Source organism: Pteronotus mesoamericanus, unplaced genomic scaffold (genome assembly GCF_021234165.1).
Source record: "Pteronotus mesoamericanus isolate MK-2021 breed Mesoamerican mustached bat unplaced genomic scaffold, CSHL_Meso_final contig_68, whole genome shotgun sequence".
NCBI classification, from domain to species: domain Eukaryota; kingdom Metazoa; phylum Chordata; class Mammalia; order Chiroptera; family Mormoopidae; genus Pteronotus; species Pteronotus mesoamericanus.
The window spans coordinates 25,537-161,567 of record NW_026555234.1 but is presented as its reverse complement, the minus strand read 5'-3'; the positions used below and the strand labels follow the sequence as shown (position 1 = coordinate 161,567).

The 136,031-nt window shown below is 61.0% G+C and overlaps 7 protein-coding genes across 8 annotated transcripts in view; 3 read left to right on the top strand and 4 right to left on the bottom strand.

Annotated features, from left to right (window-relative positions):
* Positions 1-6,471, bottom strand: part of PCGF3 (polycomb group ring finger 3) — an 18,448-nt gene extending 11,977 nt beyond the window's left edge. The window contains exons 1-5 of the mRNA XM_054581849.1: positions 6,319-6,471; positions 3,304-3,421; positions 1,539-1,635; positions 1,151-1,206; positions 180-290 (exon numbers count right to left, since the gene is read on the bottom strand). Coding sequence (XP_054437824.1) covers positions 180-290; positions 1,151-1,206; positions 1,539-1,635; positions 3,304-3,412 — 373 coding nt within the window. The 5' untranslated portion in view covers positions 3,413-3,421; positions 6,319-6,471. The remainder of the gene's footprint in view (positions 1-179; positions 291-1,150; positions 1,207-1,538; positions 1,636-3,303; positions 3,422-6,318) is intronic.
* Positions 6,472-20,629: 14,158 nt separating this feature from the next.
* Positions 20,630-27,510, top strand: SLC49A3 (solute carrier family 49 member 3). The gene is made up of 10 exons (XM_054582201.1): positions 20,630-20,779; positions 23,554-23,712; positions 23,879-24,092; positions 24,203-24,279; positions 25,047-25,184; positions 25,315-25,431; positions 26,007-26,159; positions 26,375-26,532; positions 26,728-26,837; positions 27,257-27,510. Exons 1-10 carry the CDS (start codon positions 20,645-20,647, stop codon positions 27,472-27,474), a joined length of 1,479 nt encoding a protein of 492 aa, XP_054438176.1. The 5' UTR covers positions 20,630-20,644; the 3' UTR covers positions 27,475-27,510.
* A 5,521-nt stretch (positions 27,511-33,031) lies between these two features.
* On the top strand, positions 33,032-34,433 carry ATP5ME (ATP synthase membrane subunit e). Its single transcript, XM_054582200.1, has 4 exons — positions 33,032-33,137; positions 33,467-33,521; positions 33,842-33,940; positions 34,360-34,433. Exons 1-4 carry the CDS (start codon positions 33,102-33,104, stop codon positions 34,383-34,385), a joined length of 216 nt encoding a protein of 71 aa, XP_054438175.1. The 5' UTR covers positions 33,032-33,101; the 3' UTR covers positions 34,386-34,433.
* A 1,491-nt stretch (positions 34,434-35,924) lies between these two features.
* Positions 35,925-60,891, bottom strand: PDE6B (phosphodiesterase 6B). The gene is made up of 22 exons (XM_054582199.1): positions 60,388-60,891; positions 57,905-58,057; positions 57,624-57,713; positions 44,960-45,100; positions 44,804-44,878; positions 44,554-44,618; positions 43,834-43,900; positions 43,629-43,676; positions 42,992-43,141; positions 42,632-42,775; positions 42,270-42,335; positions 41,694-41,840; positions 40,869-40,976; positions 40,579-40,688; positions 40,360-40,447; positions 39,965-40,065; positions 39,741-39,848; positions 39,287-39,350; positions 38,928-39,002; positions 38,021-38,104; positions 36,805-36,961; positions 35,925-35,986 (listed from the first exon to the last, which is right to left on the bottom strand). Exons 1-22 carry the CDS (start codon positions 60,856-60,858, stop codon positions 35,925-35,927), a joined length of 2,574 nt encoding a protein of 857 aa, XP_054438174.1. The 5' UTR covers positions 60,859-60,891.
* A 7,956-nt stretch (positions 60,892-68,847) lies between these two features.
* On the top strand, positions 68,848-69,966 carry TMEM271 (transmembrane protein 271). Its single transcript, XM_054581837.1, has one exon. The coding sequence runs from the start codon at positions 68,848-68,850 to the stop codon at positions 69,964-69,966; it is 1,119 nt and encodes a 372-aa protein (XP_054437812.1).
* A 9,396-nt stretch (positions 69,967-79,362) lies between these two features.
* Positions 79,363-99,107, bottom strand: PIGG (phosphatidylinositol glycan anchor biosynthesis class G (EMM blood group)). Of its 2 annotated transcripts, XM_054581835.1 has the most exons (13): positions 98,832-99,107; positions 97,827-98,032; positions 93,744-93,953; positions 92,311-92,499; positions 91,400-91,541; positions 88,685-88,897; positions 88,335-88,552; positions 87,836-88,117; positions 86,317-86,774; positions 84,806-84,997; positions 82,125-82,434; positions 80,992-81,155; positions 79,363-79,666 (listed from the first exon to the last, which is right to left on the bottom strand). In XM_054581835.1, the coding sequence occupies exons 1-13, from the start codon at positions 98,983-98,985 to the stop codon at positions 79,453-79,455; spliced, it is 2,952 nt and encodes a 983-aa protein (XP_054437810.1). In that variant the 5' UTR covers positions 98,986-99,107; the 3' UTR covers positions 79,363-79,452. The 2 variants fall into 2 exon arrangements, with proteins under 2 accessions (XP_054437810.1, XP_054437811.1); XM_054581836.1 differs by lacking the exon at positions 87,836-88,117.
* A 3,008-nt stretch (positions 99,108-102,115) lies between these two features.
* LOC129077655 (rab-like protein 2A) lies at positions 102,116-109,738 on the bottom strand. The gene is made up of 9 exons (XM_054582197.1): positions 109,713-109,738; positions 108,448-108,589; positions 106,134-106,163; positions 105,102-105,181; positions 104,458-104,537; positions 103,132-103,243; positions 102,776-102,903; positions 102,414-102,497; positions 102,116-102,249 (listed from the first exon to the last, which is right to left on the bottom strand). The coding sequence occupies exons 2-9, from the start codon at positions 108,552-108,554 to the stop codon at positions 102,163-102,165; spliced, it is 708 nt and encodes a 235-aa protein (XP_054438172.1). The 5' UTR covers positions 108,555-108,589; positions 109,713-109,738; the 3' UTR covers positions 102,116-102,162.
* Between the last annotated feature and the right edge of the window lie 26,293 nt (positions 109,739-136,031).

Sequence of the window (136,031 nt, the reverse complement as noted above, 5' to 3'; positions counted from 1 at the left end):
AACTGAGTGACGTCTCCAGAGCCCAGCATCTGTGCCCCCCGTGGCCCCTCTGTCCGCAACCCAGTGAGGACACCCGCGTCCCACAGACATTTGCAAAGGCTACTACTCTGCGACCCGTGGCGCCGCGGGGAGCGGCGGGGCCGGGGAACGCTCTGGGAAAACCCCCGGCCGTGCCTCACCGTTCCGATGGGGGTCAGGGTGCTGTTTGGCAGAGCCGGTCTCCCCCTTGATGTCTCCAGGCACCTCCATGCCCAGCTTGTGGTAGAATTCCCTCTGTTTTCTCATCTCCGCTATTAAAAAGTAACATACAACCTTCAATCTCGAGTAGGCAATGAATGACGTTAATGTTCTGTTCACAGATACCCCGTGAAGAACACAGATGATTAAAAGTTTGGAAGCCGTTGCAGAAAAGTAGTAAATGCGACCGATTCTGCCTTAGCGTGTTTGGAACAGTGTACGGGGGCTTTTTGAAGGGTTAGTGTTTCATCCTGGTTCCTCTGCCTTTTCCCAGGACTAGACACTTACCAAAAGGGGCTTGTTCATAGCTACGTTTCCTCAGGAAATGCCAAGTGCTGTGCGCGTGAGTTGTGCCGCCTGCGAGAGGCTTCAGCGGCACTATCCCGAGCTATGCATTGGAGGCCAGCTGAATCTCTGCGGATCTAACGCAGCAGCTGAGTTTTAAGTTACAACGTCCCTGAAATCTAACAATGAGAACACAGGATTCCTAACACACCGCATCTTGGAGAGAGCACTCGAGTGTCCCCTGCAGCGCCCCCCACCCCGCCCCCAGGGAACAGCCTCTGGCCGCTGCCCCGCACCAACAGTCACAGCCTCAGCTCCGGAGCTGCGCGCAGCTCTGAAAAGAGCGGCCGTTCTCACCTCCAGGATGTGCGCAGCGCACACTATTTCTTCTTAATTCTCGGTGAGATTTGACTTTACCTGAGTCACACGCGCTGGCCCCCCTGCACCCGCTGCGCCCACGTGACCCAGACAAGTGCAGCCCGCCCGGCGCCCACAACGGGGCTTCCCGCGGAAGATGCAGACGAGGGCGCGAGCCCGGCCGCAGACGCCCGCGAGCTCCGAGCAGGGACGAGATGGCACTTGTGCCAAACCGAGGAGCCCGCCGCCCGCCCCGCGCCGCGCCACTCACCCTCCTGCAGGCCTGGAACCAGCTTGTAAACAATGTCCTGCATGGTCCTGTCATGACTGCAAAGGGCAAAGGACGGCGCGGTCAGCCAGGAAGGCCCTCCCGCGGCTCGGCCGCGTTCCCAGGTAGCGCTGCGTCACGTGGCCGCGCCAGTGCGCAGACCGGTCTGGTCCCAACGTGCGCGCTGGAGGCAGCGGCGCCCCCCCCCACCGCCGCCCCCTCCCCCCGCGGGAGGGCGCTCCGCCCGCTGGCGGCTCTGCTGAAGCGCCGCTCAAGGCGCCACGCAGCCTGGGCGCCGCCTGCGCGGCCCTGACCCGCCCGAGACCCGCCCAGGGGCCCAGCCGAGGCCGGGGGCGCGAGACAGCCGAGGGGGCGGGGGCCGCCCGCTCACCCGATGTACTGCAGCGGGTGGCTCTGGTGGATGACGATCCGGCAGGTGGGGCAGGTGTTGTTCTCCTCCAGGTACTTGACCAGGCAGCTCCGGCAGACTGCGGGCAGACCACGCACACGCGTCAGAGCGCGCCCCGGCCCCCGAGGGGGCCCACGGTCAGCGGCCTGGCCCGCTGCTTCCCGCTCGGGCTCCGGGCTCGGGAGGCAGGAGCGGGAGGCGGGGACGAGTGAGGAGCGAGGCAGGCCCAGCGCCAGGGAAGCCGTGGGGCGCGTGCCCACCTCGGGGCACAAGGTCTAGGCATTCGTTCCAGGAGCCTGCAGATCACGAGGTTTTCTTTGTACACCAACATTTCGGAGACAACAATATAAACAACGGCCTTCACTATCTAAAAATACAATTAACTTTAAAATAAAAATTCTATTAAAATTGGAAAGTACTTTCTTTCTGAAGTCAAAAACCACAGGATCAAAAAGTTGCAGGTATTTCAGCCCTGGCTGGTGCAGCTCAGTGGACTGAGCGCCAGCCTGCGAACCAAAGGGTTGCGGGTTCGAGTCCCAGTTGGGGCACAGGCCTTCGTTGCCGGCCGGGTCCCCAGCAGGGTGTGTGCGAGAGGCAACCACACACCTTTCTCTCCCCTTCCCCTGTCTAAAAATAAATATGTTTTAAATGTATTTGAAAAAATAAATTAAAAAAAATTAAAAAACGAAAGAAACAAAGGCTAATACTATGATGTAGGCACCCACATCATAGCTTTCGTAAATAAATAAATATGTATTTAAAAAGTTACAGGTCTTCCAGGTGTGCATTTGAGTGTAAACATCCTCTCTAAAGAAAATGCTTCTCTCAGCATCCTTGGCAACTGCATTTTGAGGTAAACCCTGACGTCCACTTCTCAATTGATGCTGTGCTTAAAATTAAACAAAAAGCAAGTTCAGAGCAAGCTGAGTCGTGGGCAAACTGCGAGGCAGGAACCGACCACCGGGCGTGGAGAGTTTAGGGGCTCAGCCTTCCTGCTCACTGGGACAAACGGGGTCGCACCAGCTACTGGTTTATCTGTTATAAGCAAATAACTAAGTTTTCCAGTATTTAGCTTTCCTAAATGATACCACTATTGAAATTACCCACAGTATTTTTAATTTGAAGTAATTTTTCTGATTTATCTTCAAGAACATTTTTATTCCTGCTTCTATGTCCTGCCTTGTGCTTGAGCTAAAAGCTGTTGGTTAAAAAAAGTAATAATAAAAGACAAAGGAAAGCCAAAATATCAAAGAAAAAGCGGCTGGAAACTGTCAAAGGCCACGTTCTGGAACATTCTCGCACCAACAGACGCAGACGCTAGGTCAGACAGCGCACCCACGCGGCTGCCAAAGGCCACACTCCACGGCCCGCGGCTGCAGTGCGCTCACGCCGTGGACCACTGGCCGGCCCCAAAAAAGAAAAGGACCCCCTTTGTGACCACACAGTTGGGCCTGGAGAGCACCCTGCTCGGCGGACGGAGCCGGTGGGTCAGAGAAAGGCAGGACCGGAGGGTCTCCCTCACCTGTGGGGTCTCACGGACAAACGGCACTAGTGAGCGACGCAAAGACAGGCTTCTGGCGGGGGGGCTGGGGGAGGGCGGGACTGAGCAGCGGGGGATGGGGGAGGCCTCGGGGACGCAGGCGGCGTGGGGTGTGCCAGGAGGAGGGGCGCACGGAGGGGAGGCGGGGGCGCGGGGGTGAGGGGCGACGGACACGGGGCAAGGCCGCGCGGGCGCACCGCCACGTACAGGTGTGCAGGCACTCGGTCACTGTGGTCGCGTCGATGAGGTACCCGCTGCACAGGCGGCAGGTGATGTGGGCGTTAATGTCCCAGAGTTTAATCTTTCTGGTCAACATCTTTGGCTTCTGCAAGAGAAAGATGCATTTTAATTACCCCTTCAGATGCCCGGGTGCATTTATTGCATCGAAGGTTCAGGTTCAAGGTGAAGGCAGCCGCTGGACGCCCCTCCAGGGGACCAGCCCGTGCGGAGGCTGGAGCCTGAGACTCAGCCGGGCCAGGCCCAGGCCGGCGGCCCGTCCGGAAGCCTGGTGACAATCCAGCCCGTCCCACGGGGGCCATGATAGCCCCGCTCAGCCCCCGGGGCAGCAGGGGGGCTGGGGCCCGGGCCGGGGCCGCGGGGTGCGGCCGAGCTGGGCCGGAGGAGGAAGCCGTAGGGGCCGCGGGAGCTGCCCTGCAGCCGAGAGGAGTGACGCAGGGCAGCTGAGGCGCCCCCCCGCCCCCCCGCTCAGGGCCCAGACCCCGGGGCCTGAGGGATACCGGCGACGGCGGCAGAGCCCCCCGATCTGGAGCAGCAGAGTGGCCAACGTGAGGTCACAGCAGGAGCGGCTCTGACACTGGGAAAGACCGGGAAGTGGTCGGAGGGCCGCCGGCCCCGACGCGCCGTCTGCACATCTATCGTAATAACTGGACAAGTTCAAACATGCTCATCTCCTCCGTTCAAAATGGCAAAGCCCTGGCCCACACGCCAAGGGCGGCTGAAACGCTACTTCCTTCAACCAGCAGCGGCTCCAGGCCCTCCCCCAGCTGCCAGGACCCACGCAGCCCCAGGACCCCGGTCCCTGTCACTTATCCTATGGGACACCGGTGTGGCACACAGCACGGAGCTGGGAGCCCCGACGTCCGCGCGCCCTCCTGCCTGTCCCTGAGCTGTCGCCGCCATGACGGTGTCTCTGCTGCGTCGTCACGCGGCAGGTGGACAGTGCGAGGTGTCCACGTCCTACCCAACACCTGCACCTCACTCGCGTGGCAAGAGGCCCGCGACACAGGCGAGGCCGGCTCGTGTGGGTCATGGCATCACGGGGTCCTTGTCGGGGAGGCAGGAGGGTCACCGAGAGACAGGGACGGCGGTGCTGTGGCGTGACGGGGCCACCAGCCAGGGACGGGCTCTCCCTGGAGCCTCCGTGGGCACCGGCGCAGCCTGGACCGCAGTCGGGAGGCCCTTTGGGAGGCTGAGCTCCAGAGAGCGCAAGGTCTGGGGCGTCTGCCGCAGCGGCGGGAGGAGCCGGTGTCAACACCTCACACCGAGCAGGGCGCCGAGGGACGGCCGGTGACGGGCGCTCTGAACACGAGTACCGCTGGCAGAGCCCTGCACAGACCAGAGACAGGCGCCACGGGCCGTCATCGCACAGGGGAAGGGAAAGCAAGCGGCCCGGGGGTGCGGGCGCCTCTGTCCGGAAGCGGTACGGGGGAGCTCTGGCCACGGGGGGCAGGGCCCGCGGGGGTGCTGCCTGGAGACAGCTGTCACCGTCACCTACACTCGCACCGGGAGCCTCGATGAGCCACGAGTTAGGCCGTCGGCGGGGCCGCCGGCCTCAGCTCACTCGCAGAACCAGGGGCCTGTGCGCCAGCCGGGAGGCGCCGAGCTTCCCACAGAACGCGGAACACGCAGAGACCCCGTGGCCGGCACCCACGTCACCTGTGCTTTCCCTGGAGCAGGGCCCTTGCCATGCCAACGCCCCAGGACACGGGCCAGCAGCCACGGCGACGCTGGGCCCCCAGGTTTGCACACCATCTTCCCGAGTGCTTGCGAGAGCCCCGGCCAGGTAGCTCTGACCTTCCGGGAAGGGGCTCGGCGAAGAAGGGCCGAGCACCACCGTGGAGCCAGAGAAAAAGGAGAGACTACCTCAGAGAAGAAAACCCTACGAACATCCCCCGGCAAAGCACGGCAGGAACAGGAAAGCCGCCGACCCCTGAGGCGCTGCCCATGCCCAGCGGGTGGGCCTCCCGCCGGCTCACCCCGTGGCCCTGTCTTCACCTCCCGTCGAGAAGTGTTTTCACGCCTGCCACCGGGGACGGGAGGACGTGCTCAGCAAAGAGCAAACGTCCTGACTGCACAGCAGTGCACTCGGCAGCAGGAGTCTCCCCGGCACCAACGAACCAAACCGACCCAGGAAACAGAGGCCGGAAACAGACTCCACAATCACGCCGGCCTCAGCTGGGAGTGGGGTCACGTCTCCTTCACGGGCCAGAGACCACGGCTTCTTTGCAGACAGCAGCACCCGTGTCTCTTCTGGAGACCACGCTCAGTGTGACTCAGGGCGTGGGTGGGCGATACACGGAATCCGACGTGTGCGTGTGTGCCCTGGCCCCGTTCCCCGCGGCCTCAGGGGGCCGCTCCTCTGCAGCCCGGCCCCGTGTGCACAGACCGCTGTCTGCTGTGGGGCACGGGGGTGCTGGCCACGCAGCTGACAGTGGGGAGCAGGGAGGCGGTAGAACGGAACCTACAGAGCCCACTGCCCTCAGCAACGCAAGGGGACCTGAGCGTGGAGTCTGCAGTGATTGTCACCCGGGATCACGGTGGCGTCAGGACGAACTGGATTACAATCCAGAGAACAACATGGCAGCCAGGGGACCACTGTCTGAGAGGGGCACCAACAGGGGACACGCGTCCTCCCGGGAGAAGGCGACCCGCCTCGCGGGGGCGGAGGCAGAGGTCCCTGCCACGGCAGAGCGGGCGCAGCGGGGGGCCCGGGGACACCAGGCAGGGACCCGGAAGACGGCACAGCCGCGCCTCGCCGTCAGGGGGCGCAGAGAGGCCCTGAGCGAGGGAGGTCACTGTCCTCGGCGCCAGGGTCACAACAGCCAAGGGCGACAGAGGCAGGGACGGGCCCACAGGCAGCGCCGGCGGCCGGGAAAGGGGCCTGTGCCCACCGACCCCCCGGGAGACGAGACCGCCGTCCCTGACCAGAACTGGGACCCGCAGCGGCCGGGACGGGGCGGGAGCGGCGCAGGGCAGCCTCACCTCCTCCTCTAGACGCCGTCGGCCCCCCCCTCCGCCTCCGCATCGGCGCTCAGGCTTCGGCTGTGGTGCTGTCGCTCGCTGGCAGCCGCGCGGCTCCGCACGCCAAGTCCTCGCCTCTGCGCCTGCCTTCCGTCCTCTGCTCTTTTTCCATTTTCTAGCACAGAAACACCTGTCACTTCACTCCGGTCACTCGTGCGGGAGGCCCCCAGTCCTGCAACTTGGTTCTGACTGGAGCTTTCAGACGCCGCCCATAATGCCCCAGCAGGCGGCCAGTCAGAGCTCGGACCGACGGGAGCCACCCAGCCCGCCCGCCCTGGGCCCCCGCAGAGCCCCTCCCGCGGCCCTGGGGCTGCCACGGGCGCAGAGGGCGCCTCGCAGCGGGGTCAGTCCATTCGCATGCACTGGAGGAAGAGAAAGTCCCAGCGGAGGCCGCATGTACCTGGACGTGGAGCCGGGATCCTCGGCTACATTCTGAGGCCTGTGGAGACACAAGGCAAGGGGCAGCGTCAGGCAGGGTGCTGTCCGGGCCGCGTCCCCACCACACCAGCGGCCTTGGCCTTGCCCACTGGACACGTCTGTTCCTCTATTTGCTTAAAACCAAAAGAAAAACAGGATTAGTGACAGTGAAGAGCCAGAACTGACCAGAGAGACACGGGCAGGTCTCTGTGGCCACTGGTGACACTGAGGCCGGGGCTGCGGGGCGGGGGGCGGGGGGCAGGTGGGCGCCGTCCTGCGCTTGGGGCCCTGGGAGGCGGGACGAAGGTCTGTGAAAGCTCGGGGTGGGGGATGGCTTTCAGGGGTGAGCGGGTGGGAGGCTGGGGCCCCGGGGAGGGACAGGGCCACAGCAGGGACGGGGATGGGCAGCAGGCACACCGCTGGGCACGCGGTCTGCGTCAGAGCCAGGGAGGGCAGGCCCGCCCTGGGGACACTGGGCCGGACAAGCCCTCGCCGGTGTTTGCGGGGGTCCAATCTGTATCATTTCTACTCCACGCTTTTCTGTAACTGCATTTTTTATTAACTAGTCTTTGAGACTCAATGAGCTTTTACAAAAAGAGGCAGAAGGGCGGGAGGTGGCTGCGAGGTGAGGGGCCGCCGTGCAGCCTCCCCGGCGGGCTGAGACTGCGGCTGTCAGGCCAGCTCCGCCGCGGGCGTCACTGCCGGGGAGCAAGGGGCCGGCGCCCGGGGCCCGCAGCCCGGCGGGAGGGGTGTCCGCGGCGGGCAGGGAAGGGTCGGGGTGGCAGGCGCCACGGGGAGAGCGACGTGTGAGCAGGAGCGGAACGTCACGAACGGCTTCACGTTAATAAAGTTGCGATTCATGGGAAACCGATACATTCCTAAAAAATACCATTAGAATCAAGGCTGCAAATGTAGACAACCCAGAAAGTTCCAGAACTAGTGAGGGAGCCGACTCCTCGGCAGAGAACTCGGGCCGAGTCTCAGGGCGGCTCTGCCGGACGCCCCGGGACTGGCCCGCCCGCCCACGGGGCAGAGACCAGCCGCACACCAGCCCCGGCACAGCGGGGCCGAGCGGGGCCGAGCCGGGGCCTGGGAACAGCCGCGCTCGTCAAACCAGCTTGACCCCTAGAGTTCACGGGGGCTAAAACAAGACATACATGTAATTTGTGACCAAAAAAGGCAGGAAAATGGTAAGATCTTCCCCCAAGTGCATAAAAATCATTTGATAAAATTATCGTTCCTGATTTTTAAAAAACTTAGCAAATAAGCACAGCGTGAAGCGCTCTGACCTGACAGAGCTCGGCATCTGAGAGAAGCGGCCCTCACAGGCGCCAGGCAGACCCAGGGCGCCCTGCGGCGGGGACAGGCGCAGCCGGCCCTTGCTCAGCGCCGCAGGGGACGGGGCGCTGGGGGCTCTGAGGGGACCGCGGGCTCTGGGTCAGGCCTGGGGCGTGGTCACAGGACCAGACATTTGCCAAAAGACACCAACCGCACCATGAAACTGAACTTCAGGGTGAAAACCATTCCAGGTGGTGAAGCTGGGGAACAGAGCCCACCCCTACCTCACACCATCTTCACGCCCCAGGGCCCCCACCCCACCGGCAAGGCCCCAGCGCGGACACACACGCCTCCGTGAGAAAGGCCAACTCAGGGTGGACCCGGGGCCCGCAGGGTCCGGCCGAGAGCCAGCGGGCCACCCGAGCGGGAACCGTGCCGGGCCCGGGACTCCCTGTTACCCCCAGGTGCCCCTTTGACGCTGAAGGGCGACGCCTGCCCCCTGTGCTGGGGCCCAGAAGGCGCCGGCCTCTCCAGCTCTGCAGGGATCCGGGAGCCGCACCTCACGGACCAGGTGCCCAGGGGCTCCTCGGAAGGGGGGCAGGCACGTTGGGGGTGAAGACAGGCCAGGGCTAGCAGCTGGAGGGGGTCCCGAGACCGCGGGCCCTGCTGTACACAAGCCTCCACCCTCACCACCGTGGCAAAAGAGCCCCAAATCAGCTGACCTAGAACAGGGCCGGAAAGGGGCACGCGGCTCGGCCTTGCGACACGGAGGCGGTGCGAGGGCTGAGCCCTGCGGCCTGGCTGAGAGCAGCAGCCGTGCCCACAGCCCTGCGCCAGGGCACACCGCGCACGCTGGGCCGACCCTGGGACTGGGGCCGCCGAGGGGTGTCCTCTGAGGCCGCCAGGTGGGGGCGGCGTGTTGTGCAGCTGCAGAAAACAAACACAGTAGCATCTAGGAAAACAGCAGCTCGGAGCAGGACAGCCAGTCGCCCCAGCACCGAAAATACAGGGTGGCCAGCGGCTCCAGAAAACTCTCACGGGCCCCAAACCGTCCCATCCCAGAGACAAGAGATGGGTCACTAAGCGAGTGGCAGGGGTTGGAGCCCTTTGGCAGGGACTGAACTGTGCCCCCAATACAGGGCCTTGGGGGGCGATTAGGCTTAGTTTCACGGGGGGAATGATGGGCTTAGTGCCCTGTGAGCAGCAGGTGAGAGGCAGGCCCTCGCCGGGAACCGGACCAACCAGCCGCTCGACCCTGGGCGTCCGTGACGCTGGTCACGGCAGGCGAGTGGACCCGGACGCCCCTCTGCTGGTCTCTGATGTCCACCTCCCTCACCAGGCCGGGGGAATGGACCTGCCTCTAGGTGGGCCCATTTCTGTGGAAGGGAAGGCAGTTACTTTATTTGATGGCAAAAGCCATATTTCCAAGAACAACTCCAAACACTTTGTACCCACTAAGCCATTTGCGAAGTCCGCTACAGGCATCAGCGTCGCCGGGGGGGCCTCGCCAGGTGCGGAGGAGAAACAGGGAGTGGCCGGCGGACACCACGGGCTCGCCCTCTTGCGACACAGTGCGACCTGCCAGGACCGAGGCTCCCAGGCTTCCGGGCAGACTCAGCCAGCTCACAGGGCCCCCAGCCGGAGGCCCGGCGGGCGTGGCGGCAGCACCCACCCAAGCGACACCCAACTGCAATGGTGTGTCCCCAGACAGTGCAGCGCCAGGCGTCAGCCTCCCCTGCGCTCGGCTCAGCCCACAGAGCACCCAGGGACTACGCCGCCGGGAAGCGTCGGAGCAGCCCAGACCCCCGTCTGCACGGCAGCGCCGCGGGGCAGAGGGAGCCTGACTCGGAAGGAGGGGTGGGGCAGGAGCCAGTGCCGCCCGGGGCCTGCCTGCGTCAAGGGAGGCAACGTCGCCACGGGAAACCCTGGAGCGCAGGGGAGGCCTGGGGGTGGACAGGCCCGCGGCCGCCACCAGCAAGGCGCCCACTTCCCAGGTGTGAGGGCGGCCGGCGGCCGTCCCTGGACCCGGTGCCGCGTGACCTGGGAAGGTGCAGCTCAGCTGCAGCCGCCTGCGCGACTCAGCAACAGCGAATGTGTGTTGGGAAAGACGCGAAGCAGACAGGGCACAACACGGCTGCTGGGTCTGGGGGCAGGCGGGGGGCGCTCGCTGTGTGACTGTCAGTCTTCCTCCGGGGTCTCCTCCCCCGAAAAGTACGGGTAGACAAGTAAAACGACATCGCTTGAAATACAAGAAAGGGAAAGGCTGCCTGCCCTGGTCCCCAGTCCCATCTGCGACCAGGCCGGCGGCCTCGCCCAGCGGCCCCGCAGGCTGAGCCCAGCCGCAGCGGGGCAGGCCCGGCAGGCAGCGTCCAGTCCCTCTGGGTTAAGCGCCCAAGCGCAGGGTGTCACAGGGGCCACCAGGGGTCTCCTGACAGCTTCCTGCGGTTTGCACACTTCGTGCTAAGCATCTGGAGTCCGCTGTTCACGTGCAAAGTCCTACAAATACTGACGTATTTGCAAGAAAAATCCACTTAACCTCCACTCTCTAAGTTCACTTATGTGTTAGACGTTCTCTTCAGAACCCCAGTTGACCTAACTGTTCGCTTTTAAGATCTCCATTTTCTAGCGAGTTTTAGTTCTTGTCCATGACAGGTTTGCCTGACTCAATGACAACCCTGAAAATGCACCCGAGGCCACGTGCGCCCCGTCACCCTCTCGCCACCTGCTTAGTGACCATCGGGGCTCTTTGTCACCGGGCCCCCCGCACGACTCAGTTCTGGAGGGACGAACACGGCCCACCAGGACAGGCAGCCTTGGCGTCTGCCAGGCCTTACCTTTCAAAAGTTCACGATATGCTCTCGCCCCGCAGAGCTGAGGGGCTGCAGCTCCACGCGGTCTGAGGCAGAAGGATCGTGCGGCGTTTTTGCGACAGGAATGGCAAACATCAGAACGGGAAAAGGAACTGCTCCCAAACCTCAACCTACTCAACAGCAAAGGAAAACTGCATTTTCAACCTCAGATTCAATGCTGACTGTGAGGGCAAACAAAGCTCCAAAAGAAATAACAAATCCTGCCATTTAATAAAGAGAAAAAGTATAGACCAAAACAAACCTTGCCTAACCATCTAAATCAAACCACCCAAACACGTCCTCTCACCCGCGGGTCCGGAGAGCGAGGGCAGCAGGGGGGTCTCCGCGCGTGGCGCCCACACGCGCCCCCCGGACTGGGAGCATCGCTTCCTTACAAGGGTCGAACTCCCAAACCACCTGAGGGTCTCGCAGCTTAGAAACCTTCTCGCCAAGCTCAGCTCACAATTTCTGGAGCAAGATCACCGGCAGGAACATTGCGACGCTCTGAAAACACTCAGACGATCGCACCTGAGGCCATGAAGGAACCTGACGCCCCGACACACACCCCTCCGTCGCAGCGGCGGGGGCCTGGGCTTTGCTGCAGGTAGGTCCTGAAAATCTCTCCTGTCTGCGCCTTCCCTTCCCTCCCGCCTGAGCTCCGAGCTGCAGCCGTCCTGGCGGCATCAGAGGGACCCACGCGACTCCAGTGACGCTCTCCTCGGCGCGCGATGCCGCCGGCCAAGCTCGGGGTCTTCCTCAGGCACAAGCCCTCTGCCAGCTGAAGCTGGGTAAGTGCCCAGCTTTACAGTGACCCCGGTGGCCCCCCCACCAGCACGTGCGCACAGCCTGGCGGGGTTCCTCCCCGCAACGTGGGCTCAGCCCAGTGACCCTCACACAGAAAGTGGACGCGCGTCAGCGCCGAGGCTAGGCCAGGAGAACCGGCCCCCACACTCGCTTGCTCGTTTTGGGCTGCTGGTGGGGCGCCCCACGTGGGAAGGAGCTGCCCCTCGTGAGAGCCTGGAGGCTGACCCCCTGGGAGCCCCTGCGGCCACCCGGGCAGAGGCCCAGCTGCGTGGCGCCCGGACCCCTGACACACAGAAACGGAGACAAGAGCTGATTTTTTTTTTAAGGCACTAAGTTTTGGGACAATTCGTTGACAGCGACGCATAAATAATACAGCCACCAGTATGATCACACCTTTAAAAATCCAAAAGTGAGAAAACAGAGCCTCACCAAACCACACGCCCAGTTTTGCAGTCTTTTCCAAAACTTCACAGAGCAAAGTAGATTTAAAAAAAAAAGTAAAAGGTACATTCGGAAAAAATCAAAGCAAGCACTGAGTAAGCTGGGTGGTTAATTTGACAAAGAAAAGCTTCTGCCCTGGACTGTCGGGGACTCCACTGGTGAGGACCTGCCCCTAGGACGCAGGAAGCTGAAAACCTGAAGTGCTTTCTCCCAAGTAGCCACCTGACGCTGAGGCACAAAATGAAACACAGAACTGACTAGTTCAAGTGTCTCTCCCGGGAGCCCAAGCAGCCCGGAGCGAGATTTCTATCTCATCCTGCTGCCCACCTGCTGGAGAGGTTTGCGCGCCCGAGGCCACTGATCCTCCCGAAGGTGCTCCTGCTCCCACGTGCTCCTTCGCACACACTGGCTGGGAGCTGTCTGCTGACCTGTGCCTGCGGCCGGGGCTGGGCCCACCCCTCTCTCGGGCCCCCCAGGAGCCCCTCACTGGACTCGCTCTGGAGCCCTTCCCTGGGCGCAGGGCAGCGCTCCGCCCACCCTGCGCTCTCATCCCGACTTCAGAGGAACACGCAGGCAGGTTCTAGATGCGAGTCTGAGTCAGAGACGCAAAGGCCCCAGCTCAAGGTCCTGGCTGTGTCCCGTTCCTGGAGCGGGGAGGTGCCCAAGTCAGCCAGCTTTCCTGCCCGGGGCCCACTGCCCCCAAAACATGCCCCCAAAGCCCACGCTCCAGGCCTGGACCCACTCCTCCTGGCAGCCACTGGCACCAAAAACACCTCCGGACTCAGGAGGGAGGGTGCGCCGAAGGCCTTGGGGCACGGGGCTAGCCTGGTGACACCAGCAGAGGGAGAAGAGGGCAGGAGTCGCGAAGGCGCCAGACACTGACCACGGGGCCAGGGGGCCGGGGGACCACGGGCAGTTTCCGGGGTCTGGGGAGTGGACACAGGGCTTGCTGGCCCGGGAGCCAGTGTGGACTAGGAGCCTCCCCTGAACCACCAGAGGGAGGGGGATGGGCCCCAATGCGGCCTCACATCTGCCTGAGTCCCAGCCAGGCAGCATCTGCCGAAGGTCAGGCCTGTGGAGTTGGCCCTGGTGCTCAGGGGCCTCACGGTAGGGGGGTCTGCACCCATGGGGCCCAGGCGACCAGGGTCCCCAATGCCCCAGAGCCGTCACGGCATGGGGGTCCAGTTGTGGGGGGGAATTCGGGACACTCCTGGACCCTGTCCCAGGGCCCCAATGCCTGGGGGCCTAGCTTGGGTCCCAGCACACCTTAGGGTCTACTTGTGAGGCCTGGCTGCTTTTCGGGGGTCCTTCCTCCCTAGAGACCTGCCTCCAAGTCCAGCTCTTACCAGGGTCCCAGCCTCCCTGCGAGCCTGGCCTGCAGGGTCCTGCCCCAGCGTCCCCACCCTCTTAAGGGACCTGTCTGGGCCCCTGTTCACGGCTGGAGCCTGTCACATGGCACAAGCCCTGACCCCTCAGGCCGTCAGGGGGTCCCAGCCTCCCCAGGAGTCCCAGCCTCCCCGGGAGGGGCTGCCCCGGGGTCAGGAAGGGCTCACAAGACTGTTCCACGATCCCTGCCCTCTTTGGTCTAGGGTCCCAGTTCTCCCTAGCGGGTGTATCCCCGAGTCCTAGCTTTTCCAGGGCCTGTCCCATGGGCCAGACCTCGCCGTGACCCCTCCCAGAGCTCCGGTCCTCCCCGGGTCCTGCCCTGGATCTTGCCCGGTCCTGGGGTCCGACCCTCCGCGGCAACGGGTCTCAGGGTCTGACCAGTCTTAGGGTCCCAGCCCTCCAGGGTGACCCGTACTGGTCTCGGACCGTCCTCGATGCCGCATCCTACAGCTGGACGCTCCTCAGTGACCCGTCTCAGAGTCCGCCGCTTGCTGGTCCCCGCGAGCTGGGTCCCGGGGTCGGCCCTCCCCGGCGGCCGGTCCCGGGCTCCGGTCCTCCCGGTCCCTTCCCGGTGACCCGTCGTGAGGTCCGGCCCCCGGAGGCCTGCGCATCGGTGTCGCGCTCCTCGGGCCGGGCCGACGAGGGCGCAGGGCACGGGCCAGGGTTCGGAGCCTCTCGGGCCAGGACACGGGCCGAGGCCGCGGCCTGAGCAGCTGGCGCCGCGGGCCAGGCCGGGCGGGGCGCGGACTCACTGACCTGCCGTCTCGGCTGCGGACGAGCGGGGCGCACGCGGGGGCAGCGACGGGATGGGAGGGGGCGCCGCTCCCTCCGGGTCCCCCCCAAGAGCCGGAGAAAAAAACCCGTCCGGAGTTTAAAACAAAGAGGCGGAAATGCCCGAATGGAGCCGAGCGCCGAGTCGGGGGCGCCGCGCTTGGAGCATGCGCACTACGCGTCCCGGCTCCCACCCTGCAGTCGGGCGGGGGCGGGGCCTGGCGGGGGCGGGGCGGGGCGTGGTCAAAGGGCGCAGGCGCGCTCGGCCAGGGCTCGGAGGCTCCGGGAGACTGGATTGTGCTGGAGGCGGGGTCTGGGGCGGGGACGCGGTCAGGGGGAGGAGCTCTACGGAGGGACCCGGCTGGGCGCGTGTGACCCGCGGAGGGTCGAGCAGGTGAGGCCGGAGGCGGGGCTTACAGGGGCGGGGCCAAGAGGAGGCGGAGTCTGATGGAGGCGGGGCCTGGTAGAGGCCTGAGGGGCGGGGATTCGTGGAGGCGGGGCCGGGCGGAGGCGGGGCCGGGCGGAGGCGGGGCCAGGAGGGCACCCCATCACCCCTCGCTGGGCCTGCGGGTTCCGGCACCCTGCACGCAGCTGGCGCTGATCCCTGTTGCTCCTGGACCAGGGCTTCCTCCGGCGGAGGCAGTGTCTTTCTTGCATTCCTGTCCTTCCTGAGAACTAGCACCGAGCGCCCTTCGTGCACTAGTCAGGGGTCCTGTGGACACTGGGCAGCAGGGTTGACCCTCCAACTCGTCCTTGTCTCCACCTTCGCGCAGGCCTTGCCCTGGAGCCGAAATCCGTGATCGTGACATCTATGCCCTGTGGTGAGGGTCACACTGAAGAGGGGATTATAACAGAGGGAAACAACTGGGAGGCAGTGGGGTGCAGCAGGGCGGATGGAAACCGAAGGGGCGCAGAGGCAGCCAGCCCTGCAACGTGTGTAACAACAGACTGCAGCGCTCAGGTTTTGAAAGCTACGAAACATTGCCGAACGGAAATGAGGAAGGCTTAAATAAATGGAAAGATATCTGTCTCCGTGGGTTGCACATGATATTGTTAAGCTATTGATATTCCCCAATTTGATCTACAAATTCGACACAAGCCATATTAAAATCCAGCTGGTTTCTTTGAAGAAATTGCTTGTCCTAAAATTCGTATGGAAATTCAAGGGACCCAAAATAGCCAAGAAAATCTTAAGGAAGAAGAGCAAAGTTGCAGGACTTCTATTTCCTGGCTTTATTATTATTTTTCTTTACTTTTAGAGAGGGGATGGGAGGAAGAAAGGGAGAGAAACATTCATGTGTAGTTGCCTATCATACATACCTTACTGGGGACCTGGCCCACAACCCAGGCCTGTGCCCTGCCTGGGAATTGAACCGGCGACCCTTTGGTTCGCAGGCCGGCGCTCAATCCACTGAGCCACACCAGCCAGAGACAGCTCCTCACTTTAGAAATTACTACAAAGTCACAGTAATCAAGACAGTGTGGTGCGGGCATAAGGAGAGACATGCGTCCACCCAAAGTCAGGACTCAGTTTGCGTGGTAGCAAAATCCACGACAGCCCTAAGATGGAAGCAACTCACAGGTCAGCTGACAAATGGATAAGTAAAATGTGGATCCGTAAAATGAAGTATTATTTGGCAAAAAAAAAAAAAAATTCTTTCTGATTTAACACGCTCATTTCACGCCAGACACATGCACAGTACAACATGGATGACCTTGAAAACATTAAGCTCAGGAAAGAAAGCAGTCACAAACAGTGCTATGATTCAATTTACATGACATGTCCAGAATCACAAATCCCAGGAGGCAGAGCGCAGACTCGCGCTGGCCAGGAGCTGGAAGGGAGGGTGGGCAGCCCCGCCACTGGGCGCAAGGCCGCGCTGGGCGATGGAACAGTTTGGAATTGATCGTAGTCATGGTTGCACACATCTGTAAGTACACTGAAATCTAATGACGTGTACACACGTCATGGGTGAGTTGTATGATGTGAGAATTATACTTCATAAAGCCTTTGTTACAAAGAAACTACAAAATGCTTAGAACAGATGAAAATGGAAGTGCTGCATGGTTTTCCCCATGGGAAAAATATAAAATTAGATAACTAACTCACACCATAAATACGCATGTGTATACGCAAGTAACGATCTCACACCACACAGAAAACAGATATTTATCTCAAAAACACAAAAATGAAAGGTTATATACCCTCTCCCACCTTACACGTCAAAAATGAGGTATCTATTTGATACCATATACAAAGTATTAGATCTTCGACTTACAGCACACGTACGCAAATGGTTACATATCACTCCACGCCCAGGAAATGTAGACACGCATTTCCAGTACCTACCAGGAAAACCTGGTAACTATCTCATACCGTATGTAAAATTTCATGCCATCCCACAGACAGAAAAATGAGATACTAATTTCAACCATATAGAGAACATAGATCCTCTCACTTTACAAAAGGAGACACTCATGTCAGGCACACGATGCCAACTTCCCTCCTCAGAGGACTACGCTAGAGGATTCATCATGACAAATTCACAGGCAAAAATAAAGGATACCCACCTTGAAATATTCTTAAAAAACAGATCCTACTGGGAAGCAGCTGCCCATGGATGTCTCATGCTTCCGTGTCTGCATGTCCCGGTCCAAAGTCACGCACAGCCACCTTTAGAATGTTTGTCTGAGAGATGGTCCAGGGGAGACAGGAAAATGCCCCCTGCTTTTCCTCCCTGGGGAAGATTTGCTTCTGATCCAGAGTAAAGAGAGGTTTCCTCTCTGCAGAAGGTGGGCGGGTGAGTTTCTCGGTATCGAGGCTCTCCTTCTGAACTGCACTGCGCGGCAGGGGCCGGTGCAGCCCACACCCGGGGCCGGGCTGGAGGACCCAGGTGCAGGCGTGGCTGCGTCGGGCCCTGCGTCGCGTGTCCCGGGAACGAACATGCAGGGACATGGGGACGTGGTGGGTTACCTCCCTGGCTTACGATAGTGTGAAGTCTCACGCCCTTCAGATTCTGATTTAACACGCTCATTTCACATCCGACACACACACAGCAAACACGGTTCGCGCACTACACACCGAGGAATTAGGCACACGCTCTTTCCCACTCAGAGAGAGGAATCAGGTGACCATTTCACCCACACGTACGCAAAGGGCAGAGACCTGTCTCATGCCATAATGCCAATACCCCACACAACCTTGCATAACACGTCAGTCACCCACTCACGGCAGACACACATGCACAAACAGGTGGCCACCAGGACCTGCACGCACAAGGTCAGACGCCGCTCCCGCCGCCCCCGCGCGCTCTGTCTCAGAGACACACCCCAGATAGTCCGGGCCCCACGCCCATCTCTCACTGCACACCACACACCCACGCACAAAGGTGAGCAAACCAGCTCCTTCCCCGTTCACAGGCTGAACGCGGAACGGGACTGTGGGGTCCTTGGTGGGAGGGGCCAGGCCAGCGATCTGGGCGCCAGGTGCTCAACGCGGCTTTGGGGTGTGTGGGAGCCCCTGTGCTGGTCTTTCCCCAGCGATGCTGCGGGAGGCAGAGGAGGCGCGCCCCCGAGGGCCTCTCCCTGGCGGGGAGAGCAGACCGCCGTGAGCAGAGCAGTCTTCGTGGCTGCCTGCCGGCCACATGCCTGCTTTCCGTGCGCCAGCCCCTGACTGACCTTCCGTAGGGACGAGGCGGGCGTCCCGGTCCTCTCGGAGGAGCCTGAGGGTCCAGGGTCTGACCGGCCTGCTCAGCTTCCCGCCGTGGGCAGTGTGGGGCAGTGCGGGCTGCCGGCAGCCGTGCCTGGGAGGCCAGCAGCACGGTGGGCACAGGAGACAGCCTGGAGGCCGGCGCGTGGGGGGCCTCCTGGGGCCGGGCCCAGGATGTGCATGGGGGGAAGGGGTCACCTGTGGAGAACCTGCTAGGCAGCCCGTGGGGGACACAGGGCGAAAGGCAGAGGGTCACCTGCAGCCCCCGGCGCTTCTATTCTCAGCCACAGGCACGTGCAGGCTCCTGGCACGGGGCGGGGGGCGGGGCGCAGACGCACCTGGCTCCTGCCCCCACGTCACCGATGGTCTCTCGACCAGAGCAGAGGAAACTCGTGCGAAAGCCAACAAACAGGGTGGCGCCACTGCCTCCCCTCTGAGGTGAGGTTCCCCCCTGACGTTGTCCTCAGCAAAGAAGGCGTCGCCTGTGCGCCAGCCTTGGCAAAGCGACGGCTCTCAGCTGCTTCGTTCTGAGCAAATCCTGTTCAGGGAAGACACAGCAGCCGGACAGAACCTCCGTGGGCGCTAGTTTGGGGTGCCGATTGGAGTCTATGTTTGGTTGAGTAAAAAGGAGGTAAAGAAATGGAAACAGATTTAGTCACGATTGTGTGCACTGAATGTTACTGTAAAAAGCCTTTAGAGACAGCTGGGTAAACGCCACGTGGGTGTTTTCGTGGGGAGGTCCCCAACCCACCTCAGCACGCGGCCCTGGGCTCGGCGCGGCCTCGTGGGTGGTGCTGGGCGGGCGCTCCGCACCCGAGCCGCTTAGGCGCTTGCGTTGAAGATACTCGTTCAGAATTTAAATAGAACAGTGTCACCGAAAGTAGAAAAAGTCATTGTTCCCAAATGAATGTACTTTCCATGTTATGTGAATTTTAAGAATTGTTTTTCCACGGTGTCTGTAAGAGTTTACAATCTTAACAGCAACCGGCATCCGCGACCGAGTTACCCACGGCCTCGCCAGCATTTGATGTCGGTGTCTGTATTGTAGCCATTCTCAAAGGTGTGGGGTCCTGTCTGATCGTGGTTTGAATTTGCGTTTTCCTCAAGGCTGGTGATGTTAGCCATTTGTCACTATGTGCCCTCTGTATATCCTCTTCAGTGCTGTGTCTCTTTATGTCTTTCGCCCATTTTCTCTTTTCTAAGGCTCACCCAAGGATATTTTTTCATTGCTTTTTTAGAGAGAGAGGTGTGAGGGGCAGCGAGAGAGGAAACGGACCAGCCGGTTGCCTTCTCACGGGAGCCCCGATGTGGGGATGGAATCGCAGCCTGCGTGTGTCCTGGCCAGGAATCAAACCTGCGACTCTTCCTCCCGGCTCCGGGACCTCGCTCCGTCCAGCGGAGCCACCCCAACCTGGGCGTGGCCAGTTTCCAATTCGACTTGTTTGTTGTTGTTTTTTACTGCTGAGGTTCGAGGCCTTTTTATATCTTCAAGGTACCACCAATCCTTTGCTGGGTATGCGGTTTGCAAATGTTTTCTCCAGTCTGTGCCTACAAAAATCCTCTTGTTAGGAATTGTATTAAACCCTTTGTCCAGTGTGACCAGGTTGGACATTCCAATCCATGAGCACGGTGTGCCTCCATTTTTAAGATTTTTGTTGCGGAATTTTTAGCATCCAGTCCTGTGTACATTTCGCTAACTTCATATACAAGGACGTAATTTTCTCTGAATGGACTGTGAATGGAGTGTGTCTTTAGCTTTGGTTCCCGTGTGCCGCGGCTGGTGTCTGGAAACGCCACGGATTGTCTGCCGCCCTGCGAGTTCGCGCTCCACGGAGGAGCCCTAGGCTGCGGGGAGGCCCCGCGGCGGAGCAGGACAGTCCCAGGCGGCGACCTGCGGCCAGGCCGCGTCCGCTTCCGCTAGCCCCACACAGAGGACCTCGGGAAGCAGACAGGTCCTAGGTGGGCGGCGGGTGGGGACGAAGCTGGCGGAGAGACGCCGCCCTCAGCTACGAGCTGACAGTCCCACCTCTCTGCCTTCCAGCCCTGAGGTCTCTGGCACAGACGGAAACCCGCTCCTCTGCCTCGGCGGTGTCCTCGGCTGTGACTTGCGGATAAGAAACCGCAGTCCTCCTTCCCCGCCGACCCAGGTCCGGCGCCGGCCCGCCTGGCCCCCGCACCAGCGCCTCCTCTGCCTCCGCCCCTCGTTCCCGTGCCTGCTGAAAACGGACTCAGCCGCCTCTTCCAGGCTGGCCTCCGGGACTCGTTTGGAATAGGGGGTGAGGGCGCGGAAGTGCACTTTCCATACCCGCGTCGGGACGTGCGTCCCCGTCTCGGGCCCAGCGGCGCGCCCTCCGCGGGCACCCCTGTGGGCTTGTCCGCAGCGGGAACCACCCAGCGGCCGGGACCGGTTTGGCCCCTGCGGGAGGACTGTCCCTTCTTTGTGGCAGACACTCCCACCGTGGCCCTGGGGGCCGGGGCGGCTTCGCCACGGGCCCCTTTCCTTCTCGGCAGGGCTGTGACCTCTGCCCCTTGGGCTGGGACTGATCTGGAGGTCCCGCCCCGCGCGCCCGGCCCCACCTCCCAGGGCGGTCCCGCCCCCGGACCGCCCCTCGAGCCGGAGGCCCGGTAGGAGATGGCAGGGCCGGCGGGGGACGCGCAGTGGGCCGCCGCGTCCCCGTCCCTGGGCGCGCTGCTGGCCTACCGCTCCTACGCGCGCCGCTGGGTCTTCCTGCTGGTGGTCAGTCTGCTCAGCTGCTCCAATGCCATGGTACAGGCGGCGGCTCCTGGGCGGGGCGGGGGGGGCTCTTGCGACGGGGCGGGGGCCGAGGCCGGGACGCACGCGGAGCCCCTATTCGCCCCCTCCGATGCCTCAGTGCCCCCTGGGCGCGCTTCGGCTCCGGGGCTCGATTCTGCGAAGGGACAGTAGGCCCGCAGGGGCGGGGGTGGCGGGGCGGGAGCCCCTTCCGACGGTGGCTGTGCGGGGAGAAAGGGGCTGCTGTCTTTGCCGGCTGCGCCCAGGTGCCGTCATCTATGGTGGTTTCCAAAGTATCCCCCTCCTGCGACAGGATGGTGTAGGAGTCTCTGTGGGCAGATGGAAGGCACCCTCCAGATGTCCCCACACCCTGTGAGGAAACCCCAGGCATGGGACAGGCCTTTGGGACCGCCAGGGCAGAGACCCTCCCCTGTTACCTGTGCCCGCCTGGGATTCCATTTCAGTTCGGAGGTCCCTCAAAGGCCGTCCTTACTGGCTGCCCTCCTCCCTAGCTCCCCGGCTGGAGTCTGCAGCGACTCCACCGCCTGTTCTAGAGCTGTCCCCACTGCTGGCAGGGACTCGGCCCCAGAGCCCAGGCCAGTGAAAGCCGGTCAGCCAGCTCCTGGCACACAGCCCCTCCACCTTCTCCTTCCCCAGACTCACCCCCGAGCCCCACATTGCTCTACCCGGAGGCCGTCTGGCCCAGGTAGGCTCAGTGGGCGGCCCTTTCTCTACCTTCACGGCCCCAGCTGGGCCCTCCGCGGGTCCCTGGAACAGGCGTCTACTGCACTTGAGCGGAAGGGCACGTGGGGGAGAAAAACATCCTTCTTCTACCCGTCTGGGTTCCTCCAGCTGGTCCAGTAGCCAAATTGACACGAGGCAGATGAACAAGATAAAATGATCTTATTTAATCACATATGCGGCTCCGGGTGGAACCCCACACCCAGGGGAGAGCCAGAGACAGAGAGAAGAGGCGTGGAGGGCTCTCTGAGCCCAGGGCGAGGTCAGGCGCCTGGGGTTGTCGGCCGGAGGAAGGTCGCTGCGGGGCGATCAGAGGAGCAGCTGCCGAGCGGTGGGAAGTGAGCTCAGCCTGATAGACAGGATGTAAAGTTATTTCTGGTGGCAGCTAATCACGGGCAAGGCCCCGAGTCTAAGTGCTTTAAAGGAGAAGTAAGTTTCTTGTGAGCCTGCAGGGACTCCATGGCCTTCAGCTCAAAATAACCCGCGTGCCAAGCCTGCGGTCCTGGGGAACCTGTTCCCCAGGGCTCCAGGGACTCGGAGCCACCCTTCCGCCCCGCCCCTCGAGCGGCCACCTGCTCGTGGGCCAGGCTGCGTGCCCACGGGCCGCCCCGGGCCACCTGGCGCCTCGCCTCCCATTATGCTTGGGCGGCCGGGGTGCGACGCCCCAGCCTCCCACAGAACCACAGGGCCTGGCTGGGCAGCGCCTGGCTGCCCTGCGATCACGTAAAGACACGCTACGGTCGGCAGCAGGACCGTCGCCTGCTCTGTCGGCCACGAGCACTGGGGAGGGGCCCGGGGAGGGCAAGGCCAGCGAGGGGCAGGCTCCGCTCTGCAGGGTGGGTCTGGAAGACAGACACCGGGTGCCCTGTGCTGGACCAGGCTGCGCAGGAGGCTTCTAGGCCTGCCTGGGCACCCTTTCTGTCCCCAGGGAGATCCGTCCCTGTTCTGTCTTTTAAAGAAGGAAGAAAAAGCAGCTGTTGCCAAAGCTCGCCATCACGTGGGAGCCTGTGACCAGAGCTCTCACCCAGGAAACCTGGGTCTGCCGCTTGTGCTGAGGAGGGTGGGCTGGGCCCAGCCCCCAGGTCCTCTCCGAGGAGGGGCATCATGCACCTGGACTTGTGACAGGCTCGGCCTGGTCGTTGGCCCACCTCCCCACTGCCCCTGCAGTGAGCCTTGGAGGGCCCCTTCTCTCCTGTCTTCCCAGCAACCCCCCAGGGGCCAGGCGGTGTCCCACTTCCTCCAGGAAGCCTTCCGGGCTGACCCAGCCACACCCACTGGTGCCCGGAGGCCTGCCGAGTCAGGGGGCCCAGCCGAGATGGCACCTGCAGCTGGAACATGTCTCTGGCTTTCTCACCTCCCAACACTCGGTCTCCTGGGGGGCCTCGGGCAGGGCCCCCCACCCCAGCCCAGGGGTTTCACCTGGGACTGAGTTTGCAGACAGGCTTGGAGGTGTGTTTTGGGCTGTCTCTGCCTCCTCCTCCCCGTCGCCCGCCCATGGCCTCTTCCACTATGCCCGTCCGTGGCTCTTGGTCCACCCTGCCTCCTGCCCTTGTCCACGGGGGTGTCCACCACAGGCACTGAGGGTCGTCTGAAACGTGCTCTCCGCCTGGCATGGCCGCGCACCCGGGGCCAGGGCCGCCGGCTCCCTGATCCCGGCGCTTCAGCCAGCTCTGTGCTCAGCCACGCCCAGCGCCCACCTGCCACACAGTGCGCCGCCCGCAGACCCCACCTCCTACTGATAGCGCTCGGGCCTCTTCCTTGGCAGGTCAGCCCTGGCGGGGCCCATGGTCCCACAGGCTCTGTCCAGGCTCCGGCCCCCTTCTGCCCCCAGGACCAAGCCCGCAAGGACGGCGCTGTCCGCAGGCTGGGCATGCTGTTTGGCCCTTTCCACCCGGCAACCTTCCTTGGGGGTGGCCAGGAGAAGACCCTGGCCATTACTGGACGGCAGGACACTTCCTTTTCTCAGGCCGCTGGCCAGCCCAGCGCAGCGGGAGGCTGCGGTGCCTGTGGCTCCGGCCCCTGCGCTGACGCTGGCGTGTGTCCCACAGCTGTGGCTCAGCTTCGCGCCCGTGGCCGACACCATCGCCCGGCACTTCCGCCTGTCCGCCCAGCAGGTCAACTGGCTCTCGCTGGTCTACTTTGTGGTGTCCATCCCATTTGGCCTGGCGGCCATTTGGGTCCTGGACTCAGTCGGGCTCCGCTGGGCGGTGAGTCAGACCCATGCGGGGGCCTGCTCCGGGATGGGGTGGGGCCCCCAAGCGTGGGCTGGGGCGCCATCGCCCACCCCCCAGGCTGGGGTCCCCAGGCAGAGCCATTGGGGCCTGCCAGAAGGGCGTGGGCTGGCCCTCCGAGCCCCCAACCTCCCCCTTGCAGACCGTCCTGGGCGCCTGGCTGAACTTTGTCGGGAGCGTCTTCCGCGCCCTGCCCTGCATGCCCTTCCGGGCCTCGGAGCCGTTTGCCTTCCTCCTGGGGGGCCAGAGCCTCTGTGCTCTGGCGCAGAGCCTGGTCATCTTCTCTCCGGCCAAGCTGGCCGCCCTGTGGTTCCCGGAGCACCAGCGCGCCACGGCCAACATGATCGGCACCATGGGTGCGTCGAGGGGCGGGGCCCCGGTCTCCCCGCCCGCCCCGTGCGCGGTCCTGGGGGGCAGAGGGCTCCGCCGGTGGCCGACCTGCGGTGTGCTCTGTCTGTCCGTCCAGCAAATCCCCTGGGTGTCCTGGTGGCCAACCTGCTGTCTCCTGCCCTGGTGAAGAAGGAGGACGACATCCCCGTGATGGTGAGGGCGCGGCGCCGTACAGCCCCACAGGCGCATGCGAGTTTGCATGTGCTGTGTGCACATGCATGTAAGTTTGCGTTGCATGCATGCATGTATTGTGCGTGGCGTGCGCCTTGCGCAATCATGCGTGGCGGGTCCTAGTGGGCATGAGCGCGTCCACGCCTGTGTGCGAGTGTGCGCCCGCCCCCTGTCGTGCGCACAGGAGTTCTCTGAGTGCGAGGGCCGGCGCTTTCTCAGTGGCAGGTGGTTTCCTTGTGGGGAGAGGCCTCGGCGAGGTGGGGGCGGCTGGAGCAGTGCGCGGGAGGGCCGCGGGAAGAGGAGGGACAGCGGAGAGGCCGGAGGCGGGTGGGCGTTGAGGGTGGGGCTGCACCTGGGGAGGGCGGGCTGGTGCCGGGCCCCCTGGAGTTGGAGCTTTGCTCAGGTCGGGGAGTGGGGCAGGCTGGGGCGGAGGGCTCGAGGAACGGGGAGGGACCACGGGGAGGGACCACGGGAGCCGCAGGGGACACTCCCGGGGCGGGAAGGGGGGTCCAGAGGGCCGTGGGGCGGTGCTCCGAGCTGCGGGAGGGGCGGAGCCGGGGCTGTCCCTGTGTAGCCGTCCCTGGGCGACACTTTGGAAGCTGGGTCCCAGGGTGCGGAGCCGAGTGGGCCCACTGCGGTGCAGGCTCCCTGACGTCCGCCCGGGGTGGCGGGCGCTGGGCCCCGGAGCCAGCGCTGGCGCCGCGGGATCTGCCTGTGCACACACGAGCCTGCTGCACGCCTTCCCGCAGCTGGGCATCTACATGGTCCCCGCCGGCCTCGCCTGCCTGCTGGCCACCGCCTGCCTCTGGGAGAGCGTGCCCCCCACCCCGCCCTCCGCGGGGGCGGCCCAGTCCACCTCGGAGGGGTTCCTGGACGGGCTGAAGCTGGTTGGTGCCACGGGGCCAGGGCTGGGGAGGGCCTGGGGGCAGGGAGGGGCGGGGCAGGGGGGTGTGGGGAGGGGGAAGTTCCTGTCGTCCTGCGTCCTGCGCCCCCGGCTGAGGAGCCCCTCCCCTCCAGCTCCTGAGGAACAAGGCCTACGTCATCCTGGCCGTGTGCTTCGGGGGTGGCGTCGGCATCTTCTCCAGCTTCTCGGCCCTCCTGGAGCAGGTGCTCTGTGTGGAAGGCTACTCCAACGTGAGTGCCCGCGCGGCTTTGGGAGCCGCCCCTGCAGGCGGGGTGCCCCTGCGGCCCCAGGCCCGGGCCTCCCCACGCCCTGGATCTCCCCGCTCGCTCAGGGCGGCCTCCCCTTGCGGGCACTGTGGAGCTGCCGCGTGTGAGGAGCGTCTGGTGGGCTGGGGCCGTGGGGAGGGCGGGCCCCTCGGGCACTGGACTTTCCCTCTGTCCCAGTGCCCCACCCAGGACGGCGGCCCGGCGGCCCTGGGCCAGGGTCCCCCGATACGGGGCCTGCTGAGGGAAGGGCCGTGGCCTGCTCACAGCACCTCTGGCTGTGCGCTCTGCTGTCTGGCATTGGCCCTGCGAGTGGGGTGCGGGGCACAGGGATGGGGGCGCGGTGTGTGCAGGCACCAGGTCCCCCCGCCAGCCGTCGGTGAGACCCAGGGGGGCAGCACACAGGGGAGGGGCGCCCCCGGGCTCTGTGCCCCCTGCCCTGCCCCCGTGCCCTGGGTCCTGCTGGCGCCTCAGCGCACGGCGGCCCTGTGCCCTGTGACAGCCTGCGCCCTAAGGACGGTCACTGCCACCCGCCTCCCCAGGAGTTCGCGGGCCTCTGCGGGGCTCTCTTCATAGTGTTTGGGATCCTGGGGGCGCTGGGCCTCGGCCTGTACGTGGACCGGACCAAGCATTTCACGGAAGCCGTCAAGGTCGGCTTCTGCCTGACCTCTTTGGTCTGCGTGGCCTTTGCCCTGGTGAGTGCCCCCTGCAGCCGAGACTACGGCTCTGGGGCGGCGGCTGCGGCCCGGCCAGAACAGCCGCGCGGGCCCTGTCCTGGGGGGGGGGGGGCCCTGGCACAGCTGTGCCCGACGCCCGCCCTGTTCAGCCAGGGGGTGCTGGTGCGGGCCCGGCAGCCTGCGTCCAGAGCCAGGGTGTGTCTGACCGCCGGCCCCGTGCACCTTGCGCCCAGGTGTCCCAGCGGCGGGGCCAGGCCGTCGCGCTGGCCGCCATCTGCTCCCTGCTCGGGCTCTTGGGCTTCTCGGCGGCGCCCGTCGCCATGGAGCTGGCGGTGGAGTGCTCCTTCCCCGTGGGGGAGGGCGCCGCCGCCGGCCTGGTTTTCGTGCTGGGGTGAGTGTGAGTCCCCTGTCGTCCCCCCGGGGACCCCCCAACCCTGTCCTCGTGCATCCCAGGCCACCCAGCGGGGACGCCTGCCCCAGCAAGGCGGGCGTGGTCTGAGCGCCTGCTGCGGGCAGCCTGGGCGGGCGTGCGGCACTGGGGCAGGCGGCGGCATCCGGCTGGGCTGAGGGCCGCGTGGCTGTCCAGGCAGGTGGAGGGCTTGCTCATCATGCTGCTGCTGACCGCCCTGGCCGTGCGCCGCGCGAAGCCGGGCTTCTCCACCTGCCAAGGGGACCAGGGCCTCCTGGACTGGGAGGGTGAGTGTCCGGGCCCTCGGGAGACCCCAGCAGGAGCCCCGGTGAGGAGGGCGGGGCCTGGGCCCCCACCCACTGCAGCCCTGGGGGCCTCCCTGCACCCGCCCTATTGCTGTCCTTGGTGGGTGGGTGCTGGGCTCCCACCAGGCGGGGGTCAGAGGTCAACAGGCAGAGCCCCCAGCTTAGCATGGTGGGAGCAGCCCCGAGACCTTTACAGAGCCCAACCTCTAAACCCTGTGTGAGTCACTGAAAATGAAGCCAGAAAAATAGATGAGAGAGAAAGAGACAGACAGACAGAGATGGGAGTGGGCGTGGCCACCAGAGGGGCCGTTCCTGGGTTGCTCTCCCGCTCACCTGAGGCGGGTCAGCTGGCCGCCGGCGCTGTGCGGTGAGCCCTGGCAGAGCTGGCTGTGTCCCCCCAGTGCCCATGCTGCTGATGGCCGGCCTGTGCACCCTCTTCAGCTGCTGCTTGGTGCTGCTCTTCCACACCCCGTACCGGCGCCTGCAGGCCGAGGCCAGCTCCAGCCCTTGCCACCGGGACAGCACACCCCCACCGCAGACCCACCCTGAGGCCCTGCCTGGGCTTCCCGACGGCCCCAGCATGGAAGCTCCAGGAAGCCCGGGGGCAGCTCATCCCTAGAGCGTCTCCGGCCCTTGCGGGGCCTGAGAAGCCGGCCTGGGGGTGTGGAGGGCGCTGGAGGGGGAGGCTCCGGTCACCGGGGCCTGGGCACGGCAGGGTGGCCCAGTGGCCACGCCGGGTCAGCAGCAGCTGGCACAAGCAGCGTGTGGGGACCTGGCTGATAGGCAGCTGGACAGGCTGGGGCTCCTGAGGGCCCCAGGCGTCTGCGTCTGGAGTGCACGGGGCGGGGGCCTTCCCTGAAGGAGCCCCTCCCAGAGCCTCCCTCAGCCTTGGTCACTGAGTGACCGACCAGACCCCCGCCTGGGTGCTGGCAGACGGGCAGGCCCCATGGGCGTGTGTCCCCCAGGCTCCCCTGCCCTGCCGGACGAGGCCCCTTCCCTACAGACACTGGCAGGCAGGTTCGTGGGTTCAGGGTTAGGGAGCTGGCCACAGCCCGGGTGGGAGCGGGGACACCCCTCCCTCCTCCTCCCCCTCCCCGTGGGTGAGCACTAGCTCAGTGCCTTGTAGTCCAGGTTGCCTGCAGCCTCGAACTGGGACATCTGGTCGACCTGCAGGCAGGGTGTCAGGGGTCAGGCCCCGGCAGGAGGGGACGAGCAGGAGGGCCCCTCAGGGCTGCGGCCCCACCTGGTTTCCGCCCCGGGTGGGGTGAGCGGCGCTCGGCCACCGGGCGTCCCACCCACACCGATGCCGCAGCGCCTCCTGGCCGGGGCGCCCCCAGCAGAGCCCTGGCGTCCCGGGGGCCACGGGAGAAGGCGCGGGTGGGGGCCGCAGGGCCGACCCTCCTCCGCAGTCATCCTGTCTGCCTGGGGCAGGAGCAGCCGCTTGATGCTGAGGACAAGCAGAGGGGCCCGAGTGAGCTGCCCCGAAGAAAGGGTCAGCACAGGTCCGCCGGACAGGGGCAGGGGCCCGCGGCCTGGGACCGCTCACGCCACGCTCGTCCACGGGGTAGGGATGCCTGGTGGGCGGGCTCATGGGGGCCATGCTCCGGGAGCACTGAACACTGGGAGCCTCTCCTGATACACACGCGGGGTCACCGTCCCTGTGGGGCGGAGGCGGCGGCGAAGGGAGGCAAGCGCCCGGCAGGCGGACCCCTCTCCAGGGCTCGGCCCGGGGAGCCCCAGACGCAGCGCTGGCCGCGGGGGCAGGGCAGGTTTGCCCTCCGTTATTTTGAGGGACTTGGGGTCGTGGGGGAAGCTGGGCAGGGCGTGGGCTCCAGCCCATCAGAGCCTGCGGCATGCGCACTCATCCTGGTTGATGCTGCCTTCGCCTCCGGGGTCCGACGTCTTCAAGGCTGGTCTTCGGGATGGCCTCCTCGGCATCCGTTCCTGCCCACGGAGACTCCGGCCGCCCGTGCGCCCTCCACTCCGCTATCAGCCCGAGGGGCCCTCCTGCCCCCGGGCACCTGGGCGCCCTGCGGCTCCTGCCCTGGAAGGCTCCGTTCAGGGTCCCCCGGGTCCCCCAGTGCCAGAGACGGGCCAGCAGGGCCACCAGCCACGGACGGGGGCCGGGGCCGAGTGTCAGCTCGCAGGCTGGGGGGGGGCGTGCGAGATGTGGGGAAGGGCACACGTGCCAGGTCCTAGGGTTTTCCACGAGATCTGAAAATTTGGGTTTTTATATGGAACGTCTGCATTCCTAAATAAACACATTTCTAAGTGAATGCGTGCTGGCTGGCAGCCAGAGGACTCGCTGCTGAGCTCCCCGAACATGTCGGGGAAGGCGGCGTAGCGGACGGGCCGGAGGAGCACGGCGCACACCGGTCCTGCCTGGTGCGGGCGCAGTTACCGGGTGGCACGCTGCTGGCAGGTGCCACACAGGGCCGCCCACCTCCATGGCTCTCCTGGTGACCCCAGAGCAAAGCGGAGGAGACGGGGTTGGGGGGGCCTGGAGGCCAGCCGATGGAGGCCTGCCCCGCCCAGGTGTGAGGGGTGCAGGTTCAGCATGTCGGCAAAACCCCGAGCCCTGGCAGGCGGGCTGCCCAGGAGTGGGAACAGGAGGCCACATGGAGCTGGGAAGGTCTGTGACCTGTTTACCTGGCCATCAGGGGGCCCAGAGGGAAGGCGGGTCTGTGCGAATTCCCCTGCCCCAGGGAAACCAGCCTGTTCCGCCCCCCCCCCCACTCCAAGGGCAGGGCCCCCTCCGGCTGGGGAGAGCGTGCTGCAGATGGGGGTGGGGGGCAGGCCCTCCCCTGCCTGGGCTGCCCCTCCCCACGGGCCCTGAGGACGCCCCGCCAGCCCCGTTGCTGCAGCCCGTGGGCGCAGGCCGGGGCGGGCGGGGGGCCGTGATGGAGTCCTGCCTGGACACCCACGCAGGGGGGCATACATGTCCTTCGGGTCCTCCTTGTCGATGAAACCGTCTCGGTTCTGACCCGCCAGCCTGAAGGCTGGGACGGATGCCCGCGTGAGCACTGGCGCCCAGTCTTATTGGCTCAGGGGGGAGGCTCATGCGGGGTCTCCCAGGGGCCTGTGTTAGGGGTTCCAGGGCCCCCCTGGGTCAGGGGCTCTCGGCCAGAGCAGAGCCTCAGCTCCCTGAACTCCCGGATCTGGGTCTGCTCAGAGTTGGAGAGACATCGGAGGCCGCCCTCTGGGCCCACAGGCCCCCACCCCCCACCTTTTCTTGGTCTCTCCGCTGGCCTGTGACGAGAGCCCTGAGGCTCAGGGGCCCCAGCCCAGGGGTTGGGGGGCTTATGCAGAGGGTGGGTGGACCCTGACACTTGGGTCCTGGGGCCCAGGCTGGGGCAGCTGCAGGATCTCGGTGAGTGCAGGGTCCTGAGGAGGCCCTGACCTCACAGCGCACGGGGTTCCCCTTGAACTCGGCCCGGCCAGGCCTGCAGTCCAGCCAGAGCCTGCAGGGCCCCCAACTCTCCCGGCACCTCCCACCAGCCCACACTCAGGGCCCTTGTGGCCGTGGATCCTGCACACCTCCCGGCCACATGCATGTGGGCTGAGGACCTGGGGGCTGCAGGAGCCAGAACGAAGGCACTTTCCCCAGATTTGCACAAGGTCCCTGTAAGCGGACCTAGTGGCCAGTCACCAAACGCCCCCCAAGTATGTCCTGTGTGCCCTCACTTCCCTGCTTTGGTGGCGGAGAAGCCCCAGGCCTCCAGTCCTGGCACTGGGACCGCTCCCCTGCCCCCACTACAGGCGTGCCAGAGGGGATGAGGGCCGGAGCCTGCACTAAGCCTCCCTGCCCCACCACCGCCCTGTGGGAGCCTGCGCCCACAAAGTCAGAGGCTGGAAGCACTGGTCCGGGGTGGGGTGGGCAGCGGCCGCAGCCCTCGGTGAGCGGGGAGTCGGTGAGGGCGTTGGGGGGCCTGTGGCACCGCAGTCACTGGGGGGCTGTCCCTGTGGCCCATCTCTGAGCCCATGCCCCAGTGGGCTAGGCCCTCCAGTGAGTGTGGGGCGGCCGGCCCCCCGAGGAGCCTGGGGACAGGTCATCCACCTGCAGGGGCGAGCAGGGCGGGGGGGCTCTTCCTAGAGGACCCCCGGGGAGAACACGGGCCTGAGGTGGGAGCCCTGGGCCTGGGCTGCTTGTGAGCAGGGCCTCCCGCCCCGCGGGGTGGGGTCTGGCTGGGCCTGGGAGGGCCTGGTGGGCTGCAGGAGTGGGGGCTGCATGCAGAGGGGAAGGTGCGTGGGTCTGTGCCACAGGCCCTGAAGCAGAGGCCAGGAAGTTCCTGCAGGGTCCCCGGGGAGGGTTCCTGGGCCGGCCGGGGTCTGGGGCCGCACTAAAGATAGCTGTGCAGCCTAGCTTCTGGGAGGATGTTGGGACTCGACACGGACAGCTGGCCCTGACAGGTGTGGGGAGTCAGCTGGCAGTCCTGGGGTCCTGAGCCAGGTGGGAGCACGTTACACCTTCCAGGGCCTGGACCAAGGTGTATGCCCCCCCCCTTCAGGGGCCTTCCTGGGTGGTGCTGTGGGCGGGCCTGAGTGTGTGCCACCCCCCGCCGCCCCCCACAGCGGCTGCCACCTCCCGTGTGGTGAGAGCTGCTGGTGTGTGGTCTCCACCGGGGCTCTGGCCTGGCCCTACCCTCAGCCCCGGAGACACTTATTTTTGATTCTGGAAGCAAGAGTTGCAGAGGAGTCTGGTTTATTTTAAAATTCAGGGAAGGGCAAAGACATTTGTCACCTGAGGTCATGTGCCCAGCTGCTCAAGGGCACCGTGCTGTGTGTGAACACCCAGCGGGGCCACGCAGCCTGTCCCGTGGGCACGGGGAGTTTGTGTTGCGGCGCGTGGGGTCAGTGTGCACACATCGTCCTCAGGGAGCACGGAGAGGGCCACGGAGGCCGCGCTCTCCACCCAGGGAAGGGCCCATAGCCTAGAGGACCGTCCTCCAGGTGCCTCTCCGGCCCAGGGAACAGCGCAGGTGTTTCCGGTGGTGCGGCCGGGAGGCCCGGAGCTGGGCCTGCGGGGTCAGCGGATGGGCGCAGGCCCTGCCCAGGCTCCCGGAGGGGGTCCTCCCCTTCGCCCCTGCAGACTCACTGGGCCAACTGTGCCCACACTCCATGCTCTTCAGGTTCAGCCCAGTTTTCTTCTGAAACATGTGGGTTTGGTGAAGAGTAAGGAGAGGTGCCCCCCCAACCCCGAGCAGGGACCCTAGTGAGTCCCAAGCCCTTGTTCTCACGGAGCTTCTCCCAAAGCAACTCCACCGAGGCTGGAGAATCTACCCGCTGCGCCCTGAGCCCCGTGCCTGGGCACCACGCGCTGGCAAGCTGGGGAGGCGGCCGGGCCACCGCTGCCCCATTTCTAGGCGGCCCCTCTGTACACTGGGCCTGGCCTGGCCGGGTTCCAGCAGAGCTGACCTGAGCTGAGGGAGGCAGGGGTGGCTCCGAGGGGGAGCAGGGGCCGTGAGGGAGGGCTTATTCCGGGCCCGGGGTGTGGGGCCTCTGCGCCGGCCGTGCACTCCTCCCTTCTGCACCTGAGGTCTGGGGGCCCGTGGCCCTTGAGGCCCAGGTCGAGGAGGACCTAGGAACTTGGACTGCAGGATCCCCAGGGCAGGAGCCGGCGAGGCCCAGGGAGCCGGCTCTGCTGGGGGTCGTCTTTCCGGGGGACCCCTGGGATGCGGGCGCTCCAGCTCCGCCGTGGGACCCACCGGCACCGTCCGAGGGGCCTGGGGGCCAGGGGCGCCCGACCCCGGGCCCCCGCCCCGGGCCGTTCTCGGGTCTGACCTCGGCGGGGGACCCTCGAGTAGGGCGGCTCGGCTCCTCCCCGACTGCGGGGGGTGACGGGGCCGACTCGGAGCGGAGAGCGCCCCCTGCGCACTTTGCAAGCGCGACTGAAACTTCTCGCACGTTAGGCCTGCGGTGCGTGGGCGCCGCCTTGGCCGGGAGACGTCAGACGTCCCGTTGCTCCTCCCGGGAACACGCCCGCGCCGCCGTCCCGCTCGCTCCATCCGCATCACGCGCGCGCAGCCGGTTGCGAGCTGCGCGCCCCCGCACACCGTGCGCGTCTCGTGACGTCACACGCAACCTACGCGGGCGCTCGCCGTTCCCCCTCCGGCCGCCAGGGGCGCCACAGTGTGCCCACGCGTCGCCGATGGCGCATGCGCTGTCCCCGTACACTTTTGCGACTCCAAGGCTTTCCGAGGCCTCGTCGCCCTGGGTTGTGCTTCCGGCGCGAAGGTCACGGACAAGATGGTGCCGCCGGTGCAGGTTTCTCCGCTCATCAAGGTGAACTAGGGTTCGTGGCCGCCTCCTGGTCCTCAGCTCCGCGTGGGCTCCCGTGGGTCCGACCCGACAGAGCTCGGGACCCCCGACCCCGACCCCGCGGGTGCGACCGCATCTCTTCCCCGCTGCCCCGCGCCCCCGAGCCCCTCCTCGGTCCACCGCGGCTCCGCGCCCCCGATTCCGCGCCCGGGACCCTGCGAGTGCGACCCCGTTCCTCCTGGCCTCGCGCCCTGGGCTCCCTAGGCGGCGGCGCGACCTCCCTTCTCCGTCCACCGCGCCCCGCGGGCTGCTCCCGGGCCCCGGCCGCGCCGCTGACCGCCCTCTCCCTGCAGCTCTGCCGCTATTCCGCCTTGTTCCTCGGCGTGGCCTACGGAGCCAAGCGCTACAGTGAGTGACCGCGGGCTTGTGCCGTCGGTGAACCGGGGAGTCAGCGCGCGCAGGGCGGGTGGAGGCGCGCACCCGGAGCCCCGGGAGCAGCCCGGGACTCGGGGGCTGCTGACGGCTGGCGGGTGCTGGGCGGCGGGACCTTGCGCTGCTCTCTGGCTAGACGTGCCCGGCAGGCTTTGCCCTCCGTCGAGGTAAAAGGGAATTAAAGGCGGGTACGCGTGGGGTTCTCGCTGGACCCGAAGGTAACATTGCGCGTGGACCAAGGTGCTTTTAGGGAGCATTTCAGTGGAAGCGCCTCCCTTTCTGCTCTCCCTGACCAGGTTACCTGAAACCCCGGGCGGAGGAGGAAAGGCGAATTGCTGCCGAGGAGAAGAAGAAGCAGGATGAACTCAAACGGATCGAGAGAGAACTGGCAGAAGGTATTGGTGTTCCTGAGTCTTACATACTAGTTTTTCATCGACTTTCAGGGACAAACATCTGCTCCAAGTGACCCGCAGTCGGGGGGTGGGGCCAGCCCCTTTCATCCTGTGCTGGCCCGGTGGGTGGTTGGGGGTGGGAACATGGGGACACCTTTCCCTTGGTGAGACCCAGGCCCCTAGGCCTTGGAGGTTAACTGTCTGGGGACGTAAGCTGGCCAGGCTGCCCTCAGAGGCCATGTAACCATCAGCTGCACGCTTGGCCCTCTGATGCCCCGGAAAAGGACCACCCAGGGCAGCTTGGGCAGAGCAGATCGGGCTCCGTGGAACTAGCTCTGGAGTGTTTCACACCAGGGATTTGAAGTGCTCCTTCTGAGTTGCTCGAGCAGGTAATGACGCAAGTCTTCCTTCCCCCCTTTCAGCCCGAGACGACAGCATCCTGAAGTGAGCCTCTGCCCGAGCCGTGCGCATGAATAAAGCTCCCTGTGTTGTGTGACCCTCTGGGTGTCCTTTACTCTTCTCTGTCTGTGCCCGGCAGAGACGGGGCGGGTTTCAGAAGGATTGTCACCTACCACCGACACAGAGTGTGGGGAAGGGGAGGGAAGCACAGCAACTACCCCCTGTTCTCTGGGGCCTCCAGGTAGGAGCCCCACGGGTGTCGTAACGGAGACACAGCTGGACATCATGGTGCTTGACCTTCAGTCCTCTGAGCCCTGGCCCAGACACTGGCCATGCAGGGCAGGGGCCCACAGTGCAAAAACGGGGGGCAAGGCTGATGCCTCGGAATGGAGCTGTGGCTCTCCAGCCCACTTCATGGATCTTCCCTGTGACCCCAGGGAGGGGACGTGGCCCGAGGACCAGGATGGGGTGCTGCAGAAGCTGTTCAGGGGGTTTGGGTCCCAGGACCTGAGGGGTCAGCCAAGTTCATTGTAAAGTGAGTTTGCGTGCAAGTGGGAGGGAAGCTGCGGAGCCGCGTGCCTGCACTTCACAGCCCTGGTTTTGAGTTAGCTCACCTGTGAGGTGAGTAGTCAGCTGGTGCCAAGGGCCTCGGAGAACCTGGAGGAGCCTGGGCCCCAGGCACAGGACTGTGTCACCAGGTGTCCCTGACCGCTGAGGTGGGAACTGAAATGCCCCTTCCTGTGAGGCCTGGCGCTGGGGGGCGTGTCCTGCACCCCCACCCAGTCCCCGCTGGGGGCATGCAGGAGGGCCTGGTATCAGCTGGCCTGAACCCACGCCGTTTCCCGTGGTGTTAGTCCTCCAGTGTTGGGACAGGGGCTCGGAGCACACATCGAGGTAAAAATCTTTTGTTTCTACCAGATAAATGGTAGCCGTCTCGGCTTGGGGCGACCCGCCTTTCTTCCTGGCTCAGGCGCTAAGCCGTCAGACGCACGGGGCGCTGCGGTGAGGGCCCAGCCGCCGGCGCCCGCAGGAAGGCCTGCCCTGGCCTCCGGCTCCGCGGTCCCCAGAGCCTGTGTGGCAGGTCACTCCCACACAGCGCTCGCACCTCTGATCCCGCTTGCTCACGGCCTTGGCCTTCATGCCAGACCTTAACGATTGGTCACGTACAACGCACACTGCTGTAGTTTCCACCACAGGAAAGAAAGGGCAACTTGTTTTCTTTGCATTTTATTCTAAATTTCTGGTCATACATCGTTTCCTAAAATAGATGGGAAACAGCATCTCTGTATCCACCCGTCTATCTATATACACATAAATGCATGTGCAGAGTTCTCACCCTGTGCTTCAGACACATTCACAGACTCTCAAAGGTCCCTGGTGTTACTGTGTATCCAAAGGCTGATGTGTATATGTAGGGTGGGCTACACTGTGTTAGTTGTAATTGGCTTTAGCTTAAAAACACAAACCTTAAAACAAATTCAAACATCCACAATTGTCTTCATTCTCTCAGGCTTCATAACCTCTTGCACCAAGTGGTGACAGGTGGGGCCCAAGCGGGCATGAGGCACTGTCAGATCTGCTGAGTGGCTCATAGGACACAGCAGGTCGAGGACTTGGGTGCCGGGTCACCATTGCACACTTCCGTGCCCACTGCGAGAGGAGATGCAAGACAGTGTGTGGGAGCTGCGGCGCCCCCAGCCCAGCTCCTTCCTGTCCACTCCCGTGTCCTCTGCCGACCGCAGGCGGAAGGGCCGCAGCCGACACCCGCGGCCGGACTAAGCTGCTTAGCCGGGCTCTGCCTGTCTCGTCGCAGCCCTTGGTGACACTGCCCTGCCCTTGGTGGCACCTCCAGCCCTGACCTCTCACAGCCTTGACACCGTTGTGTTTACACTGACTGCAGGCAAGAGCCACAAAGTCCCTGAGCTGCGGTGGCCGAGCAGGGTGCCCGCGAGGCGACACGGTCGCCCAGCTCCAGCCTTGGGCACCGAGCTGCTCCAGCGCAGCCGCGCCCCCTAACGCAGGGCCTGCAGGCGAAGGCTCGGGCACACCCTGCGGTGGCAGAGGCGCCTTGAGCAGGAGACGCACAGCTCTCGCTTTCCTGCCGGTGGGGGTTCGGACGCACAGACAGGCTTCCTGCGTCACTGGGGGGAGGAACTGCTCTCTGAACCAAAGCTCTGTTAGGAGCCCGTGGTGTTTCTGCCGGGCTTCCTTCCCCTTCTCGAAGGAAGGAAGGAAGGCTCACTGGTCTCCTCCTCAGAGAAAACGAGAGCTCCTGGCTAGGACAGGCCCGGGAGCCGCTCTGTCAGCAGGCCCATTCCGCGGACGGCCCCCCCCACACCCCGCGCCCCGCCCACCCCCAGCCCCAGCCGAGTGGGAGCCGCAGGGCTGTCTGACCCTGGCCTTTTCTTCAGGTCCAGTTCTGTTTACTCTGTCGCGCCCCCGCCCCCCACCCTCCCGCGAGCCCAGACCTTTCTTGGCCGCTGCCCTCTCCTCCCGCTGCTGCTGCTCCGCCTCCAGGGCCTTCGCGCGCTCCTCCTGCTCGTGGGCCAGGGCCTTCCACTCCCGCCTGTTGCCCTGCAGCCGCTCCAGCATGGGCAGGGTCTCCTCGTGGAAACGGGAGAACTCCTGGAAGGCACCCGAGAGTCAGGCCCCCACCGCGCCTGGGGGACGGGGCAGGTCGCACGTCACGCCTTGGCCCTGGGTCTGCTCTGAGGGCCGCCAGGCGGAGAGGAGGCAGGGCCGCTGAGATGCCACAAACCAGCAAAGCCCTGAAGGGGAGAAGGGCTTTGTGTTTTATGGTCAGAATGGGAGCTGGAGGCGTGAACGCCTGTGATGCACGGGGCCAGGAGCCCAAGGGCAGAGAGGACACTGCGCGTGGGGACGGAGGAACATGGGGTCCTGCGCTCCCCCTGTCTCATACATGCGACGCCTGTGACGCATCACACATGCACATGAACACGTGCGCTATGGGCACCTGGGTGCTGTCAGGCACGAGCCGCGCGGCTGGGACCTGGGACGCCAGGACCGGGAGCTCGTCCTGGCCCTGCCTCCCCCCCGCCCCCAGCGCCTCAGCTGTGGAGGCCAGAGGGGCCTGCGGTTTCAGAGGGGGGCAGCCGGCGGCCGAGGTGGGGGCTGGGCCGGCTGTGACAGCTGCGCTGAACCTCAAGTGCGGGCCAGCGCCGCAGCCCGGGAGGCAGGGTGGGGCCCCGGCGAGCCGGTGCCACGGGGGTGGGCCGTGCAGCCCGGGCCCCTCAGGCTCTGGCCACCTCCCGAGCGGTGACAGCCCCCTGCCTTCGGTGTCCGAGTGTCGCTTGTCAGCCGCGCAGCGTGCGCTTTAGCTGGGTGAAGCACACCCCCTGTGACGGGGCCCCGCCCACGCTCCAGAGATCAGAGACGCTGACGAGTGCGCCCGCAGACGCACCAGCGGTCCACGCCCCAAGAACAGTGTGCAGGCCGTGGGGCGCGCCCAGGTGGGGTTGGGGGACATTTGAGGCGAGGCCTCGAGGTGACCGCGAGGACGCTGGAGGAGCTGGCGGGGGCGGTGGAGGCCGGAGGGCCCCGCCGGGGGTCCCAGGGAAGATTTTGGACTTCAGTGCGGGTGCGCAGAGGCCGGAGGCACTGGGCGATTCGCGGCCCCGCCGGCCCCTCCTCCTGCGGCCCAGCAGGCCCCACGCCGCCACTCACCTTGTACACGAAGGTGCACACGAAGTCGATGAAGCCAACCTGCAGTTTGGGGAGCTCGGCCGCCTTGTTCCGGTCCATCATCGGCTGTGCGGGGGCAGGGACACACTGAAGGGCTGGGGCAGGCAAGCCCTCGCGTCTTTCAAGCACCAGGACACCCTCAGCCTTGCCCAGCTCAGATGAACACGCTCACAGAGACGCACAGGAGGAGGGTGGAGCCCTTGGCCTCACGCCCCACAGAGCCCCCGGGCCTGATTCCCCGGCTCCCCCAGGCTCCTGGACCTGCTCTTCCCTCTAGCGTTCTCCCTGGTGCTGAACAAGGACCCGGGGCTCCCCATGGGGCAAAACCCAGGTAAGCTCGGCCCGCTCCCCTTGGTGTTCACACGCTCTGGACCCCCCAAGCCTCCTTCTGCCAGCCTCTTCTTCCCAGTCACTCTTGGCCGGGGCTCAGCGGGGGAGCCCGGCAGGAGCCTGGAGGCCGGCCCGGAGGACACAAACCGCTGCGTCCTCCTAGGAGACCCTGCGGTTGGTCAGGGACCCTTCCCTGCCGTCAGCCCACGGCCTCCTCAGCCCTGTGCTCAGGCGGCTCCACCAGCTGGAGGTGACCGGTGAGACGGACCCTCTTTCCGTCTCTTCCACGTGCTGCCGGCCGTCCTGCCTGGGCCTCCCAGGGCCGCTGACGGCCCAGCCGTGTCCCCTGGGCAGCTCTGCCCGTGGCGACCTCGGCCTGGGCACCGCCGCCTGGCCCAGATCCCGAGCGCCTGACCTCAGGCGTGGCGCACGTCATGTGACACACGAAGTGAGCTGGGGCCGGCCGTCAGGATCCCTGGGGCCCACTGTCGGCACCAAGTCAGGACCAAGGCTCTCAAGGACCACGCTGGGAGCAGACGATTCTGGAAGCCACACTCACAATGGGCTGCTGATCCAGGACAGTCCTTTCCAAGTCCCCTTGTTCCCAGAACTCAGCCGCCACCAGCAGAGCGACCTGCGGGCACGGGAAGGGAAGTCACCAGCCAGAGTTCAGCGCTTGGCCACAAACTGCCCAGAACCCGGAGGGAGGCTCGGTGCCTTCGGCCTTCTCTACCCGGCACCCCTAAGAGCGCCCGTATAGGCCGATCCACCGACCAGCGCGCAGGGGCACCCTCTGCCGCAGCAGCCGTGGGCGCCGGCCCCAGGGCAGGGCAGCGTCCCCAGCCTGCGGTCCGCCCTCCGTGCCAGGCTGCCCCCCCCCGCCCCCCCGCCCCGTGCAGCACCCCCGGGGCTTCTGACCTTTCTCTGGACCTCCCAGGGCTTGGTGATGGCGGACAGGTCGCAGGCCGTCATCATCATGGCCCTGTGAGCAGAGGGAGCTGGGGGCAGCCCACGGGGCCCCCCTCGTCGGGGCCCCGCGCCCGCCGCGCCCCCACATTTACACGGAGGTCGCCCGCGGCTCTCCGGCGCCCCCATGCGCGCCGGTACCACATGCCTCCTGACCGGCTACTGGGGCGGCCCCGGGAGAACCCGAACCCCCACTTTGCAGACGCAGGACAGAGGCTCCTGCAGCGCGAACACCGTGGCCGAGACCCGCAAGCTAAGGAGCCGGCCTGCCCGACTCCGGACCCCGGACCCCGGCGTCTCCCTGAAACCGGGCCCAGACGGAGCCCTAGTTCAGAGGCGAAAAAGCCCCGAGCGAGAGGCGCCCCCGCCCCCGCCCAGCCCCGCCCGCGTCCGCCCCCACGCCCACATCACTATCTCCTTCCGCGTCGTCTCCAGTGACAGAAACTCCGCCCAGCTCGCACGGTCCTTGTGGTTCTTGGACTCGTCCACGATCTTCTGGAACATCGTCCTCTTCCTGAACCCCGAGAACGAGGGCAGAGTCGACCTCCCCGTCACCCCACGCAGGCCCCGGCCACCTGCGCGTCCCGACCCCGCAGCCCTTCCGGGAGAGGCGCCCCGCAGGCCGCCCACTTGAAGTAGAGCGCCAGGTCCGTGGCCACGATGGCGACGTCCATGAGGTGGATCACATGCTCGTGCTGCCTCCGGTTCAGGTTCTGGTAGATGTTCAGGCCCTGGGGGCGGGGGCGGGGGCGGGGGCGCGGGCTCAGGGACTCCCGCCCTGGGGCGGGGGTCGCGGCCACCTCTCGGCACAGATCCCCAGGATGAAACCCACGCGGCCCAGCTGGACTGCGTGCCCTCCGACCCCTGGGGCGCGCGTGCGCGCTCACAGTGGGGACTCTAGGCCCGGAGGCGGCCCTGGGGCCTGGAGGCCGCCTGGGGTGGACCCGCACTTGAGGGACGGGCGGGGGACGGCGACAGCGGTGGTCAGCCGGGTGGGGCCACGGCCAGCGACTGGGGCACCGAACCTCCTCCGCCAGTAGGAGCTTCCCGAATTCCAGGTGGTGTCGCTCCAGAATCGAGGAACCGTGCAACTTGGCCAAGGGGTTCTGGGACCTGCCCAGGTCACGGAGAAACAACTGGCGTCAGGAGCCCCTAGCGCGGCCAGGAGGGGCCCGCTGCCCCTGCCGGGCTGTGCGCAGCCTCTTGGCAGCTGTGCCCGACACCCGGCAGACCCGCGCGCCTACTTCATCTGGTACAGGTTGTTGGTGCCGCGGTGGTCGATGTCGTGGCACAGGCCCGCGGTCACCATGGCGAAGGCCTCCAGGTCCGTGTAGTAGCTCTTCAGTTTCCCCGTCTGCAGAGACAGGCACCCAGGCCCTGCCGCCTCTGGTCCTGGCTCCAGGGATGGGTGTGGGTCGCCGGGCCTGCCCCGAGGGCCCTCCCAGCCACCTTCGGCGCCAGCTGGGGGCTGCCCTTGCAACCAGGACGCCCCCTGCCCCAGTCAGGGGGAGGCGCCGCCCGCCCGGCCACACACCGTGAGCAGCGTGAACATGGTCTGTGCCACGTTGAAGCCATGGCGCCAGTTGTGGTAGGTGATCCTGCGGTAGCCTTTGCTCACGGAGAACAGGAACCGCACGAGGACCTGCGGGAGGTCGGGAGACGTGACTCCCGCCCGTGTCCTGGCAGGCTGCCCACCGCCACGCCCTCGGTCCCAGGACCGGCCGCGCCCGCTGCGGGGCTCCCGGGGCCTCCAGCCTCTCGCCCAGCCCCGAACTGGGAGGAGGACCCAAGTGAGGGGTCTGGGGTGTTTCACAAGGAAACGCCCGCTTCGGGCTTGGGAGTTGGGTGAGATTCTGGGCACTGGGTGTGTGCGGCGGGGCAGGGGCCGGTGCCCGGGGCGCCAGAGGTGGAGAGGCCACCGGGGCAGCGCCCCGGACAACAGAGTGTGGGGCCCAGGGGCGCCTCCCGTCGCTGTGCCTTGGAGGACTGGAAAGTTATTTGGAAATAATTTTTTTTGTTGCCATTTTTGGTAATTTTTTCTTTTGTGTTTTCTTTAGTATCTAGTAATATGGAACCGCCGGGCAGCGGGAACCCAAGCAGAGCCGTGCTTTCTGCCCCGCGCAGGGCTCTCCTCTCCGCCCCACGCGGGACCCCCGTGCTGAGCGACCGCCTGCCTCAACTCCCACTGCCCCGACGTCCCCTCTCTCTGCAGCTGCCTCTTCCCGGCCGACTCGCTGCCTGTGTGACACCGGCCCACACCTTCTGGGATGGACGTGCCTGCCCCCGACCTCCTGCAGCACCCGGGACCCGGGACCATGACCCCTCCCCTCCTGGGGACCCGGGACCCGGGACCCCTCACCTCCTGGGGGACCTGGAACTTGCGGACCACGCCCAGCTCGTAGTACATCTGGATGCCGCACTTGACCAGCTCCAGCTCCGTGCAATCCAGGTCGGAGAAGTGGAACTCGTAGATGTCAAACTGGCTGGGCCCCGGCAACGTTTCCTTCTGTGGGAGGGACTGTGGGGCTGAGGGGGCAGGCCCCCAAACCCCACTGGCTCCTTGGCTCCTCTCCTCCTGGACCCTCGATCCAGCTCAGATGCCTCAGGTGTCTGCGGGCGTCCGCCCTTCTAGTGGCTGCGGCCTGTAGCCTGGCACACGGTCCCCAGTGGCTCAGCCCCCTCCTCCCTTCTCCTCACACCCTCAACAACGGGAACTTGCCTAACTGGGCAGGCGCAGCGCTGTTGTCAGGGAAACAAGCGCCAAGATGTGCACGTGGAAAGGTGCACAGGCACACGCGTGACGGGCACGTGGTGCACAGATGGCACCCGCGTCGCAGGGCCACATTGTGCCTGGGCCCACTCAGCGGGGAGAGAGGTCTGCCCCCACCCGCAGGCCCTTCCAGCCTCCACCCCAGGGTGGGGGTCAGGCTCTGACCAAGATTTCCCCCAGCTCCTCCTCCTCACAGGCAGCCGGCTCCTTCCCCAGGCGCTCCCTTGTAGGCTGAGAGAGAACACAGATGTTACGAGATGGTGACAGTGTGGCCGACACCCTCGGGACTGTGGGGCACGGTGACGTCTGGCACGAGGGAGCAGCGCTCGCGGCGGAGGCCCCGGCCGGGCCCCTGGTTTCGGAGAGAAGTGAGAGTGTGCGCGGCGGCTCCCACCCCTGCCTGTCCCAGCCTCTGCTGATGGCGGAGCCCTCACCCAGCGTGGCCAGAGGGCGCTGGCCCCTCCCTACGCACGGCCAGCCGTGCGTCCCCTTGGGGCAGGGAGGAGCCCAGGGCCGCGGAGCAGTACCAGGATCAGCTGGATCTCATCCTTGTCGCAGCGCACGTGGTACAGGACCATGTCCAGGGCGATGTCCTTGCGGTTCTCCAGCTTGTTCATCTTGTCGTGGGTGTCGGTGTTGAGCACTGACCAGCCCAGGAACTGCGTGAGCGACTGCGGAGGGCGCGGCGCGTCACCTGCCCAGTGCGCCTGCCGCCCAGGTGTGCGGGCGCCCAGAGCCGTGAGCGCTCTGGTGCGGGGGGCAGGGTGCCCGCCAGGGAGCTCCGGGATGGGACCTTGCGCGCCCTCGTCCCCACGCCCCCGGCGTAGGGCTGGTCAGGGGCGAGAGCAGATCCTGTCACCGGAGCCGTGCCCGTGACAGGTGTTTACCTCCATGAGGACTTCATCCTGCTCGTCAAAAGGCTTCCCATCCTTCCTGTTGTAAAACGTGGCCACCCCCACGATCTCCTCCTTTTTGTTGACGATGGGCAAGGACAGGACGTTCCTGATGACCCACCCGGCCTCGTCCAGGGGGCCTCCCTGCAGGGACGGCGTCCAGAGGAGCTGCTGTTCGGGGGCAGCCCAGGGCCACCGCTCCCCTGCGGTCTGTCCACGGGGGCAGGGCAGCCACGCTGGGCCAGCGCCTCGTCACACAGGGTCCCACGGGCCACGCAGCTGGGCCTGCCCTGGTGCCACCGACGCCCGGCCGTTGAAGTACGGGCACGGGCCGGCTCCCAGAGGCCTCAGAGGCAAAGCCCACTTCCACCGGCACAACGGACCCTCGGCCTCCTCCTGAAAGAGCCCTGGTCACATGGCCCCCCAAGAAGACGTGGGGAGCAGACCGGAGCCCTGGCTGGGGTCCAGCTGCACCCAGCAAACCCACACACACGTGAGTGCAAAATATGTGTTTGCTGTTGTTTGTATCCGAGATTTTGAGGTTGTTTCTTAAGCATCAAAACCCATTCAAACCCCCATTTCTGAACCTGATTTCCTAACTGCAGTGCACGTTCTATTGACAGACAGATACCTGGAACATGAACATTTCATCAGCAGGGGCGTTCATGATGTTGCAGATCTGGGAAGGATCAGAAAACGGTCTCAGCGGAAGCAGCCGAGTGGACAGCATGGCCCTGGCGCCGACGGTCCAGCCCGGGGGGCGTCTTCATTGGCAACGTGGGAGCAGGGAGCCGGCGGGACGGCCGGGGTGCGAGGGCAGGGTCTCGGGGACTCACAAAGCCACTCTCCGCCACGTAGGTCGGAAGGCCGCTGGCCAGGGCCCAGTGATCCGCTGGGGGCGTGCTGGGGAGAGAAGCAGAGAGCCAGGTGGACCGGACACGTGCGGGGCGACGTGTGTGCGTGGGGCGGGGGGGATTGCGGCGCAGTCTGGCTGTTCACGTCTGTTCCATTCTCTGGGCTCCGGGTGGCATGGGGTTGATGGGCGGGGGGTAGGGGCACCTCGTCCCCCCTCCGGCCTCCACAGCTGGGCCTTGGTGCCCCGCCCTGGGGCCTGGCTCTGACCCGTGGCTGCCAGTCCCTGCGTGGGACCTGTGGGGGCTGCTGCAGGCTGGCAGGGCACAGGGCCACGTGGCTGCCCGGCTGGGACCCGTCTCTCCAGGCTGGAGTCCTGCCCTGGGCCCCGCCCACTGCGCTGCTCACGGGGCTGGACGTCCCCGGCTGTCCCATCGCGCCGGGCGCACGTGTCCACACTCCCCTTCCGCGGTCCCAGGGTCTCCACCTGCTGGGAGGCTCAGGAGCCCAGGTGACCCGCTGCTGACAGGGCCACCCTCGCAGCTCGCTGGGTCCCCGGGGCGGCCGCCGCGATGCTCACGGAGCCGCAGCCGTCACCTCCCTGCTTGGCCCCCCTTCGGCTCCCAGGTCGGCGGGTCAGTGCCCCCCGCCATGGTGTGGCGCCCACAGCACGGCGGTGCTTCTGGTAAAACCCTGGCACTTACGGGATGACCTTGATGTCCTCCTTGCCGTGGAGGATGTAGTCGATGACTTTGTAGAAGAGGATTTCCTGAGAGACCGACACAGCAGCGGTGAGGGCTCGCGGGCCAGCGCCCCACGGGAACCTCGGGGAGACGAGGCGTTGGCTCCCGGCTCCCGCACGCTGCCCTCCTGGGCCGGGCTGGGCCGGGCCGGGCCGGGCCCCTTCCTGCCCTGGATTGGGAGCCTGCGCCCTGCCCCCCCCCCATGACTCACACGGCCGTCGGGTGTGCGTGGGCCTGAGTATGGCTGGGCCTCTCCCATCAGAACAGGCCACACGTCGAAGAATTCCTGGGCAGAGGAGCGAGGAAGAGGGTCAGTGGTCCACCCCCGGGGCGGGCTGGCCAGGAGCCCCAGGAGCTGCGGCCTCACCCTCTCCTTGGTCATGTCCAGCAGGCCCACGGAGTACCGCTCGCAGTTCAGGTAGGCCCGCACCGTGTAGAAGGCCTTGTGGAACTGCCTCTCGATGTCTGTCAGCTCCTCAAACACCTTGTGGGCTGACCACAGCAGCACCTGCGGGACCGGCACCCCAGTGGGTCCGTGTTCACACCTCCACATCTGTCTGACCCCAGCAGCGCCTGCACATGAACTGTCACACGTGAAGCACACATGCACGCATGCACCTGCCCACCGGGCCCTGGGTGGCATCGCCTGTGCGCCCCTCCCCCAGCCCCCGTGGATGGCGCCCCCACCGTGGGCTCTACCCCAGCCCCAGGCTCCTGCCGCCCGGCCCCGCAGCCCTGGGAACCTGCGGGGAGGCGAGGCCTCCAGCCTCGGCCACCGCCTGCCACTCCCTGCCTGCTGCTGGCCTCGCGCGGGGCCAGTGGACAAGTGTCACTGAGACCCGGAGTTGGCCGCCAGGAGCTTGAGAAGCAATGACCTGGCAGCCAGCTCCAGGGCGTAGAGAAGGAGGCAGACTCAGTGTTTCCTGGGTGCCAGGCCCTTTGTGGTCTCAGCAAAGCAGGCCGGGAGTGACCATTTAGTGACATGCCCCTCGAGGCCCGGCCTGCCCCTGCCCTGGACACCCCCACCCGGCCCCAGGCTGCCGTCCAGGCTCCGAGGGGCTCCCCCCACCCCTGCGTCTCCAGTGCCTCAGCCCACGCCCAAAGGCGGGTCGGCTCCAGGCCCCACTGGGTCACAGCCACTCCCTGCCCCGGCCTTCTGGCTGGTGACGCGAGGCCTGGGACCGCCCCCTCCTGCCCCAGGGTCGCCCCTTGTGTGGCTCCCTGCCTGCCAGCCCCTCGGGTCCTCTGCAGCCCCCACTGCCACAGGCAGGGACTGGCTCTGGAGACCCCAGTTGCCCTGGAGTCCTGGTGGCTCCTGGTGGCATGGCCCCACCCCCTGTGCCCACTCATCCCGTGTCCTTGGCGCCCAGGGACCTCACGGGCTGCGTCCCCTCTGCCTTCACAGTCCCCATCCTGGGCCTTTCGTGCTGGGGTCTCCACCGGCTGTCTGCCGAAGGCCCGCCCTCGGCCCCCGCAGGGCAGGGTCCTGACCTCAGGATGCAGCACCTCATTTCTTCGCTCGACCCTGCATTGCGAGGCCGGGGGCCCCAGCAGCCCTGTGCCGGGGTCTCCGTGGGCGTGCGCTGACGGCGGGGAAGGCTGTGGGACGCACAGACGCCTGGACGGTGGGTCCTGGGCCAGCCGCCCCCGGAAGTCCACATGCGCGTCCCCCACAGGTGCCAGCCGGAAGGTCAGCCCCTCAGCCCCTGCTGCGAATGGCCCGGCATGGAGAGCAGCCCGGACGGGACCCTGGGCACCTCCGCCACGCGCCTGGGCCAGCGTCCGGTGGGACTGCCCTACGCCCCCCAGGCCCCATCCCTGTCGCCCTTGCCCCCGTCCCCGAGCAGGCCAGGGACCCGTCACCGTGCCGGGTTCCGCCAGGGCCTGCAGAAAGGCGGGCTCCGCGCATCAGCCAGGGTCCGTAGGGTCCCCCACCCCTCCCCGCCCCTCTGTTCCCGTGTGTAAGCCGAGCCCCGCCCTGTGGCCACACCAGGTGGGTTTCGAGTCCGTGCGCCTCCACACAGCCACAGGGACAGGGTGTAGAGCAAACTCTGCCCCGTCCGGAGCCCCGGAGCTGCTCGTGGCCTCCCGGGTGCCCCCCGACGTCCTCCCCGTGGCCTCGCGCCGGGCCTGTGCCTCGGTCACTCTGCCATTCGCGCGCCTCCTGAGTCCCCCCCCTTCTGTCTTGACCACTGAGAACCGTCTGGAGGGGGCCGCACGTCTCTGGAGAAGCGAGCAATACTCAGACTCTTCTGTGGGACCTCGGCCTCAAATGCTGGGAACTTGTTAAAACGACGAGGCCTGTGTGTCCCTCCCAACACCGGCCTTCCCCACGCAGCTCCCGCCTCCCCCGGAGCAGGGGCCCCTCGGGCCCCCCGCCGGCTGCCGTCGCCTGCCCAGCACCAGCCGCCACCTGGTGGGCAGGACGCCAGGGCGCACCACCCTCCCCGGCCTCCTGTGTGTACCCTGGTTAACGGTCCCAGAGAAAAACTGGGGTGCTGCTGCGGGGACCTGGGAAGTGAGGGCGTCCGATTCCACTTGGGGACAGACGGCCCGGAGGGCGGGACAGGACCCGGGAGGCCTCACCGTTCGCGTGGAGCCCCCGAGCCGGGAGGGGTCGCGGAAGCTGCCCCCACCGAGTCCTGTGAGCCCGCGGGCGAGCGGAGCGGTCATCTCATGACAGATGGCCGCTGAGCATTCAGGAACCGAGCCCAGCTGTTCAACACCGCCGTCGTTGAAGTAAAAATTTTAAAAATGACATTAAAGCTGTATTTACGTATCTAGTCACATAGGTATTCAAATTCCCTTCCAATTGCTCTTCTTATAACGAGCCAGGCTGCAGCGATTTAACTGGAGCCGTGTAACGAAGCGGAAACACCTGAAACCCAACCGGCCTCCGGAGCGAACGCGCCTGCGTGGCCTGGTGAGGTGCCGCCCAGGCCAGGGGGTCCCCGCACCGCGTGACAGCCGGTTGTCCAGAATAGACTTTCATTTTAAATTTAAATTTTCCTAAAAGTAACAATTTTAATAGATATTTAAATACCTAGGTGAAAAGGTACAGCCTTTTAGACAGGCTACCGAATTACTGACCGAAGATCCGGCATGACCGCTCACAGCAGGAACTGCCGCTTCTCGCGGCCTGGCCGCAGGCCTGTGCTGGGCCCAACGAAACATCCCAGGGCCCCCGCCCGTCCCTTCACCGGGCGGGCCGAGGGCGCTCTGTGCGGCCGCCCGCCGTCTCCTGCGGTCTGGCTGAGCTTCCAGTCCAAACCACGCGGCCCGGAGAGACGTGGTTGGTGGCACTGACGCCCCACGTGAAGTGACCACTAGCGATTATCTTCCTACTGGCCCTGTGGCTAAGTGGCCGCGCTGACTCACCTACCCCGAGGGGTCACTGTCTGCATTAAAGGTCGGCACAGCCACAGCGGCTATGCCGGTTCTTGTTCTCACGGAGCGACTGCCCTCCAACCCGCAGGGGCCGTGACGCAGGCCTGCGCGCCCCCGCCTCGTCAGCCTGGACTGAGTGGTAGCGCCTGGCGCAGAGCAGGGCTGACCAAGCCGCGGCCACCACAGGAGCCCCGCGGCCGCCGGGCACCCCCAGCCCGGAGCGTGGCTGCGTCTGACCGCGCGGCGCTGGCAGTGCCGGCGCGGCGACGAACGCGCGCCCCCTGCACCAGTGACCTTGAGGCGTCGTCACACACCACCAGTTGCAAAATGGCTCCAGGGCTGACTAGTCCCTGTTCCCAACTCAGAAGCGTCACTGGTCTCCTCGAGTCCAGCCCCAACACCTTAGCCAGGTGGCTGGTGACCCCCACAGGCGGTGGCCCCCGCCCCCCAGCAAGTGCTGCCTCCGGGACAGCTCAGCACAGAGGCCTCGCCTCCAGCCCCGCCCGCCCCCAGGCTTCCTGAGGACGCCCCGAGGGAGCGCACGCTGCGGGACGACGTCACGCCCCGCAAGGGCCTCAGAGCGCAGCCTCGGACCTGGCGCCGCCTACCGCCTCGGCTCTTACGGGTTCGGGCAGTTACCGCCCTGCCTCCCCGGCAGCGCGCTCTCTGCGTCAGCCGCACAGCGCGCTCCGCTCCCGTCTCCACTTTAGAGTTGAGGTCGCCGCCCGGCACCCACGTGCCGTGGGTGTGGATCACCGGCGAGGCCCTGGCTGTTTTGCTGTAAGCGCCGCCCTGACCTCCAGCCCACCCGTTCCGGTACAATCGGAACGAAGAACAAATTCGCCCCAGCGCTGTTCCCCGGCGCTCAGCCCATGGCTGCCGCCGCCGCAGCCTGTGGCGCGCGCGTGTCTACACAGGGTGACCCAGCCCGCGTGGGAGCTGTCCCGCCAACAGGACCCGCACGCTCCGCTGCCCGTCGCACCCCCACCGGCCGGCCTAGTTGCGCCCCGCGCCCCAAGCACCCCACAGTCAATCCGCAAACCACTCACCCCCCAACCACCTCGTTTCCCTCTTAGCCATTCGTCTGCCTACGAGAGTTCAGAAGGGGCTGAATGGCCGTAATTAGGTTACAGGAAAACAACTGATTTTGACGCATCGGAGCACGATTAAGCTACAATTATCAAGCGTCCGCTCTACGTTCCGCTGTGAGAGCTTCTGCAGTGTCCCGGGAGGCTGGCCCAGGCGCGGGCCGCACTGAGGACCGCCCCCGTCATGCTCAGAGCGGACACGATTCTCAGCGGCCGCGCCAGCGGGTACAGTCACCCAGCCCACCTCCTGCCTGGGCTGCGGTGCCCACCGTCGCACGCGGACCCGCTGCCCGAGCAGCTACTCCAGGACGCTCCGCGCAGTCACCGTGCCCGACGCGCCGTCCCCTGCGCACAGCCTCCCCCAGCGCCCCGACGCCGCCCAGCTGCTGGGCTCGCGGCAACTGCGGGACTAGGGAAACCTATCACGCTCCCAGTCAGTGCCACCACCTGGGGCTCAGCATTCGGCTCGCGGCCTGTTCATCGACAGGAACGCAATGGGGACAGCCTCAGCCTGTTCCCGAGTCTCCGCAGGGATCGACGCTCATCTCCGTGTTGAAAGCGTGACTCTTCCTTGTCACTCGCCGCCAGCCGGGGTCCCCGGGGACAGTGTCCCTGACTGCACTGGTGCGATGGCCGGCGTTTCCCGAGGCCGCAGCTCCGCCGATAGGGGCTCCCGCGCCCACCGTGACGGCAGCCACTCGCTCAGGAAGTGAAGGGGCCGGTCACAAGCGGATCTTTCCTGCCTGTGCTCCCACTCGTGGGGTGTCCCCGCACAGACCTGTGTCCAGGCTCCGTGCGTCCTCAGTCGAACACCACCTGCTGCTTCTGCACGACCAGACTGCACGGTGGGTTCACGGCGACGCTGCCCCGACAGGCCTCGAAGGGAAGCCCCGTCGCTGGCTCTAGGGCCGCGGGTGTGCGTGGCGGCGGCTGTCGCGGAAGCGGAAGGCGGGGCCCTCCTCGCACATGGCCGGTCGCCCTCAGCGCTCTCCTGCCTGGAAGACTCGGAGGGTGAACAAGGTCACAGCTGGAGCATGACTGTAGCGCGCGGCGCGCACCATTCTCCCTCCGATGGCGCCGACATCTGGTCACTGCCCACGGCCCCGCTGCGTCCCGATGCGGAGGCAGCAGGGGACGCAGGCGCCACTGCAACCAAAGCCTCTGCCACACAAGAAAGTACCTTCCTAATGATTTCTATTCTGTGCCTCCTACTCCTGGCCACCAAATCCAAAATCATTTTGTGAACTTTGTACTGCGAATACACTTTAATAGAAACATTAGACGCGGACCTAATAACAGAAAGTAAAAATTGTTTTTAACTCAAGTACGCAAAAACTGCTAACTCAGGCCTTATATGTAATAGTAGGGCTTTTTAAACTTTTCAAGGGTGGAGAGCATCTATTTGTGTCAGCAGATAAAATACTGGAAGAACTCCAAATAAAAGCAATAAAGGTATTTGTCTCCTCAATAGTAATTTCATTACTTATATTCATTCTACCCCTCATACCAATCCCATATAATATTGATAAAAGCAAGACATCAGTTTCATTGCTGGTTTCAATCCATATCCGAGTCCAAATGTGAATCTGTATGACCCTCACGTGAGTTGGGCCCAGGGCCCGGCTGCGGGGAGCCACGCTGCCCACTCAGGACACCAGCGGAGCCAGCAAACTCGGGCACCAGGGGAGCCCCTTGCGACCCCCTCCCCAGGCCGCAGGGGTCCGCAGACACAGTGTTTGAGATTCATGGCTGCAAACCCTCCAAGTTTGATGAAAGGCATAAACATTAATATCCAAGCTCACCAAATTCCAGCTGGCATGAACTCAAGGCCACCTATCCCGAGACCCATAAAAGACAAAAGCAATCTTTTTTATAAAGGGATTTTATTTATTTTTTAGAGAGAGGGGAAGGGAGGGAGTAGGAGAGGGAGAGAAAATGAATGTGCGGATGCCTCTCGCGTGCCCCCTGGCAGGGACCTGGCCCACAACCCAGGCCTGTGCCCTGACTGGGAGTCAAACCCGTGACTCTTTGGTTCGCAGGCCGGCGCTCAGTCCGCTGAGCCCCACCAGCCAGGGCAACACACACAATCTTGAATGCAGCCACAGAAAAGCAACTTGTCACTTACAAGGGAAACTCAGTGAGTGTCAGCAGGCTCCACGAACTGCGGAGGCTGAAGTGCAGTTGGCTGACGCACTTGAAGCACTGAAAGAAGCCCTCAACGCGAGGTCACATATGTGGCACATGTGCTCTGAAGAAGGGAGGGAGAAACGAACACATTCCCGGACCGACAGAACCTTAAGGGCTTTGCCGCCGGCAGAGCTGCCCGCAGTGAGCGCTCGGGGTGCCCTGCAGACAGGGCCAAACCCGCCTCTCCGGAAACGCAGGTGCAGCTCTACACCTGCAGCAGCGGGAGCCATCGTCTACTCAGAGCAAACTGAAGACGACGTCATCACACAGGAAGACAGTCCGGGCTGGTGTGGCTCCACTGGACTGAGCGCCGGCCTGCAAACCGAAAGGTCGCAGGTTTGCTTCCCAGTCAGGGCACAGGCCTGGGCTGCGGGCCAGGTCCCCAGCAGGGGGCGCGTGAGAGGCAGCTACACACTGATGTTTCTCTCTCACTCTTTCTCCCTCCCTTCCCCTCTAAAAATAAGTAAGTAAAATCTTAAAAAAAAGACATACCTTCCCTCTGAATTGGAGGACTCAATCTTACTAGATCCCAACACTACCCCAAGGTATCTACAGATTTAGTGCAATCCCTTCCAGAATTTCAATGATATGTTTGCAGATGTCGAAAAGCCCATCCTAAAACTTACATGGGATCTCAACAGAACCTGAATAGGCAAACAGTCTAGAAAAAGAACAAATGTGGAGAACTCACGCTTCTGATTTGGAAACATATCACACACCTACATTAACTAAAACGGTGGCATAAAGGTAAAATTATAGATCAGTGGTCTAGAACAGAGTTGAAAAATAAATCCTTCAATAGATGGTCAAAAAGCTTTTCACAACTCTGCCAAGACAATTCAATGAGGGAAAAAGCCTTCCGACCAGTGGTGCTGGGAACCTGGACACCAACACGCGAAAGAGCAAACAGCGGCCCAACATCACACCATGTGCCAGAAGCAACTAAAATGGACCAAAACCTAAAGATACTCTTTAAAACTGTAAGACTCAGAAGAAAGCATACAAAAATGCCTCACGACGTTGGATTTGACAATGATTTCTTGCAGATGACACCAAAGACACACACAACAAAAAATCTGACCCCCCGAAAATCATAAACCTTTGTGCATCAAAGGGTGCCCTCAGACTGGAAACACAACCCAAGGAGGGACAAAGCATTTGCAAATCGTGTATTCGATAAGGGATCAACATCCACGACACACAGAACTCCTGAAACTCAACTGCGAGATTCGCGACGGGCGCACGCCTAGAACGGACCCTTCTGCGAAGAAGGGATACGAGCGGCCAACACGCGCTGAAGAGGCGCTCGACGCCCCCAATGAGACGAAGAATGCAAATCGCACATGCAGCAACGTTCCACTTCACACCAGCAGCACAGCTACTCTGGAAAAGAAACAGGAAGTAAGTGTGTCTGACGACATGCAGAGGCCGGAAGCCTGTGCGCTGCCGCAGAGAAGACATACACAGCCGCTGTGGGAAACAGCCTGGCTCCTCTTCAAAAACAGAAACAATTGGCCGGACGTTAAAAGTTCTGGACATTGAATGTACTTAATGTCACTGAACTGTAGACTTAAAACTGGTGAACGCAGTGAATTTTATGTTACGTGTACTATACCACAATAAAATACTTGGGAAAAAAGTGAAGAGAGGGAGAACGATATGCTATGCTAATGCCAATCAAAGGAGAGCTGGAGTAGCTACGTCGCCCTCGGACGAGTGGACTGCAGGAGAAGGAATGCGCAGGGCCACGGGCGGGCACCGCAGACGGGACGGGGCCATTCCTCCAAGAAAACGGCACAATTCTTCATGTGCATGCACCAAACAGCAGAGTGTTAGGTTACATCAAGCAAAGCCGGGTGGAACGGTGAGGAGCAACAGGTAAGTGCGTGGCGGCAGCTGCACCTTCAGCTGTTTCCTGTCACTGATTTGTAGGCCAGCAGATAAGTTGGTAAGAAAACTGTAGAACTAAGCCACACTGGGGACCATGGCTTTGTGAGGGTCACTTCACCCAACAGCAGCAGAACACACATTCCCCTCGTGCCGCGTGAGCACCTGCTGAAACACCACATTCTGGCCACAAAACACATCTCAACAAGGTCGAAAGAATAAAAACCATACAAATGCCTTGTCGTACCACAGGGGAATTCAACAAGAAAAATGTCCCATGAACATAGCTGGAAAATTCCAAAGTAGATTAGAGAACAGACTTCTACACACCACATGGGTCAAAGAAGACTCGAGAGAAATCTATACACACTTTGAACTAAATGAAAATGAAAATAAAACTTACCAAAATTTGTGGGATGCAACCAAAGCCATGCTGGGGCGGGGGAGCTGGTTATCGCATTACAGGTGTGTATCACAAGACAAAGTATCCAAAACCCATAATGTGATCTTAGGAAACTAGAAACACAAGCTCAATGTAAGCCTAAAGCAGGCGAAAGAAAATAAATAATAAATACTAACAATTCTATGTCCCCAAATTTCATAACTGAAGATAAAATCGCTTAGGTAAAATGAGTTTTTCAATTTGAACAACCCACACAAGAAGAAACACGATAATCGGAACAGAACTACTACCATTGAAGACAATTAATAACCTTCCAAAAAGAACGAATCAGTCCCTATGAATTCTCTGGTGAATTCTACCCAACGTTCAGGGAAGAACTTTTGCCAAGCGACTACCACCTCTTGCGGAACACCGAGGCCAGGGAACACTCCCCGCGCTGACGTTCGAGGCCAGCACGACCCCAACGCCAAAACCAGATAAGGATGGTCCAAGAAACAAAAACTACGGACCCAAATCTCTCCTGCACCCAGATGCAAACATTCTCAAAACAGTAACAAAACCAATTTAACAAGAGAGAAATACTATACTGCAGAGATGATCACTGTTCACATGCGCGTTCTTCCCAACTAGAGCTACAGATTTAATGCAGCCTCAATAGAACTAAGAGCAAACTATTCTGTGAAGACGGGAAAACCGATCCTAAAATGTGCACGAAAAGGAAAAGAGCACAGACTCGCAAGCACGGAACTGCAGGAGAAAAAAAGCGGGAGGACTGATGTCCCCAATTTCAACACCAGTGACCTCGAAAGATGGGGCTGGGAAGCAGCTCCATGGACCGCGGTGCACGGGACCCGCCCACAAACAGGCTCACGCACGCTGGTGGGACGCAGGCGCAAGAGTGATGCGAGTACGTTGTGACGTGAGAACCAGAAGGACGCCGACGCGGCGTGAGGCAGGCGCCAGGGTGACACGAGCTCAAGGGGACGCAGGCGCAGCGTGACGCGGCCCGACGTAGCGCCGACGTAGAGGCGCTGAGTGGGGGAAGGGCCGCCTTCTCCCTTGCGCGTGCGCGCTGGCTTCACCTCCGCGTGCGCAAGCGCGAGTCAGGTGCCGGGCCACCCTGAGCGCAGGCCCCGCGCTGCCGGCTGCAGGAGGACATGGGAGGCGACGGACGGCAGCCTCGGGGTTGCCGATGGGCGTCAGGGAGCAACGCCCAACCGCCAGCCCAGGAGGGGAGACCCAGGGCTCGGGCTCCCTGGGAGTTTAAAACATCTGGTCTTCTAAATACACGGTTCCGAGGATGAAAACACAAGCGACAGCCTCGCGCAAAGTGTTCTCAACACACGCATGTGAGGAAGGACACACATCCAACATTTACTCCAAAGTCTTAGAAGTGAACGAGAAAGTGGAAATGCTGTTTTAAGAACGGGCAACGGATGCCTCCCGGGGAAGAGTGACACCCACGAAGGGCGGGTGTGTCCGAGAAGGGGTCTGGCGTCATCTGTCACGAGGGAGTCGGAGGCGGAAACGGCGAGGAGAAACCCCTTCGAGCGACCGAAACCCCAGCAGCGCGACGCCCTGAGCCGCGAGGAGGCTGAGCGAGCGGCCACCGAGCGACGGGCGCCTCTGGCCGCTTCTCGCTCAGGCCATCTCCCCACGGTGTCCAGCAGTCACGCTCCATGGTGTGCACTCGGCTGAATTAGAAACTCAGGTCCACACACAGTTAGTAACAGTTTTATGCTTAGTTGTCCCAAACCGCAAGCGACCCAGGGGTCCTTCAGTCGGTGACAGACACACACACTGTTGCGCTCAGACGGCGGCAAGTTCCTCAGCGCAAAACAGCACCGCGGCGTCAAGCCGTGAGAGGACGCGGAGGAGCCGCCGGTGCACGTGCCTGAGCGACGCAGGCCAGGCGAGGAGGCGCCGCACGCGATCCCAGCCAGCGGGGCGTCCGGGAAAAGGCAAAGCTGGAGACAGCGGACAGAGGTCGCCAGGGGGCGGCGTGGGGGCGAGAGGAACGGCTGGAGCCCCGAGAACTTCCGGGCCGCCGAGTTCTTTCCGGTACTATCGTCGTGAATGTCTGTCGCGACACACCTGTCCAGTCCTACAGAGATTATAGCACAGAGAACCAACCTGAATCTGTGCAGATTTAAAAAGTCATTTAGCGGCCTTGGGGGAGGGGTTCCAGCAAGGAGTACGGACTGTGCGCGGGCAGCTCGCTGTGCTGAAACGCGGGCTGCGCTCTGAAGCGGCCGGAGAAGTGCTGGCCTCGGGCACCGGGGTGCGTGGAGTCGGCGGGCAGCCGCTGGCCGCGTGGTGCGCGGGTGGCGCGGTGGACGCCGGCGCCTGGTCGTCAGAGCGGAGTTTGCACGCAGCAAGGGAAGGAGGGGACGGCCAGAACGCGCATCTCACTCCGTGTGGACGCAGGGGTTCCGCGCATGAACAGCACTCCTGTGTGCGCACGAGCTGCCCGCTCACACCTCTCCTTGCTGGGTGGGGAGACGGTGGAGATGCCACCGGGCCCCCAGGACAGTGGGCACAGCCCTCCACAGTGACAGTACCAGGGCCTCTTGAGAAATGGCTTGTTCCACGTGGGGCAGGAAGGCAGGAGTGAGCCTGGGGTGCCTGGTGGCCCCAGGGAGCAATGGTGTGCAGACAACACCAGCAACCATCAAACAAAAGCGCACCCCGCCCCCCCCAGCAGGAGTGCGGTCAACAGGGAGGGTCGAGGGCTCAGGAGCCGCTGTTGGAACAAGCTGAGCCACCAAGTCGGTGGCCTTGTGCTGTGTTATAACCTAAGCCGGGTCCAGACTAACATAAAGAAATAGTCACACCACTGAACGAATAGTTCAGAAGAGACGAATCTCCCGTGCAAAGCCCCACTCCCACACTGCGGGCCATGGCGACTTCCTGCCCAGCAGCGCAGTGCACCCACTGGCCAAAGGCAGCTCTGGCCATGTCGCTTGACCCCCTGGCCCTCAGGTTGGGCCCAGCCTGGCCCTGAGCCTGGCCTCATGCTCTGAGGCCTCTAATCTCAACCACCACACTGAACCCCTAACTGCCCACTGGCTTTTGGCTGCTCCGTGGCCCCAGGTCCTACCCATGGCCTTTCCTCTGCCTCGGACTTCCTCTCCCGTGGCCCTCACCAAGTGTCCTCCCCGCCGCTTCTGCGCGGGGCACTCGTGAGCACCAGGGCGCTGGCCTCCTCTCCACGTGGCTCTGAGCCTGGGCGGTGCCCCTGCAGGAAGGTTTCGTCACAGGTGCCCTCCACGGGGCAGCGGGTGGCGGGGAGACCCTGCGGACCGCCTGCCCAGGCTGCTCCTCCTGGAGTCCGTGGGTCCAGAGGGATCCCCCGAGCAGCCCTTCTCTGCAGGGGCTGCGACAAGCCCAGGCACCTTTCACCCCGTCAGACGGGGTTGCGCTGGGCGACCAGGACGCAGCATCCAGGCAGTGGGGCTGCGTGGGGTCACGTGCGGCCCCGCCGTGGCATGCACAGCTGCTTCAGCCCCGGGCCCATGCTGACTTTGTCCCCTCGGACGCTCACCGTGAACTCAGGGCTCCCGTGGGCGGGATTGGAGGCAGGAGGACAGGAAGGACCCGACCCTCACGCGCCCAGCGGCTCCGTACCCTTTTCCAGAGCCCAGGGACCCCGCCTGCTCCCTCCAGCCCCTACGCCCCTTGCTGAGGGGCAAGGAGATGCTGTCCTGTGTCCCCTGTGGCCAGGGCCAAACCTCCATGGATCTCAGCCTGCCGAGCAGCTGGACTCCGTCCTCTGTCCACGATCCCCCAGCCTCTTGCCGAGGGGTGTGGGGCGGCCTTCAGGCAGGGCAGCGCCCTCGGCATTAGCTGGTGCTCACACCTGCTGGGGCTGGGAGAGGCCCAGCCTGCGATGTCCCGGCAGGACACAGCATCGGCGGTCTGCACACAGCACCACGCCCACGACCCAACACGGCTGCCACCGGCCCCTCCTGCCCAGGTGAACACCGCCCCGCCCGGCACTGTCCAGAGGGAGCGGGAATGGATGCTCGTCCTCACTGTGGGGCCGGGAGGCAGGGCCCGCTGGGCGGTGGTGTGGGTACCTGGCCGCGGCGTGTCTCGCAGTTGTGCAGGTAGCTCAGATGGTAGATCTTTAGGTTCAATGTGGCAAAGTTCAGATACTTCGAGAAGACCTGGAACGGGAGTTGCAGCAGCGGGCGTTAAAGCCGGGTTTTCAGGGGCACCCCCAGCTGTGCGTCCGGGGGCCTCAGCACGGGCGGCGTGGATGGCTCTTGGTGCCCGCCTGCGTGATCACGCGCACAGGGGGACGGACGGCCGTCTGCGGCGGCACGCACCCGGCACCGGTGGAGGCCCTGACACTCACATCCTCGTCCTCGCTGGTGAAGCACGGGGCGCCCAGCTTGTTCAGGGCCATGATCACGGCCACCACGTCCTTGCCGTTCATGACGGGCGTGGCCAGGATGTTCCTCGTCACGTAGCCGGTCAGCTCGTCAGCGAAGGGGCTGAAGTGGGAGTCCTGGGAGGCGACCGAAGGAAGGACAGAGGCTGTCGTCTGGGGACCTGGGGTCGGGGCGACCTCCCCGGAGGACCCCAGCCGAGTGCGGACACCCCGTGGCCTTGTCCCCGGCATCAGGAGCCCGGGGGGCACAGGAGGACACGGCCACTGGCCTGTCCTTGCACACTGGCCTGCCTCAGCCCCTGTCACCCCACCTTGGAGCCAGTGACCCCACTCTGCACCCCAGACGCCACAGAGTCCATCGCGCCACCTGTCCTGTGCCTGCCCCGCCCCGGGCTGTGGGCAGGCCTGGGTGCCCCTCCCGAGCCCTCCCTGCTCGGAGCTCCTCCTGCCTTCAGCGTGGGCTCCTCTGGGAACTGGAACTGTGAGCTCAGTGCAGAGGGGGCGCGGGGGGCGCGTTCGCAGGACAGACCTGCCTCCGAGCAGGCCGGGGCAGCCTCGGGCCCACTGCACCCTGAGCCGCCTTCCCAGGACCACCTGCCCCCTGGGCCTCCCGTCCAGGGATTGGCACCCACCCCCGCCCCACCGAGGGGCCCCCAGGTGTCGCCTTGGCACCTCCCTCCCACCCCGACCCCAGAGGGCTCCAAGCCCTGTGATTTCTCGGATATGGCCCCAACTCTGTTCCCACTGTCCAGGCCCATGTCGGCGTCCCCGGGCCTCCGCCTGCTTCCTGGCCCTTCCGTGCCCCACACAGCTGGCCAGTCCTGTTGCCCGCCCCCCAACAGGGGGCTGAGCTGTCCCGACTCCTGGGAGCTTCCCTGCAAAGCTCTGTCCCTGATGCCAGCCCCGCGCCCTTCACCGCACACTGCCGGCCGCCACGGCTGGGCCTAGACCCCTTGGTTACACGCAGGACCCTCGTGGCAAGGCATTTCGCAGCCCACAGCCCCTTGCAGGGGTCAGGACCTGGGTCTAGTCCTGCCCAGGGGTTGGTGGCTGTAGCTGAGCCCTTCTGTGACCTTCCGCCAGCTGCTTTGCCATGACGCTCGGGGGGTCCGGGAGCGCCGAAGGGGTGCTGGCATGCGCCCCGTGGGTCCCCTGGCCCCTGCACTCCGGTGTCTCTGCCACGTGCACAGGCACACGCCTGGCTCCAGAAACAGCCCCCCACTGCTCCTGCCCTCCGAGCAGGGTCCCGGCACCGAGGGAGCAACCGGGCTCTGCCTCAGTCTCCCCTTTGTACAGCCGCCTGGAAACCTGACACCTGGCAATGCTGGGGGTTGTTGGCGCGCTGAATGGAGACCCGCTTTTCTGTGGGTCTTGACTGATGTCTCTTCCACAGCACCTGAGACAAAGCCCCGCATGGCCCTGGGCACGAGGCCAGCAGTGGGCCTGCCCCATGAGCCTTGGTCCGGCGATGCTGGGCAGCTGCGGAGACATCTCGGGGGGCAGGAAGACCCCGTGTTGGGGAGGGATGTGGCCTGGGGAGCCCCAGAGCTTGAACCAGACCCTCAGAGCAGCCACAGGGCACCCAGAGTCCAGGCTGAGAGGACGCCCCCTCAGGCTGAGGGGACAAGACCCACACAGGGGAGGGAGCCCCCACCCCCTACCCCCAGCTGCTGAATTGCTCTGTTTCTGGGAAATTCATGCTCTTGTTATTCCAATTCGTGGGTGACCTGCTTCTCAGAAAGGAAGCGGAGGTGGGGCTAATCCCCGGGATTACTCTATTCAGGTCGCGGATGGGGGCTGGTTCAGAGTCGATGCGTTTAAGAGGATTGCAGCTGGCTGCTTCCTCTCAAGGCGCCGGGGTCTGGGGGGCTGTTCACACTCCGATGTGTCTCCAGGGACAAGGGGACAGCAGCTGCGCGGGGCTCAGCCCCTGCGGACTCCTTCGCGGGCCCGGAAGAGGTTTGTCCAGGTCGCCGGCTCCCCAGCTCGCGTCTGGCCCCTCCCTGCTCCTCCTGGAAGCCCCATCCCAGGAGCCCCTGGGCCCTGCCTCCTGCACGTGACTCTCCTCCCCGGCTCCCCACACTCTCCACCCAGGGCCCAGCTGGGAGGCTGCCACACGCCCCTCCCGACCCACCAGCACGGGTCTTCCTGGACCGGGCAGCGCCCCTGCTGCTGCCCCCTGCTGCCCCCACCCCCACCTGCCTCCCTCTGCATCAGTTCTGACCCCTCCTCCCAAGCCCTGTCCCGGGAGCTGGGGCCAGGGCAGTGGGACCTGCCCGGCCTCCCTCCCAGGCGCCTGAGGGACCCCTTCCTGCCCAGGGGCTCTGGCCGGCTGCTCCCGCCCCCCACCCCTCACCTCCCCAAGTGCCCCCACAGGACCGCGGCTGACCTGTCCCACGGGGCCTGGGGGACCCTCACAGCCCTGCAAGGTGGGGCCCAGAACCCACCTCGGTCACGTCCTTGACGTTCACCATCCTCTTGGCCTGAGCCACGTGGCCCACGACCCCGACGTCCAGCGGAAAGACGATCTCGGAGTCGGGGGGCACCAGGCAGTCCTCCAGGGCGCTGCCTGGCTGCACGCTGAAGAGGCGCGTGGCGAGCTCGGCCACGCCGTTGCGCTGGCGGAACATGAAGAGGCTGCAGCGGTCGGCGCGCAGCAGGGAGCAGAGGCGCCGCAGGATCTTGAAGACCACGCGCTCCATGTTCACGCTCTCCTGCATGTCCTGCACCAGCGCGAACAGCGCCGCGCTCTCCTCCACCTGGCACAGCTCCCGGAAGCTGGCGCAGTCGGCCGCGAGCCCGTCTTCGCAGGCCCGGGCCATGTCCTCGGGGCTCAGCTCCTTCCCTTTAAAGTACTGGTCCGCAAAGCCCGGGTTCTGGTCCAGGTACTGCCTCACCTGCTCTTCGCTGAGGCTCATGGTGTCCGGCTGCCTGGCCTGGAAACGCCGCGGTCCCCAGGCGCGCACGGACTCCCCGCAAACACTGTCATCAGCAAAGCCTTGCTTAGCGATGATTAGAGTCCTGGGAGGACACCAGCTGACTCGCCCGCGCCCGCCCCCTCGCCTTGCGTCCTGGACTTCCTGCCTTCCCTGGAAAGAAGTGGGGCCTCGGGCAGCGTTCAGGGGCTCCAGCCTGGGGCAGGGGTCCTCAGCGGCTGGGGCAGGCACTTGCTTCCAGTGGAGGGAAGTGACCCTTTCCGTCTGGCCCTGCAGGCAGCCCCAGGTCGCCATGGCGCCCAGACCTGGGCTCAGGTGTGCTAGGCAGGTGGGGCATAGCCCTGCCTTGGGGAGATGCAGTCCCGCCCCAGGCAGGGAGAGGGGCCCCCTCGAGGGTGCAGCTGGGGCCCCATCCCTCCCCCAGAAGGAGCTGGGGACAAGGGAGGAAGGTGGGCCAGCGCCTGGCGTGGAGGCGGGGGACTCACACGCACTTCCCCTTCTCTTTGCCGGTGAAGAGGTGGCCTGGGCATTCAGCCTCGCAGGTGAGGAGTCTGTGCAGGAGGATCAGCTGCCCAGACGCACAACAGGGCTTCCCTGCTGAGCTGGCGCCCCCAGTCCGGTCGTCTGGATGAACCCCACTGTGGCCCCTCCTCTGCCCAGTTCCTACTCACCAGGAGCCTTTTTATGTGCCCAACCACAGCGCCGCGTTTTGCAGACAAGGTTGTTCCTGAGCATCTGTGCCTCGGACAGGACCGCGTACCTCCACAGCAGCAGGCCCCCCCCGCAGAGGCTTTCGCCCTGCCTCTGGGCGCCATCAGGTGCCAGCTGCTCTGTGAGCCGCGGGCTGGAAAAGAGGCTGAGTTGCAAGGGGAGGGCTCACCGGGTGTCTGTCTGATTCCTCTGCTGCAGGAGCGCCCTTCACCTCACAGAAAAGCGGCTGCGCAGGTGTGGGTGTGCATGTGTGTGCAGGTGTGCGCAGGCACCTGTGTGTGCCGGGTGTGCGTGTGCACGTGTGCCTGTGGGCTGCTTGCGGGGGGCGGGGGGCGGGGGGGAGGGGGGGCTCTGTCCATGGTGGGACCAGCGTGCACACTGCTCAGCAGAGCCCGGTGGCGCCTGGCCTTCGGGACTTGCCTCCTGAAGCAGCAACCGTGACATGTGCCGACACACCTGGTCACAGGGGCCCGTAGAGCCCTTCGTGCAGAAGGTTCTGGCCCCTCATAGCTGCGGACCTTGACGGAGGAAAGTGACCGCGGCTGGCCGTCTCTTCCTCATGTGCCTGGGTCCGTGTTGCCACCGTGCATTGCACCGGGATGCAGGGTCTCTGTGTGACCTGGCTTCTGCTGCTCTGGGCGGTGACACCGGGTGCCTGCCCCTGCGAGTGTGCGCACAGCATGCACATGGGGCCAGGGCGCCTCTCGGGCCTGGCCCCGGGGACCCTCGGGGGGCTCTGGGCCCTGCCGCCCTGACAGCCACCACGGGCTCCGCTGGCCAGGCGCAGGCGCAGGTGCTGTGCCGCTCCTGCCTCCGCTGAGGCGTGCACCGGTTCCTTTCAGGGATCTGCTCCAAGGCCCCCACTTCTCCTAAAAATAGCAGCTCTGGCTGGGGGTGGGGGCGGCCCCGCGTGGCGCGTGGACCGGGGCCCGAGTTACAGTCACCTCGCTCTGCGTTCGGTTTCCAGGGCGCTGTCCTGGGCTCCCCGCGTCCGGGCCTGGGTCCGCGGGGCACACGGTGATGCCCCACCTGCCTGAGCGGTCGGGAAACTGGGTCTTGGGGGCACCGCCCCCCCTCTGCTCACCCCGCCGAGGCCTCTCCGTCCTCTCTGCGCCCTCCCCTGCAGGTGGCCGAGGGAGCCAGGCCTGGGCATGACGCTCACGGGGTCACGGCGGGGCCCCCGTGTGGGGAAATCCAGAGGGTCTAGAAGAGCCCTAATGATTCTGAAACAAAAGAGTTGGAGGACTTGCAGCCGATTTTAAGACTCCCTGCACAGCAGCCCTGAGGACAGCGGGGTGCCCAAGGGGCGGGTGGGGGAGGGCGGGAGAGACCCGCACCTCATTGGGCACCTGGTCTTCAGTAAAAGAGCCAGGTGGCTTAATGGCAGAGGAGGCTGTTTTCAGCGAAGTGCTGGGACAACTGGACATCGTCCATACAAACGAAAACCTTGGCCTTTGCTTCACACCACGCACAGAACTAATTCAAAGTGGATCACAGATACATGTGCAAGAACTGAAACTACAAAATTCTAAGAGAATAGAAGGCGATATTTGTAACCTTGGTTTAGGCAAGCATTTCCCAGATACAAAAGCCATAAAATAAAAAAATAAGTTGGACTACATCAAGATTGAAAAGTTTTGCTTTTTTAAAGAGATTTTATTTATTTTTTAGAGAGAAGGGAAGGGAGGAAGAAACAGAGGGAAACATCCATGTGTGGTTGCCTCTCGCATGCCCCCTACCAGGGACCTGGCCCGCAACCCAGGCCTGGGCCCTGACTGGGAAGCAAACTGGCGACCTTTTGGTTCGCAGGCTGGTGCTCAACTCGCTGAGCCTCACCAGCCAGGGCTGAAATGTTTTGCTTTTTAAAAGATGCTGATAAGATAAAAAGGCAAATCAAAGACTGAGAGAAAATATTTTCAAAACATTTGTCTGATGAGCAATTTGTACCTAGACCATATACATAATTCTTACAACTCAATTACATGAAAACAACCGAATTTTTAAAAATCAGCAAAAGATTTGGGAAGACGGTTTACTAAAAATATATATGAAAGGCCAATAACTTGTTACCTTCTTAGGAACTCTTGTAAACAAGTACTTCTCCAAGGAAGACACGGGAAAGCATCCGCACCAGGAGCCGCCAGGGTCACGCACGGGGAGAGCACGGCGAGGTCAGCGTGCACACAGGGCGGCCGACGAGGCGAGCAGAGGGCTGGGGGCGCCGGGGGGGGGGGCAGGGGCAGCGCTCCAACCGGCTGCAGGCACAGCCCCTCGGAAAGTCGATCGGGGTCTTACAGAGCTCGGCATGGACTTTGATACAACCAAGCGATCCCACTTGTAAGTACATAAATTAAAACTGATGTTCACAGAAGCTTTGTACCCGAATGTCCACGGCAACTGTATTCATGACTCCCAGTGGGGGAAATCTGTGACGCCCATGTGTTTGCGAATGGACCGGCGCACGTCGGTGGAATTATCTCTGGCAGTAAAAACCAATGAATGAAAGCAAAGCTCTATGTGAAGTAAAAGAAGCCAGACGTAAAGGCTGCAAACTTAATGATTCTAGGTGTACAAAATTTCATACTAAAACCATGGCAGCAGAAAGCAGATGGGGCAGAGGACTGAGAGGGACAGTTTGGGGCGCCCTGTACCATGACTGTGGGGGAGTCTTACGCCAACACGATCAGCTGTCCAACATCATTGAAAGGTACACTTAAAACCAGGGACTGTTATTTCATTGAGGTACCTTATACCTCAATAAAAAAGGGCACTAACCGCTGAACGTACATATTACTCATGATCCCACAAATGGCACGCCCAGGGGCGTCGGCGCACACGCTTGAGAAAGATCAGGACAGCTTTACTCATAGCGTCCCCAAACCAGCAACAGCCCAATGCTCGGCACCAGCGAAGTGGTCAGTGGTGGCGGCGAAGGCCAGCGGCCTGCCGACGGTCCAGCCACAGGGAGGCGCTCCACCGGTGTCAGGGTGAGAGGGGAAGCCCAGCGCCCGCCGGCCCGCTCGCAGTCCATGCCGCGGAGGTTCTGAACAGGCCACCAACTGAACTGTGTAAACAGGTGGGGAAGTGGTTTTGAACGAGGCCAGCAAACCTGTGTCGGGCAGGAGGGGGCGCTGCGGACTCTCGTGCAGGGTCCTGTTTCTTGCTTCAGTGTCAACCTCTGTAGAGGCCCGTCTACAGGCATTTTGTGGACTTTTCCGTGGTTCTGTTATATCTCACAAGACAAAAGCTTTTGAAGTAACAACTGAAGGGCATTCCGGAGCCCTCGAGAACCCACGGGCTCTGGGCTGCGAGAGCGAGGCCTTCAGGTCGACCATCAGCTCCGCAGAGGCGGCGCCAGGACAACCATCCATGACCGTTGAGGCCGGCTGTCCCTGGAAGAAGGGGGCTGAGAGCTGAGAGCAAGAGAAAATTTAGAGTATATAGCCAGTTAATAAGATACAGGTTAAAATCAGTGAAAGAAAATAATATATTTTAAAAATAATTAGAGTCAGCCAAATTAATTGAAGTCAGTCCACACTCTGGGGGACTGGGTTTTAAACACTAACAGATAAGTGTTAAAATGGGACTTAAAGCTGAAAGGGAAAATATTCCCTTCTTGACACATGATTATTGTTGTGATCAGGAAAGAACACACACGATGGCTTCCTTGTGTATCTATCGAGTGTACGGGGGGACCTCGGTAATTAGATGATCGCGGTTCCAGAGGTACGATTCTGAGACGTCACCTGCCGCTGTGTTGTGTCACCACCCCCATTTATTCAGGGAATGGGGGTAAACACAGGGTTAGAAACTGCACCTCTGGGCTCGGGGTCCTGTCCACAGAAGGGCGGTGACGTGTCCCGCCTGGCGCTGCTGCTCGGGGGCCTGGGAACGTGCCTGGCCCGCGGTGGGCTCTGCGATTTCTAAAGCAGTTGCTCTTTCCCCAGGAAGCTGCAGAAGGTCATCGTTCACTAGGATGGCGCTGCTGTCCCGCCGAACACCCAGGCCCCAGCAGGGGCCTCGCCCATCAGAGGTGCCCGGAGCCAGCTGAGGGGGGTGCCTGCTGCAGATGCTTGGGAGGGAGGAGGCCTCAGCTGAGCTGGTGGGGGTTGGGGAAGGGTTCCCAGAGAAAGCAGCAGAGTCGGCTTTCGAAATGCGCCCTCGGTGGTTTCAATTTACACCCCTGGCTCGGAGTGTGGGAAGCAGCAGAGGACCCGTCCTGAGAGGGGCAGTTGCCACGTCCCTGGGAGCCCACCAGGCACCCTCAAAGGGAGCTTGTACGACAGGACCGGCGACCCACAGACAGCCACCCCTCTGCCTGCGGACACAGGCATCCGCGGGGGACACAGCTGACTCCGCTGAGTGCCCTCCTGGCCGTGGGTGGGGCGGCAGCGGCAGATGGACCGCGACGGTCAAGGGCTGAGCAGCAGGAGCCCGCCCGCCGCCCGCCCCTAGCCCCGCGCAGGCCCCCGCCCCCCAGCCCCCAGGGCAGGGTGGCAGAGCGCCGCCCCCCAGGGCCTCTGCGTCCTAGGGATGACGCCCGCGCTGGCCGGGCACAAGGCCCTGCTGGCCGCTCTCGGCTCCACTCTCTCAAGTCCCACCTCTGCCGGCAGGGCCTGGGCCTCCTCCTCCCAGCCCTGCGCTCAGCACCAGGCGGTGCCTGCGGGCCTGGCCGGCGTCGCACCCGTTCTCCCTGTGGGCAGAGCTGGGCTGACATGTAGATTCTGCCACAGGACAGAGCGACCCAAGGTTGGCTGCCGGCCGCCTGCCAAACACTCGCTCAGGCTTTCGTTCTGGGCGGCAGCGCCAGGCGGGGCCCGACGGGGGCGAGCTGGAGAGGGCCCTTCCTGCCCGGAGCGCCCGCCCTGGGGGGCCGCAGGCATTCAGGCCCCCCAGGGAGACCCTCCAGGCCTGGGGCCAGGGGGTCAGTGGGGGGAAGGGAGGGGAGGTGAGGAGGTAGGGGTGCAGGCAGACGGGGGACAGGGACGGGGACGGGGACAGTGTGGCAGTGGGGGGCGGCGGGGGCGCAGGGAGGTCAGGGCACGCAGGCCGGCGTCCTGGCTCCACAGGTCGACCTTCGGGGCAGCCTCTGTGAGGATAACAGGGCCATAGGGCACCTAAGGCGGATTAAGCCCGCGCTGCGGCCCTTGGGGGCAGCCGGCAGCCAACAGAAGTTAGTTCCTCTTCAGCGAGGACATGGCGAGGGGAGCGTCTGCAGGAAGAGGGCACCGCAACGCGCAGGCCCTGCGGCGGGAGGCGGGAGGCAGCAGGCAGAGTGTGCGGAGCCGGAGGCGCTGGGGTTGCGGAGGCGCTGGGGTTGCGGAGGCGCTGGGGTTGCGGGGTCCGGTGGAGGGGCGGGGGGCGCAGGGGGTCGGAGAGCCCAGGTCTCGGGGAGCTGCTCCCCGGCTGCGCCGCCCAGCTCCGCGTGGGTCCTCCGGCCGCACAGCCGCCGCCGGCAGCGCCCCGCCCCCACCGCCGCGCTCACTTGCGCCCCCAAAGCCAAATCGATCTGGCGGCGAACCACGTTGCCCTGGAAACTGAAATCAGCTTTGGAAGTCAGCTCATGGCAACTCCGCTCACGCGCGTGGGTGTCACGATCATTAGGCAGGCTGACTTGCACACTGTCCTTTTAAACCCACACAGCGGGCACGCGAAAGGAGGCCCTCGACCCCTGCTGTTCCGGGAAGTCGCCGCGTTCAGCTGCTGCTCCAAAATCTGCTGTCCCAGCAAAAACGCAGCGAGGCCCGCGCCTTCCCGCTGCCGGCGCCGATCGAGGCAGTCCCACGCCAATGTGCCGGGCGCCGTGGAGCGGCCTTTGCCGAGTCACCGGGCAGACGGTCTCCGTGACCGGTGGGAGAGGGGCCCCTGCTCACGAAACGTCAACGGCCCTCCGCGTGTGGCGGCCGCGCGCTCTGGGGCGTCTCCGCGGCCAGAGCTCGCAAGTGGGCGGAGGAACGGAGGTGTGTTCTCCGGCACCCCGGCGCGCGCGTCCGCGCGCGCGCACTCCCACCCGCGTCCCCTCGCAGCAGCCACACCCGCCGCTCCAGGATCCGGCGCAAAGTTATTTAACGCCGCGCTCAGCCGGCGGGGTGAGTCATCGGCTCCCCGGCCTCCGGCTGCAGCGGCAGCGGCGGCGTGGAAGGACCGGGCGCAGGCCGTGCCGCTCGCCCCGTGGGATCTCCGCGGACCTTCCAGAGACGCCCCGTCCCCGGGCCTACTTTCGGGAAGGGGATGGAGGGCCCACGGCGCCCTGGGGGAGGCCATCTCTCCCGCCCGCCCCCCATCCACGCGCCTTCCTCTCACCCACCTCGCGATCTCTCGTTCCGAACGAGGCGATTTACGCCCCCGCCCCCTGCACAGGGCGCACTGAGGCCTTGCAACGCTTCGAGTGAATTAACTCACAACCACTGGCGTCTGGGGGAGGGAATGCCTGTCCGACCCGGAGCAGGGCTTAGCCAAGGTTCCTCGTGAGGCTTCGCCTCTACCCACATCCCCGCCCCACGCGCGCGCGAGCCGGCGCCTGTCAGGCCCCGGGGGCGGGTCCCGGCCCCCGAGCTCCGCCGCCTCCCCACCCCCGCGCCGGCTCCCGGCCTGCCCCTCCCCCGGGCTCGCTCTCCCCTCCTCCCGCCCCTTCCCCGCAGGTTCACCACCGTGCGCCCCCCGAACCGGGCTCCGCTTCCCCGCCTCCCGGCTCCCCTGCTAACTTCCTCCGGCTCCGTGGCCTCCGGCAAGCGGGTGGACGTGGAGTGCGGCCCGGGCCCCGTTGTCAGAGAGCGTAGACGTAGCCGCGCGGGAGGTGGGCGTTGCAGCGGGTGGGGCCTGGGGGCCCCTGGGTAGAGAGCCCCGGGGCGGGGAGTGGCGTTGCCTAAGCGGCCAGGGGCGCCCGTTCCTGGAGGAAGGTGGAGAGACGCGCGGGGGGCCCCTCTCCTTGGGGAGGCGGCAGGGGGGCGTCCTAGGGGCTGCGGGGCGGGGCGGCGCGCGTCCTGGGAGGGGCGCCGCGGGCTGGGGAGGGGGCGCGCGCCCTGCGCTCCTCCGCGCCGCATCGGTTCCCGGCGCGGGGCCGCGGCGGCGGCGGCGGGAGGCGGAGGATGCGGGCTCCGGCGGCGGCGGCGGCGGCGGCGGCGCGGGCCCGGGAGGACGCGGGAGGATGAGGAGGAGGCCGGCGGTCCGGCCGCGCGGCGCCGGGAGGAGGCGCAGGCGGCGGGGGCGGCGGCGGGCGGCGGCGGGCGCGCGGGGTGCGGGCCGGCTCGGGCGCGGAGGATGAAGTGGAGCGTCCGCGGGGCCTGCGCCGCGCTCTCCTCCTGCCTCCTGCTCGCCTGCGCGCTCAGCGCCGCCGCCGTCGGCCTTAAGTGCTTCTCGCTGGGCTCGGAGCTCCGGGGGGAGCCGTTCCGGCTCGGGGCGGCCGCCGGCGCCTTCTATTCAGGGCTGCTGCTGGCCGCCGGCCTCTCGCTGCTCGGCGCCGCCCTGCTCTGCTGCGGGCCCCGGGACGCGCCCCTCGCAGGGCCGGGGTCGGGCCAGGGGCTCGGGGTCCCCGCAGCCCCGGGAGGCTCTCCGGAGGCTGCGCCGGGCGAGCCCGGGGCCGCAGTCGGGGCCCCCGGGCCGGTGAACAGCCAGAACCTTCTCCTGCTCGGCGTCCTCGTCTTTATGCTCGGCGTCCTCAGCGCCTTCGCGGGCGCCGTGATCGACGGCGACACCGTGTCCCTAGTGGAGCGCAAGTACTCCCACTACTGCCTGCCTCCGCGCGCGTCGGCCGCGGCTCCCGGCCCCGCGGCTGCCGCCCCCGGCCCGGCGCCCAGCGCGCCGCGCGCCCGCAGCACCCTGGACAGCGCCACGTCCGCCAAGTGCCGGCAGCTGAAAGACTACCAGCGCGGCCTGGTGCTGTCCACAGTCTTCAACTCGCTGGAGTGCCTCCTGGGCCTGCTCAGCCTCCTGCTGGTCAAGAACTACAGGTCGTCACAGGCCCGGCGCGGCCGGCGCGGCCGGCGGAGGAGCAGTCGGGCCCTGGCGCGGCCGCGCGGCGGCCCGGGGCTCCGCGTGCAGCTGCCAGCCTCACGAGTGCGGCGGGGCCGGCGGGGCCGGCGGGGCCGGCGGCTGCAGCCGCGTCCGAGCGAGGCTTCCATCCTGTCTCCGGAGGAGTCGGACTTCGCCGCCCCGGGGGACTGCGTGGGATTTGCGGCGCACCACGCCGTCTCCTACATCAACGTGGGCGTCTTCCACGCGTCGGACGAAGCCGGCGTGGAGGTGTGCTGCGGCGGGCACCCGTCCGTGGAGCTGCCGGGGTACGCGCCCTCGGACCCCGACCTCAACGCCTCCTACCCCTACTGCTGCCGGCCGCCCTGCGAGGCGGCACGCCCGTGGGAGCCGAGCCGGGCCTGCTGAGCCCCGGACGGGCCGCGCCGCGCCTGCCTGCCCGCCACCGCTGCGAGGGGCCGTCTGCCCGCGCGAGGCCTTCCGGCCGCGGGAACGGCCCTCCGGTGTTACCATTTCTGTATCGGGGAGGTTTCTCTTCTTTTCTGTGTCTGTTCGTATCCGGATTCCATTTTAAAGTTTACAATAAATGTTTGGGGTTAGCTCGCCCCAACCGCACTTCTCTCTGGCAAGTCCGTCCCCTGGGGCGCCGCCCCAGGTCCCGGGTGAGAGCGGCCCGCGATTGGCAGGAGGAAGACCCCTCGCCGGCCGCCGAGAGGACAGAAGGACAACTTCAGGATCGGAGGCGTGGGAAGCACCCGACAGCGACACTTTGTACACGGATGTGCCTGCTTTGTTGATACTTTCTTACTGTAAAGCTCCATAACAGTGGAAATGTTTGGTAAATTTATTGCAATTTAAAATTGGTGAGTTCCTTTATTAAATTAATTGCTATGTTATTGGAGTTAGAGGATGTCTCCACCCGGATCAGTGTGGGGGACGTGGGGGCCTTGCCAGGCAGACGTGCACCCCAGCCTCCCTGGGGACTCGCTGCCCGTGCCTGGTCCCATGCGTTTCTCTTTTTGGAAACTGGTGATGAGGCTTCTAGTGCAAAACTGGGCTTATTTTTGGTTAATGCATATGAACAACCCAACCCTATTTTGGAAAATCACAGTCATAGTGTTTCTGGCAAAGTCTATCTTCCTGTTGATTAATTCGTTAATCTGGGATTGTGAACATCATAGCATTTCATTTAAAAATATGCCCCTTAACTCGCATCTTGGCCTTTTGGCCAAGACTGAGTGTAGTGTTTATTCTTATGAGTTTAAACTATGCCCCTTAGTTGATGTGAAGGTCATAGTTTTACACCGTTAGTACATGTGTGCACACATTCACACGGAAGTGCAAAGTGCGTCCAGATGGAGGCGAGGGTGCCAGGAAGCGGCGTGTGTCCCGGGGGCGGCCTGGCTGGGGGCCAGGGCACCGGGTCTTGGGAAGCGCCCCCCAGTTCCCACGCGCTGGAACTGTGGCCCCGGCCGTGAGTGCTGGTCCTGCCCTTGCTCCGAGGAGAGCCCGCCCTGACCGAGGGTGGGGCCACCCTGAAAAACGAGCTGGGGACACGCCGGTGCTCCACCAGCGCTGAGCACAGCACAGACCCCGTGGCTGGGAAAAGCGGAAGGAGCGAGGTGTGATCTGGGCGGTAGCACGGGGTGTCCACATCTGACTGTGGTAAAGCACCTGGAGGCAGGGCCGAGGTGGAGCTTCCGAGTGCAGGCTCCAGGGCGAGGCGCTGCCTCCGCTCCCAGGTGCCCCCTGCAAGGCTGGGCTCCCCTGGGCCCCGTCTCGGCTGGGGCCTGGCCAGGAGCCCAGCTGCAGCGGAGGCTGCCCGAGAGCAGCCGAGACCTGCCACTGTTCAGCTGTGACAGATGTTCCATGTCTGCAAAACTCAAAGAGGCAACGAGCCAACGTCCCCACCTTGACGCATGGATGCCACCGGAGGAGCAACGGTCATTCGTGTCCTGGGTACGGGGTTCTCCCCCACAGGCCTCTTCAGAGGTGGGTCCGCATGAGGCCTCCAGATCAGCCAGGCTCAGAGTGCAGCCAAGCAGCACCCCCCACCCCAACTCTTGCAGCCTGCCCCTCCCCCCACGCCCAGTACCCTAAGGTGGCAAATGGGAGAAGTGGCAGCAAAAGTGGCTTTGAAGTGTTTCCCCATCTACCGAAGTCAAACATGCCGGGCACAGCTAGGCCCGTCCTGCTTCCCCGCAGCCAGCTGTGCAGCCCAGAGCCACGCAGCGGGGGTCCGTGTGGCCCCCAGGGCACAGGGTCAGGAGGAGCCCACCAGCGCGGGGGCACAGGGCATGAGACCTTCCCAGACCCTCTGAGGGGTTTCTTTTCAGATGACTTGTGCAGCTTACATGTTGGATGCCTGAGTGTCCAAGTGGCATCCAAATCCGTGGCCTCTCTGAGGTCTGAGATGTCTCTGGTGATGGAGCATGAGCCCAGCCGGTGGGGCTGTGGGGCCATGGGGCTGGTGGAGCTGCATCCGCTCCAGGGCGGGGCGGAGGGGGCCCGGGGCCCGGGGCCAGGGCGTCTGGCTGGGCGCTGGGAGCGACTGGGCGCAGGCGGGCTGTGCGCCTGGCGAACTTCTATGTGACCACAGAGCCAGGTGCTAATTTTTAAGATGCGAATGTTTCTAATTTCACGAATACTCTTAACTCGACTTTATAAAGACTGATATAAGGATGTGAGATACCAGGGCTTTCTTTTTGACAGTTTAATACAGGAAACAAAGTCCCAAATTATCCCTAAGCTGAAGATGTTCCCAAGTCTGGGCCTCAGGGAGTGAGCAGGGCCGCGAAGGTCCCCAGCCCCCTGTGGTGAGGACCAGCTTCCCCGCGAGGGCTGCGCGCTCGGGGCGACCCACCCCCCGCGGCGCCCTGGGGACACTCACGCCTCGTGTGGGACGTCCGCGTGGGTCCTTCTGGAATGGATTTCTCATACCCCGTGGAGAACCGTGCCAGTTCTCCGACTTCCTTAAAGTGGTTCTTGCTCTGCTTCTCAGGATAATAATAAACTCTTGGCCTGGCAGAGGCTTGTTATTATGAGGAAACACTCAAATCAAACACATTTTCGTGTTTTTGCATGGCTTAATGCTGAGTGTGTAAGCTGCCATTTTAAACAGAAAGGCTGCTGACTGTTACGGGAACTATTAAATGAGGACAGCACGCGGCTCAGCCGCCACGCAAGCCCTCGCTCGACCGCCACGCAAGCCCCGCCTCTGAGGGTGGGCACGCGGGCGTCCTGCGCAGTGGCCGCTCCGCCATCGAGGGGCCCCGCCCTCGGCAGCGCGAATCCACACCGTGCGACCGGATTCTGACTGAAATTCAAGTAAACAGTCATTTAATTTAAAAATCACTCAGGTGGTGTTTGTGGTGAAGGTCAAACTGCTGGTGATTAAATTTTTATTCCCAGCGGGCGTCCTGATCCAGTGCAGGCATAGCCCGGATGCGCACACACATGCATGCACAGGACTTCGCATGCACACACACACAGGCACACGTGGGAGCGCACACAAGCACAAAACCACATGTGCACACGCACACGGCCTCCTGGGTGTGTCTGAGGCCGGGCCTGCGCCCTGCCCCGGGCCCCCGGGACTCCAGGTGGAACCTGCCCGCTGCGGGGCATGTTTGGAGGGCAGCCTGGCCCGCGCTCCGTCACAGCCAGCGGGGCAGGCCGGTGGCGTGGGTCCCTCACCGGACGGCAGCGCAGACCAGCACAGCAGGCTGCGCTGGGGCACCGGAGCCGCGCAGCCGGTTGGGCGGGGCCGGCTGGGCCTGCGCTGCACAGACACCGTGTGGGTTGGTGCTGACTCTTTGGGGTCACACTCGGGTGGAGCTCCTGCCTGACACGGGCTGTGTGCCTGCCACATGGCCCTGCACTGCACCCCAGGTTCTTAGTGCTCGAAGGCACTGTTTTTTCACCAAGACACGAAAGAAAATAAATGACCTTAAGAAAAATGAGTTCCAGTTTATGAACAAGTAGAAGCTTTATATGCCAGTGTATCTGTTTTTATACATGAGACAGAGACAAAAGCTTAAGTTAATTGGTTTACTTTCCAATCTAATGTCTTTCTTAATTTGCTAATTGTCAGCACAGTAATTGACAAGAACGAAACACCGACGAAAGGAAGAAGGAAGTGTAGCTCAGGGAACTGGTTTGCATGTATCACTATGTCCTCATATGTCAGCGTGCATCTCCCCAGGACGCGGGGAGCCCGCTGATTCCCGGCAGAAAGGCATGTTAACGACAGTCTTCTTACAGTGTCCACTTTTAGTGGGACCCGCTCACACGTGCATTTGCCTAGAGGAGCCCTGGTCTCTGTTTGCCATCTTGTTCGGAGGGTCTACTGTTGGTCCGCAACTGGACGTCAATAAAAACCTTGTTGCTACAGATCCCTGAAGTCTGGGTCAGGGCACCGCGCAGCCCCTGCCTCCTTGTGCTGCGGCGGCACCCTGGCCCTGCTGGCGGCGGCAGCGTGCACACCTGCCCGGATGAACCAAGGGCACGAGGGCAGGCGGGTGAGGGGGTGAACGGTGGCTGCTCCGGCCCTGCGCCCCCGCCAGGGGCTGCTCACGGCCAGGAGAGGGCCCCCGCCTGCCGCCTGTCTCCTGCTTCTGGGCCACAGTTTGGCCTCTGCATCTGCCGCGGCCCTTACACTCCCGAAAGCACCAGCCCGATCCCTTTCTTGCTCTCCACTCCTGATTCAAGAGTTCCCTGCTCAGGAACGTTCAACACCTGCCCTTTTCCTGAAGGAAATTAATGCCTCACGAACCTGGCCCAGGCTGAACCTCTGGCTTTCTCTGTGGGCCTCCAGGGCCCGCGAGCAAATGGACAGGTGCCCCCACCTGTGGGGCCCCGTGAATAAATGGGTGATCGGTCTGGCGGTGGAGACCGGTGCTCCCGGGACCGTCTCGGCGCCTGGACCACCTCACAGCTCCACTCGCGGCTTTTTCCTGGCTTCTGGCGGCTGCTGGTTCGTGTTTCTGGGCTTGTAGACTCGCCGCCCCCGTCTCTGCCTCTGCCTTCATGTGGCCTCCCGTACGCCTGTCTCTGTCTCTCGTAAGTGCAGTGTCACTCAGTGTAGGGCCAACTCCAGTCCAGTCTGATCTGCAAATACCTATTTCCAAAAAAGGCCACGTTCCGGGCGGACCAGCATTTGGGGGGGATGATCCTGAACCCAGTACCGAACTCAGTCAAGGTTAGTGGTTTGCTCCTGTCCCCCCGCCAGGGGCTCGGAGACCTCAGGGGCCGAGGCCGCCGTGGAGGAAGGGGGAGCTTCGTCAGACCAGGGCGGTCAGGAACCAGAATGCACCTGCCCGATGGATGTTCTTTTTTTTAAAAAAAAGGTGGTATTTATTTATTTTTAGAGAGGGGGGAGAGAGGGTGAGAAACATCCGTTGGCTGCCTCTCACATACCCCCAACCAGGGACTGAACCCCCAATTCAGGCATGTGCCTTGACCAGGGAGTTGAACTGGTGACCTTTTGCTTTGTGGGATGACACCCAGCCCACTGAGCCACGCCAGTTAGGGCTAAATGAGCATTTTTTAAAAAGTTTTTATTTATTTATTTTTAGAGAGAAGGGAGGGAGAAAGAGAGGGAGAGAAACATCCATGTGTGGTTGCCTCTCGCGCGCCCCCTACCGGGGACCTGGCCCGCAACCCTGGCCTGTGCCCTGGCGGGGAATGGAACCGGCGACCCTTTGGTTTGCAGGTGGGCGCTCAGTCCACGGAGCCGCACCAGCCGGGGCCAGATGAATATTCTTTAAAAAGCTCAAATGTTAAAGACTGACTGCCCAAGGAGAAACTCTGCTTTTGGCTTATTTCCAAATATTCTCACATAACAGCCTTAGTAACGGACTTATTTTGCAAACCCACACTGGCACGGCACATCCCTCTCCGTGGCTGGTGGGGGCAGAAGTGGCCCGGACCTCGCCGCGCGGACGGGGCCTCCCGGCCCCCGCCCAGCCTGCCGGACTGTGAGCTGGCCTCAGCCTCCTCTGGCCCCGCCCCCATCACCTTCCCCAAACTCGCTCCCCCCTTAACCCCCGAACAGTCACCCAGGCTGAGGGGATGCGCTGGTGTGCCCAGGACGGAGGCTGCGAGAGTGGGGGCCTCGGTTGTCCCTCCTCGTGCTGGGAGGGGTCCAGCCTCGTTCCAGCCACAAGGAAAGGCCATGGTTCTGTTCCCGAGCAGCGTCCATGGCTGCAGATCAGCCAATGAGAAGCCGCGGTCTTCACCTGAACCCTTCCTTCCCCCAAGGGAACGCCCCCTTTCCTGCTGTGGAGACTTGCTGTCCCGCCTCCTTTCCATGGAAGCCCCATCCCGCCCACCTGCTCCCGGGGGCTCCCCTGCTTGGGGGGTGGGCTGCAGGCCAGTTCGTGGATCAGTAGTGAGGCCAACAGTCTTCAAATGTAATGAGTTGGATTTTTGTCTTTAACACCATCATGTTTTTGTTAGTTTTTGGTATTATGATTTGCTTTTTCTGGAATAATCTGTTACCGGGGTAATTTACACTAATATATAATTGATTTCAATCAAGTGACCACTGCATCTGATTTTAAAGTCAATTGTGCTGCTGTTTTCCCCTTCGACTCTATTTCCACCCCTAAAGGACGCACTGTCTTCAGTCATCTGTCCCCATTTTTATGGAAAGTGACTACATTGCTACTCCGGCTCTTCTTCCGTTTTGGATGGCACTGATTTCTCAGCAGTGAGCACTGCGGTGCCTTTTTCCACCCCCAGGGGTCGATACATAGCCGTCTATCCCCACCCTCCCAAGACGGTTTTGCCCCCCCATCCCACTGCCCCCAACTCCGTATTTTACTTTACTGAGGTCATTGACATTGTTCACAGGTGATTCCTGTGGTAGGTCCGTGACCACGTTCTTTCCTGTTTTTCCTGAAATGGACTGGCTGGTGTTTTCCAAGAATCTGTGCCCAGTCACCCCCAACTTTTGGCAGAGGTGAAAACATTCTGCCATGTAGTCAGAGGTGCCCCATGACACAGGGGGTCTTCTCCTGGGGACTGACACAGGCTCTGTGGGTCTCTCTGCTCAGTGTCGGGGCCTGTGTCTGCTCCCTTCGGGTCCCTGCACGTGGTGCCTGAGGTCTCTGAGCGGCAAGTGGGGCTGAGCACCTGCCACCAGAAGCTGGTCACAGGTGTTCACAGCAGCTTATTCATAATCGCCAACACTGGGAGCAACCACGGGGTCCTCCCCAAGACACATGTCCTTCACTAGGGGAAGGGACGCACACACTATGGCCCACCCAGACAACGGGATGTTATCGAGCACTAAAAGGAAATGAGCTATCAAGCCACAAAAAGACGTGGCAGACACTTAAGGGCACGTTGCTGAATGGAAGCCAACCTGAAAAGGCTCCACACTGTACGATCCCAGCTCCATGACATCCTGGAAAAGGAAACCAGGGAGAAGGCAAATAAAAAACAAGGAGAAAAATTCCTCCTAAAATACCTTTGAAAGGAAAGAAAAAAATCCAGAGAGATGAGGAGGAAGCAGAAAAAAGGAAAGAGGGAGAGAAGCAGGAAGAAGAAGGAACACAGAATGGCCGAGCTGGGGAGAGAAGCCACGCAAGGGAGGCCGGAGGGGGCGCGGGCGGCCCCGCAGCCTCCTGCCCGCCCAGCGCGGGAGTCGCCGCCGCAGGAGGACAGCACAGCAGGCACTTCCCAGGGGCAGCAGGTGGCGGGCCCAAGTCCACGGATCCCCCTGAGCAGAATTCAGATGATGACATCATCCTGCAAACAGAGGGAAGTAAAGCAGCGGCAGCGCGGGGAACCCAGGCTGAGCTGGGAGCCACCACCGCAGCGTCTGCGCCGAGCAGCCGCGCACAGCGCAGGGCAGAGCGCGTGCGCTGCGAGCGAGCTGGACTCCCACGGGAGAATCCGGGGGCGGGGCAAGGAGGAGTGTGTGAGAGCGTTGTCCTGTTTTACAGAAGGGAGTCCACAGGTGTGACCTAAAACAGGGAGGAGGAGTTAATTTTTAAAATGAACACGTTAAAGTCTTTTCTTAATTTCATAGGACCGTTATGAACTAATACTTCTTGTAATAAAAAAGTTATCCAAAGTTCAGCACTTTTTGTTTCACTTAGAGTTTTCTGTGAAATTCAGAAAATTACATTAAATCTCTCGGATTAAGAATAGCAACCTGCAGGGGGGCCTTAGTGCGCCCGGTCCCTCCGAGGTGTGCCTGCCAAGGGCGACGAGTGTGGCTTCTGGGTGGTGATAGTTAAAAATACTTTCTTTTAAAAATGTGGGGTTTTTTAAATTGTTTGAGTATTCACAATCTAAAAATTACAAGTGATATCAAGTCATTATTGCTTAAAAAGAGGGGGCACAGCGGGGGAGGCACAGAAGCGGGAGGAGAGCCCCGGAGAACAGGCCGCCTGCTCCTTCGTTTCAGATCGCGGTCCTCTTCTAAGTCAGAATTTTAAAGGCAAAGACAGCAGTGGCTCCGACTGCTGCGCCCTGCGGTGCCTGTGGGAAGGACGCCCTGAAGACCAGGACAGAGGGCCGGGCCCCGGGGACGCGGGTGCCAGGGCTCGGGGCCGCGCCAGGGAGGCCCTGTGATGGGACGGGACGGCCTGGTTGTTTGGGGCCGGGTGAGTGGCCGACATGGACTGCAAGCCGAGAGAGACAGTCGTGGACTTGCAGTTTTCACACTAAGTTCAAGTTTTGGAGAATTTGCACCTGCCATTGTGCTTCCAACATGAAAGAGTTTTCTGCCGGTGGTATAAGTAGTGGTTTTTGGGTTTGAATGATGAGGCCTGTCAGCATTTGGACTCATCATGATGATAAAGAGGCAGAACCACCCCTGGGGAGGGGCCCCTTCAGGGTACAGGGCAGATCGAGGTTCACCTACATGGTGTCAGATCACACAGCACAACGAAGCTTCTCCTTTTCAAGTACGTTTATTTTCAAGTAGTCGAAAACTCACATGAAGTTGCAAAAACAAGGCAGAGCTCCTCGTTCCACGCCCCAGCTTCCCGCGGTGGCATTTAAGGCCACAGGACTTAACAAAGCCCGGTGAGCCAGGCGGAGGCCACGCGGACGCAGGAGCGGACTCACGGGGTCGTGCAGGCTTTTCATGTATTCGTCGCATTTTTCTCAAACCAACCTTTAAGAGACTGTCACTTGCAGAGTTTCAGTGCAGTACCAAGAAAGAACGCCCATGAAGACTAGAAGAAGGAATTAAAATATCCTCCCTTTTTCACAGACAGGTCTGTGTGACCAGTTCACTTAAACAGATGGACCACAGCAGAGGGGACGCAGGATCCAACCGTCCTCAGTGAAGCCAGACGTTACAGAGACTTGAAAAAATATAAAACAATGCCACCCTTTATTGCTAAATATTTCTGTTTTGGAAAAGTTATTTTTCTTAAAAATATATTAGCATATGACAGGATTATATCTTTATTTTTAAATGAATAATTTTTTGAAATGTCTTAATTTTAATTGCAAATGCCATTTGTGCAACAGAGGTGGCCCGGACGGCACAGCTCCCGGGGTCCCCGTGGTGCTGGGGGGCCATGAAGGGGCAGACAGGACCCGCCTCCCGCAGGGCTGCTGGGCTCTGAGGACACACACACAACCTGGCGGCCTTTTGAGGCACCGATTTAAACACACAAATTTGGGTTATAGCATCAGTTATCCAGAGGAAACTGAAAGTTTGGAAGCTGTTGGAGTGATTGTCAACAAGGCAAACTAAGCCGCTTGCTACGGAATCTGAGTTCTAGCACCGCAGGCCAGGAAATTGAAGCTACTCATCGACATTGTAGAAATCACACCTTTTTTTTAGAATGATCTTGCATTTAAATTTTTATTAATCAAATCCATGGAGTAAATAGTAGACTTTGAAAGTATCTTGTTTTCCAGCGTCTAAGGCCTGGCGTGGCCCCGATCGGAGGCGACGAAGGACACGCAGACAGCAGCCGTGAGGAGCAGGTGCATCCCCTCGTAGAGAAGTTTCGGAGAAAACACGCTCCAAATGAACAAGTGGTAACGCAGGGACGTCACCAGAAGGACGTACGCAGACACCGGGAGGGAGCAGATCAGCGCGTAGCAGAAGCAGGCGTGTCTCAGGGCTGAGCCGCTGTTGACGAGACGGGAATGTGAATGAGGCCGCGCACAACACAGGTGGACGGCACAGACGCCTGTCCGGTCGGTCTGGCGGGGAGCCTGGGGAGACGCCACGGGCAGCAGGTACCTCCCGCCACTCTCCTGCCGCCACAGTCTCTGAAGTCGTTTTGAAAAAATGCATCCCCGTTGTTTGCACAGTTACCTATTTAAAACTGACATGCATGTACTACGATACTATCACATACATTATAAAATATAAACAATGAAAAGAAAGTCTCACAAGAGTATGAACAACTATATGCCAACAAACTGAACGATCTGGAAGCAGTGGATTAATTCCCAGAAACACACAATCTTCCAAGATGGAGTGAAGAAGAAAGAAAATCTGAAGAGACCTGTAACTGCTAATGAAATCAAAGCAGTCAGCCAAAAATTCCCAACAAAAGTTCTGGACCGGATGGCTTCATGGGGAAATGTTAGTAAACACTCAAAGAAGAGTTAACCCCTATCCTCAAACTGCTCCAAAAAATTCAAGAGGGAAGGCTCACAAGCTCATCTTATGAGGCCAGCATTTATCCCACTTCCAAGACCAGACACAGATTTTACTAAAAAAAGAAAATTATAGGCCAATGTCCCTGGTGACCATAGATCCAACAATCCTCAACGAAATATTAGCAAACCGAACCCAGCAATGCACCGTAAAGACCATGCCCCACGGCCATGTGGCCTGTCACCCTGGGACCGAGGAGGCAAGGACGCCCGGTCCCCTCAGTCAACGGTGCTGGGCAATCGGGACAGATTCCCGCAAAAGGTGAACCAGACCCCCTTCCCACACCACGTATACAAACTGACCGGCCACGATGAGTGGCTGAAAGCGGCCTCGGTGCGCTGCGCTCCCTCCACTATCACATGCACGCTGCTGCTCCCACGCCCCGTCCCCCACCCCCCGCAGGCTGGGGTTCCTGCTGCCCGTGCGCCCTGCTCTGGGTGCCCTCTGGCCCTGGCTCAGCAGCGACCCCACTGGACCATGAGCTCCTGCAGCAAGCCCTGCGTCTGCACTGGGGTCCTACCCACGAGGGAGGGGATCCCAGGGGGCTCATCCATCCCGGCGCCTCCGCCGGAGGGAAATTTGGGGGGAGCCTCAGGACGACAGGCCTCGGCCCCTCGCCGCCCCACCCCCAGGGAGCGTGCGTCTGCGCCCAGCCTCCAGGCTGGGCCCCTCCCGACCACAGCGCGCAGGCGGCTCCCACAGCCACATCCCGGGGCGGCCCCCCGTGACCTGCACCTCAGTAGGACGGACGGCGGCCCCACACCAGACCAAGGGGCAGGGGGCGTCACCTGCTGGAGTCTGAGCTCAGGAAGTTCACCAAGTGGCTGGCCCACAGCACGGGCCCCGCATACGTCGCAAACGCTGTCAGGAACATGGCGGGGACCTCCACGTAGGTGCTCAGGCCCACGAAGCCTGCGGCAACGTCCACCGTGGCGATGTTGTTGGAGTTTCCCTGGAAGGCAGGGCGATGGCGCTGGTGTGGCCGTGCTTACAACATGGCCCCCGGGGACCGTGAAACCGTCATGACCACCGTGACGCAGACGCACCGGAGCCCCGGCCTCCCCTCCGCCCCTCTCTGTCCCGCTGACCCTGGACACACTGTCCCCCACCAGCCGCCTCCCTCAGACAGGGAGGGGCAAGTGCAGGGTCCGGCGCTCAAGATGCTCCGCCGACGGAAGCCCACTGACCGGTGGCCGCTTCCGAGTTTCCTGAGATCTCTCTACTCCACATGGACGCCCCCGCCCTGCCCCCCACCTGACACCCCATCCAGGGCTGTGACCCTGGGAGGCACCGGGGTCGAGGGCGCCCGCCGGGGGCTGAGGACCGTGTGCCCCAGTGAGGGCCTGTCTGAGGGTGGACACTGCTGGTAGGCCACAGGCTGGCCACCTGGAGGGCTCCGGCCGCTCAGGGTGGGGCTGAGGGTCAGCCCTGAGACCGTGGTGGGGAACCACTGGCTCTGGCGAGGCGGCTCCGCCCCCAGCTGGCGCGGCAGGGAGGCGGGGCTCTGGGTCCTCACCCGGCACTCAGCCCGTATCAACGCTGGCAACCTTTCCTCAGACGTCTGGGGTGTTCACAGGCTGGACCACACGCAAGCCCTGGTCCCCGCCCAGTGAGGGCCCCTCCACAGAGCTGCCTCCCAAGCGGGGATGTGACAGCACAGCCACGCTCCCCTGAGACAAGGCAAGGGCGCGGGGTGTGCCCTGTGTGTGGTGGGGACACACCACAGCCCCAGCCCACTGAGCACGTGTGTCGGAAAGAACGGGCTGCGGTCCACCTGACACAACGCACTCGAGGCTGAAGCATCCTCCGCCACACATGCACCGTAACTCCCCACCCTGTGCTCAAGTCTTCTCAAAGGAAAGATAAGTGACAGGAAAAGCTGGCGATCGATCTCCTACCCACGACGATAATGAAAACCTACCTGAAAATAGAAGAACGCTTGGCCCAACCAGTAATGCATGGCCGTGACCTCCGCGGCATCGTGCCTCAGGGGCCTCCAGACGAAGCTGGCCATCACGGCCTGGACCAAGAGGCTGCACGCCAGGACGGGGAGGTTGTGCGGCCTGAGGAGCAGCGCCGCCAGGAGCACCAGGCCCCCGTGTATGTCCCACAGACCCACGGGCTTGCGTGTGAGATGCGCTGCCAGGACACGAGATCTGAGCAAGTCTTTGGTGCCCGTGAACAGAATGCCAAGGACAAACATGTACACGAAACGAGCCTCAATGATGCCCCTAAAAAAAATCAGAACAGCTTAGGTTTGTTAGCGCCACCCAGGCAAACTCAAGTACATATTTTCCCATCGCGGCCACATATCTACTCAGCTCAGAAGCCACAGTGCCACCCGCCCGGGGTGCCCGGTAGAGGGGGCGCCTGCCCGGAGGCCGGCATGCTGGCCCTCATGGCACGCCCTGCTTTGGTGGAGCAGACGCACGGAAACTGCTCCCGTCTGGTCCGAGGATGCCCAGCGCCGTCCACCCGGTAAGGTCCAGCTCTGCCAGGAGCTCCACGAGTTCACGAGCGCTCAGGTACGACTGCACGGGCTCAGCCAAGCAGATGCAAGTCAGCGCTCTCAGGCGCCGGCGCACATGCACCGTGGCGCGGCCTGGCAGCGGCTCCACCAGTGCCCGGCTCTGCGGCTGGGGCGAGGCAGCTAGTCAGTTACTGCCAGTGGTGCTCAGCTCTGTTGCACGTAAATGAGGAGAGATGGCACCCACGCCGCACCAAGCTGTCCCGGGACTGACCCCGGAGGATGCACGGCAAGTGTTTGGCACACGGGCAATATTACAAATCAAGTCATTTACCATGTTACTCACAGTTGTCTGTGAAGGACACAGTTTGTGACACTATACAAACACATTTCATCTATGAAACACGTATGTTCCCAAAACACACCTTGATAAATTTCAAATATCAAATATTTTATATATACTAGAAAAGCTAATCATTTGAAGTACTGTTAAGTAAAAATTTTATAATGAAGTAATCACCATAATGTATCTATTCTGAAAAACTGCACTTCCGTATCTCAGATTCTCCTAGGAAGGTTTATGCATTTCCAGCCCAGGCGGGAGCTAACAACAGGCCCACGGGTTTAAAGAAGGAGAAAGCGGCAGAGGTCCGAGGGGTCCGAGCAGTTTGCAGGAGGGGCGCTGGGCTCCGTGTCCGGAGGTGCCGGTCAGGCTGAACGGCCGCCTGGAGGGAGCGCGCTGCCGGCCCCGGGCTCCACGCGGAGGAGAGTCCGGCTAAACATAAAGGGGGGCGGGCAGCGGCACGTGGGGTCTGCGAGGGGCGGGGCAGCTGTGGGTGACGCAGAACCAGCAGGTCCAGAACCAGGCGGGGTCTGCGATCGGGGGCGGGGGCAGGAGCGGAGGGTTCCGCAGAAACGATGGGAGCAGGGCAGCACAGGCCGCGCGGGCGTGCTGGCCCACACGGGCGCGTGCACCCAGGGGAGGCGAGGAGTGACCCACGTTTGGAAGTGGGTGATGCTGAGAGCAGGCGCATCGGTCTGAGAGGCAGAGTGGAATTCACTCACGTATGACCCGTGGAGGTTTACACACACACCCTGAAATGGGACTTCCGGGCTTGACACGGGCCCGGAGTCTCAGACTCCGAAGCCGCCACGCTGCCCTCTGTGGCCTCTCTGCCTCGGGCGGAGGCCTGGCGCCCGGCCAGGCCCTTGGCTCCCCACACCCGTCCGCAGGTCGCTTCCAGGGGTGCCCCTCATGCCCTTGGCCCCCCAGTGGCCTGGCCCAGCCATCTCGACCTTCCCCTTGACCTGTACAGGGAAGATGACACTTGCTTTTCTCTGATTAGAAAACACAAAACTGAGCACAACCAAGATCAGCTCCTCGAAGGTCTGTGTCCTGAAAACAATCACAGCTAATGATGTAGTTTAGTCTTTCACACATAGAACACGTGCTCCTGTGTCACGGGCTCGGGCCACCACGCAGCCCAGTCCCCCGCCAAGCGTCGCAGTGGCTGCGGGAGTTCAGAGCCCCCTTCCCTGGCTCAGGGCCTCGCCCACCACAGTTGCCAGTGGCCGCGCTTCCGCCCTGTGCGGTGGCCGTGCCCCGGCCTCGGCCTCATCTCGGCTTCTCTCCCGGAGACAAACTGCCCCCAGGACACTGGGGTTGGAGTCTGGGCGCACTCGAGGCTCCGCAGGTCTCGCAGCCCACGCTGCGGACATCGCCCGCCCCACCCCAGAGCCGAACACAGAGGAGCTGACCCCGCTGACCAGCAGGGGGCCTCCCTGCCTGTCCGATGATCTGGACTCTTGCCTTTTGTGCTGTGTTTGCCAGCTGCTCAGCGACAGCCACATGTCACCACCTCGGAGCTTCCTGACCAAGAAATCCAGACCCTTTAGATCCCTTGCTTTCAAAAACGCCTTGTTTAAAAATAAACCTCAAACACCTTTCTCCCAAGGCACCTGTGTCTCTCCTGCCAGAACCGAGAGGGAAGCAGGGCCACGCCCTGGGGCCACTGCCGGCAAAACCAGCTCTGGGACCACAGGCTCCAGCGCCCCAGAGGCGGCAGGGCACGCGTCCGCGCACACACCAGGGGACAGACCTAAACGCCCACCCTCGGGGCCGCCGGCGCACGTACTTGGAGACGCCTTTGCTGTCGCGCTGCCAGGGCAGCAGCACGTGGCCAGTGGCCGCCCGGTAGCAGTAGACGCCCAGCAGGCCGAGCGCCAAGGCCGCCCGCGACACGGGCGAGCACCGCCGTTGAGCCAGCGCGAAGACCGCGAGGAGGCACAGGGCAGCCAGCGCCGACAGCTCGGCTTTATGGTCAGAGCTGAAAGAGATGGGAAATGCCAACAATTAGTGACAAGTGTAACAACTGATGTCACGGATCTACACGGAGTGGCTTTCTAAGACCTGTACTAAACGTGCTGGCTTCCTGGAAGAGCAAAACAGAAAATCGTTGGTGACTTACATTCGGACCGAGGCTCTCACCACTTAGTAAAGGGCTGTTCCCGTGGACGCCCATTTCTCATGCACCTGGTCCCCACACCAGCCCCGCCCTGGCCGGGGCGGGGACGAGCATGAGACACCGGGCCTTGTGCCCCTCTCCTGAGGCAGCCGCACTGTCCCCAACGCAGGGGCTGGGCAGCGCACAGGGACATGCACCTCCTGGTATGACCCTCTTCCCGGGTGGGGGACTCCAGAGAGGTTCAGGGGCTCACGGGGCAGGGCCGGCGAGGGCTGCTCCCTCCCGGAGCCTGAAGCGCAGCGGCCGGTGGGGCCGTGCGACCGCTCTGCCCAGGCACCTGCACACACGAGCGAGACACGCCCGGGACAGCGCACAGACGTGGCCAGGGCCTGGGCCTGAGGACGGCAGGTGTGCTGGGACCACCCTGTGGCCCGGTCCTCGCTCAGAGGGGCGGTCACCTAGGCGTCCATCCATGGCGGCCATGACACTGGACCCTGTGCTCTGCCCCGGGTTGGTCGTTGTCACAGCTGAGAAATGGGAGTTTGGCCGCCCCTCAAGGTCTGTCAGGAGGGGGGTGGGGTCACGGCGAGGCCTCTGCAACGGGCGGGAGCCCCGCAGGGCGGGAACAACTTGTGATGACGGAGGGGAGCCAGGTCCCGTGTGCGGAGGACGTCGGTTCACACCGAGCCATGGGCACCGCGGGGCCCGGAAGAGGGGGGCGGGGCGGGGCCCCCGCGGGTGGGAAGTGGCCAACTCTCCCGCACGGCGGCAGGTTCCAGAAAACTACGAAGAGGGTCACGGTGCTGCCCCGGTGCCTCCTGTGCTCGGGCTCTTGACGCCTGGCGAGGTCGTGCTGGGAGGGCGGCACAGCTCCCCTTGGCCCCTCACCCGACGTGGGGACAGCAGCGTCCTCAGGGGGGAGCCAGCGAGGGGCAAAACCGCATCCTCGCCGCAATTACCACAGAAAGATCACAGGGTTTCAAACACCACGAATCACAACGATTCGGCAACAAAAACCCAAACACAGGAGGCGGGTCTTGGGCTCCTTCCCCCATCGAGCCAGGGGCAGGGTGTGCTTTTCCAGGCCCTGCGATCTCAGACGCCCTCTGCATCCTGACCACGAAGGACAGGCCTGCCTTCTGCAGAAGGAGACCACGAGGGGCCGTGGCCCATGCTCTCACCTGGCCAGCCAGTGCCCCAGGTCGGGGCGGTGGGCCCACTGCACCCCCGTCTGGTTCAGGGGCCGCAGCAGCCGGCAGCAGCCGAGCACCAGCCACGGGCTGGCCAGCACCATCCCCTTCTCGCGGCCTCGGAGCGCGTCCAGGGAAGAGGGTCCACGGTGTCTTTGGCCCGCCTCCGGCACGTCACAGTGGCGGTTCTTGTTCCGCAGAGCGGGGACCGCGCCGGCAAACCCTTCCTCCGTGTGCGAGCAATGCAGGGGCGCGTCACCGTCCCCCGGGAAGCAGTTTCTGCAGGAGTCGTGGCCCAAGGCCAGGCACAGGGTGCTGACCAGGAAGTACCAGGTCTGGTGCTCCTCCTCGATGAAGCTGCTCGCGCCCAGGCTCGCGGCGTGGCCCAGCGTCCCCAGCAGGATGAGGAGGTCCAGCTCCGACCACCTGGAGCTGCAGTGAGCCGGGTTCTGGAGAGAGGGAGATGCGTTCTGTGCGGGAAAAATCGGGCCACCACACGCATCCTGCTGCACACGCTTCAAGCCACTGATCACGGGGCACAAACCCCGGGGGCCCTCGCCTCACGCACCTCAGGCCCCACCGCCTCGCTGGGATGGCCTGTTCCCCTCGGCACAGGCCGGGGACACGGGCCGTCCTCACCCTGGACTGCCCGTCCGAGGCCGAGTGGCAGCGAGGCGCTGACGTTTAGACCCGACAGCTGGTGGCGCTGGAGAGCGCGGCCTCCCCAGCCGCCAGGCGGCCACCGCCCGTTCCTGCTCCCGGGCAGTTCCCACCTCACTGGACCTCTGATTTCTCCACAGATTTTCCAGAAATCCAGAAACTGTGCACTGAAACAGTCAATTCTACTGGAATGACAAAGCTGGCACCACAGCACTGCCCTGAGATGCACCCACGCAAAGCACGTGAGCTGGGAGCTGAGCACTCAGCGACCGCCACTGGGCCCCTCCTCGACGCGGACCCCGCATCCGTCCGGCCAGGAGGCAGGCCGAAGGGCCCGTGAGCCTGGCCAGGCCTGGGGGAGGCCGGCTCTCACGCACCACGGGGGGCCCTCAGACGCGGCAGGCCCAGCGCTGGGCCCCCTGGGGCTCTGGGGCTGGCCATCTGCCCGCCTCTTCCTCAGGGCCCTGCCCCCACAGCCAGCTGAGGAATGGAGGTGCAAGAGGCCAAAGGCCCTAAACACCCCAAAGGAAAACGTCAGCCGGAGAGAGAAACCTGCTTCGCACCAGGCAGCACGGGTCCCGGTGCCTGTGCTGCCCCGTCCACCAGCTGCCTCCCGGCCGGCGACCAGCAGCTCTGCACGGCCCCCGTGTGACAGTCACCGACACGGAGACCCTGTCTTTCTCACCGACAGGTGGGGCCTGGGACCTGGCGCTCCGCACGCGGGGACAGGCCGCCCTTGTGGGCTCCTTTCCTTGCTGGCCAGGGCTGCCCAGGCCTGACAGGTTGACTAAAATAACAAAACATGGCCTGTGTGAAAAGAGGGTGCCACGCCTGCGGGGACCCGCCTTACCCTCCTCGGGAGCCGAGCACCCAGGAGCGCCCGGGTCAGGGCGGCCACGACGGCGCAGAGCAGGGCAGCGACGAGCGCCAGCACCGCCGCCGCGGTCGGCCACGCGAGGCTGCAGAAGTAGCAGGAGCTCTCGGCCGAGGTGCACACGGCGACGTGCACGGCCCAGAGCAGCAGGAGAGTCACATAGAAGAGCAGAGACGACACCGGCGCCGGCAGAGGGACGTCCAGCTCGGCCGCGGCGCCCAGAGCCTGCGGGGCGCTGAGCAGGAGCAGGGCGAGGACCTGGGGCAGGAACGCGGGGTGTGTCCACGACGGTCGGGCGTGGGGCGCCGCGCAGCCCTGACCCGACTGTGTGCCCAGGGACGCCAGGAGCAGCCAGGGAAGCTCCTATGTTCCCGTGTTCAGAAACACGGACGTCACCCATCCTCTGACCTGTGCAGCCCCGGCGACGCCATCAGGCCAGCCCCACGGCCGAGCCGCGGCGCCCGCGAGCACGCACCTCCAGGGCCACGACGGCGCCCACCACCATCGAGTAGATGTCGTAGTGGGCCCCCTGCGCGCTCAGGGCCAGGCTCAGGGTCCTCAGGGCCTCCAGGTACTGCCTGCGGACCTTGCTCCCCAGGCTGAGAAGGGCTTCGGAGTGGCTGTCCTCCAGGTACCGTCGGACCCAGTTTGCATGCAGCCTTTCTGACATTTGAAACTGTTCAAATCCAGGCTCTGTGGGGGGGTCACACAGACACGTGTGTGTGGGCAGGTCAGGGTCAAACGACCACAGGCGGGCAAGGCTGCACGGAAACGTGGGGCCAGCATGGGCGGGGTGGACACAGTCTCACAGGCGTGGGGACTCACCTCTCTTATAGGCAGGGACGTTCTCTCGCAACAGCCTGCTGAGCTGCACTGCGTTCAGGTGTAAAAACCTCAGCTGCTCTCGCATTGCCCTTCCGGCCACGACGGGGAACAGGAGGTGGCCCACGCTGTGTTTGGGGATCGGCAGACCAAGCCCTATTGCGAGCGTTGCAGCCAGGTCGGTCTGTTGGACGTGCTGTGTCTGTCTGACGTCACCTGGGGAAGAAACAGTGTAAGGGACAGGTTCCAGAATGCGCAGGATGGTAGTTGCTCTCGAGTTTGACCTCTACAAGAAGGTCGGCCAAAGCGTCCACGTCTTCGAACCCTTCCCTGCAGGTTCACGTGGAAAGCGCCTCGCTGTCTGATGCCAGTCAACCGACGGAAGGCCCACTCGGGGGGCGCGCTGCCTTCCCTTGGGCTGCGTGCAGTGCCGGGGAGGCTCCAGCACACACATTCCGCGCGGAGTGAGCTCCACAGCATGGCAGGCCACGGGGGCGGGGGGGGGCAGGCAGTTCAGAGGACGGCCACCTGAGGGACGGTCCCTTCAGCGAGGTCAGCAAACCCTTGTGAAGGGAGAGGCTGGTCTCCAGCGGTCCTGGCCTCAGGATTCAGCGCGGCCCTCTCCCCAACCCCACAGAGCAGCAGGGGGGCTGCCATGGGGGCCTGCTGAGAGCCGGCCCTGCCCGCTGCTGTCCTGAAGCACTTCCTGGCCCAGCAGCAGCTCCCTGTCCCGCCCTACCAACCGCTGCGTGGAGGCAGGTGTGATCAGGCCCCGGGCCCTAGCCCTGCGCCCTCCAGTGCGAGACCTGGGACAAGCAGCTCCATGCAGCCAGCGTCCCGCCTGTGCGGTCAGGGCCCAGCCCCCCCTGACCCAGGAGCTGCCCTGCGGGTCATCCCAGTGCTGAGCATAACCCAGAGGCCCCTGGGGAGGCGGTGCCTGGGCGGAGTCTCTTAGACACTGTAGTGTGAGTGTGTAGACAACGAGCTTTGATTGCAGTGTTTGTTGCATAGAATTTTTCTTTTTAAGTGGGTTAAATTTATTATCTTTTCTTGACTGATCCTCTACGGATGGCTCCTGGGTTCTACTTAGAAAGAAGTTTCCTCTCCAACATTAATTTTTTCTTGTTGTGTTCTCTTACATTAAGTACACTGATCTGAAGCAAGACAAAACCCAAAACAAAACCCCGCTTTGGGAACTGACAAAAGGCTGTTATTCCGAGACCCAAACTGCGAGTCCACGTCCCGACCTCGTCACGCAGGGCCCTGCGCACGGGACGACAGGTGTCAGCCGCAGGGCCGTGAGCGTGGCACCCGCGGCCCAGAGGCGGGAAATGGGCCGAAGGTGTGCGACGTCACATGGAAACGTGTATACACAGAAACCGTTTTGCCAACGTGCACGTAACGCCGAGGCACGGCCATGAGCACCCGTCACCTGGGGAGTGGATGGGTGACAAGCGCCGCTCCATAGCGGGAGGGCGTGGAGACCGGGCGCAGGCAGCACTGCGTGTGGGCCTTGGAAACAGTGTCCGGTCACATGCGGCTACGTGTTCCTGGGTCCCTCGTGCAGGAAGCCCCAGAAGACTCAAATCTCCTGGAGACGGAATGACAGCCAGGTTGGGGGGCGGGGCCTGGGTGTGGGAGGTGTGGGGCGACCACCGAGGTGGCGAGGGTACCCCGGCGAGGGTGGCGCAGCCCCGCTCTGAACGGGCTGAAGGGCGCGCAGCCCGGGCTCAGGCGCGGAGCGTAAGGAGGTCACGCAGGACGGCTGCCCTTCAAGCAGAGAAACGAACTGAAACAGGACGCCCCAAGCCCAGGGTGCACTGAGGCCGGGCCCCGAGCAGCCCCAGCCTCCGGGCAGGAGGGGCGTCGAACGCACGCTTCGGTCGGTCAGCAGCCCTAGCCTCTGACAACAAGGACCTGCCAGCTTAGCCGTCCTTTTTCCTCCCTGGGGGTAAAGGCGCTCGCATGGGCCGGGGCACCGCAGGAGCCCAGAGACCTGTGCTGGACTACAAACAGCTGGCAGAGAGGGCGGCCTCAGGCGTGGGCCTCTCACGGAGCCCGGCGGCCACACGGACCCTGCTGTCGGGGCAGCGGGGCGGAGAGGCCGGCACTCTGGCAGGGACTGTGCCCACTCGTGAGACGGCAGGCTCCCACAGGGCTGGGTGACGCCGAGGACCCGAGAGGGGAAGCCACAGAGTCTACAGAAACATCAGGGAGCGCCAGGGAGCAAGTGACGTGAGGAGGCAAAGGCAGGCTCCCAGGGGGGCAAGGGGAGGGCCGGGGGGCCAAGGGGAGGGCCGGGGGGCCGGGTGCGCGTGGGTGCAGAGCTGGGCGTGTCAGTGACGACAGGCGGGCCCTCAGTGGACCCCGCTGGGGCTGGCCCGTGACTCTCGCTGACGAGGCTCTTCAGCGTACAGCTTCCAACAACGCACACTTTTCCCAGAGTTCATGTCGGCTCAGCTGTCTCCCAGCTGCCAGTTCCAGACACCCAGGCAGAGACGTTCACACAGCTCAAGGCCACAAAGGTGCTGTGCTGTGCGAACCAGGGCGAGAAGTCTCCGCTTCCAGTCCCGACTGCCCCGCCCCACTGATTTTCATTCTCCCACGACTCAGGGTATTTGAAACTTTGCTCCCAAAAAGAGCTGTTAAAATGAAAGTCGGGTTAGAGACGAGAAATGAGGCACAGTTCCCACATGACGCCCACTCCCGCGTTCTCACCGGGCCGCCGCGCAAACGCAGAGCTGGCCAGCAGCAGGGCCGTGTTCACTTCCTCCGTGGAGGAGGCCCCGTGGCCCCCGTGCGCGGCCATGCCGTGGTCGCCGCAGAGGACCAGCAGGCTGGGCGAAGACGCCTCTCGCTCCTGAAAGGCGGAGGGAAAGTGTTTCAACCACGTTCGTGCTGGGAACACGTAGTCTTGTTCAGAAATCACCGCAGATTTTAGCTCTAAGCACAGCTGCTCTTTCTAGACTAGTTGTTTTTCCTTTTTACCTATGAGCCTGCAGTCAGGTCAAAGGGCCATGAGACAAGCCGAATCGCGTGGGGGTCACACAGCACAGGAGGCGCGGCCCGAGGGCCTCTCCGGCCCGGGACTTGGGCCCAGACCTCCAGGCCACCCCGGGCTGAGTGTGGGGGCGCCACTCTGAGCGCCCCTCGGGCCTCTCCTCGGTCCCACGCGGCTCCCTCCCTGCTCCAGCGGCTGCAGCCCCACTGCACCCTTCCTCTTGGCCTCGGGGAAGGCCATCCACCCCCTCCCTCCCAGCTTCTGCTCACCCCCCACGAGCCTGCTCTGACTGTGCTGCTGGAAATCACAGCCTCTCAGGGGCCGGCCCCCCTGCAGGGCCCAGCGCTCCCGTGGCCCCTCCGAGGGCACCTCTGCACACAGTCACTGGGCCTCGCGCTGGCCAGGAGCACAGGCTCCACAGAGACCCAGGCGGCGGGAGGCAGGAGGCGTTCGGGAGACGAGGCGAGAAGGGGAGCGGGGTAAGCGGTGATGGCGGAGACGGAGCCCGTGCCGGTGAGTCCCACGGGGCCGCTGGTGCTGCCCCGCGGCCAGGCGGCAGCTTCCGTCCTTCTAGGGAACGTGGGCACGGGGACACGCCCGCCCCACGACACACTGCAGGGCAGCTCACCTGGGACAGCAGCGCCGTGTGGACCCTCATCAGGACGCTGTCCATCTCGCTGAGCTTGTGCCCGATCAGTGGGCTGTGGGGCCCAGACACGTGGCCGATGTGGTCCAGCCCCAGGTAGTGGAGGATCAACACGTCCCAGTCCTCTCGTTTCAGTACTTTATCCAAATGCCTCGTAACGTTATCATCCACCTGAAAGCGGGAGGCGAGCAATGAGGACCCTCCAGTTTCCCTTCATCGTCACTCCCCAGGAAAGCACGGTGCGAGTGATCAGGTTTAGTTTAGGTGATAGGACTTGGGGGAGTTTGAAAAGACCAAGAAGAAATAAAAACTGCCATAAAAATTAAACAAACATTAGCATTAGATTAAGATGTCACTAATACCGTGTTTATGCCTCCAGATTATAGACAGAGTATCTTATACAGGTAATTTAAACGAGCAAGGTTTGTTCTACAAAAATTCTGTGGGGCCACTGCTGGGCCTTCACAGAGCGCGTGGCCAAGTCACACAGGCGCCAGGTCATTACGAGGAGACGAAGGGAGAAGGGCAGCGAGTGAAGACAGGACAGCGCCCAGAGGTCAAGCAACCCCAGGGAGGCCCTGGGTCTGTACGAGTGCCTGACCGGAAAACTGTCCTGGGTGGAGGGGGACGCGGGGCTCGGTGACAAGCTGTCACCCAGCCCAAAAGAGCCATCAGTCCCCTCAGCCGGGACCCTCGGCCAGCCACCCCCTCGCATGGAGAAGTCCACAACACGGAGAGGGTGTCCGCGTGGCCACGCACAGGACAGGGTGATTGGCCGCAGGGGCGATCGCTGGGCGTCTGCACAGGCCGCCGGGGGCGCGGGCATGAGCAGGCCTGCAGGAGGCTCCCCGGGTCCGGCCCACAGACAGGCGTGCTGTGCGAGACTGTCTGCCCCGCGCCAAGTCCAGACACGCGGGGGCCGCTGCCCCACAGGTCCCCCTCTGCACCCAGGCTCAGCTGTCCAACGCGGGCTGCAAGCCCAGCACGGGGCTCGTGCCCCGCCGCACCGGGCCCACCCTCTGCCCTCCCCATGCCATGCGCCTCCCACGTGCAGAAGGACTTGGGGGTCCTGGGCAGCCCGGGCCGTCCTCAGGCTCTGCCTTGGACGGGCGCTGCCTCCCCGTCCTCCTTGGAAGTCCCCACTCACCTGCAGGACTCGGCTTAACTGTCTCCTTGCTGGAAAGCCCTTCTGGATCCTTTACACGCGCCAGAGGGTGCGCAGCTGGTCTAGGCTGTGGGCTCCCGGGGACTGCGCTGACACTGGCCCCGGGGGGTCTGTCCCCGGGCTGTGACTGGCTGTGCACGAACCACGCTGGCAAGGTCTCTACACTACTCCCATCGCAGTAACAAAGCCGCTACAAACAACGCTCCCTCTCTACCTACAGTGACACAGGTTTCTTATTTTAAAAACTGACCTCTGTGTAATCTGACACAAAAAACGAGGTGGTTCCATCATATTCCACAAAATGCCTTGGGAATAATTTCACCCACGTCTCATCCCCGTAGAAGATGATCCTCCTCCCCGCGGCCCAGGCCTGCGTGATGACGTTGTCGTCCAGCAGCGCGGGGGAGTTCAGGTTCCTGACGACGTCGATGAAGCCGGGGAGGCTCCCCGTCACCAGGGCCTGCGGGAGGGAACGTCGCCATGAGCCCCGGGTTCAAGCAGGGGAAGGGGCTGCAGATCATGGTGCCGAAGGGAGACACAGCACCAGGCATAGATTGATGCAGGACAGGGGGAGCTATGCACTGGTTCTGGGCCAAACCAGAAAGCTCCGCCGTGAATACTTGACTGCAGCTCAGCCAAGGAGAAGGTGTGGGAGGAGGCCGTGGGCAGCCGGGCAACGGGGGCGGCCAGAGGAGAAGCTACGGGTTCCAAGAACCAAAGCAAGTGGCCAAGTGTGGGACCTGCTGAGACCACAAACCTGTCTGTCCTAGCCCACCGTCAGCTTCACATCTGCAGACTCCGTTTACCGATGGGAAAACCACAGGCTGTGACGCCCCCTCCCGAGTCCAGGAGCAGCCCTAACAGCCGCGGGAGGACGGCGGTTTCAGAGCGCGAACTCGCAGGGGTTCTCAGACTGAACTGGCCCATCGATGCTGGTCCCCTCCCCGCAGTCTGATGTGCGACCATGGTTTCTGGGAGGAGAGGTGGGCGCGACACCCCAACACCTCGCTGCCCAAGGCACAGGGCAGCAGCCTCCCTCGTGCAGCACAGAGTCTGAGAGGGCACAGCGACGGGTCACGGCCTCTGTGACCTGGCTTTTCCGACAACCCACTGCACTAGCGCCCAGGGCCCCACACGATGAAAATGGACAGGAACCCGGGTCACGCCAAAGATGCTATCGTTTTCCCAACACTCCTCGGACAACAAGCGCAAAGGTGAATTTACTGAACTTCTGGGATGCAAGCAAGAGGCTTGACAAGTCCTCTCTGCCAAGAGCAATAATAAAACTGGATAAAACTGTCCAAAACCACCATCTTGGGACTTTGAAAACTCATCAAGGATAGACAACCAACAAGCAATCGAGAAGCGCTTCCTCGAGACAAAGCCCCGAAGCCCCGGGAGCACGAGGAGCACCTGCGGTGGTTTAACCGGGCCGCTCCCCCCAAGCCCAGCTCTGAGCTACAGCAACCGAGGCCCCGGCGGGGCCCCTGCCTGGGAGGTAGCTCTGCAGACCAGCACCACGCCAAGGCGCGGAATCAACAGGAAGGCCAGGTCACAGTGGCCTGACGCCACATGCTGGTTGTGGTGAGAGATCAGCCCAACACTGAACAGGGCACCTGGGGAGCGAGACAGGTATTGTTGACCTGTATGAGCCCCCCTATTCCCGGGGCCCGAAAGGCTGCATGTCCACGCAGAGGACGCCGGGCAGGGCCTGGTTACCATCCTCTCCCTGCTCAGAGAGTGAGAGTCCGGACGGACGCACAAGTGCCCTGGCCCGTGAGCGTGTGGCCTGCCCCACACGGGACCCTGCCAACAGGGGAAGCCTCAGGCCCATGGTGTTTGCACACAGCCTCTGACCAACTGCCGGCCGAGGCTGCCCTGGGCGACCCCTGGAGAGGCCGCCCCAACGAGAACCCGAACGTGACCCGGCAGGGACATCAGCTGTTGTAGACGCGGGGAGACTCTCTGGACGCAGTTCAGGCAAATCAGCACCCACAGACAAAATGACAGCGAACGCAGCCCGCACGCGGGGGGGGGGCGGGGGGGCGGGACCGGAATCCCGGGGGGGCGGTGGGAGCGTGCGTGCACGTGTTACACCCCATCCCACTGCACAGAGACGCATGTGCCCGCCTGTACGGAAATCCCACCTCAACAGTCATTTCTCAAAAGGTGACCTTCTCTCTTACCCCCAAATTCTACTCACTGAAGATCACCAGTTACTTCTGGTGAGTACCTTTTCATACTTTCTTCTGTGTGCGTACGATCTCAAATACACAAAAATATATTTTTTTTTCACGAAAATGGTAACTAAATAATCCTGCAAGTTGGTTTTGCTTTCCAATTAATCACAGATCAGCTAGTTACACATAATACTTGAATGTACAATATACTTACATCCATGTTTGAATGTGCAATATATTTAACATATTTAACCAAGGCCCTGGCTGGTGTGGCTCAGTGGATTGAGTGCCGGCCTGAGAACCAAAGGGTCACCGGTTAGATTCCCAGTCAGGGCACAGGCCTGGGGTGCAGGACAGGTCTCCAGTGGGGGGCGTGTGAGAGGCAACCACACAGCAACGTTTCTCTCACACATCGATGTTTCTCTATCTCCCTCCCTCCTGCTCCTTCTAAAAATAAACGAAATCTCTAAAAAAAAAAAGACCATTTTAATGGATGTTTACTTTAGAAAGCTCCTCATGGGAGTGCCATTGGAGCTGAGACCTGAAAGCTGAAGTGTCCCCCAGGTGAGATGAGGTGGGGCCTTCCAGGGGACACTCAGTAAATGGCAGAGGGCCCACAGCAGAGGGGCTGGTACGCTGGGGACGGAGCTGTGTGTCGCTACCAAGGAGGGAGAGCAGCCCAGACGGAGGTGGAGAGGTGGGCAGGGCAGGCGCCCAGCCCTGAGCCTGGGTGGGGAGGCGCCGTGCAGGCCAATGGCGAACCCCCTGGGCTGGACAAGGGCAGCAGCTGGGCCCAGTGATCCCCGCAGTCTGAAGGCACCTGTTCACCTCATTTCTGGCGAAGAGGAGGTTATCATCAATCTTTACATTTTTACAAGGTGATAGGCAAAATCTGGCCTTATAGATGGTTTTAGTTTGCCTTGCTATGATCACTAATAAAACTAAGAATCTTTCCCCATGTTTACTGGTCATTTCAATTTCTTCCCTTGTGGATTTCTTCAAATCCTTTGTCCAGATGCCACTGGACTGCTGTGTCTGATCGGACCCTGCTTACATCTCATGGGCTTAGCATCTTGTTTTTTGTGTCAACTGTAAGTAATTTTTCCAGTTGATCGTTTGTCAGTTGACTTTGTTTAAAATGTGTGTTTTCATGTAGCCAAATCTGTCCATCACTCGTTGGGGGCTTTTTCAAGGTGCTCCCCTCTTTCTTGCACTAGCTGGGGTTCCCACGGCCCTTTGAGGAGGGCGGGGACAATGTGGCACTGGCTTTGCCCAGGGGAGCCGTTGCGTCACAGCCGGGGGCCACGGAGTGTGAGAGCTCAAGTCTGTCCTCTCCGTGGGGATTCCCTGCGGCTCCTGTGGCCTTGGGGATGGTAGATTTTTGCCTTCGAGAGTGAGGAGGGCTCTGCAGAGACAACTGGGAAAGGATGCATTCTGGATCCCCTCTTCTTCCGCGTGACACGGTGTGACCAACAGAGACTCTGGAATCAGACAGAGCCGTATACTGCAGTTCCCGATTCCAGCAGTGTGGTTTTGGCACTTCAAGCCTGTTTTCTCATCTGGAAAACGGCCTCTACTTGTCCAACAAGTAGTTCTGGAGTCAATCAATAGAGCTTTAGTCTTGTCTTTACGCATAGTTCCTGCGTAGAGCACTGTCACTTCAATGTCACGTTCACCAGGCTCCACACCGGAAGGTACCTCCCAGAGCAGGGACAGTGAGAACTGCTCCGGCCCATTCATGCTGGACTGGCCACTGTGCCTGCTGCAAGGCTGGACAAGCCTGAGTTTCCTCCCTCACCTGCAAAGTCAGGAGATTGAACCAGGTGACCCCAGGGTTGTAAGGACCTAATGTCAATGAAAGAAAAGAGCAGGGGAGGAGGACGGCACCTCTGGGACGAGGCTGGCCCGGACGACCGGGCGCTAAATCCTTTGTGCTTCCCAGGAAGCGTGGGCTCTGGCTACCGGAAAAAGGGCGCACGTCATGGGTCTCAGCTCCAGCTCACCTGTCAGGCTTCTGCACACTCTCCTGCCCCAGCCAGGTTGACGGCACCAAACAGTTAAAATCTGGACAAGGAAAAGACTACAGAGAGCCCCCCTCTAAACCTTTTGAAGAGCCAAACCATGACTACAAAACATTAGGTCAAACTGTTTACCTTGATTCGAGGCATAGTAACTGTAGGTGGCTTTGCTACAGCCACAAAACTGTGAGACGCTCCTTTTTCCACGAGGTAAGTTGTATAGGGCATGAACTTCACCCCATTTGACCCAAACACAAAATCGTCTCTCAAGCCGTCTATCAGCATAACAACAACTTTACTGAAGAGAGGTGGTGGGCGGCTGGTCCAATTGGAAGTGGCTCCTGAAAGTGTTTGAAAGAAGGAAACGAGATTTTAAACTTTATTTGGCATTCAATCACCTATAACCTAGTTTCTGCCTACTTCTCTGGTGCATATCCTGTCCTATCCACATGTATCAACCCAAAGAAAAAGGCTCACAGTGCGGGCGAGGGGGTCACTCCCAGGAAGCTCACGGAGCCCCGGTATTAAGTCGCGAATAGCCCTTAGCGTGGGGCGGAGTCTGGGACCCGGGAGTCTCTTCCTGAGGGCCCTGGACTGGAAAATCTAGCGAGCATGACCTGAAAACACAGTGCCTCACTGAGCGGAAGGGCAAGCATTTACAAACTGTGCGCACGTGGTCAGGGGCCCGTGTTGCCCAAAACAGGAGCCAGGCAGGAACCATGCCTCTGCCTGGGAAGGGTCGCTTGCGAGGCGGTCTTCCCTGCGGGTTAAAAAATCTTGGAGGAACGTAAAACAAAACAAAACACCGAAACCCAAGACTCTTTATCTTTTGTGACTCACTGAGCAAAAGAAGTTGCCAGGAAGGGAGTGGCTCAAAGCCTGCTCGGGACAGAGGTGCGGGCGTCCCGGCCTGAGTGGGAGAGGCGCGGGGGCCTAGCCGCGCCTCTCCCGCTCACGCTTTTCGGGAACCAGGGAGGAGGGTCGCAGTGGGGTTGATAGTGGCGGTTGCCAAGTGGTAGGAAAAAGAGGCGGGAGCTGTAAGAAGAGGGGTCCTGGTACGGGGACCAGGATGGAAGAGGAGCCCGGGAAGCGCCCGAGAGCAGCGGCCCAGGGAGCGGGACGCCGGGTAGGGGTCTGTACCTGCCGAGGGCTCGGGCGCCGGGGGCTCCGCAAGGTGCTCGGTCCCGGCAGAGGAGCGCACAGGAGGCGGGAAGAACCCCCGAAGGAAGAGCGCGACCCCGAGCACCTCGATCACTACGCAGCCTGCGGCGAAGGTCCCGGAGCCCAGCCGCATCGCGCCCTCGCGCCGGGCGGGGACCCGGCTCCCGGAGCCCAGGCAGAGTCGCCCGGCGGCAGCGGCCTCGGGCTGCAGGGAACAGCCTCTGAACAAATGCCAGGTGCCGGTCCCCCTGGCGTCACGGCAGCCGGCGCACCGGAAGTACGCGCTAATGGGGCGGGCGCCTTTGGCTCCGAGCGCCCCAGAGAGCGGAAGCCCCGCCTACTTCCGGCGCGCGGGCCTAATTCCCACACGGACTCCGCCCACCGTGAATATCCGACTGTGAAGTTCCTCGGGGAAAGCCAATAGACCGTGAGCGCGGAAGGACACCGTTCCCGTTTTCTAGGTCTTTACTGACTTCCAGTCCATCTAAAACCTGGTGCTGTTTCTTCAAAACGAAATCCTCGTGGAAGTGCAGTTGGCTTGAGCATTTCGGGGAGGCTGTGGTGGCTGCCATGTCAAGACCCTTCACGATCGCTGACTTCCCCCCCACTCCCGGTGAAGCTGCCCGTCACCCCCGGGGGCACGTTCCGGCGGCCGGTCCCTGAGGTCCAGCGCCACCCGGGGGTCTCAGGGAGGGTCCCCGCTGCAGGATTTGGGGAGCTGTTTCTCAGAAAAGCCTGGAGCAGCGCGTTTCTGTCCTGGCCACAGGAGCTGCCCGCGGGCAGGCCCGGCCCCAGGGAAGGCGCGCGCGCGCAGCTCCAGCGCCTCCCGCAGGTCCCGTGCGGAGTCCCCCGCGTCCGCTGCCGGCGCCCCGCAGAGACCGCCCTCCGGGGGCTGGGCCCGCCCGGCCGTCTCTCCAGAAAGCACCGCGACGACCGCTCCCGGGCGTTTTCAGGATTTCCTGATCCCGAGCGGACGCGCTCTGAACGCAGTTTCCCAGGAAACCTGGGGCCCGAAGGAGGTAACTGAGGTTAAACTGGGTCCTCAGGGTGGGTCCCTCACGCAGACGCCGAGACGGGGTCATGGCCGTGTGGTCTTCCACGAAGGTCCCTGGGCGCGCAGTCTGGCGGCGGCGGGCCGCGGGCCGAGACAGAGCCTTCGGCGCGCGCTCCGCCTGGGCGGCACTGCGGCGCCGCGGCCTCCGGAGCAGCGCGGGGCGGGCGTCCGCGCGAGGCTGCCCGGCCCGGCGCGTGACCACGGGAGCCGAGGGGGCCACGACCCGGAGAGCGGGGCGCGGCGGCCCCGTAAGTGCGCGGACGAGCCGTTCACGGCGGCCACGAGGCAGCAGCGGCCCAAACGTCCGTCAGGAGGAAACGGACAAGCCGATTGGGTATAAACACAGCGGGTCTTTATTCGGCCATAAAAAGGAATGAAGTACATGCTCCATGGATAAAGCTGGACGACCGGACGCCGAGTCACAGACACACGGCCGGGGACGTGTCGCATCATCCGATTTCCGTGCCACGTCCAGGACGGGTGAGCCCGGAGCCAGGGTGCCGCTCGCACCCGCCGCGGCTGCAGCCCGGGGCCGCTCGGTGCGTGAGGGGCTTCCGGCAGGTGGCGGGAAGCGCTGGAACAGCGGCAGCGGTCGCCCGACACCGGGACTGCGGGACGCTGTACGCGGGCCGCTTTAGAACGGCTTGCGGCTCACGGTCCAGGGTCGGTCCGGGCGGGGGAGCCGCACGGAGCGGGGTCTGAGCCGCGTCGAGGTGGGGCCGCGGCTGCGGCCTCCGCCCTCGGCCTCCCGCTTGAGCCCTTTCCGTCGCCCGTGGGAGGGCGCGCCCTGCCGCCCCGGTGCGGCCGCCCCGCGGGGACGCGCCCGGGACGCGGCGCGAGCACGAACTGCGCCCTCGGCTCTGCCTCTGGGGACCCCGATGCGGGACGGCCCGTGACACCGAGGCTGTGGTGCGTGTCAGGGTGTTGAGTCTCCCCTCAGGAGGCCGTTACACTCGACTAACATAAAAATACCTGTTATCTGTGGTAACTCGGGGAGGGGGTGCATGTGTGGTTTTTAAAGCCACCTCAACGGCGTGACACATTCTGGGCAATCCCTGGTCAGGCTTAATGTCTGACAATGAGATCGGAAGCACCATCGTTTAAAGAGCAACAAGTCTGTTCTCGGATCCCAAAATTCGTTCTTCCCGAACCGCTGGATGAGGAATGGCTTTTGGAGCGGCCCCCGGCGGCGCGGCCCCCCCGCACGCGGTGGAGGAGGTTCTTCGTGCGTTTGCCCGGTGACCTGCAGACCCACGAGACGCGCGTGCGCGCAGTGTTTACACAATTCCACCTTTACTGTAAAAACACAAACAAGGCAAACAGTGGAAATGACAGGCAGGACGATCAGTAAAACCCTCGAGCGCGCGGGCAGCGGGGACGCGGAGGCGGCTGCGCCCAGGCCGGCGCTCGGGCTCCGAAGGCGGCGCTGCCGCGGCGCCTGGGTTTTTCAACGGGCCCTTCTCACGGGGTCTCGGCATCTGAAATGGCGGCCGCCCTGCGGAGGCCGCGCGGATCCCGGACGCCGCCCGGCGCTGATGTCTGCGCATCAGGGGTGGCACACGGGCCACCTGCTCCCCGGACTGGGACCGCACACCTGTGCCCGAGACTGTGGCCATGCCCCCCTGTTCTGGCTGCGCCTCGACGAGCCCCTGAAACACCTGGGAAGGAACAGCTGTCTTCTCAAAACCGGCTTTAAAAAGGCTGGTCGGCCCTGGCCGGTGCGGCCCAGGGGACTGAGCGCTGGCCTGTGAACCGATGGTCGCGGGTTCGATTCCCGTCAGGGCCCGGGTCTGGGCCCCAGTAGAGGGTGTGCTAAAGGCAACCACACGCTGATGTATCCCTTCTCCTTCTCCCCCACTTCCCCACTCTCTAAAAATAAATGAATCAAATCTTAAAAAAATGAAAGCTGGCCAGGAAACAAAGTGGAAACAGGCAGAGCCTCCCCATCCCGCAGTGACGGGACAGGGCGTGGACAGGCAGCACCTGGCCTGCGCGCCGCTGCAGGGGACTGCGCGGGAGCCGCCTTCCCTTTCATCTGAGACACACCGAGCCCACCCCGAGCTCTTCACGGGCGGGGGGCGGGGGGGGCACGCCCCCTCTTTCTGCCTCAGGGCCTGCTGCGGACCCCCCTGTGCCAAGGGCGCTTGCTGGGGCTGGTGCATCCCTGGACCCACGCACAGGAGGGGCCACGGCAGGAGGATTGGGTGGGGTGTCCTGGGTGAGCGGCAGGGCTGCAGGGGGGGCGGCCTTCTGGGCTCAGGAGTGAGCCGGGCTGTCGAGGCGGCCACGCTGCTCTTGCTCTTGGTCTGGCTGGTCCTCCTCCTTCGGCTCCAAATCAAAGTTCTGTGGACAAGGCTGCGGGTGAGGCCTGGCCCTGCACCTGCCCACCTGCATATCCCCTCTGGGGGCGGGGCGCCTGCCCGCAGGAGCTGCTGGACCGGCCTCTGTTCTGCAGCCTCAGAAGAGAAGCCATTTCTGGGTCCCTCCTGGTAGCGGGGCGGACCTACCTCGAGCTCCTGCAGAACCTCGTCCATGAAGTCCCGGGAGTTCTGTTTGTAAGACACAGCCAGTCGGATCGCATCATTGAAGAGCTGGGGTGAGGGGGGCAGAGGAACCGCGCCTGTGGGTCCCGGGCCTGGGCCCGGCCTGCTGTGGGCCCGCGGGTGCTGTCCCACGTCCACGCAACGCTGCCTCCCGCACCATCAGCGCGGCTGCCCCGCAGTGCACCTTCTTCCCAGCACCCTGGCTCCGCCCGGGGCCCGGGGCCCACCAGCCCCTCTGTCAATAGTGACAGCGACCCCGCCTGTCACAGGCCCCGCCACAGCCCGTGCTTGCAGGGGCAGCCTGGTCCCTGCGTCGTGCAGCCGACCTTGCCGGCCACGTCTGCCGCCATCACTACCTTCACGACGTTGGTGCCGTCAGCAGCTGAGACGAAGTACAGGGGCAGCGAGAACTTCCTGGCAAAGTTGAAGCTTTTCTGGGTCATCTTCATGTCGGCTGCGGGGGAAGGCAGGGCACCAGGCTGCCCGTCAAGGGAGACGGGCCGGCGGGCGGGTCATGGCCCCTGTCCAGAGAGCGGGCTCTTTCTCGGGAGGGAGGTGACAGCATGTGACTGAGGGCTGCGTCTCGGAAAGGAGGATGAAGGTTTGGGGCCCCTGAAAACAGGAGGATGAGTGTGGTGGGCCCCCCAGGAACTGCGGACACCAGAGGCAGGGGCGGCCCCACCGTCGATTTTATTGGCCACCACGATGCAGGGGATCTCCGGCCGGAACTCCCGCAGCTCCGCGTACCACGTGCTCAGGTTCTTGTAGGTGACCTTCCTCTGCACATCGAACACCTGCGATGAGCAGAGGGAGACAGCTCAGGGGGATGACGGGCCCCACACGCAGCCAGGTGAGTTGTCCCCACAGGCTGGTGGGCGTGGGAGCACGTCGCAGGCTTGGGCTCCGAGGGGCAGCCCCCACCCCGACCACAGGGGCGGCGCCTGTGCCCGCCCTTCTCAAGAACCTCCAGTCCCGGGACCCCCGTCCCAAGAGGTGTTTCCGAAGTTTGCTTCCCCGGTCACCTAATTTTATTTACCTGTTTTAACCAAGTTGTATCTTACTAATTGTTAAAATTGTAAACTTTTCCCCTTAGTCTACTGTTTTTATCACTAAAACTTTTAAAATTCCTTTGTAATAATTTTGAATGTTTCCAGATTTTACCTTGAGTTACTATTTACTTTTAATTCTAAGCTTTTGTTTAATCTTCTGTCCAGTTTGTATTTTAAACTTTTTAGAGGTAATTTTATATTTTATGATTTTGCAGCTTATCATTTTTTAAGTTTTTGAAGTGTAGTTTTTTCCTGCTTTGGGACTGCCGGGGGCTGGCCCCGTGCAGCAGGCTGGGGTGCCCGCAGCCCAGGAGGGGTCCGAGAGGACCCCCGAGACGCGTCAGAGGCAGGAGCAGGTCGCTCCCCGAGGGAGGAGAGGTGTGCGCAGAGCCGACAGGGATGGCGGGGACCCCGGTCCGGGCTCTCACGTGCCCCCAACATTGGCAGCGCCAGCCTTCAAGCGTGGCTTGTGGCACGACCCTCACTGCCATACTGTCACCCTCTTTGGTTCTGTCCCCTTACAGGTACCAGTTAAAAGTTTGGAAAATGTCAGGGGCTTTTGTGCTTAAGGGACAGCAGGGCCTGAGAACGGAGCCCGGGAGCTCAGGGGCAGGCCCTGAAGGACGCAGGCGACACGAATCTCCTCCCCCGTCCTGGCTCTGCCACGGCTGCGTCTCATGCCGTCGTGACAGCAGCAGCCCGGCTGCGGGGTGCACCGCGGGCGCCCGTGTCCTAGACACCAAGGTGAAGGCTGCGGTGGGGAGAAGGGGCTGGTTCGGGAAGGAAAGTCCCGTGAGAACCGCAGGGTCCCCTCAGCCCCAGCGTCTGTCCCTCGCCAGCAGCACCAGGGGGGCGGTCGGGGAGGCCTCGGGGGCCCCTCCGTACCGCTGGGCCCCTTGTCCCCGCACCCTCAGGCCGGACTTGCCCGGAGCCCCTGCCGCCTGCAGCTGGTGTCGTACCATGAGGCAGGCGTGGGCCTTGTGGTAGTAGGAGGCGTGCATGCTCTGGAACCGCCCCTGGCCCGCCGTGTCCCAGAAGTCTGCAACGGGACAGAGCTCTGACGGCCCGATGGGGGCTGGAGGGCGGAGAGAGGCCGTGCGCCTCCACGCGGTCTCTGTGCAGAGCCGCGGGACAGGGGGACCCCGCAGCGCGTGGATGCGTGTGGTCAGGACCCGGGGAGCCTGCGTGTGCCCCCGGGAGGCTGGGAAACGGCTGTGTGCGCGTGAGTGGGAGAGAGGGGACACGGGGCCAGGAGGGCGGGGAACGCAGACAGGACGCCCAACAGGGAGAAGGCAGGCGCCCTCCTGGCTCCATCCCACGGGACGCAGGGCCCTCCAAGGCCAAAACCAGGCCGGCGCCCCGTGTGGTGCCGACGGCCAGGCAGGACGTGAGGCCTGGCCAGGGCAAGGCTGTCCACTCACCGGCAGTTGGAACCCTTTGTGGGCGAGGATATTCAGACCACGCCTGCTGCTGTGGACACCGGCTGACTCGGAGCCCCCGGCCAGATCCCCATGCTCCTGCCCCACCAGGCCTGCGGGCCCCCAGCGTCTCCCCGCCCCCTCCCCCAGCCCGAGCGTCAGGGGAACCAGCCTGAGCTGCTCACCCACAAGCACCGTCCTGCCGTCCACCGTGGCCGTGTGCTTGTAGAGGGTCAGGGCGTAGGTGGACAGCTGCTGGGGCCGACTGCCACCGGGTTAAGGAGCGAAGATGAACAGAAAGGGCGGGGGCGGGGGCGGGGGCGGTGCTGGCGTGCCAGAATGGGCCCTTTCTCTCCTTTCCTCTTTGGTGTCACTTAGATTTTAGACTGGACGGGTGTTGGACCAGAGGGCCGGCCTCCGATATTGCTGGCACCAGCTCCGTGGACAGCGAGGGGCAGGAGAGGCTAGAGTGTGTCCTGCCATCCGGGTCCAGCGGCCCTTGGAGCAGAGTGTCACAGACCGGCTGTCGTCAACGCCATCATGTGGTTGGAAAAGGCAACTTTAACTGGACGAGCACTCCCGGGAAGGAAGCCTCCATGTGCCAGGCAGCTGACCGGCTGTGACCTGCTGTCTGCCTGCGCGTGAGGCTCCGACAGGACACCTGAGGCTGCCGGGCGCGGGGCGGTGGACCCTGCAAGGCTGGGACCCGTGGGTCGGTGTAGGGGGAGATGCGGGCAGGTGAGGCGGGACATCTCAGGCTCCCCGGGGCTCTGGGCCTCCTCTCGCCTGAGGAGTTCTGCCTGGGCAGCTTGGTAAAGCCCCCAGCACCGGGCGGGTCCCCCTCCACACCTGCACGTGGCCATTCGTGGGAAGTGGGGCAGGCAGCCCGTATTTTATGAGGTCCGTTCCCACCAGAGGGTTTTTGAATATTTGGGAGCCCGAGCTTTGTGGTCAGAGAGGTGATCTGCAGGAGAACCCAGGCACCTGACCAGGTTCTGCGGCCACTCTGGCAAATCCTCCTGACGGGAAGCAAATCCGACACGAGTGAGCCCCCAACACGCAGCACCGAGCACGCGTGGTGCCACGCGGGGCGGGGAGAGGCCCGTGGGAGCCAGGCCGGGGCACCCTCCCACCCGTCCCTCATCGCTGGGCCTGGGGCGGAGGGGCGGGCAGTGGGGCGGGGAGGTGGGCGGGACACAGCCGTCCTTGAAGGATACAACCCGTCCATGAGGAACCTGTCCATGAGCCTGCGGGAGGGCGAGCAGGGCGGTCAGGCGCAGCCCCCAGGTCCCCGTCCCCTGCACCCCCATTCATTCCACAACCACGCAGGGCCCCCCTCCACAACCGCCCCGAGGGCCCTGGCTCCTCAGCAGCCAGTCACCAGCATCGGCCAAAGAACGAATGGCCATCGTCTGCGCTCTGCTGTGTGTCCACATGGAGACCCGTGGGAACTGACACACTCGATGTCAGCTGAGACCCCAGCGCTCAGACGCGGTGAGTGCATGCGGTGCGGCTTCTCGGTCAAATAGCATGATATTCAAAGCGTCCAACTTCCAGCAGAAAATCACTCCTCATACCAAGAACCAGGAAACGCTCCAACAGAATGCGAGGCCCTGGCTGCTGTAGCTCAGAACCAGAGGGTCACCGGTTCGATTCCCAGTCGGGGCACACGCCTGGGCTGCAGGCCAGGTCTCCAGCTGGGGGCGTGTGAGAGGCGACCGATCGATATTTCTCTTGCATATCCATGCTTCTCTCCTTTCTCCCTCCCTTCCCCTCTCTCTAAAAATAATGAAATCTTTTCCTAATAAAGGATGCAAAACGACAACCCGCAGGCGCCAACGCCGAGCAGATCCAGATGTGCGCCATCTGGCAAGGCCACTAGAGCAGCTTCCTAAAAACGCGCCACTGGGCACGGGCAGATGTGCTTGAAGGAAATGGAAGTATACAGTCTCCACAATGGACTATTTTTCAGCACAGAAATAAGGACCCAGTGCTGATAGGAAAAATTAATGTTGTTAAAACATCCGTATCGCCCAAAGCAATCCAAAGATTTAGTGCAATTCCAATGAAAATACCAATGGCATTTTTCACAGAACTAGGACAAATGATCCTAAAATACATATGGACCCACGAGAGACCCCCAGTGGCCACAGCAGCCTAGGGAAAGAGCAAAGTTGGAGGTATCGTGCTCCCTAATACCAAACAAGTCATTTCCACGAAAACAGCCTGGTACCGGCGTGAAAACACACACAGACCAATGAACAGAACAGGGGGCCTGGAAATGAGCCCTCGCCGAAGGGGCCAACCAGTCCGTGACAACGGAGGCAAGAACAACAATGGGGTGAAGACAGTCGCTTCCATAAATGGTGTCGGGAAAACTGGACCCATGCATGGAAAAAAAAGGAGCAGACCCCTTTCTTATACCACATACAAACTACAAATGGACTAAAAACTTACTGTAAAACCTAAAACTACCAACTCCTATAAGAAAACGGAGGCAGCAAACTGACATTGCTCTTCGTTTTTTGTTTTCCTGTCTCCTTGGGCAAGGGCAGCAGCAGCAGCAAACAAACGGCACCACTTCAGACTCCGCCGGGGGTGCCCCGGGTGCTGGGGCGCGGGTTCGCGGAGGCGGCCGGAGGCCAGCAAGGCCTCAGGCTGGGGTGCCCGACCGGCGGCCGCATGCGGCCCGGCCCAAAATCGTACGTTCACTGAAAACAGTATGAGACTGTTCTGTGACTGTGTGTCACGATGCATTTAATGCGTAGCCCAAGACAACTCTTCTTCTTCCAGTGTGGCCCCGAGACGCCACAGGCTGGACAGCCCTGCCTCAGAGTCATTCACAGCCCCCCGAGTCCAGGACATGTTGGTGGAAGATGAAGGTGGAAACCGGCGTGGTTCTGGAGCCCCGGGAGCTGAGGCCACACCGGACACCCGACGGCGGTGAGTCCACCCTCGTCCTTTGAGGGCATGTGCCCCCCGAGCCCAGCGCAGGTGCAGCAGGGCCCAGCCCCGCAGGCGCGCGGCCAGCACTGCAGGCCCCCTCCACTCCCCTCTCCGCCTGGGGGCTCCGCGCCGGCGCACGCAGGCACGGACGTCAGTGGAAAGAATAAACCGGTCTTTACGTTGAGTGTCATCAGTCTTCATTTTTATTGCCTTTCCTCAATCTCAGCGAGTCCCTCTAGGAAAAGGCATTTTTACCACCTTTACGCAACCTGCCACGGGTTGTGCTGGTCACGCCTGTCACACGTTCCTACAGTGTCCCCACTGCCTCCACCTTCAGTGTCTCAGTTCACACCACCCAGAGGTCTCGGCTCCCCACCCTGGCCTCCTGCAGCGGCCGCCAGGGCGCGCACGGGTGTGGACGGGGTCCCCTGCTCTCCCACCGGTTCCCCGGGGCTGCCCGTGCTCCCGCCACGGCTGCGCTCAGGGCTCCCACAGCTCCCGCGGCTCCGTGCTCCTCGCCCCCGGAGGACTTGGCTAACAGGACCCACTGAGGGTCCGGTCCTTCCTCCCACTCTCCCAACCTACTTGGACTTGCCCACAGCGCTGTCCCCCAGGCAGATGATCTTCACGTTGTCGTCAGCATCATATTTCTCCTGGTCCAGCTCACAGGGTTTGGCTTTGTCCCCAGCCATCAGCCCCTGGGTCCGCTCGGGGGAGGGGCTCTTGTCTGTATGGACAGGGCGGCAGGGGAGTGGATGAGAGGGGCCCAAGGCCACACGCACGTCCTTCTCTAGTTGCCACCACCCGGCTGCCACCTGCCGAACCGCGGGCGGTAATCTCGTCCCCACCAAGGTCCTCTCTGGCGGCTTCCGCTGTCGCCTCCATCCCCAGCCACGTGCGGCGCCACCGTGCCCGCTGCCACAGGGAGAGACCGTACAAGCTTTACCACAAAAGCTTTCTCACTTGTAAAACAGGAACACACTACAGTGGCTGTGTCGTACGATCGATGTGAGACACCGTCTGGCAAAGGCAGAGCTCTGGAATCCTGACTGTCACCGCTGAATGACAATGACAGTCCCTACCGGGGCCTCTGGATCCTGCCTCCTGCCCCGCACCCCCTTCCATTTCCCATCCAGTCAGCAGCTGCCCCGTCCCCTCTCGACGGCATCCTCACACCCATTTCTAGGGTTTCTCAACCTCGACTAGTTTCACCTGCCTCCTGAATGCCGAAGGCAAACCGGCGCCCCCGCTAGGACCGCTTCTCTCGGGGCCACACTCGGGTGCACAACTGCCGACCAGAGCTGCGCTGGGTCTGCGCCGGAGGCACACACCGCGCGCGAGCCGCAGACCCCGTCGTCCTGCGCGCGGACCAGGCAACACCCCGCTGCTCTCGCCGCGGTCCCTCTGCAAACGGTGCCGCGCACGGGCCGTCTCCGACGGGCACTGGCTGCGCCGGCAAGACTCGCGCGCGTCCGGGGACCAGAGACCCGGAGGCGGCAGCGTCTGTGCGGCTGCGCCCGAGAAGGGTCTGCGCACCGGCCGCGTCTGCGGGACAGCGCCCCGCGGGGCTCTCGCCTGCGCTCGGCAGTGGCTCCGCCTGCCTAACCCGGGCGCCCCTGGCCTCGCCCGCGCAGACCCCCGGCAGCCGAACGCGGCGCGAGCCTCGGACCCCGGCAGTGGTTGGTCTCCGGTCTCGCGACCCGCCGGCAACTCCTCCCTCCAACAAATCCTCGGGGGCAGCCACGAAGCCTGAGGACCGCGGCCCCGTCCGCTACGCGCCGCCCTCCGTCCCGCCACCTCGGCGGCTGCATCCTCCCGGGCGGAGCCGCGCGCCGCCCCGGGCCCCGCACCTGCTGGTACCCGTCTAGGCGGCCCCGCGAGACTCACGCAGCGACGCACTCTGCTCCCAACTCAGCCGCGTCGCGCCGCTGCTACGCAACCGCGCAAGGACCCCGACGCGGGCTGCCCGGCCGAAGGCCTAAAGGACCCCGCGAGGCGTGGCTGGCGCGGTGCCGGCGGGACGACCGCCGGGGGGACGCGGGGAGGACGCGGGGGCCGGCAGGCCTAAGGCCCCGAGAGGGCGGCGGGGCGGGCCGGGACTGAGCCCGGCCGCGGGCCTCGTGGGGTGGCGGCATAGCGGGCCTCGGAAGTGGGGGGATCCCAGGTGATGGGGCGGGACTCCAGTGACGGGGCACAGGACTGGCGATTTCTAAAGTTTGCAGTTTTCTTGACGGGGTGAATTTGAGCTAATCTCTCCACCCCTCGACGTCTGTGTTAACCAAGAATCGGGACAGCCGCGACCGAGCCAGAATCAGCAGGGGGCCCAGCGCTCCCGCGGCCCGGCCCGCGGCGCCCCTCGGGCCCGGGTGCGCACCTGCGCCGAGCAGGCGGGTGCCAGGCCGCCGGCGCTCCCAGGGCCCGCGGCGGCAGCCGAGAGCAGAGCGAGCTGCCCGCTGGGAGTGGAGCGGTCGGTGGGGCCGGCAAGTGCGAACCGGATCCGGCGCTAATAGCGTTGCGGGGCGGGGCGGGGCGTGGGAGGGGGCAGTATTTGAAGAGACAATAATGAGATTTCCACTCAAAGGATAAACAAAACCGTCTGACCGCAGGCAGAAAAATGACAGCACATTTACACAGACCACAATAAGTCGGGTGAACTCCAAAACAAGTGAGAAGCTATTGAACACAGCGAGACAGAGGTAATTATTAAACGAGCCAAACCAACGTTGGCAGCTGTCTCGCTGGTGTGAGCAGCGACGACAGGACCCCAGGAGGTGCGGTCTTTGAGGCCCTGAGACCCGCTAACGGGGACTCCGCGGAACAACGCCAGCCGAGGAGGCGGAGGTGCCGCTGGGACCGGGTGCCCGGCGGTCTGGGCGCAGCCGGTCTGCTGTGGCTGCGGCAAGTCCGACCCAGGCAGGGGGGCGGTGGGGTCCGGTTCAGCGGAAAGGGCTGAGTTCGGGCTCCTGTCAGGACTGGGTTTAGGGTTGGGGCCAATGAGTCGCTACAGGACACAAGGTGTAGGACTGGACTTAGGCTCCGTTTCAGAGGTGAGACGTACAGGTCACAGGTTACGATTCTGAGGTCAGAACCTGGTGTCTGTGGTCACGGTAACGGAATAGGTGACTGACGGCCAGTGGTTAAGTTCAGGGTTAGGGTTAGGTTTTAATTTAGGGTTAGGGAGTCTGAGGTCAGCGTTAGCGCTAGGGCTGGGGGCCAGGGGGCGAGGGGATGGAGTTCGGGTTTGGGTTCAGGGGTTAGGGTAAGGATCGGGGCAGGGGTCAAGATTGGGTTCAAGGGTCAGGGTCCGGGTTAAGGTCAAAGCCAGGGATTTAGAGTTAGGGGTAGGGTTAGGGTCCTTAGGGAGGTGCGAGGAAAGGTGAGGAGAAGTGAGTGCCTTGAGGACAGATGCATGGGGGGGAGCTGCCTCAGCCCATCGAGGGGCTGGATGTGGGCGGTGGGACCTGAACTCCCGCCCGAACCCAGTGACCACCCTCTGGGATGTGTCTCTCCCAGGCCCCCGAGGCCACCAGACCCTGGTCAGGTGAGGGCCTCGTGCCAGTGCCACCATGTTTGGCATTTGTGCACGTGGTCGCTCCCAGAAGAGCTTCAGTTCCAGAAAAGTCTCACGTACACAAAACCCCCAGTGTCAGCACGAAGTGCCCTTTCCCCATCTATTGGTCCCCACTGTCCCGAGTGGCCACATGTGCCCTGCACACGAGGGCTCAGGGCGGTGCGCCCCGCACGGGCACTTCCACAGAGGGTGGCGCAGGCCCCAGCGAGGAGGGCAGGGCGGCCTCAGCATCACCCCCGGCCCTCAGGGCCCCTCGCCTTCCACGCCTGCCCCCGGGGTGTGAAGTGCTGCTGCTCCAGCCTGGCCCAGCCGCCCAGGAACCGTTCCTGAGGTCCGTCGCCCTCCTCGCACCATGAAGGATTCATCGGGGGCAGACGACCCCAACCTGAGCCCGCCCACCGCGTCCTGTGCGTACCAGGTGCTGCGTTCCGGCGGGGTCACCTGGCCCGATGCTGTGAGTCCCGGGGCCTCCCACACGGACGAGCCCCTGCATTCGCAGGGGGCCACCGCCTAGTTCCAGAACCGTCTCTCCACCCCGTGGGGAACCCCTGCCTCTCACTGCCACTGCTCCTTCCCCTCTCCGAGCCCCTGGCAACTGCTAACGCACTTTGGGTCTGCGTGGATCGGCCCCTTCTGGTCCCTTTATGTAAATGGAACCACACACTGTGCGGGTGTCCTTCTGCGATCGGCTCCTGTCGCCAAGCACCGGGCCTTTGGGGGCCTCCTCCTCGTAGCGCTGCCAGAGCCTCGCTGCTTTCACAGCGGAGGAACGTGCAGGGCGTGTCTGGACCGCCTCTCGCCTGCCCGCCTCCATCAGCGGACACTTGGGTTTGCTGGGCTGTGCTGCCGTGAACAGGGGCGCGCAGACCTCTCATTCTGTGGGGCGCAGAGCTCTCATTCTGTGGGGCGCAGAGCTCTCATTCTGTGGGGCGTGTGCCCAGAAGCGGATTTGCGGGATCACGTGGTAACTTGATATTTAATGTCTGATGAGCCACGGCGTTTTATACAGCAGCCCGCGATTTCACATTCACTTCCCTTTCTATGGCTGAACAGCGCTGTGCCCTGTGGCGCACACATGCCGCGGGTTCACGCCTCTGCGGGCGGGCGCCTCGTCCGCGTCCACCTTTTTGGTTTGTGAATAATGTTGCTGCCAACATTCGTGAACACATTTTGGGTGGGAAACCCTTTTAAATTGTGGAAAGTATATAACTAGGAGTGGAACTGAGTTAAAAGGTAACTGTATTTTTAACTTTTTAAAGACATGTTAAACTGTTTTACATTCCTACAGTGTAAAAGAATTTTTATCTCTGTATATACTAGTCAAAACTTATTTTCAATTTCCTAATTATAGTCATCCTGTTGTATGTGAAAAAGGATATCTCATTGTGTCTTTTATTTTCATTTCAATAATGGTTATTGCTCTGTCTAGTGAGGCTCAGTGGACTGAGCGCCGACCTGTGAACCAAAGGGTCGTCGGTTCGATTCCTGGACAGGGCACATGCCTGGGTTGCGGGCCAGGTCCCCAGCTGGGAGTGTGTGAGAGGCCACCAATGGATGTTTCTCTCCTTCTCTTTCCCCCTCCCTAAAATAAAATAAATAAAATCTTTAAAAAAATGATTATTAATGTTGAAACGTTTTAGGTGATTGTTGTTATTTATATGTCTTTGAACACGTGTCTTTTCAAGTCCTTTCCTCATTGTAAAATTGGATTGTGTGTCTTTTTGTTCAGTTGTAAAACTACTTTTTATATTAGGCCTCCAGTTAGGAGTTAAGAGTTAAGAGGTCAGGATAGAGGTCAAGATTATGGTAACAGGTTAGGTTTAGAGGGTCAGGGTCAGGCATTAGAGTATAAGGGTGAATGTTGAGCATCTAGGGGTCCAGGGTTAAGGTTAGTAGGGTTTGAGGTTAGAGGTTAGGGTGCGAGGTTAGAGGTTAGGGTGCAGGGTAGAGGTTATGGGGTTGGGTTGGCTTAAGTTTGTCTCACTGGCTCACTTCTCTTCCCTTCCCACCTCCCCGAGGCCTCCAGGATGGACAGGACTCACCCAGGGTCACACCTGAGTCAGGGGTTGAGCTGGGCCAATGGTTTCTGCTCCCCGCCCAGCCCTGGACCTCAGTGTGTCCAGGTCATTGCAACCAAAGAAGTCTTAGCTGACACGTCAGAATCAGTGGTCCCTGAGACTTTCTCTGCATCGTCTTCCTGGGGCAGGGACAGGCTGTGGAAGATGAAGCCCCCTGTCCTTCCCTGTGTGGGTTCCGAGGGGAACCCCAGAAACTGAGAGAAGCAGCAGCGGGAGCAGGTCCCTGGATGGCTCACTGATCTGCATGTGTTTTCCTTATTTTATGGTTCATTATATTAATGTTTAACTTTACTAGGACATCACCCATTTTCTTTAGGTTTCCAGATTGAAGCAATAGGTTTATCTTATTTGACTTTTAATTCTCCCGTCTTTCTAGTTCTTTACAGAATTTTTATAATTAATAAACAGGTATTGATACATTATCATGAACTAAAACCCATACATCATTCAGTTCCCCATATTCAAGGCTCAGTGCTGGTGCTTCCATGTGTTAAAGCCCTGACTGCTCTCCAACCAGGGAGGCTGACGCTGGCCTCTGGGGTCCCGGTGATGGAAGGGGGTGCCGTGGCCTGAAATAAAACCAGGAGGAGAGAGCGGGGCCTGATCCGGAGTCTCCGCCTGTGCCGACGATGGAGACTTGATTCTCCAGGCTGGGGTGGGGGAAGCTGTTGGTAGGTCTCATACATGGGAAGTGACAGGATTAGAGCCCCACTTTTGAAAGGTCAGGCCGGTCACAGTGTGGACGTTGGATTGGATGAGACGGGGGATGGGAAGCAGAGGGGGCAGTGAGGGGACCAGTGCAAGGAGGCGCGGCCTGAGCTGAGGGTGGACGTGAGTTTGCGGAGGAGCAGGGGCGCGAGGCCCAGGGAGAGGCTGCGGTCACTGCTTCCCTGGGGATGAAGCCGGGCGGTGCCGGAGAGCGTGCCCACGGGAGTCTGGCTCTCTGGACGCCGGCAGGAGAGCTCATTCTGCCGAAAGGACACTGTTTGCCACGTTCTCCATGTGTCCGGCCCCTAGAGGGTGAAGTGAGGACACGGAAGGGAAGAGGGAGGGAAAGCGAGGTGACCACAGGCCGGGAGGGGGCTGCATGCCCACCTCACAGGATCCTCACAGCTGCTGCTCTTGGGGCGGGGGGTCACCCCGTCTGACAGAGGAGGAGGCTGAGTTTCTATGAATTTGCCTGAAGTCACACAGCGAGTCGGCGGTGGAGCCAGGGGTCAGCTCTGCGCCTGCTCAGGGCTCAGGCTCTTTCCTGTAAGGAAACTGCAGCCCTGGACTCCATCGGAGCCTCTAGGAAGCTGGCGCCAGGTGAGTCCAGGGAGGAAAGGAGCGTGGGCTAACACAGACCAGTGCTCGGGGCAGAACAGATTTTAAATGGCTGGGGACGGGCAGAGAGTAGAAGTGAGGGAGTCATTGTTAGAGGAATTTGGTGCTGGTTGTGCTCCTGTGAAAAGCCAGGCACCTTCTCTCTCCCCACCTGCCCCATGCGCAGCTGCCCACCCAGGTGCCCCCAAAACACCAGCGGGGGTGGGGGTGGGCAGTTTGGTGCATGACAAGCTCGACCATTAGGTTGTGTGCAGATTTTCTTCAACTAGAACAACCAAGAGTTGACCCGAAGCTGCAAGCGCTGTTGGATTACTGTGTTTGTCCGGGACGCTGCGTGTGCACGCTCTTCTGGCCTGTCTTGGCCACTTAGGCCTTGGGTCTGGACTTTGAACTAGGTTAGAATGAGTCTTCAGTTTAAACACCTGTAAAATGCAGTTGGCAAATGTTCCTGCCTCACGTAGCAAATGGGAGCAAAGGTAAGATGAGGCATATGATGGGATAAAGTAGGAATTATATCAAAGTGAGCTTATTAGCAAGTCGATTCTCTCTTTTATTTGCATTCTCATTTTAATGCAGCGGCGGCAGAGCCCTTGAGCCAGGAAAATGTGGTCTTTGCTGCCATCTCGTGGACATATTGGGAATAATACTTCAGTCGATGTGACTGGGAAAAACTCTTCCCTGCCTTCTCGTGTGCACCTTGAGAATAGCACCCTAATGGAAGAAATCGGGAAACGCTCTTTTCTGCTGCTAGTGCGCACCTTGGGATTAAAAGTGTAATGGAGGCCACGAAGAAAAACTCTGCTATTTCCTGTGCACCTTGAGAACAACACCAAAGAGAAAGTTGCCAGAAAACGTCTTTCTCTGCTGCCATACAGTGTTAACGAGTATCAGCGGACTGTCCGTCCTCAGACGTTGCACTCTGCTGCCACCTGGTGTGCATCGTGGGCGTAACACCTGCGTGTAGCTCCCGAGGAAAAGCGCTTCTCGCTGCCGCGTCCAGCGCAACCAGCGAGTAACGACCGAACAGGCGAAGGAAAGACCTCCGCGACCGGGGCCCTGGACGCTCTCCTTGAGGACACGCCTGCGCCGGCAGTTTGCCGCAGAGCAGCGTGGTCGCGGGCCCGCGCTCTCCGTGCTCGAGGGTGCCACCCTCACCCCGGGGGCCCGCGGCCGGGGCCGCACCTGCCCGGCGCTCGGCTCGGCCGCCCTGCGGTCCTGATGGTCCTGACCCGCCCCGCCGGCCGGTTCCGGAGCCCTTCTGAGGCCCAGCCCGTCCCCCCATGGCCGCCCGTCCTCTCTTCCCTCCCCGCGACTGAAGGACCGGGACGCGCTGGCGGATGAACCCACGTGAGCGGGGGTGGGGCCGTGGGCGGGCCCCGCGGGGCGAGGGTCCCGGGAAGGAGAGTGGGAGGGGGGCGCAGGCGACGCCCGTCCCAGAACCTCGGGAACTTTGGGGGGAAGGAGTGACTTCGTGGGGACGCTGCCCGGTGAGGGATGGAGGGGCCGGGGAGGGACGAAGCGTCGGTCAGGGCCTAACAATGGGGCCCGGGCAGGGACGGGAGGGGCGCGGCGGCGCGGAGGTGCTGGCGGGGCTGCGATCCCGGGTGGTCGGGGTTCGCAGTTCAGGTGGCGAAGCCCAGGTGAGGAGCGAAGGGCGGCGCGCGTCTGGAAGGAGGACGCGACCCTGGTGCGCGGTGCTGGGTAGCGGGGCGCTCCAGGGAGGGTTGGACTGGAGACGCCTGGGCGGAGGGTTGGAAAGGGTTACTTTGAGGGTGGGAGGGGGAAGGGCCCGGGTCAGCACTTGGGTGGAGCCGAGAGAACTGAGGTTTGGGGACGGGGACCTGGACCTGCTGGGGAGCGGAGGTGACGGACACCGTGAGAGACTCGAGGAGGGTTTGGGGGGAAGGGCGATGGAGTGGGAGACCGGAGACGTGACCCGGGCCGAGCGCTCGCACAGGTTTGGGTCCTGTCCGCCGCGGGAAGGAAGAGAGAGCGGAGTGGAGCGGCCCGCGGGCCCGGCCTCCAGTCTCTCACGGCGCGGGGGCGGGGAGCGCGCAGGGCGCTTCCTGGGGTTTGCAGAGCTGGACGCGGCCGGGGGTCTCACGCGGACGCGCTCGCCAAGGCCGCCCAGCTCACCGCGCTCTCTCCTGGTTATGAGAAGGTGAAAACACGGGAAAACCGGCATCCGGGGGCGTGGTAACGCAGTGAAGGGCTTCTCCCGTTTTCTGCGGTGCGAGGACAGGGACAGAGAGAGCCACGCGGGGCTGAACCGCACGGGCCGGAGCGGCGGCTCCGGACGCCTGAGGAGCGCCTGGCGAACCTGCGCGGCCCAGGGCAGCGGGCTCCTTACGGGAGCGCTTATGTCTCCAGGCCTTCCTTCGCCTGCTCAGGTGCCCGTGGGGAGGGGTCGGCGTTTAAACACCCGAGGTGTCCCTGGTGAAACAAACGCTCCCGTCCGAGCGGACGCCGCCCTGGGGGACGTCTCGTGCTCACTGTGCGCTCGGCCAGGGGAGGGGCGGAAATGGAGTTTGGGGACAGTTCTGGTTCCACAAGTGAAGTGACCGCTGAGAAGGGTCTTCTTTGCCGCAACCACTGTGACCAGTTCTCCCTAAAGACGAACGTGAGCGTGGATGTTGTAACAACATTAGGCGGCGCCCACGCGGTCCGGAGGAATCGGGTAGAAGGTGTCGCCCCCCGCGTTGGTAAATGCAGGGCCTTCCTTGCGGGGCGTCGCCGCGTCTGGAGGCGCCCCGTCCGGCTGAGTTTCCTGCGCAGCTGAGTGACCGCTGCTGCGCCGTCGGCGGCCTCGTCCATGTTTTCCGCGGTGAGTCACGCGCCCGCGGCGGCGCTTCGTTCCCGGGGCTGCAGTGTCCAACGGCGTTGTGACTGTTCGAGGAGGAGTCGTGGGATGTGTGGCTCCATTGCTGCTGGAATTTCCCCGAATGTAGTGGATTAAAGCGGGGCTGCTGGAGGGGACCCCGGGCCGCCCCGAACTGCGAGGCGCTGGCTGCCCGGCCCCGCCGGCGACGTGCGTGCGCCGCCTCTTGTCCCGCGCGGCGCTGGGGCTCGTGCACGCGGTGGTGGCGTCTGGGGACGCCCAGGGCAGCCCGGTCCGGTCTGAGTGCGCGTCGTGGCTCCGTGAGGCACCGTTTCACGGAGGCGGTTTGAGGGGCTTCATCGGCCCCGGGGCGAGCGGGTCTCCCGGGCCTGGGGGCGCGGGCGCGCGGGGGAGGTCGGTCTGCAGGGGCCCCGCCAGGGTCGGTGCGGGACGTCGCGGGGGTTCAGGTCTCGGTGGGGCGTGAGGGAGAGTTCGGGTGAGGGCTCGTCCGATGGGACGCAGGCTTATTTGTGTTTTGCTGCAAATTATAGAGAAACTAAGCATATTTGAAACTATTAGGAAACATATTTTGTGGGATATTTAAAAATCGTTCTATAAATAAATGTAGCTCTGGACGTGATTGAATCTGTATATAAGTATCAACCTAAGGAAAACCGGCGTAACAGATGGTCCACGGTTCCTTACTCTCAGTTTTCACTACAAATTAAGGTATTTTTTTTTAAAGGTTAAGAATTCTAATTAAAGGTACAGAAAAAAGCAATAGAGAAAAGGACGGCGTGTAAGAGAAGAACAAGATGCGCTGTGACCGAATGAAAAGGCGCGAGGCGGGCGCGCGTTTTTCAGGGAAAGGGGACGATTCCGTCCCGAGAGGGGGGCCAGGCCGCAGGTGTGGGCGGGGCTGGGTGGGAGGCAGATTGGGGGAGCAGGCCTGAGGGGAGAGCAGTTCTTGGCGGAGGTTGGGCGCTGCTGGAGCCTGGTCTCCGTGGGCCATGAGGAGACGCTCAGGCCAACTGTGATGCCCGCAGTGGAATCCAGGCCAGGAGGTGAGCTGGGTGGGGTGCGAGGTGAGGGGGTGGGGGGCAGAAAAGGGTGGCCAGGCTGTTTCTGGGGTACGCGTCTCAGGTCCCAGTTAAGTGACCCCTTCCTGTGGGACCACATTTCTATATTGATCTAGATTATATTACATTTATAGACAACTTTGGTAAATGGGTATCACTGTGTGTTTTTTTAAATCCAAGAACAAGATGATATTTTTCATTTGTTAAAGTTTCTGTTATTGAGTAGCATTTTCCAATTTCATTCATGCAGATCCTCTAAGTTTTTTGGTTAGTTTAGGTTTTATAAAATCTGTTTTGTTGCTATTAAGTCTTTTTAAAAGATATACCTTTAATGTACTATTTCTACATATTTATTTCTGCATGTTATTTCCTATCGCTGTACTAAATTGTTTGTAATACTTTTCAGTTGATTCTCATGAGTTTTCAAGGTAAATACACTGTCATGCAAGAGTGATCGTTGCATTTCTGTAGCTGCATATGAGGTAGAAATAGTGAAAGCTGCAAAAAAAGAGAAGTGAGGTGATGTGAGGAGCTAGGAAAATTGTTTTTGTTAGTGATAAATATATTAATGTCTAAATAAAAGGGTAACATTAGGGTTAGTATCTTAAATGAGTTTAGGCCCTCGGGTGCACGGCGTTCCAGAAATCTAAGGGTTTTGTTAGTGGAAATGTGCCCTGGGCTGGTGATCTGAGGAGCACACAGTATGACAAAGTCCACATTTTCAAGGAGGAAAACTTCAGGTGGTGAATTCTGGAATCTCAAGGAGCAAGAGTCTTTGTTCTGAGTCACACTATGAAACAGTTATTAAGGCGGCTCGTGGTCCCCAGACGCCTGCCCTGTTGGATCGCAGGGTGATCCAGGTCAGACCTTCCTTTGCCTCCTGACCGTTTGCCTGGGGCCCTTCTCCCCAGTGTTTACCAGCATTTGCTGTTAAGTCCCAGCGTCCCTGCTTCCTGTTCCAAGAAAGGCAGCGATTCAGGTCCAGGACGCAGAGGGACTTGCTATTTCTATTCTAATGGGCTCTCCTTGGTACAGAGCAGGGTGTCTCATTCTCAGCACCTTTGACCTTCTGGGCCCCAGGATTCATTCTCCTGGGGCATCCGTCCTCTGCATTGTGGGTACTAATTAGCATCCAATACCCCCATTCACAGGCAGATGACACCCTCCCTTCCCCTCCCCTCAGGACAACCTGAACTCCCCTCCACACATTAACTAAAGTCCCCTTGGGGGCGAAACCCACCTTTGGTTGAGATCCACTGAATTTGAAGCTTTTATTTTTGAAACTGGAATAAACTGGCTCTGACAGGCAGTATTTATATTTATTTTCCATGCTAATTACTTTCCATTTTTGACTGTGATTTTGAAATTTTTGGAAGTGTCTTTCAAAACATCTAAATACAGGGACTATTTAGTTAACTTGTGACTTGTTGCCAGGCAAAGAGAGCAATGCAAGTAACATGTGACAGTTGTTGGAACTTGCTTCATAGCTTAATATGGTCAGTTTTTAAAAAGTCCTAAGTGTGCTTGAAAAGCACTGCAATTTGCTTTGTTTGTTGCAGCTTTCTGAAACAATGATGAAAATAAAATTTATTGGAAATTCTACCCCAAGAGGTAAAAAACACAACAAAACCCTGCTATCATTTTAGGCATATGCACTTCCATACATGTCGACATGCACCTTTCCGTGTACTTTCTCTGGATTTCACTTACTATTGTAGGTTCCTAATATGGGTGCAAAACTTCGGTATTTCCAGCTTTTGTTTCTAATCTGTGCATTTTTAAAAAAGGTTTTATTTATTTATTTTAGACAGAGGGGAAGGGAGGGAGAAAAGGGGGGAGAGAAACATCAATGTGTGGTTGTCTCTCACGCGCTCCCTAATGGGGACCTGGCCTGCAACCCAGGCAGGTGCCCAGACTGGGAATAGAACCAGCAACCCTTTGATTTGCAGGCTGGTGCTCAATCCACTGAGCCACGCTAGCCAGGGCCTACTCTGTGCATTTAAGCTTGAAGATTTTTCAGAAGTTTTGATATGTAGTATCTTTATCATCATTCAGTTCAAATTATTTTGTAATTTAAATTGTGGTTTATTTTTTAGGTTATTTAGAAGTGTATTTCATAACTACCAAATATAAGGACTTTCTGGTTTCCAATTTTTAGCGAATTGTAGCCTAAATACAATGAGAGTAAGAAACATTGTATAGAATTTCAATGCTGCAATGCTTGTTGAAACTTGCTTTATATTGGGTTGGCCAAAAGATAAATAGTTCCAGGAGGATGGAATTATGAAGTTTCCTGAAATATGGAAGAAGGCAGGGAACGAAACGGTGAACACGTTGTTCAACAGAGTTATTGGTGAAAATGAAAAATGTGTCTTCACGTGAAAACCGAACGAACCTTTCTGCCAAACCAGTAGTACAGTGTGCGTCCCAAATGTGGTCTCTGCTGCCATCTCGTGGGCATTTTGGAAATAACATCTTAGTGCAGGTCCGCAGAAAAAGTGGTTGGTTTTAGTGGAACATCAACGACCGTTGATTACAGTGTTATTTAGAAGTATAATCAAAACGTCTAAATGTAAGGACTGTATGCTTACCTTGGGACTGGTTTCCAGATTAATGTCAATGGGAGCAATAAATGTGTTTTATGCGACCGTTGTTGGAACTTGCTTTATAGCGTTATAGGTTTTTAAAAGTTTCAATTGTGCTTGAAAATCATTTCTAATTTCCTTTGTTGTGGCTTCCTTAAACAATGAAGAAAGTAAGGTCCATTTAAAATTCTAACCTAAGAGGTTAAAAAAGAAAAGACCGCTATCATTTTATACATAAAAATCAAACAAATCGTTTGGCCAAGCCACTAGTACATGTTCCAAGTGTGCATCTCTGCTGCCATCTCGTGGACATTTTTGGGAATAACATCTCAGTGGAGATCTGCAAGAAAAGTGGTTGATTCTAGTGGAATGTTGATTATTTTTTTAAAGAGTGTGAGCTACAAGTCTCAGGTCCCAATTTAAGTGACCAATTCCTTGGGGCCACTTTTTATGAACACAGAATCTAGACCGGACGCCGGATTTGGGAGTGCACTATTGGCTCGTTTCTTTGATTTTATCTTTAAATTACTCTTTGTATATATAAAAGATATTCATCTCTGCATGTTAGTTACCACACAATTAACTAAGTTGTATTACTTATAATAATTTTAGGTTGATATTCATGAGTTGTCAAGGTAAATAAGATCACACAATAATAAAATCGCGTTAGTTTATATAAATCATGAAAATGGTTAAAGCTTGGAATAAAACACAAAGAAATGACGAGTTAAAAAGTGTGTTAGTGTAAAGTCATTAATAATTAAATAAAGTAATAACAGGATTCTTTTCATTTAAAATGAGTTCCGGACCCGGAGCAGTGGTGTTCCTGAAATCAGAAGCATTTTGTAAGGAAAAGTGCGCCTCTTGTAGGTCATCTGAGGAACTCACAGTATTGCAAATATCCACATTTTCAAAGAGGAGAGTGTTGGGTGGTGAATCCTGGAGTCTGAAAGACTAAGATTATAGATTCTAAGTAACTTTAGGAAACAGTTACCAGAGAGTGATTCATGGGCCGTGAAAAGAAGCGTGACCCTCAGGCGTGCGCTGTGGCTTAGCACCGTGTGGTTCCCTCTCCTGAGGCGTCAGGTCTTCCTTGGTGTCTGAGCTTCTGCAGGTGTCTTCCCATTGAAGGACACTCCTCCCAATCTCTGGAAGACACTGGCGTTTGTTGTTGTTTTCTTCAGCTCTCAGCTTTCTTGCTGTCCGTCCAAAGGGAGGCATTATTTCATATCTGGTCCAAAGTCACACGCTGTTTCTATTCTGAGTGACTCCACATCCTGCTCCATAGAGAGTAGGGTTTCTCATTGCCATGGAGAATTCTTGCTCCTGGGGGATTTTTCTCTTCATTGTGGGTGCTCATTAGCATCCATCACCTCTATTCACTGCAGGCCAGTGATGCCCTTCCTAACCCCACTCTAACAATCTGAAAGGTCTCCATACAATGTCCCCTTGAGGGCACAGTCAGCCCTTGGTTAAGAACAGCTGATCCTGAAGCTTTGATCAATTTTTTTTTGGAACCATAATGATCTGACCTTGGTATGCAGTATTTTTATTATCATTCTGTGCAAATTATTTTCTAACACTGACTGTGATTTAATTTGGGGATGATTTATAATTGTATGTCATAACTTATAAATGTAAGTACTTTATAGTTGCCTTTTGTTACTGATTTCTAAATTAATGGCAAGGAAAGCAAGAAACACTTTACATAAATATCAGCCCTTTGAAATTTGTTGGAACTAGCTCTGTATCACAAGGTCAGTTTTTAAAAAGTTCCCAGGGTGCTTAGAAATCATCTATACTTTGCAGTTTGGGGCTACAGTTAAGTGTTTATGTATGGTGAATCCAGTTGGCTTCCCATGTTTTTTTTTATTTTTTTACTATTTTCTGTGGGCCTAATTGTTTTTGAAACAGAACCCGAATGAGAGGTTTGTTCAATCTCCTAGTGTGATTATGAATTTGTGTATTTTTCAGTGAACCTCTTGTGTATAATTTTGAGCGTATGTTCTTAAATGAATACAAATTTTGAATTAACTGGTAAAATGAACTTATTTATGTAAAGTACTCTTTATTTGTAGTAGTGCTTTTTTTTGTGTTCAGGTCTATGTTATGTTATTTTTATTGGGTTAATGTTTGTGTAGTATATTGTTCCTATTCTTTCACTTTAGGTCTCTGTGTGTTTTAGGTAGCTCTCAGCGTTTTGTATTAGTTCTAAGTGGGTACTGAAATCAGTAAGGAATAGAGTTTGGTGGAGGATACAATGTAGGGGTCCAATGTTTTCCCCACTCAGCGGTTCCAGCACCATTGATACATAATGAACATTTCCCACCTGATGAAGAGCCTCTCTGTCATAGACAATCCCCGTCTGGTTTTGCATTTGTTCCTGGATTCTCAGGTCTGTCCCATCAGTTCGTCTATTCCCAGGGCAGTGCCAGCTGTTTCAGTTACCGCAGGTTTGTAATACCACACATTTATATGTCTCCTTGGGGTAGTTTTCATTCATTACTTTGCTTTCAGAATTTTCTTTTCAAGTTTTTATTTTAAATGGTGAACTGAAGTCTGTTTTAGTTCTAAAGATTATGATATTTTAATCTATATCTCATTAAATTTATAAATAACTGAATTGACATCCTAATGTTTTTGTTTATCCGAGAATACGATGTTACTTTCCAGTTGCTCAAGTGTCTTCCCTCAGGTATTATTTTAAAATTCTATTCCTACAGATAATGCACATTTTTGTTAAGGTTTATCTTAGGTATTTTATCTGTTGCTATTGGTTCATTTATTTGATTATATCTTTAACTTCTTGTCTCTACATACATCTAAAGGATATTTATTTCTGCATGTTATTTCCCCTCCCTGTAATACATTTTATTATTTGTTATAATTAAGTTGCTTTTCATGATTATCAAGGTAAACAAGCTAACTGTGTAGTAAAAACATAAAAATAGATGAAGCTTGGAAGAAAACATGAAGAAATGAGGTAATCTGAGGAGATAGAAAATTTTTTTGGTGATAAGTTCATTACTAATTAAGTACATAAGAACAGGTTATTTTTAAATGTTCAGGGCTTGGACCCCTGGTTTTCTAGAATCAGAGGTATTTTGTAAGTGAAATGGTGCCCCCTGTAGGTTGTCTGAGGAACTCACGACATGACAAATGCCCACGTTTTCAAAAAGGAAGATTTTAGACGGTGAATTTTGGAATCTAAAAAAGAGTATTTACTGTTAGTGACGTTACGGAACAGGTATTAAGGACTGACGTGTGAGCAGCGAGGAAGGAAGCGGCCGTCCCGTCCTCAGACGCCCGCAGCGCGTCCGCACCAGGACGCGGTCTCCCGAGCGCCCGTTCTCCCACTCGCGGCGCCTGGCGCGTGTCCCCTCGGCCTGGGCCCCTCCACGGCGTCTCGGCCCGACGCCCGGCCCTGCGCTGCTCGTTAGGTCTCCGCGTCCACGCTGCTTCTTCAAAGAGAGAGTTTTTCATGGTCATTCATTGTCCTGTCTGAACATTCCGTTCTTTTTCTTCACAGCGCGTATCCCCGTGTGAACTAATGTGTTTGTCTCCCACCGCCGAGAACAGTGAGATCCACGGAGGCGCGTTTGCTCTGTCACCAACGTGCGTGTCCCTTACACAGTCGATGCCCGTCCCTGGGCCCGACATCAGCAGACGCTTCACGCGTATTTACCGAGTGAGCCCTGGTCCCGGAGCCCTTCTCCGCTCCGGCCTGTGCCCCCTCCGCCCGCCCGTTCCCTCTCCTCCCTCCCAGCGGCCGCAGGACCGGGACGAGGCCACGGAGGAGCCCGCGTGGGTGGAGGGGCGTGGGCGGGGCCGCGCGGGGCGAGGGTCCCCAGCCCGAGAACGGAAGCGGCGCGGCGATGCCCCAGCGGCGTCGGTGTGTCCAGCGCGCCCCGGTCCCGGCCGCTCCATGTCCCTGCGGCGCTGAAGCCCCCACCGCGTCGCTGTCCTGGCTGTGCCGCCGCCCTCCCCACCTGGTCGCGGTCCTGCCGCCCTCGGCCGGCAGCGGGGCGGGGGTGGAGGCGGACGGTCCTGGGCCCCGTGGGCGCTGCAGGCCCTGCGGGCAGCCAGCCGGTCCCTCAGGCCGCGTGTGCCGCTGCTGCCACAAGGTTGAACAATGTAAGGAAAGAAACCTATTCTCAACTGAATGATTATGTTAATGAAAATTGAAAGAGTTTATTAATTTAGCTGGTGCATGTAAGACTTCCACATTTCAAAGCTGGGAATGAGGGGACCAGGGTTTGACGTGTGGTATGTTGATTTTAAGCTCATGTTTTTAGAATCGAAAACGGAGGGAAGAAAACACAACTATGACTGTCCCCAATTTTTTTCCTAAGAAATTTACTTGGAAAAACATGATTTAAGAAGAGGAAATTAGGACAATCACCTTAGGTTTAGACACTGAGGTTCCAGCCAGGACCCTATTGAACCCTTTACCTTCCGCCCGTGGCCAGTGGTTTTGGGACCGACTAACGGAAACTAACCTGCCCCGCCTGCTGCACTTCCCATAAGTCACCTGCACAGCACCCGTTTCACCTCTGTGAGGGCCTGTTCCCCACACTCCTCAGTGCCCTCTGTAACTACTGTTACGTCCTCGTCTGCTATTCATTCTTACGCACGTATTAAATGTTGAATACCTTGTATTAATCTGGTCATGTTACATTGATTATTATCCCACAGGTGTTAGAACCGACAAGGTTTGTGGAAAATGCTTTCTCGTCCCCCCAGGTCTGAAGAGCCGGCCGTGTGGAACGAAAGGCTGAGACGGCGCTCACTCCTGAACCCGCTGCCACTGAGAGAGCACGGACGTCTGCCATCAAAGCTAAGCGTTATTTTTGTCCACTCTGTCTTTTGGCCTATGGCTGCTGGGTTTGGTAAAACTTCAAGTTTGCACTGGGAGAAACATGGGTTGTATTTTATCGAACCCTAGGTTTGTTTACTGTGTGAGGATCTGGTTCAGCTCCTGAATCTGGCACCTGGGGTCCAGTCCCGGCTCCAACTCCAAATTCTGGCCATGGCACCCTGGTTGTAGATATGGGTTCTGTGTCCAGGGTGTTTGCTCTAGAGTCAAAACTGCATTCGGTTGTGTGTCTGCAGTCTCGCACCTTTAGGATGTGGCTTTGTGTCCTGGGTTCGCCTGTGGGGTCCACGTGCAGCTAAAGCTTTAGGTTCTGGTGTATGGAGTCTGGCATTAAGGGTCCAATGTCAGTGCCTGGCATCTGCTGTTTGGCCTTTGGACTGTGTGGTCAGGTTTGGGTGGGGGCACATGACTCTGGGTTTGGGGCTTTGGACCTGGGGTCCAGGTTTTGGTTTGGGGTCCACTCCAGGGTCCAGGATTGAGTCAGGGGTATGTGTCCAGGGTCCTGAGTTTGGCTCTGGCATCTCATGTCTGCCAACCGATGGTCATTCTGTCAAATTCAGTGCCAGCATAAGTCCCCAAGTCGAGCTGAAGCAGCCTAAAGTCCTCTATGTTAGAAAACAGGTAAAACCCTTAAGACAAAGGACCCGGCATGCACTGTTCATTGAGCACAATGTGCCTTCCCTTCCCTTCTTCCCTTAACTGCATATCTTTGCTTTGTTTCTCCTGATCTCCAAAGGTCCCTATGAGACTTGCAACCAGGGGAGCAGTGGGCAGCGGCGGCTCGTCCTGGGCTGACCCCCTGACCCTGTCTCCTGGGACCTTCTTTGTGTCTTCATTTTTCTGTTTTCCATGAAGCATCTCCGCCTATTCTCACTCTTGTTGCTCTGAGTTTGCCTTTTCTATCTTAAGCCTTTTCTTTGTTTTGTTGTCCCTACATTTAATATACAAACTGTCAATATCCCCTGGGTTTGTGTTGTGAAATTTTTACTGCACCAAGTCAAGAATCCACACATTTCAGATCTTGCCAGTGAAGACCCGTCTTGGGCCGGATACCTTTTCGGTGAGAGGAGGACCAAATTTTGTCTATACATTTACCTGTGGATGGACATTTGAATACTTTTTACCTTTTGGTGGTTGTTCATAGTGCTGTTATGAATAATTATATATATGTTTGTTATAACACCTGTTTTCAATTTCTCTGGTATATATTTTGAAATGGAGTTATTGACCACAGTAGGGGATTTTTTTTGAGGAAATGCCAAACCATTTTATACAAAATCTGTACTATTTAACACTTACAAAAGAAATGGTCAATTTTTCTAATGTTTGTTTGTGGTTGAAAACATTTCTCAGTTTTGTTTTCTGAATTACAGCCTTTCTAGTGTCTGAGAAGGGGCATCGTGCCGTGATGTAGCCGTCAAACATCTTCTCTAGTGTTTGTTTACCATTTGTACGTCTTCTCTCCAGAAGGGACTATTCAAGTTCTTTAAAAATACAGTTGTCTCTTAATCGATGAGTTATAAAGTTCTTTGTTATGGATAAGAGTCTTATCAAAAGTATAATGTGCAACTATTCCATTATGTGGGTGGTCTTCTTACTCTGCATATCTTCTGCTGCCCAGAATTTTTTAATCTAGAGGACATCTCACTTACTCATTTATTTTCATCGCTTCTGCTTTGGAAGAGCGCGCCTAGATCTACAGCAGCAGCGTCCTCACGCTTCTCATGTCTAATGTGTGTCGTCATTGTGTCATTTATATTGTTTTATTTATCTATTAAATTTTTTTATTTATTTATTTTTAGAGAGAGGAAGGGAAGGAGAAAGAGGGAAACATCAATGTGTGGTTGCCTCTCCCACACCCCCTGCTGGGGACCCGGCCCGCAACCCTGGCATGTGCCCTGCCTGGGAACTGAACCGGCAAGTCTTTGGTTCGCAGGCCTGCCCTCAAACCAGTGAGCCACACCGGCCGGGGCAATTTGTTTTATTTAACCTGTGTTTTGCACCATCTTGAATTATGTTATTAGACATTAGATATTTAGGTTGCAAGGGTTTACAGGTTCAAAATAGGACGATAGACTTTTCTCCGGAGCATGATGTCGAGTCACGCATCCAGAGTCAGGGACAGGCTTCAGACGCCCGGTCCAGTGTCTGGTGTGCGGCATGGTTGGGGGTTAGGGTTAAGGTTTGGCGTAGGCGTTGTGCTTGAGAGCACGACTTGTCTTAAGCTTCATTTGAAACTGTTTTGTTAGACTGTATCGTGATAGATGTCTTATCAAGGGCATTAAAAAACTTGGCAAAACCGGTGAATGTGTGGCCACTTTCCTATTGAAGATGGATGAACATGAGCAACATTTTTTGGCACAATAGGCATTACCATTTCAAGAAAGGTGAAAACACAATTGGAATGCAAAAAAAGATTAGTAGTGTGTATGGAGAAGGAGCTGTGAGTGTTCGAATGTGTCAGGAGTGTTTGGCGAAGTTTCATGCTGTAGATTTCTTGCTCGACGTTGTCTCATGGGTCTGGCTGACCAGTTGCAGTGGAGAGCCATTGAGCCCCGATGTAAATCTAGGGCAGGTCATGTTATGCCACGTGTGAGACAGGCGACATACTCAAAGCATCAAACTCAAGCGTCGATGATTATTTGCGCCAGCATGGTGATGTTAATTGCTTTGATGTTTGGGTTCCACGTAAGTTAAGTGGGGTTTGAGGGGGCCTTTCTTGACCGCATTTACACAGGCGACTTGCTACTGAAACATAAGGAAAGTGTTCCATTTTAAAGACAAATTGTGAGGGGAAGGACGAACCGTTGGTACTTTGCTATACTGTGGAAAGGGAGAGATTGTGGGCAAAGGAAGGGAACCACCAGCAGCCCCTCCATAGGGCGGTGTCCATCCAAAGAGAGTGGTGTCTGTGTACTGTGCATTCAGGCGGGAGGTCTGAGGGAGGAGCTCCTGGTGGAAAACCAGACGGTTACTTGCAACAAGCACTGCCCCGCATCAGACCAGCGGAAAGCACCGCCCCAGGGAAAGGCTCCTGGAGGTGCGGGCAGAAGACGCGCCGTCATCCTGGAGGATAAGGCGGGAGCGCAGGTGTTTGCTCGGTGACCAGGGAACGGCCATCACCACCTGGCCGGGCAGCTCTGAGTTACGCGCAGTCCTTGGCGGACCTCGCACCCTCGGATCGCCATTCATTTCGGTATTTTCCAAAGTCTCCTCCTGAGAAAAATTTCCCACCCGCGGAGGACCGCCAAAGCAGCTGGAGGAGTTCTCTGCAGCAAAAGGCAAAAATGCTGTGGGGACACGGAGCTGCGAGGTTGCCCCGAAGAAGGCCCAGGGCAGTGGAACGAAACGGTGAAACCGCTGTCCAGTCACTTTGTTGTGGAAAATTAAAATGCCTGCCCGTCTTTGCCTGTTACGGGAAAAGCCGCACGCAGGAAGCTTGAGCCGCTTTTACCAAGTGCGCTCCAAGATGCGGTCTCTGCTGCCATCTCGTGGTCCATTTGCAGAATGACACCTTAGTGCAGGTCAGCAGGGGAAGTGGTCGATTGTAGTGGAACATCAGTGAGTTTTGATGGCGGGTTACTCAGGAGAGCATTTTAACGCGCCCCAGTGTCAGGTCTGTCCTGTTACCTTGGGACTGGTTTCCATATTAAGGGCCAAGGGAGCAGTAAGTGTGTTTTATGTCACTTTTGTTGGCAGTGGCGTTGTGGCGCCAGAGAGGGAGGTTTTTAAAAGTGCCCAGTGGTGCTTGAAAATCGTTAGTAAGTTGCCTTGTTCCTTGAACAAGTTGCAGTTTCCCTGAACGAGAGGAAAGGAAAACTTACTCAGAACAATCCACTTAGAGGTAGAAAAGAAATGAAATAAAGTAAAAGTGCTTTTGCTGTGTATGTGCCCTTCTGGACATGTCAACACAAAATTTCCTGACTTTGCCTGGACCTCCCGCACACCTTCAGGTTCCTAACGCGGGTGCCGCTCTTGTACGTTTAGAGCTTCTGTTCCAAACACGCGTGTCTGAGGGTGGGGATTTTATTCTCCAGTTTCGGTACATGGCGCCTTTAGGATCAGTCGGGTCAGTTTCTTGGTGGTTTCGTTGTGGAGGTCGTTTAGGAGCCTGTGTCATCGGTACCAGAGCAGAGACCTCTCCAGTCACCGCTGTTCAGTGAATTCCAGCCTAGGTGCCATCATGGGAACAGAAAGCATTCCCTACAGGCTTCATCGTGGCAGTGCCGGGTGAAGCTTGCGCCCTCCCGGTTTGGACACAGAGTCCATCAGGGCCCTCCCACTGCAATGCTTGGCTGTCTAAGACCTGTTTGGTCATCCCCACCATCATACAGGGTTGGCCAAAAAGTCATTTCGGCCCCACTGATACCACATCGGCCAAAAAGTCCGTTCGGCTGCCCGACTGTGATACCGGTTGGCCAAAAAGTCCATTCGGTCACCTCGGCTGTCATAGGGTGTTGGCCAGAAAGACCGTTCTGTCTTCGGACCGTCATGCAGGGTTGGCCAAAAACTCCATTCGGTCACCATCACTGTCATACTGGATTGGCCCGAAAGTCTGAACCACGCCACCGTCATACGAGGTTGGCCAAAAAGTCCGTTCAGTCACCCTACTGTCTCACGGGGTTGGCCAAAAAGTCTGTTCGGTCCCCCGACCGTAATACCCCGTTGGCCAAAACATTCAGTTCAGTCCCCCACGTGCCCTGCCGGTCGCCCTCCCTCCATGTGGCTCTGCTTCGAGTACTTGCCTTGAAGTTCATTGGAAAGTGTTTTGCGGGACCTCCCCTCGACACATGCCGTACTGGCCTGCGTATAATGAAAAGAACCCATCCAAACTGTTTGCGCGGGCTGTTGAAGATGGATGATCGCGAGCAACGTTTTCGGCACCTTAGGCTTCGTCATTTCCGGGAAGATAAAAGCACTACTGACGCTCCTTAACAGACGTGTGGCGTGTCCGGAGGAGGTGCCGTGATTGAGGGCTCGCGGGAGAACTGGTGGGCGAATTCCATGCCCAAGGTTTCCCCTGCGGAGCTTCCCCGAGGGCCGGATAGGCTATTCGAAGTCCATTGCCAATGAGTCCTGACGTTAAACAAGGACAGACCGCGTTGTGGCAGGTGAGAGGAAGGCCACTGAACCCCAATCAAGCGTCAGGATTCGCTTGCAGCGGCAGGGGCACTGTAACCGGTTTCCCATTTGTGTTCCGCAGAAGGTAAGCGGGGAGGACGGGTGTGCCACGCACTTCCTGACCGCTTTTCCGCGTGTGGCTCTCTGCAGAAATGTAATGAAAAGTTCTGTCTCTAAGTCAGATTGGGGGTGTGGTCATGAACGTCTGTTAAGGTACAGCAATGTGGATCGGGAGAGGTCGGGGGCACACGAAAGGGACCAGCAACAGCAGCCACTCCAAAAGGCGGTCTTCATCCTAGGGAGGCAGTGCCGCGCACTCGGCGGGTGGCATTGGGAGGGAGTCCTGTACTAGGAGCTTTGAGCAGGGAAACGGGACAGTCACTTCCAAGGAGCGCTGCTCCCCGTCAGGACCACGGAGAGCTCCACCCCGTGGGAACGAGTCCTGAATCGGTGGACAGCTGAGCGCCCCGTTCCCATCCGTGTCCCTTTGGACCGGGGAAAGCGGTCACCGCCTGGCCTTGCGGTTCTGATCCCCATGCGGTCCTCGGCGGACCTTGCACCTTCGGATAGCCCCTGGTTTCGGCCCTTCCAAAAGCGTCTACGTGCAGCAAAGTACCCCCTCCGTGGAGGACACCCAGAGGCGGCTGGAGGTGGTGTGTGTCTGCTCCAAAAGAGAAGGATGCGGTGGGGAGACAGAGTGGCGAAGTTGCCTGGAAGAAGGCCCGGGGCCGTGGAATGAGACAGCGGGACCCTTTCCCAGCCACCCTTTTGGGGAAAGTGAAAAAAGTCAGCTCTTCGTTGCCTGTTACTGGAGAAACCGGAGGAAGCTTTTGGTGGAGCCCATTTGCCCGAGTGTCCTCCACCTCACGGTCTCTGCTGCCGTCTCGTGGCCGTCTTGTGGAAAGACACCCAGGCGCGGGTCCGCGGGAAAAGCAGTCGACAGTAGTGGGAAGGGAGCGACTTTGGATGGCGGGGTCATTCAGGAGCGCGTTTGAGGCGCCCCAGTGTCGGGACCGCCCAGTTACCTTCTGACTGGGTTGCGGGCTCAGGGCCAAGGGGGACCTGAGCGTGTCTGAAGCGGTTTTTGTTGGCGTTTTCATTTTCACATTAGAGAAGAAGGTTTTTAAGTGTGCCGAGACTGCTTTAAATTTGTTGGCAAGTTGCCGTGTCTGCTGAAGCCTCCCTGAGGAGGAAAGTAAGATGCGCTTAAATTTTTCCACCTAGAGGTTCAGAAAGAGGTAGTAAAGTAAAAGTGCTACCGTTTTACGAACATGACCGCCCTTCTCCCCAGAACGTGTCTTTGGATAACGTTCCCTCTGCTTCGTGTGGGCTTCCTTTACTCCTTCAGGTTCCTAGTAACAGAACGTGTGCTGTAGTTTTCGGGGTGTTGTTCAGAACGCCGAGTGTTTGAGAGTGAATAATTTATTCTCCAGTTTCGATGCACAGTAATTTTAGGATCATTTGGTTTAGTTTATGGTGTGAGTGAAGTAGTGTTTAACTTCGGAGGTTGCTTAGGACTCTGTCATCTGTACCAGAGCAGGGAACTCTCCAGCCGCCACTCTTCAGAGAGTTATCGCCGGGGTAAGTGCTCTGACACAAGGAGAACCCAAACTGTGCACCGCTTCAGTGCTGTGACGCTGGGTGAAGCTTGCGTCATGCCTAGATGGCCAAAAAGTCCGTTTGGTCCCCTGCCATCATAAAGGACTGGCCAAAAATTCCTTTCGCCTCCCCCCTGCTCTCCATTGTTCTGAGTTGGCCAAGATGTCCGTTCTGTCACCCTCTGCCTGCAGCTGATCTTACTCTGGCCATGTGGATCTGGTTTGTGTACTTGCCTCAAAGTCACTGGAAACAGTTTTGTTTGACCTTGTCATGACAGATACCATATAGGCGTGTGTGTAGGTAAAAGAACAGATCAAAACTTTTGAGTGTCTGTGTGGCCATTTACCTTCTGAAGACAGATGATAGCAAACAACGGTTTTGGCACCTTAGGATCTGTCTTTTCCAGAAAGGCATAAGCAGGACTGAACCGCCTTAGAGGACATTTGGCATGTTCGAAAGAGGTGCTGTGACTGATGGAGCGTCGAGACGTGGTTGGCAAAGTCTCCTGCCTGAGACATCCCTCGTGAAGGTGCCCCACGGGTCGGATAGACCAGTGGCGGTCCGGAGCCATCCAGTCTGGACGCTGACTGAGGACAGACTGCATTAGGTCAAGCGGCAGACAGGCGACGCTCTAGGTATCCCAGTCAAGCGTCGGCGGAAATCACTCACACCACCACGGTTTCTTTCATCGCTTTGATATTTGGGTACCAGAGACAAAGGGGTCTGTGTGTGGTGACAACTGTTCATCAAGAACAGCATTTTGCAGAGAGGTCATGAACTTACGAAGGGAACCAGCAGCAGCCTCCTCCAAAGGCGGTCTTCATCCGAAGAAGGTGATGCCGTGCACACGGTGGGATTGGGAGGGAGTCCTGCACTAGCAGCTCCTTGTGGGAAAAACGGACAGTCTCTTCCAACGAGTGCTGCTCCCTGTCAGGATCAGGATCAGGGAGAGCTCCACCCCCCAGGGAACGAGTCCTGAATTGGTGGGCAGCAGATGCACGTTCCCACGGTGTAAGGCCGGAGCACCTGTGTCTTTTTGGCACCTGGGAAAAGCGGTCACTGCCTGGCCGGGCGGTTTTGATCCCTGTGCAGTCCTCAGAGGACCTTGCACGTTTGGAAGGCCACTGCTTTGGGTCTTCTGCAAAGCCTCTTGTTGGAGAAAAATTTCCCTTCTGTGGAGGACTGACAGAGGCGCCTGGAGGTGTCGTCTGTCTGCTCCAAAAGACAAGAACGCTGTGGGGAGATTGAGTGCTGAAATTCCCAGGAAGAAGGCCCAGGGTAGTGGAACGAAACGGCAAAACTATTTCCCGATCACCCAGTTGGGGAAAGTGGAGAAACCTGCCCGGTGTTGTCTGTTAGGGAAAAGCGGCAGGAAGCTTTAGGCCGAACCAATTTTTGTCGAGTGTGCTCCATGTCGCGGTCTTTGCTGCCATCTTGTGGCCATTTTGCGGAATGACATGCTGGTGCAGGTCCGCGGGAAAAGCGGTCGATTATGGTGGGAAATTGGCAACTTTTGATGGCGTGGCCATTCAGGAGCGCGTTTTAAGACGCCCCAGTGTCAGGACTGCCCAGTGACCTTGTGGCTGGATTCCAGGCTCAGGGCCTAGGGAGCCTGAGGGCTACCTTTGTTGGCACTCGCACTTGGCGTCCTAGTGGCAGGTTTTTTAGTGTGCCGTGCATGCTTGAAAGTTCTTTGTACGTTGCCATGTCTGCTGCAGGCTCCCTGAAGAAGGGGGAAAGCAAAACGCACTTAGAGGTCTTCACCGAGAGGTAAAAAAGAAAACAGAAAGGAAATAGAGGTGCTATCGTTTTGTTACGTGCCCCTTCCGCACGTGTCTGCAGATCATTTCCTCTACTTTCTGTGGACCTCCTTTACTCTCTCAGGTTCCTATCATGGGTGCATCTCTTGTTCTTTTTGGGCTTGTGTTCCAAAAATGCACGTGTGAGGCTGGAGATTTCATTGTCCAGTTTTGGTATGTAGTACCTTCAGGATGGTTACATTCAGTTTTTTTCTGTGGCTGAAATGATGGTTCATTTTGGAGGTCACTTAGGACCATGTGTCATAAATTCCAGAGAACTGTCTAGTCACCCACTTTCAGTGAATAGTAGCATGTCAGGTTGAAAGCACAACTTATAGTGTATGTGACTTCAGTGGTACGATTATGGCTGAAGCTTGCCTCCTATGGGTCTGACCAAAAAGTCAGTTTGGTCCCCTGCCCCCGCCATCCTCAGCCCCCTCCCCCAGCCATGTGGCACTTGTTCGTGTACTTGTCCTTATGTACGTGGAGACCATTGGTCAGTGACAGGTGTCATACAGGGTGTGTTTATGCAAGAAATCACACCAAAAAGGTTGAGAATCTTTGTGACTGTTTTCTTATGGATGGTGGGTGGATGGGAGCAATGTTTTCATCATCTGGCGCTCTGTCATTTTAAGAAAGGCCAAGAGCATAGCTGGAACACCTTAGAGGATGTTCGGCGTGTACTGAGGAGGTGCTGTGGCTGATGGAATGTGTGAGAAGTGGTTGGCAAACTGTTATGCTGGGGGTTTTTCACGCGACGGTGGCCCACGGGTTGGAACGGCCCGTGGCGGTCTGACGCCATCGAGTTTGGATGCCAAGTGAGGACAGACCGCGGTACAGCAAGCGGCAGACAGGTGACGGACTCAAGGCATCCAAGTCAAGCATTGACGACGATCACTCTCATTGGCCCAGTTTCTTTCATCGCTTTGAGGTTTGGGTAGCAGAGACGTGAAACAGGGAGGACAGGCGTACCACTTTTTGACTGATTTTGCACTTGCCATTCTCTGCTGACACGTAAGAGGGATATTCCTTTTCCAGGACAAAGAGGTGTGTGGTGATAACATCTTCAAGTACAGCACTGTGCATTGGGAGAGGTCGTGGGTTTACGAGGGGAACCAGCAGCAGCCCCCCCAAAGGCGGTCTTCATCTGAAGGAGGTGATGCCGTGTCCATGGTGCGATCGGGAGGGAGTCCTGTAGTAGGAGCTCCTCGTGGGAAAAACGGATGGTCACTTCCAATGAGTGCAGCTCCCCATCAGGACCAAGGAGAGCTCCGCCACCAGGGAGCAAGTCCGGAATGGGCGGGCAACAGAAGCATC

Excerpts from the sequence above, each read along its gene's own strand:
- SLC49A3 (XM_054582201.1), top strand. The coding sequence starts at position 20,645 with ATGGCAGGGCCGGCGGGGGACGCGCAGTGGGCCGCCGCGTCCCCGTCC. Across the intron at positions 20,780-23,553 it reads TCAGCTGCTCCAATGCCATG|CTGTGGCTCAGCTTCGCGCC; the intron begins GTACAGGCGGCG and ends TGTGTCCCACAG. Across the intron at positions 24,280-25,046 it reads AGGACGACATCCCCGTGATG|CTGGGCATCTACATGGTCCC; the intron begins GTGAGGGCGCGG and ends GCCTTCCCGCAG.
- ATP5ME (XM_054582200.1), top strand. The coding sequence starts at position 33,102 with ATGGTGCCGCCGGTGCAGGTTTCTCCGCTCATCAAG. Across the intron at positions 33,522-33,841 it reads CTACGGAGCCAAGCGCTACA|GTTACCTGAAACCCCGGGCG; the intron begins GTGAGTGACCGC and ends CTCCCTGACCAG. Across the intron at positions 33,941-34,359 it reads CGAGAGAGAACTGGCAGAAG|CCCGAGACGACAGCATCCTG; the intron begins GTATTGGTGTTC and ends CCCCCCTTTCAG.
- PDE6B (XM_054582199.1), bottom strand. The coding sequence starts at position 60,858 with ATGAGCCTCAGCGAAGAGCAGGTGAGGCAGTACCTGGACCAGAACCCG. Across the intron at positions 40,448-40,578 it reads AACAACCTGTACCAGATGAA|GTCCCAGAACCCCTTGGCCA; the intron begins GTAGGCGCGCGG and ends TGACCTGGGCAG. Across the intron at positions 39,003-39,286 it reads CCTGGGAGGTCCAGAGAAAG|GTCGCTCTGCTGGTGGCGGC; the intron begins GTCAGAAGCCCC and ends CCGTGCCCGCAG.
- TMEM271 (XM_054581837.1), top strand. The coding sequence starts at position 68,848 with ATGAAGTGGAGCGTCCGCGGGGCCTGCGCCGCGCTCTCCTCCTGCCTC.
- PIGG (XM_054581835.1), bottom strand. The coding sequence starts at position 98,985 with ATGCGGCTGGGCTCCGGGACCTTCGCCGCAGGCTGCGTAGTGATCGAG. Across the intron at positions 86,775-87,835 it reads GTGCTCGGCTCCCGAGGAGG|AACCCGGCTCACTGCAGCTC; the intron begins GTAAGGCGGGTC and ends CCCTCTCTCCAG. Across the intron at positions 81,156-82,124 it reads AAGCGTTCTTCTATTTTCAG|GGAAACTCCAACAACATCGC; the intron begins GTAGGTTTTCAT and ends CCTGCCTTCCAG.
- LOC129077655 (XM_054582197.1), bottom strand. The coding sequence starts at position 108,554 with ATGGCTGGGGACAAAGCCAAACCCTGTGAGCTGGACCAGGAGAAATAT. Across the intron at positions 103,244-104,457 it reads AGGCCCACGCCTGCCTCATG|GTGTTCGATGTGCAGAGGAA; the intron begins GTACGACACCAG and ends TGCTCATCGCAG. Across the intron at positions 102,250-102,413 it reads AGGTTCTGCAGGAGCTCGAG|AACTTTGATTTGGAGCCGAA; the intron begins GTAGGTCCGCCC and ends CCTTGTCCACAG.